General features: G+C 41.2%; 3 protein-coding genes and 1 non-coding gene across 4 annotated transcripts; 2 read left to right on the top strand and 2 right to left on the bottom strand.

The window, feature by feature from the left end:
- Positions 1 to 241: 241 nt before the first annotated feature.
- Positions 242 to 58,757, top strand: LOC145347696 (uncharacterized). Its single transcript, XM_080195402.1, has 5 exons — positions 242 to 436; positions 43,599 to 44,195; positions 47,913 to 48,176; positions 49,716 to 49,879; positions 52,637 to 58,757. The coding sequence occupies exons 1-5, from the start codon at positions 370 to 372 to the stop codon at positions 52,682 to 52,684; spliced, it is 1,140 nt and encodes a 379-aa protein (XP_080051528.1). The 5' UTR covers positions 242 to 369; the 3' UTR covers positions 52,685 to 58,757.
- A 5,482-nt stretch (positions 58,758 to 64,239) lies between these two features.
- On the bottom strand, positions 64,240 to 96,266 carry LOC145348267 (uncharacterized). Its single transcript, XM_080196466.1, has 12 exons — positions 96,177 to 96,266; positions 93,273 to 93,341; positions 92,470 to 92,503; positions 90,736 to 90,884; positions 86,586 to 86,667; positions 86,302 to 86,494; positions 85,827 to 85,894; positions 82,657 to 82,733; positions 80,124 to 80,224; positions 75,792 to 75,871; positions 74,385 to 74,543; positions 64,240 to 67,768 (listed from the first exon to the last, which is right to left on the bottom strand). Exons 1-12 carry the CDS (start codon positions 96,264 to 96,266, stop codon positions 67,629 to 67,631), a joined length of 1,242 nt encoding a protein of 413 aa, XP_080052592.1. The 3' UTR covers positions 64,240 to 67,628.
- LOC145348804 (U2 spliceosomal RNA) lies at positions 93,602 to 93,800 on the bottom strand. Its single transcript, XR_013888023.1, has one exon. It is a non-coding gene; the product is annotated as a U2 spliceosomal RNA (small nuclear RNA).
- A 196-nt stretch (positions 96,267 to 96,462) lies between the features above and the next one.
- Positions 96,463 to 114,989, top strand: mmachc (metabolism of cobalamin associated C). Its single transcript, XM_080195401.1, has 5 exons — positions 96,463 to 96,604; positions 98,134 to 98,328; positions 102,822 to 102,974; positions 106,815 to 107,161; positions 114,960 to 114,989. The coding sequence occupies exons 1-4, from the start codon at positions 96,533 to 96,535 to the stop codon at positions 107,145 to 107,147; spliced, it is 753 nt and encodes a 250-aa protein (XP_080051527.1). The 5' UTR covers positions 96,463 to 96,532; the 3' UTR covers positions 107,148 to 107,161; positions 114,960 to 114,989.
- The last annotated feature ends 228 nt before the right edge of the window (positions 114,990 to 115,217 follow it).

Here is a 115,217-nt window from a genome sequence, read left to right as displayed (position 1 = left end):
ACAGCAAGCCCCCTCCCCTTGCACACATTATGGTTAGTTCACTTTCAACATAACAGTCTCGTAAAATCCACCAGGTCTTCCAGCTCTGAATTCAAATTTTGGGGACAGCCCCCAGAACCTTTCCTCCTCTAGCTCTGGGTTCCAGGTTTGGCCAATGAAGTGATTCTTGAGGCGGAGTTTACATATGTGTGTGTCTCTGTATGTTCCAGAGCGTGTTGATTTCAGTCCCACTGTGGAAACACGTGGCGCTGTTGAGACCAAGGCAGACAAGCGCCTTCTCTCTTTCTCCCAGTCTGTGACTCATTCACAGGTTATTTATAGCCCTTTTGGTCGGGGATTCAGTCCGAGCTTTCGGGAGCAGTAGTGAGGATGGAGACGCCAGACCGCTGGAAGATTTGTTTGTGTCTTTTTGTTACAGTGCTCAGCCCTTCTCTTGGTAGGAGCAGTTGCTATGAATGTTTGTGGGCGCATTTGTTGTGGGCAAACTGGTTATTTGCATGCGTACAGTATTTGTTTTGTTTTCCCCCTCCCTCTTAACCTTTTCGCAATTTAATTATCTTCAGATGTCGACTTCGGTTCGTTCAGCACAGGGTGGTGGTTCAGTCTTCGGCAGATTAATGCGAACGAGCCTTTAGTTTTTCTTTCCTTTGTAATTAAAGGGCAGTTTTTTTTTGCTGCTACTTCTTAAGGAACAGATTTCCCAAATTTCTTTTGGCAGGGCTTAGTTATATTTACCTACACCAGCGACATTTTTTTCGCCCAGTAAAATGGATAACACTTCTTTGCAACACACACTCTCTTCGGAAGGGGGTTGGGGGGGGGGGGCAATGGTTAAACTGTAACACTTTCAGAGAGAGTTTATTATGCGGGGATCGCGCGAATGAGTGTAACGACTCTGAGTAACTGGCAGGCGTTTGTGTCCAAGTCCGGAAATCTCTTTAGAATTTGGTTTGTGTCTCAATTGCTTCAGCGTTTGGGAATATGTGACTCCGCTAAAGGTCAGATCGCGTTTAATTTATTGTAAGTGGGGAAGTTGAACGTGATTGCCATCTCCCACTGGTCAGAACTGACCTTATTGTAACCAGCACTGTTGCTATTATCAGCCCTTTCCATTTCAGATAGCAGGATACGAGAACTCGCTTTCCCCATGCAAACTTTTCCCCTTTTTTTAAGGAGGGACAATGTCCTAATAATTGGACCCATTTAGCTGTTTTTTTCTGATTTGGCAGGATGCTTTTAAGGATATGGGGGGGGCGGAACCACTGTGAAACAGAGTCTGGTTTCTTTCATGCTGTACTGGCCTTTATTCTCTAAGCGTTTAATTTTCTTAATTGAAGTCAGCTCAATTGGTGAGCACCCAGTTGAGAATCGGTAAAAATTTTTAAAAGTAGTTCTAGCATTCAAGTGGGGGAAAATAAATTTGACTCCAGTAACTTCGAACTGCAGGGAGTTTGGAAGGGCATCACAGATCAGACACTTTGTTAAGAACATTCATTGGCTGCTGGCATAGCAAACACAAATGCAGTGGTTTTACCGGACGAGGTATCTGAAATAGTAAATGGCAGACAATCTTGGGGATTTAAAACAAAATGGTAATTGTTGGAGGAAGCTAGTACCCACTGACATCTCAGCCCCTAACATTGTGTTCAAGATTTAAGAGTAAGAGTTTGAACCAACAGTCATAGGTTGCAGAAAGTGAGCCCACGAACTGGGCAAGTTTTTTTTTTGTTTATTCGTCAACCCTAAAATACTTGTACATGTGGATGGTGAGAAATACTCGGACTATCTAAATAAGAGTTTGATTTTGTTAAACGTTGGAATTATTTGTTTAGGATATCTTATGTGCAGTTTGCCCTTGAAAGCACTGCAGTATTTGTATGGAGTGATACAATCAGTCACGTGGGAATGTCATTCCATTACTGACAGGTTCTCCCTGTGTTAGCATGGTAAAAAATGGAATGGGAAAATTATGCCTCTTGTTTTGTCAGTTGTAACAATTTGCTGCCGTCTACCAGGATAGCAGTGTTTCAAGCTTTTCAAAATAATTGTAAATAAATCTTTGACTTCTGAGAATAATGTATCTCAAGATAAGGATCCAGCACAACAATGCACTTTTAATGGATAATCCAAGCTATAAGGATTAGTTTCGAACTGGTTACGTATATGTGATCTGTGTAGTTGGAACTGTGACATCCTTGTTTGGGAACTGGCTGAATGTTTTACAAGGCTGAAGTGAATATAACACCATGCAATTAACATTAACCATCCAATCCCGTAATGGTGCTTTTAATACTGAGACACTACTTTGTAATAATGATGCAATTCCTGTCTTAGTCCAGCTGTAACATTGATATCTATCAAACAAATTAGAAACTTGCCCAAGCGGATCTATTCTACAAGAAGGACAAATCCAGTCCAAACAAAAACTGCCTGACCAGTGAAGTGATGGAAGAGGCCATTCACAATTGCCATAAGGGGCACTTAAATGGGCACTCACCTGGTGAAGGAGCAGCACTCTGAAAGCTCAAGATTCCAGTTAAACCTGTTGGACTTTAACCTGCTGTTGTGAGACTTCTTATAGTGCCCACCTCAGTTCAATGCTGGCATCTCCACATCAAGGGGCACTTACTTAGGTCAGCACCTCTTGATTTACTCTTTCTTTACATCCTTGGTCCAAACATGAACTGGAATCCTCACCTAATGGAGGAGCCTGACACTCTGAACGCTAGTGCCAAATAAATCTGTTGGACTTTAACCTGGTGTTGTGAGACTTCTTACCAAATGTGAACAACAGAGCTCAATTCTAGAACTGAGATGAGAGTAACTTTTTTTGCGTCATGGCAGCATTCAACTGAATTTGGCATCAAGGACCCCTAGTAAAATTAAAACAAATGGAAATTAGGTGAAACCTCTGTTTTGGCAGGAGATGTATATAGCACAAAAAGAAGATTTTTGTGGTTGTAAGATATAGTCCAGGCATCATAGTTATCACAATTTGTGTGCTGTATACAGTTTTCTGCTCCACATTACAGGAAGGATAGCAAAGCAATTCTGAGGCTGTAACCTCTGCAGATGTTGCACAGCATGAGGAAATACAAATATGAAGAAATGTTTGGAGGGAGCTATTTTTGTTAGAGAAAAGACAATCGTGGTGATTTGACTTGTTAAACATGAAAGAATTAGCAAAGTAGATCGAAACAAATTGATTCCAGTGATTGAATAAGTGAATGCTCTAAACCAAAAGGAAATAAATGTAAATGATTCCTGACAAAGTGCTGGGGAAATTTGTTGCACAACCAGGATTAGTGATTGAAGCAGAGGTCAAGACAACATTCTAAATATTGGTTGTTGAAGATAAAGGGTGCAGGAACATGGCAAACACAGTCTTGTGAAGGTTAAACACCAACACAGGGCTAAATATTTGTTAATTCTCAGTGGTTTAATCTTTCTGCTTCTTATCTCCAACATATTGCCTACGATATCTATTGCTGTTTCACCTGACAACTATTGGAATAACCATCCATGCTTTTTCATCTCCACATCTGACTCCAGTGTCTTACAAAGATAAAATATTGTGGATTCCCAAAAAACTGAAACACGATGCTGGGCATATGCAGCAGATTGTGGCAGCATCTGGAGCGAGGAACAGAAGTAACATTTCATGTCTGTGATCTTTCATCAGAACCAGAAAAAGTTGGGTGTTCTAATTTCAATTCCTTCCGTGCCAGACTCCCCAGGTTATGCTCAAAATTGACTGTAAAAGATCCAGAGGTTTGCTGCCTCCTACATTCTAACTTGCACAAGACCTCACTCGCCTTTTCCTTTGTCTTTGCTATACATCACTTTTTGCAGGCTTCACAACCCTTGTTCTTACTCACAAATCCCTCAGCAGCCTTACTTCCTACTCTGTAATGGTTTATTTACTCTCCTGCTCAAGTCGTACAATGCTAGTCTACAAATGTTTCTCATTTCCTTATGCTCTACCAATAGTGCCACTTTTTTTTTCTGGGACACTCCCTCATGTGCGCACACCTCCGTTGGGCTACATTTCTTTGCAGCATTAAAACTTCTTGGGTGGTGCATTTGTCAGTCACTCCTAATGTCTGTTCTGTTTGATTAGACCCCAACTATGATATGGTTTTGGACATTTTGCTGCTTTGAAGGTGCTATGCTAATGTGTAGTGGTTCTGTAAAGCAATATAATTGAGTTCAGATACTCAGAATTTATAAGAATATTCAGTAGCAAATTCCAATCTATTGTCCCAACATGCCACCCTGTTGCTAAGGTTATGAATGTTGTCATTCATAAATAAATAGTAAAGTGGTTCAAAACCACAATTAAAAGTACTAGGATGAGTGTCTTTGGCTTTCTATGCATCTTTTGTAAAGTACTGTTTTGGCAGTTTGACTGCAGGTTCCTGAAGCACACCTGGGAACAGTGGGGAGAATTTTCTACAGCTGTTTCTTGCCTGTAAAGCAGGAGACAGGCAAGAGGTGGAATTGTTAATTGGTGGGCAGTGCAATGGGTGCTGAGCAAGTAGGAGGTATTTATTTCCAGTTTTGTAATGGGCTGGTCCTAGTATTTTTTCTCAGGCTTGAGTCGCCTAACTTGGACATACTTGAACAGTCTACTGCAATGCATGTGGCAACGTACTGTTTCAGTGTCTGCAGAGTTGTGAATTTAACCAAGTGATGTGCAGTCATTGGTGAACATTCCCACTTGAACAGTGAAACAGCTGAGGGTGGCTGGGATTGGAATACTTCTCTTGAGGAACTCCTGCATCAATGTCCTGAAGCTGAATGACGGCACCAATATCCACAGTCATCTTTCTTTCCCTGAGGAATTCTCCAGCCAACAGAAACTTTTTTTCCTGATTCTTTTTAGAATCCCTATAGTGCAGAAGGAGGCCATTTGGCCCATTGAGTCTGTACCAACCACAATCCCACCGTGATCCTACGTATTTCCCCTGCTAATCCCCTGACACTAGGGTCAATTTAGCATGGCCAATCCACTTAACCTGGATGTCTTTGGACTGTGGGGGGCACCCGGAGGAAATCCTTGTAGACGTGGGGAGAACGTGCCACATGGACAGTAACTCGAGGCTAGAATTGAACCCAGTTCTCCGGTGCTATGTGGCAGCAATGCTAACCACTATGCTACTTCATTAATACTAGGGACTTTGCCGTGTTCAGTGAAATGTTGACTTGATGTCATTAACAGTCAGTTTCGCTGAGCCTCTGGAATTTGGCTTTTGTCCATGTTTGGACCAAGGCTGTAATGAGGTCTGGAGTAGTGTGTCCTTGGTGGAACTCAAACCAAGCATCATTGAGCACCTTATTGGTAGGTAAGTGTTGTTTGACAGCACTTTGGAGGAAACCTTCCATCACAAGGCTGATGTGTTGGTATTTGGCCAGATTGGATTTGTCCTGGTTTTTGTGGACAGGATGTACCTGCTGAATTTTCCACATTGTTGGGTCGATGCCAGTGTTATAGGTGTATTGAATAGTGGTGCAGCTAGTTCTGGAACATAAATCTTTAGCACTACAGCTGGGCCCATAGATGCTGCTGGCCCTCTGCCATTTGCTTTTCAGGTAGAGTGAATAAAATTGGCTAAATTCTGGTATCTGATGGTGGGACCTCAGTGGAAGCCAAAGTAGGTTGTTCACTTGGCAATGGTTGCAAATACTTCAGCCTCATCTTGAGCCCTGATGTGGATATGCCGGCGTTGGACTGGGGTAAACACAGTAAAAAGTCTGACAACACCAGGTTTTCGTCCAGCCGATTTATTTGATCAAATAAATCGGTTGGACTAAAACCTGGTGTTATCAGACTTTTTACTGTGCTGGACTGAGCCATCTTTGAGGTTGGTTAGCCTTCTCCTCTTGTTAGCTGTTTAATTGTCCATTGTCATTCATGACTGAATTTATCTGGACTATAGCGCTTTCATCTGATTTTTGATTTGATTTATTATTGTCACATGTATTAGTACATCGTGAAAAGTATTATTCCTTGTGTGCTATACAGACAAAACATACCATTCGTAGAGAAGGAAACAGAGTACAGAATGTAGTGTTACATTCATAGCTAGGGTGTAAAGAAAGATCAACTTAATGCGAGCTAAGTCCATTCAAAAGTCTGATGGCAGCAGGGAAGAAGCTGTTCTTGTGTCGATTGATACGTGACGTCAGACTTTTGTATCTTTTCCCGGTTGAAGAAGGTGGAAGAGAGAATGTTTGGGGTGCGTGGAGTCCTTAATTATGCTGGCCGCTTTGCCAGGGCAGTGGGAAGTGTAGACAGATCCAACGGATGGGAGACTGGGTAGCGTGATGGATTGGGCTCCGTTCACAACCTTTTGTAGTTTCTTGCGGTTTTGGGCAGAACGGGAGCCATACCAAGCTGTGATACCATCAGAAAGAATGCTTTCTATGGTGCATCTGTAAAAGTTGGTGAGAGTCATAGTTGACATGTCACATTTCCTTAGTCTTCTGAGAAAGTAGAGGCATTGGTGAGCTTTATTAACTATAGCTTCCGCATAGTGAAGCGATAACTGATTGTAGTCTGAGTTAGGAAGTTCAGGATCCAGTCACAGAGGGAGGAGCCAAGGTCCAAGCCACAGAGTTTGGCGATGCGTTTTGTGGGAATAATAGTGTTGAAGGCTGAGCTGTAGTCAATAAGTAGGAGTCTGACATAGGTGTCCTTGTTATCTAAGTGTTCCAGGGTTGAGTGCAGGGCCAGGGAGATGGCATCTGCTGTGGACCTGTTGTGGCGAAAGGCAAACTGTAATGGATCCAGGTAGTCCGGGAGGCTGGAATTGATTTGTGTCTTGACTAGCCTTTCAAAGCACTTCATAATGATGGATGTCAGAGCCTCCAGACGATAGTTATTGGTTCTTCTTGCATATCGGGCTGATGGTTGCCTTCTTAAAGTAGATGGGGACCTCAGATTGCTCTAAAGAGAGGTTGAAAATGTCTGGGAATACCCCTGCCAGCTGATCCACGCAGGATCTGAGTGCTCATCCAGATACCCCATCTGGGCCAGTTGCTTTCCATGGGTTAACCTTCTAGAAAGCTGCTTTAACATCTGCAATGATGACCCCAGATACAGGTTCTTCGAGGGTGGAGGGCATGCTCTCGCTGACCTCTTGCTCGAAACGGACGTAGAATGCATTGAGTTCATCAGTGAGGAGTGTGTTGGAGCCAGTGATTTTACATTCCTTCATCTTGCAGACCTTGTCATAGTCGGCGGGGGTATGTGTGGCTAGCTTGGGAGTGTAGCTTGGTCTGGTACTATCTTTTGGCATCTTTGCCTTTCCTTAGATTGTATCTGGCTTTCTTGTATAGATCAGGGTAACTTGAACGCCCCAGACCTGAACTTCAGCAAGCAGTGGATATCCCTGTTCATCTCTGGTTTCCAGTTGGGAAACACATGGATTTGCTGCTTTGGCACGCAGTCTTCTACACACTAATGAAGTCAGTTACTGTAGTGATGTACTCGTTCAGGCTGGTGGCAGAATTTTTAAATGCTGACCAGTCCACTGACTCCAAGCAATCCAAGTATCTGATTCCTCAGATCAACATTGCATGACTTTTTTTGATGGATTCTCCAGCTTCAGTTTATTTAGATCTGTTAACAGAATGCTGTTTCCCCTCTTTCACTTGCATGCCAACCATTGGGTGGCACAGTGGTTAGCTCTATTGCCTCACAGCGCCAACAACCCAGGTTCCATTCCCAGCTTGGGTCACTGTCAGTGCACGTTCTCCCCATGTCTGTGGGCTGCTCCAGTTTCCTGCCACAGTGGATAGGTGTATTGGTAATGCCAAATTCTCTGTGTATCTGAACAGGTGCCGGAGTGTGGCAACTAGGGAATGTTCGCAGTAACTTAATTGCAGTGTTAATGTAAGCTGACTTGTGACACAAATTAATAAATAAACTTTAAGGTGTTGTAGCTTTACTAGCTGAGCACCTCCTTTTTAGGTACACCTGATGGTCCTGACGTGTACACTCCTGATTGATCCATGGTTGGTTCCCTGCCTTCATGGCAATGGTGGAGTGAGGGATATACTGAGCCAAGAGGTTACAGCTTGTGTTGGAATACAATTCTGTTGCTGATGATCCATAGCACTCATCGATGCCCTGTTTTGAGATGCTAGCTCTATTCTGAATCTATCCCATTTGGCATAATAGTGCCACGTGCACAATTTGATTTATTTGATCTTTTAGGTCAATGGCAGATTGCCATACTCAAAGGCAAAAGAGTTTGGAGCTTGATCAGCTTTATTTTCATTTTTTTAAAATACCTACGCAAGTATTTTGAATCCCTCCCATATCTGGGGGCTTGAAGGTGCTCAGTACCAAGGCCTGGCTAAGTGTAATTACCCGATGCTTCAGAAAAATTGGATTAAGACAAAAATATTTACTTTTTGTACTTCTATTTTAATCAAATTGAAATTTCTGTTAGTTTCTGTTGTGCCATTATAAATGTTGCGTTCTTTGCGATGTGTTTGAGTTTGATACTCCTTGTCATTCTTGAGTAGTTGTTTCCATCTTGTGTTCCTTACTAATATATATGATGTTTACCTGTGCAGAAATCATTGAACAATATGAGGTTATATAAAATGAACTGAATTTACATATTAGACCTATCTTTCTATACGGTTCCATTTCTCCTCTTGTGGTGCTGATTCATACAATTATTTTCAATTGGTCTCCTTTCTTTTCCTCTTACATAATTGGCCATTTCGTTTATCTCAGAGTGGGGCTCAGTTCTTCAATTATATGGTAAAGTCTTTTCTTTAATCTAATTTGCACATTTTAATCAGGTTTTCAGGGATGGAATTTATACACCATTCATGTTGCGCTAAAACAGAAGTTCTGGCTTGTGATCTGAGAATACTGAAATGTGTTAATTACTTTCTTCCTATTTTTGTATTTGGCAATGGCTGCAGCAGCATTGCTATGAAAGGTTCCAACCAAAGCATTTGCTGTAAAGCTGTATTTAAAAATTTAATGTAGACTAGACCACTAAAGTTGGCTGTAAGAATCTGCACAAGGGTACACTGTACGTTTGGATTTTTAGATTTATTTCAATCAATTTGTGTGACAGTTTTGGAACTGGTTATTGCAATTTAACTGCTGCAGTGTTTTCAGTCTACAACTGTTTATTTGATGCAGTGTCAAAGAGGGAAGCTTTCATTTCCGATCATTCACTTCCCCAATATAAGTCAGCAAAAGCTAGGAAATAATTGGCATTTAGAATTCCTCTGGAGTAAGGGAGCAAAATTACAATCTGATTGGAGCAATTGGTTGACAGAGAAAAATCGAGGCAAATATTTTTTATAGAATTCTACAGTATAGAAGGAGGCCATTCAGCCCATTGAGTCTGCACCAACTACAATCCCACCCAGGCTGTATCTCCATAACCCCATGCATTTACCCTACCTAGTGCCCCAGGTAGTAAGGGTCAATTTAGCATGGCCAATCCACCTAACCCGCACATCTTTGGTTGGTGGAAGGAAACCAAAGCACTTGGAGGAGACACGGGGAGAATGTACAAACTCCACACAGACAGTGACTGGGACCCGGCGCTAACCACTGTGCCACCGTGCTGCCCTTTTGATGTGTATTATTCAAAATTGCCACCCAATCATGGGGTAAAGTTTAACGTCTGTTGATGCCAATTGCAGCTGTGCCTTGTCCACTATTCAAATGAGCCTTGATTGTTTTCACTTGACCACCACAAGTTTAGACTTGCCACAGGAGTCACTTGGCCATGATCGAGAGTGCAGAGCCTCTTTACAACTCAGGCATATCCATTTGTATTGTTCAACGTATCACAGCTTTCCTGGACTGTATGAATTGCTCACTGAGTCAAGAGAACTGACTTGCTCTTTTTCTAAACAAATTTTTCATTGAGTTTTACCTTGTTTGTAGCAAAACTATTCAATTTAAAGTTTTTTTATTAGTGTCACAAGGCTTACATTAACACTGCAATGCAGTTACTGTGAAAATCCCCTCTGATGCCTGTTTGGGTACACTGAGGGAGAATTTAGCATGGCCAATGCACCTAACCAGCACATCTTTCGGACTGTGGGAGGAAACCCATGCACGTGCAGATTCTGCACAGACAGTGACCCAAGCCAGGAATTGAACCAAGTTCTGGTGCTGTGAGGCAGCAGTGCTAACCATTGTGCCACTGTGCCACCCATTCATTTCATTAAATGAAACCTTGCTTGGAACCATTCCTCTCACCTTAACACTTTAAGCAAAGGTCAGGTGGGTGTTCATCCTTTTTCTTCACCTTCCACAAACCTAATTGCGCACGCTGGTGTAAGATGCCTTGGCTGCGTGTAGCTTTAGACACCATCTTTGGGCATGTAATCTTGCGATAATGTAATTTGCAGAACCACTGGGGGAACAGATGACTTGACTTGTGAAGTGCTCTGTTGCACTGACCCCGGTTTCAAAGTTTGAATTTGAGTCAAAAGAAAACTGAAACTTCAAGTTTGCCGGGAAACTGAAACTGATTGAAACCAGAAAAAGATAGCTCTTATCACCTCAGTGGTGCATTGCAGATAAATTGAAGAAATGAAGGCTGGATCCAAGAGCTGGCAATATGCAAATCTGTAGCTGTTTCAGTTAAAGCACCTGATTGATCAGACTCAGCCATAAAATGCACAGGGTTGTTTCTGAGCGTTCGGGTAATACAGGTGGATCCAAGACTGCAAGCAGAACTTAAGTTATAGTGGAGAATTGCACCATTTTTGTTGAAGTTGGTGCCCATTGAGCTTGGGTTGATTGGGAACTGCTGTTGGATAAGAATTGGTGGTTACATTTATCAAGAAAAGGAGTTTGACTTCTTGGGGGGTGGGGGGGGGGTCAGTGTTTTGAAGGACTTTGTGGCTGTAATTGCCCAGTAAATCTGCGATCTGCTATTTAATGTGTGACTACTAAATCCATGTTCAGTTGCGTATTATCTGTTAACTCAAGGCCAGTTTTTGTTGATTTAGGTTTGATTGCTGAAGGAGGAATTATCAAATCTGAATGTTGCCCTTTGATTTTCATTGGGGTCATTTATTTCTTTTGATTTGGTCTACCCAATGATCAGCACCTTAATACAAAAACAGAAAATGCTGCAAAATCTCAGCAGGTCTGACAGAATCTGTGGAGAGAGAACATGGCTCACATCTTGAGCCTGGAGATCCCTTCATTAGACAAGTGGAGACCAAGGGTCATTCAAACATGAAACACTGGCTTTGTCCTCTCTCGATAGTAGTCATGATGTGGGTATGCCGGCGTTGGACTGGCGTAAACACAGTAAAAAGTCTGACAACACCAGGTTTTAGTCCAACCTATTTATTTGATAATATACTCGCAAGCTTTCGGGGTTAGCCCCTTCGTCAGGTGAATGGAGAGTTCTGGCCTCAGACAGAGCATATATCTGATATATCAGAGCATATATCATATATATCTGTGCTTTATATGCTCTGTCTGAGGCCAGAACTCTCCATTCACCTGACGAAGGGGCTAACCCCGAAAGCTTGCGAGTATATTATCAAATAAATAGGTTGGACTAAAACCTGGTGTTGTCAGACTTTTTACTTTGTCCTCTCTCCACAGATGCTTCTGTTAGACCTGCTGAGTGAGATTTTCCAACATTTTCTGTCTTTTTGCCTCAGATTTCAGCATCTGCAATATTCTTATTATCCTTTGATTTCTTTTTTCCCCAGTAGCTTGATTGATGTTAGTGCTTTACGTGGTCACTGGTTTAAACAAATATCCAAATGAAGTACATTTTGCAATAAATAATCACCATAGTCGTACCTATGGATAATGAGTAATTTCTATGGAACACAACTGTACTGAAGCAATTATCACAGCCTGAGGGATGTGTCTCTACATGCAGTTTCACTGTTCACTACTTCTTTTCCCCCCAGTAAGTGGACTGATAACATTTCAAATGAAAAGGTCTGCTTTGAAAATAGATCAAAGAACAATTTATCCATTATGCACACTTCTTTGGATCAGTTTATAATTGTGCAGAAAGGTATGACAATTTTGGTGACACACGGACATCGGTTTAAAACATCAAAGAATAAAAAAATTGCACATTGCTAGGAAGCACTCTACTTAAAGTCATTTCACTTTAACACTTTATTCTTTGGGACCCTTTCAACCATTTTTGGTTTTATGTCATCTTGCATTCTGGCCCCACCCTTCCTGCTTTACATTCTGAGCCAGCTGCCATTATGTTGTGACGGGCAGCACAAGTTCCCAGTGGTTAGTACTGCTACTTCACAGCACCGGACATGGGTCCGATTCCTAGCTTGAGTCACTCTGTGCAGAATCTTCATGTTCTCCCTGTCTGTGTGACTTTCCTTCAGATACTCTGGTTTCCCCCCTCAGTCCGTAAGACGTGCTGGTTAGGTGCATTGGCCATGCTAAATTCACCCTTAGTGTACCTGACCATGTGCCAGAATGTGGAAACTAGGAGATTTTCATGGTGACTTCATTGCAGTGTTAATATAAGCCTACTTGTGACACAAACTTTAAAACTTTTTTTAACAAGAGTTGCCACCACAGTCACTGGAGGCTAAGGCTGTGAGGAGAGTGTGAGGCCTTGGATTCAGGAGCAGGAGTGCAGGATAGGGATGGAGAGCTGCTGGCTCCTGATGGTCTGTGAGTAACTTGCGAGAGGGGAATGAGAAGGGAGCTTCATCCACAGTTTCTTCCATGGCTCTCACCCAGCTCTCCAGTGGCAGCTCTCCAGGATCCATCAGTACCCCACCCCACTAGTTCCAACTGTAGCACCCTGGCAAGGGGGGCTTGGCCCCTGCAGACTGTGAGGAAGGGGACCTTAGGCACTAGAGAAAAGGTGAACAGGGAAGTGAGTTTGACAAGTGCAGTAGGTTAGACACAGAAGCTGCGCTATCCTGCGCTTATTTGGGTGATTAAGTATTTAATTTGAACTTGAACAGTATTTCTGTTCAGATTTATTTTATTTTTGCAAGTTATTCTGGCTAGATTGCAAAGTGCAGTCCGTGTACCGTACAGTATTTCAAAGAACTGTACAGCACAGGAATGTGCTCTCCAAACATTCGCCGATCATGGTACCTGCCTAAACTAAAACCAAATGCACATACGGACAGTGTATCCTTCAATTCCAATCCTATTCATGTATTTGTCTAGATGCTCCTTTAAATGTTGCTATAGTACCTGTTCCCACCACCTCCCTGTGCAACTTGTATATTTTTCTGGTCAAGAAATGTCTGAAAGAACGTAGGGTAGCACGCTCCAGTCAGGAGAAAAACTCACAATAAGACTCCCTCTTTTCTTTTCTTCTCATTCCATATGAGAAGTGTTTGACTTCCCCAGGGCATCTTGGCTGAGATTGGGAATGCTTAACATGGGGATTTTCAGGTACATTCTCATGTCCATCACTAGTGCAGTATGATGGATTATATCCTCAGAGAGGCAATAATGAGTTACAATGCTCAAAATACCGGCTTTTGACTACAACGCAAATAAATAGGAATTTACGCCATCTCTATAAAATGACAAATATAATTTTGTATGAGTGTTGGCCATGTCAGTTTGTGTATTTGCTTCCAGGGAAGGAGAGAATGTTGTCCTGAAACATTTCACTTTTTCCTCCTTTTAAAGATCCTTTTTAATTTTTATGATAACGAGATAAAATGTCAGAGGATATAGGTCTAATGCAATGATACAGTAAAGTTGCACGTGAGCTTGTAGGTGACAAAATTAGTGACATGAGTGATATTTGTTTCTTTGGCTTGTTGCAGGACATTTTGAACCACAAGCTAAGATGGTTTTACATAAATTTATTCTATGTTACTTTAATTGAAATGCTTTTTATTGCAAATACTGATCTTGACTCTCACCTGCCTTGCCTCTACCTACAGCATTCATGTATGGGACTCTGTCTCAGTGTTGCTGTTACCGGGAGCTGCAGTATTGTAAACCGTGTCGGTGTTGAATTTGGAACCCGGGTAATATGGATGATCCAGGGGACACATTGGAAAGTTTAAAACCCAAGATCTTGAATTGTTCAATTCATATATTGAAAGAACAGATGTCTTTTTCAGACACGTGGTATTTTGGAGTGAGAGGGGGTGGCAAGGTGGCACAGTTAGCACTCTTGCCTCACAGCTCCAGGGACCTGGGTTTGATTCCTGGCTTGGGTCACTGCCTGTGCAGAGTCTGCACATTCTCCCTATGTCTGTGTGGGTTTCCTCCGCGTGCTCTGGTTTCCTCCCCCACTCCAAAGATGTGCAGGTTAGGTTGATTTGGCCGTGCTACATTGCCAATTAATGTCCCGGGGTGCGCAGGTTAGAGGGATTAGCACGGTAAATATGTGGGGTGACGTGGATAGGGCCTGGGTGGGGTGGTTGTTGGTGTGGACTCAATGGGCCGAATGGCTTCCTGCACTGTAGGGATTCTATGACTCAAATCAGGCAGTTCTTGAGCATAGGGAAAAGATTTACAAATGGAAATTGAACTAGAAAGGAATGACATTCTCCTCCTCGATCCCAGTGAGTTAAATGATGTGCCATTCCAAAACAATCATTCCCAAGTTGGAGGAAGCCACAAGAGATTGCAGAAAACTACAAATTTGGAACCAGAAATCAAAGTAGTAAAACAGTTGGTGATTATATTGTGGCACAGAAGAATTTATCACTTGATTGCAGCTTTGGCATCTTCCTAGACTGTATGCATTATGAGACAGATTTGTGTGTGAACTGGTGGGCGAAGTTACTGAAAACACAAACCTTGCATTTAAAATAGTGTACATGATTGCTCTCTTTGCAGAGAATGCTTCGAAATGTTGTCCTCAGCAGGTGATTATAGCTTCTGGCCACAGAAGGAAGGCTCTGGCCAGGCCTAAAATGGGGAAAATCGAGTTAGAAGATTGCTGGTGATGATGGTTTAGTAATTTAAGGTTGTATTGGGAAATGCAACAGCACATGCCTGTTGGGACAAAAGTGCCAAATGCTTTCATTATCAAAGGAAGGCCATATTGCAGCTGCTTGCTGCATGAAAGCCAAAGCAAGAAAGATAACTCATTTCAATTCTAATAGAAAATAGCATTGTGAAGTGTCACAATCTTGAAGTGAATCCAGAATGCCTAAACAGAGAAGATCTAGGGTTGTACAATATTTATGACCTAAGCAATCACTTAAGTGACAGATTTTTGTGCAAAGATGTTGGTAAATGATCAGTACATCACTGTGCGCATCAGTATGGCTGCAGATTGCACCATTATGATTCAGGACATGTATGAGAAGAAATTCAATGATGTACTTTAACTGAGAGCACAATTCAGTTGAAAGCCTACTCTGACGAACTTGTGAGAAGAGTGGACAATTTGAGTGCACATGCAGATCCCTCAAGTTGGCCATTGTGGCATTTAAAATATGTCAACAAACCAATGTTAATGGACAAACCCTGACTTTGCAAATGAAGGCATGTTTTCCAAGTTGAGATGGCTAAGAAACCTGATCAGCTATTGAATAGTTGCTGCAACATTTTCCAGGGCACCTATGAGGCATAATCAGCTTGCAAGTGCAAGGCCCGGATTCTCCCAATAGAATTCTAATTTCCCAATTTGCAGGAAAATGGGAGTAACTCCTGACAAATTTTTTTAGTGTGGTTTTCAGATTAAATCTCTGACACTGCATTGCAGAGTGCCCTTGCAGAATTCACTCTGAAAACCGGGGGCTGGGTCTCTTCCAGCTAGAGAGGCTGGCAGCTTAGCACTGAGCGGGCCACTGTGCATACGCCAATCTGTCAAAGATGAGATTGGCACATGCGTAATGGCTCTGCATTGTATTGTGGGAAAGACAGAGGCCTGGGTGCCCAGTGGGAAACCTGCAAAATGGCTGTTGCTGTGTCTCCTGGCCTGCAGGCTGGGAGAATAACCTCCCCCAACCCACATCTGAATCTGATCCAATACAAAATCAGTATATTGCAAGGCTAGTCTGGATCCCCATGCTCTCAACTTAGGTTGCCACAGTGGTAAAGAAGCTGGACAAGAATGGTGCTAGTGAAAAGTAACTGTACTGATTGGAGAATCCAAATCATAGTAGTGTCCAAGTCTGACGAAACCATAAGACTATAACCACAAAGTCTCAATTCACCACCACTGGATGCTGAGCTGTATTCATTACCTAATTCCAAAGATTTGTTTGCAGAGTTAGCAGGAACCAAGATATTCACTTAAATTGGTTTTGATAGGCCACACAGCTCAGCATGGATTGAGAGAGTCAGCAGAAGCAAATTTTTAAAAGCATATGCACATGGAAAGAGACTCTTACAGGAAACTACCCTATGGTGTAAAGTCTCTAAAAAATTTTCCAAGCTTTAATGGAGACAATTTTCCAAAGAGCACCACATTAATGGGGCTGTATTTATTGCGACCGCAATAGAGGAAGAAAACAGTCTTCCAAGCGTTGGATGAAGTGAGTGTGTGCTTTTGTACCACACATGGTAGTGTACCTCAGCCTGAAAGTTTGTGACATGGGGCTATAGCCAATGAAAGAGAAGGTTGCCTTTCTAGTCAACACCCAAACGCCGAGCAATGAGACTGAGCTTAAATCTTTTATTGGTTCCATGCTACTTGCAATTGTTGCTCGAGATTGCTGCACTGAGTTGTTGAAGAAAGATGAGGATGGTCTAAAGCACAAGAAGATGGTTATGATTCTTGACAGGGTTTCTTGACTAGTGATGTATGACTTGTTCAATAACTCAATGCAGCAACCTTGAGCAAATTGTGACCTGAAGCTAGCATATGTCTTCCCAAACTCTGGAGTTGAAGCCGGCTTCAACTCCATTCATGCCATGCAGCCCACAGGAGATGTTAGCACCTTTCTCTGTCATAAGCTAGCGATTCCAAGGTTTGAGCATTGATGTTTGGGCCTCCATGTCACACTTGAGAGCATCCTTGAAGCGGAGCTTTGGGGCTCGATACCTCACCATACAGAAAGTCCTTAAGTATGAAACCACTTTTCATCCTGGCGATATGTGTGAGCCAATTCTATTGAGTTCTAGCAAACTTGGATCTCAGCTTTTGAAAGATCTAATTTCTCGCAGGATGATTCATTGATGTGGGGCATTTGGGGATATTAGTGAGATTCCTGTTGACTTGTTTGCTATTACATTTCAGCCATGTATTTTCTTTTGGATTTTTCTGAAGTTTTGCTCTAAACATTGATGCAGAAACTGGATTTTCTTTTCTTTTGCACTGAGTAAACAAGGTTTCAAGTCTCTGATGCAGAGCTAATTGTCAAAATGTTTTGGTGGAACTTCCAAGTGTATTTATCTTCATAATGACAGCCTTAAGCAACAATTAGCAAGTTGACAACTGATCTTAAGAGCCAATTGACATCATAATCTAAGCTGGCCCTGTTTGCAATCGTCTGTTTCCTGTAAACTTGATACTGTAATGTCTGATCAACAGAGCAATTACACTATTCTTTTTGGGTTGATTTTTACGTTGGATATATTTGATCTGGGGCAGAATCTCTCAGGAATGACGTAGTGTGAATGTAACAAAAGAGCTTCTCTTTTGTGTGAGGTTGTTGGGTAGTTAATTCTGTTTGAAAGGGTACTTGTTGAATTTTGAAATGCTTTTTTTTTTTGCATGCATGTACTTGTGTTGGTCTTGGGTAATCCAGTCAATCAGAATCAGTTTTTCCACCTGAACAGAATCTTATTATTTTGTGAGCCTTCGTCAAATTGCCCCATGTTTGAGTATTTCTAAAGTAAGCAGATCGAGCTCTTGGAACCCATCTGGATAACCAAAGTATTTGAAACTAATTACTTATTCCCCCCTCTGTCCTAGGCTTCAGTGAAGGGAAGACTAAATGCTTGTCAGACTGCAAAACACTCTGAATTATGAATTAGCCTTCATTAGAAGTTAAATGGTAGCATAAAGTCAATACAGTGACATTTGGCTCGGCGACAGATTCCTCACTTGTACCTCCTCAAAAGACTCAACACTTCATGCGCACTGTCTTAGGAATGCTTGAGCTATAGTGAAGTTTAGCTCAACAACACAGCATCTCAAAACCTATTCTGAGGGCTGGCAACAGCTAAGTAGTTTGCTGTCTAATTAGCAAGCCATCGATCAACTGATGCCACCTCCTCAAAAGATATTCCATGGAACCATCTTGGCTGATAGGACTGGAATACCTGATCAATAGGAATGCTAACTTAGCTGCTGCTTTTTTGCATAGTGAAACTCATTATGATAACTCATCCATGAAACTGGCAGTAAATGTTAAAACCAGTGACCAAATAAGCAATTGAAACAGTGAGTTGATTTGCTTAAGCTCTCGCTAAAGAAAAGGCAGACCATTTCTCTGTTGCGTTGCTAGCACCACGGAATGGCAGTGGACTGTCTCTCAGCTGGATCATCTATCTAAGCCTACGCTAAGCAAAATTAAAGTGATTTAACTACAGCTCAAATATTTCTCATAGCTCTTTTGTATACGTATATCATGGACTGAATGGCCTCCTGTACTGTGAACACTGCGGGTGGTACAGTGATTAGCACTACTGCCTCACAGCACTAGTGTTCCAGGTTCACTTCCTGCCTTGGGTGACTGTCTGTGTGGAGTTTGCACATTCTCCCTGTGTCTGCGTGGGTTTCCTCCAGGGTGCTGCAGTTCCCTTCCATAGTCTGAAAAGATGTGCTGTTTAGGTGCGTTGTCCCCGAACAGGTGCTGGAGTGTGGCAACTACGGGAGTTTCACAGTATCTTCATTGCCATGTTAATGTGAACCTTGTTTGTGACTGATAAATCAACTTTGAAAAAACTATCTAAACTTCTGTTTTAAAAAGAAATCTGGAATTTTAGAGGTCCCTTGTTCAGTCATGGGTTTGGTTATCACTGAAGAGACTAGTGTTTATTGTTCAGTGTAATTTCCCTCAAGTAGACGATGGTCAGGCTACCTTGAGCTACTGCAGTCTTTGGGGTGGAGTGTGAAGATTTTCACCTAGGTGTCAGGAACAGCGAAACATTTACAAGTTGGAGCGGTTTGTGATTTGGAAATCCAGGAGGTCATGGTGTTTCCATGTGTCTGCTGCCCTTCTAGTGGGAAGAAATCATTGTTCAGGATGTGCTGTTGAAGAAACCTTGATGTGTTACTGCAGTGCATTGTTCAGATGGTACACACTGCAGTCATGGTGTGCCAGTGGTGGAGGGAGTGAATGTGTCAGGGGAGGATGGGCTGCTCTGCCCTGAATGCAAAATTTCTTGTGCATTGGAGCTGCGTTCATCCAGGGGAGTGAGGAGGAGTATTCCATCACCCTCTTGACTTGTGGCCTGTGGGTGGATGCTTTGGGGAGTCAGGAAGTGAACCATTGGCTATAGAAACCTCTGACCTGCTGTTTTAATTATATGTCTGGTCCAGTTAAGTTTTACACTGGTAATTTTGCTTTTACCTTTTGTCCTTGTGCAACTAGACTTCTTTCCACCATTGAGCGTTTTGCATTGATGGCATATCACCTCTGTTTTCTACCCTGCAAAATATACTAGTTCACATTTTGGAATCTTTCTGAACTACCTTTTTTGTCTGGCTGTACCCTTCTGCATTCTCTTGCATTTCTTCTTGTAGCTTGCCATGCCCGCTAGGTGGGTGTCAGCAAATTCCCTCCAGAGTCATGCCAGAAGGGACAATTCTTGAAATAATTTAAGTTGAAATACACAAGACCTTTGGAACAGGGAAGCTTGCTAAGTATTAATTCCGTTTATGTCGCAGCATGCGTCAAACCATCTATTATGTATAAGATATTTTTTTAAAACAAGGAAGTATTTTTATCTTTTGCGTGTGTTGTATGTTACTCTTTTTTTTAAAATGTTCAGTTTGGAGACCTTCATTGGAAAACCCCTGGGAAAAGGAGCTTTTAAATTTCTGCAAGTTAGCAGTAGTATGATCAGATGCACTGTGAATTGTTAATACGGCAAACCATGCAAGTGGATTATAGCAATTTGCCTCAATTAAAGGTTTTGTTTTGGTGATTTGAACACCATGCAATTAAACACCCATTTTGTTTTGCTTCAGACATGAATTGAGTTTCCTGTTGCCTAATTTTGATTTAATGTTTTGGTTATATCTGTTTGGAAAATATAGTAATGATATCTAGCAGTAATAAAGATCTAAATTATTTAACAGCCTCAAATTGAGGGCTGTGTGCTAGAATCTTACAAAAGCATAGCTAATCCATTAAGACATTGCTTGTTGCTGACATTTTGCTGAAAGGCTGACTCAGCCTGAAGCTTTCTTGAGCTCAGAATGGTCCGTATCACAAACTGGTAGGACTATATGTCTGCAATTGTGACTTTTTTCCTCTGCCAATTGACCATCCTTCTATTGTAAAGTCAGGAATGGAGCTATTTGTTGGTGATTCCAGTCTTCAGTTTTAATTTTCTGGCAAAGTTGTAAAGAATAGGTTAAAAGGTCTGTACAGGAACTCATGGGTGGGCTTAACTCTGACAGCATATCTCTATTATAATCTTCATTGTCGTCTTGGTTCACAAGTTGGTAGTTTTGCCTCTCTCTCCTTTGCCCTGATCTGGAATGGGGTAACAAGTAAAAGTGGTTTGATTTATTATTGTCAGATATAGTATTTATACAGTGAAAACTTGTTTTTTGCACACTATAAAGACAAAACATATCATACATAGGGAAGGAAAGGAGAATGTGCAGAATTGTTTGTCATAGCTGAGGTGTAGAGAAAGATCAAATTAGTGCGAAGCAGGTCCATTCAGTAGTCTGGCAGCAGGGAAGAAACTGTTCTTGAGTTGTTGGTATATGATCTCAGACTTTTGTATCTTTTTTTCTGATGGAAGAGAGTATGTCCAGTGCACGTGGGGTCCTTGATTATGCTGTCTGCTTTTCCGAGGCAGCAGGACATGTAGACAGTCAATGGATGGGAGGCTGGCTTGAATAATGGACTGGGCTTCATTCACGACGCTTTGCAATTTATTGCGGTCTTGGACAGAGCAGGAGCCATACCAAGCTGTGATACAACCAGAAAAAATGCTTTCTATGGTACATCTGTAGAAGTTGGTGAGAGTTGTAGTGGACATGCCAAATTTCCTTAGTCTCCTGAGAAAGTAGAGGCGTCAGTGAGCTTTCTTAACTATAGCAGTGGGGGGTGGGGGGGGGAGAGAGAGAGAGAGAGAGAGGAGGGACCAGGCCAAGTTATTGGTGATCTGGGCACCTAAAAACTTGAAGCTCTCGACCATTTCTACTTCGTCCCCATTGATGTAGACAGGGGCATGTCCTCCCGTGCACTTCCTGAAGTTGATGACTTTCTCCATGAATATTGCTCCCTTTGCATGAAGGAGCCAGAAAAGCAGGTGAAAGATTGTATGTTTTCACCTCCGCAGTCCTTGAAAAAATGTTAGTGTTTAGTCATTAATCTGATACCAGCAATACTCCTCCCATCTCTTTATCTGTGGTGAGAACAGCATGCCTTCCCATGAGCTCCATGATCTTCTGGTAGAGTATGAGATGCTTAAGGCTGGAGAAGTATCTTGCCTCTAGGGCTCTAAAGCAGTGGCTGCAGGGATTGTGGATGTACTGGTTATGATTTTACAAAATTCTTTAGATTCTGGAGTGATCTTAATAGGATTGGAAGCTAGCAAATGTAAATCCACTACTAAAGAAAGGAAGGAGTTGGAAATGGGGAACTGCAGGCCAGTTATGACAAATCATCAGAAAAATGCTGGAAACTGAATACGGATGTCTTAACTTGGATCATAGTATGGACTATTTTTTATAGTTGGGTAAATGAAAGAGAATTGGTAGATGTCATTAAAGCTGAACTTTATAAGATGCTTTGAAATTTACTTTTAACTCAAATTAAGACAGAATTCTGGATAAACATCTCCATTCAGAGAAGTGCCCATGTGATCGCATTGCTGGGGGGAGAGAAACTCAAATAGAAGCCCATTGTGTTGGAGTGGCAATTTTAACACCTTTCACAGCATCTCTCAAAAGGGGCAGCTGCTGTTTGTGATGCAGCAAAAAAAGCAGCTACTGCTGTAGAAAAGCAATGTTAACGACCAAGCAGGAAGCGCCAGAGAGTTTGGTTTCTATTCAAAAGAATATGAACAGTATTGTAATTATAATTACATTATTGTTACGTACAGAGATAGTGAAAAGTACTGTTTTATATGCTAACCATAAGTATATCTGGGAAGTAGAACAGAGCGCAGAATATAGTGTTACAGCTGCAGAGAAGATCAGCCCAATGTGGGAGATCCGTTCAAACGTCTGGTAAAGAAGCTGTTTTGAATCTGTTAGTAACGTGTTTTCAAACTTTTGTATTTTCTGCCCACAGAAGAGAATATAACTGGGGTGGGAGGGATCTTTGATTATGTTGGCTGCTTTCCTGAAGCAGTGGGAAGTACAGACGGAGTCAATGGATGGAAGGCCGGTTTGCATGATGGATTGGGCTACCTTCTCACTCTTTTTTTTCACCGGGCTGTTGAAGATTTAAGGCAATTGGAAGTGTGCCTTGCTGTTGGTAATTATATCTGGGTAAGCTCAGACTTTGTGGCACAATTGTTGAAGGATATTGAAAATTTTGATCTGAAATGGTGGAGAAAGGTGAACCACAACTGAAAAGCTGGAAGTGACTTGGGGACTCCTTCTAACGTCAGAAGTCTGACGTTAACCAAAAGCAGTTTTGTAAGGCCTGTTTTGGCAGTGTCAGTTAGTGAATGTAAAACTCACCTTTTTGCCTTAGTTTAATTAATGGAGACCTAATACATCATTCACTGTTGGTTTTTTTTTAAATTTTGTTCAAGTCTCAGTAAAATCCTGTCTTTTTGGTACTTTCCATTTTTTGAGAAATTCATCTAGTTATGGGATGTGTATATCTGGATTTCCAGAAGTTATTTGATACGATACCACGCAAAATTAATATGCAAGATAAAGTGCTTTGTTTGAACAGGAAGGTGGGACACGTTTAGTAAGGGTGGAGGATTGGTTAACTGGCAGGCAGCTCAGAGTAGGCATCTAGTGATAATAGCCTCCGCTATAGACAATCTATGTTAATGATTTAGCAGAAGCAAGAGTTTTCTATATCTGAGTTTGCAGATGATAGGAAGCTATGTGAGACAGTTAAACTGTGTGAGAAGATGACGAAAGAGCTGGCAAAGAGACATAGCGAGGTTGGAAGTGGATAGTTGTATATCCTTTGGGTGACGAGCAGTGCTCCTATACATACAGCTGGTGTGTTATCTTGCCTGCACTAGTCGTAACACTGAACTTCTCGCAACACTGCTCTGCAGTCCTGGTATGCAGAATCACCTCCCTCTACACCGCACAAGTGACATTTCCTGCCATTGGAAACCCAGTTGGTGTCTCTAAAGCTTCATTTTCCCAGAGGATTTTCAGGTCCGGATTTGAAATTGTCCTGTCTCCCCGTGTGCCATGTTCTCGCTCCTAGATTGGTCATGTGTGCAGTTGCTGCTTTCATGGCCACTTTCAATAAATGGCAGTAAAAGATTTCTAAGACATGCAGTGAGAGAGCTAAACATAATATTTTGCCTGTTTCTCCCCAGGTTGTTGCAGTAGTTCTCAGTTAGCACAGCATAGGCTTTATTGTTTTCTTAAAAAAAAGCAAAAGGCTGCCTTTGCTCAGTGGATTGAATCTACCTTGCACAGATTACCACTCATTATTCCACTAGAACATGTTGACCCAGGAAATGGTCATGTTAATACCTGCCCAAACTTCCACAGGTGCAAATATTTTTTCTGTTATTGTAAATTGATGTGAATATCAAGCCCATGTTAATATTTTAGAGGTAATCTTTAGTTCTGGGAAGATGATTTTTGATTTGATTATTGTCACATGTATTGACATAGTGAAAAGTATTGTTTCTCTACAGACAAAACATACCATTCATAGAGAAGGAAATGAGAGAGTGCAGAATGTAGTGTTACAGTCATAGCTAGGGTGTAGAGAAAGATCAACTTAATGCGAGATAGGTCCATTCAAAAGTCTGACAACAGCAGGGAAGAAGCTGTTACTGAATCACTTGGTACATAACCTCAGACTTTTGTATTCTTTTCCCGAAGGAGGAATGTGGAAGAGAGAATGTCTGGGGTGCTTGGGGTCCTTAATTATGCTGGCTGCTTTGCTGAGGCAGCAGGAAGTGTAGATAGAGTCCATCAATGGGAGGCTGGTTTGCGTGTTGGTTTAGGCTACATTCACAATCTTTTATAGTTCCTTGCAGTCTTGGGCAGAGCAGGAGCCACATCAAGCTGTGATACAACCTGAAAGAATGCTGTGAAGGTGCTATGAATGTTGTGAAGGTAAAGTAATTAAAATGTTGGAACATTTAAACAAATGGCATTTCAGAAGGCTGCCCTTCTTAGTAAAAGCTATAAAGCAGCAGGTGGGCTTACTTTAACTGGAGAAATTGTAAATGGGGGATAATTAGATTACAGGCTGATGCCCATGGATCCAGGTTCAATTCCAGCTTCGAGTCACTGTCTGTGTGGAGTTTGCTCATTCTCCCCATGTCTCTGTGGGTTTCCTCCCCGTGCTCTGGTTTCCTCTCTCAGTCCAAAAATGTGTGGGTTAGGTAGATTGGCCATGCTAAATTGCCCCTTAAGTGTCGGGGGGGCTAACTAGAGTAACAATGTGGGATTATGAAGATAGGGCCTGGGTGGGATTGTGGTCAGCGCAGACCAGATGGGCTGAATGGCCTCCTCCTGCACTGTGTAGGGATTCTGTGGTTTGGGGATAGTAGTCATGATGTGGGTATGCTGGTGTTGGACTGGCGTAAACACAGTTAAAAAGTCTGACAACACCAGGTTTTAGTCCAACCGATTTATTTGATAATAGACTCACAAGCTTTCGGGTTAGTCCCTTTGTCAGGTGAATGGAGAGTTCTGGCCTCAGACAGAGCATATAAAGCACAGACAGTTTAGAGATTTCTGATTAGAATGCGAATCCTTACACCTAACCTGCTGTTCAAGACCTGAAGTGGCTGACAATGTGAGTGGAAGGAGCACTGAGCACAGTTTAAAGAGATGTGTATTGTCTCCAGACAGTACAGTAAGTGAGGTTTTGCAAACCCAGGCAAGTCACGGGGGTTACAGATAGTGCGACATGAACCCAAGATCCCTGTTGAGACCGTCCTTGTGTGCGCAGAACTTGGCTATCAGTCTCTTCAGCAACTCTGCGCTGTCGTGTGTCGTGAAGGCCGCCTTGGAGAATGCTTACCCGAAGGTCAGAGGCTGAATGCCCGTGACCACTGAAGTGTTCGCCAACAGGAAGGGAACAGTCTTGCCTGGTGATTGTTGAGCGATGTTCATTCATCCGTTGTCGTAGCGTCTGCATGGTCTCCCCAATGTACCGTGCTTCGGGACATCCTTTCTTGCAACGTATCAGGTAGACAATGTTGGCCGAGTTGCAAGAGTACCATCCACCAGGTACATGGTAAATATTCTCACGTGTGATGACGGCATCCATGTCGATGATCCGGCATGTCTTGCAGAGGTTGCTGTGGCAGGGTTGTGTGGTATTGTGGTCACTGTTCTCCTGAAGGCTGGGTAGTTTGCTGCGAACAATGGTCTGTTTGAGGTTGTGTGGTTGTCTGAAAGCAAGAAGTGGGGGTGTGGGGATAGCCCTGGCGAGATGTTCGTCTTCATCAATGATATGTTGAAGACTCCGGAGAAGATGTCGTAGCTTCTCCGCTCCGGGGAAGTACTGGACGACAAAGGGTACTCTGTCCACTGTGTCCTGTGTTTGTCTTCTGAGGAGATCGGTGCGGTTTTTCACTGTGGCGCATCGGAACTATCGATCTATGAGTCGAGCACCATATCCTGTTCTTATGAGGGCATCTTTCAGGGTCTGTCACGATCCTCCTCATCTGAGCAAATCCTGTGTATACGGAGGGCTTGTCCATAGGGAATGGCTTCTTTAACATGTTTAGGGTGGAAACTGGAGAAGTGGAGCATTGTGAGATTGTCTGTGGGCTTGCGGTACAGTGAGGTGCTGAGGTGACCGTCCTTAATGGAGATGCATGTCCCGGAGCGGAGAAGCTACGACATCTTCTCCAGAGTCTTCAACATATCAATGATGAAGACGAACATCTCGCCAGGGCTATCCCCACACCCCCACTTCTTGCCTTCAGACAACCACACAACCTCAAACAGACCATTGTTCGCAGCAAACTACCCAGCCTTCAGGAGAACAGTGACCACAATACCACACAACCCTGCCACAGCAACCTCTGCAAGACATGCCGGATCATCGACATGGATACCGTCATCACACGTGAGAATATTTACCATGTACCTGGTGGATGGTACTCTTGCAACTCGGCCAACATTGTCTACCTGATACGTTGCAAGAAAGGATGTCCCGAAGCACGGTACATTGGGGAGACCATGCAGACGCTACGACAACGGATGAATGAACATCGCTCAACAATCACCAGGCAAGACTGTTCCCTTCCTGTTGGCGAACACTTCAGTGGTCACGGGCATTCAGCCTCTGACCTTCGGGTAAGCATTCTCCAAGGCGGCCTTCACGACACACGACAGCGCAGAGTTGCTGAAGAGACTGATAGCCAAGTTCCGCGCACACAAGGACGGTCTCAACAGGGATCTTGGGTTCATGTCGCACTATCTGTAACCCCCGTGACTTGCCTGGGTTTGCAAAACCTCACTTACTGTACTGTCTGGAGACAATACACATCTCTGTAACCTGTGATCAGTGCTCCTTCCACTCACATTGTCAACCACTTCAGGTCTTGAACAGCAGGTTAGGTGTAAGGATTCGCATTCTAATCAGTAATCTCTAAACTGTCTGTGCTTTATATGCTCTGTCTGAGGCCAGAACCCTCCATTCACCTGACGAAGGGACTAACCCGAAAGCTTGTGAGTCTATTATCAAATAAATTGGTTGGACTAAAACCTGGTGTTGTCAGACTTTTTACTGTGTTTGGGGATAGCCCAGAGCAGGCCACGTCGTCATGGAAATGGGTGGAACTTAAACCCTTGGTTTGCTGGGAGACATTTTTAGTTGCAGTTTGGACCTCATGGTTTGCAGTTCACTGCAAGAAGTTAGCCAAAGTAAGTGGCAGTTCCACAGACCTGTAAGCAGATGAAATGTTTTTTTTCATTGACCGTGTGGAAGACTGGTGAGCCTTATTGTCTGCTTGAACTTTGTGAGCAACAGAAGGTGGAAGGTTGCCTAGTTAGAAGCTTGTGGGAGAATCTACAGTGGACTTCAGTCTTATTGCAAAAGAAAGTAACCAGCAAATTATCTTGGAAGAAGAGGCTGAGAAATCCACAAGTCATGGCAGATTAAATGGAAGTTTTATCTCCTGGTATAGCTGGAGCCAAGGAAAATACTCCAGAGGACTGTTGCAAATTAGTGGGTGGTCCAAATTTTGAGATTGATGTATCTGTTAGGCAAAATCCAGCCTCGGGTCACTGTGTGTGTGGAGTTTGCACATTCTCCTTGTGTCTGTGTGGGTTTCCTCCAAGTGCTCCGATTTCCTCCCACAGTCCAAAGATGTGTGGCTTAGGTTTATTGGCCATGCTAAATTGCCCTTTAGTGTCAGGGGCATTAGCAGGGTAAATGTGCTGGTTACAAGAATAGGGCCTGGGTGCGATTGTGGTCGGGACAGACACGATGGACTGAATGGCCTCCTTCTATACAGGATTCTATGATTCTAATTCATGGAGTGGGGTGGAGGAGAAAGTAAGAAGTAAACCTGATTCATAAAGTTAATGTGCATCAGTTGGAGTTTCGTTTTAAAGAAGGCTAAAATGACCAGCTCCAGGTCTGTACTTCTCCTGTTGCATCAGTCTTTGAAATATCCTTTGCCAAATTATTCTTTGGACAGGTTCCAAGTTTTCTACTTTGAGGTCAGCAAGCGCATTTTGAAAGGAATCTGTTTGTGGGTCCATTGGAAAGACTGGCTTGCTTCAACAAGTTTTATCTTTTTGTAAACACTGGCAAGTCTAAAGCTGCTCTTTTGCTAAGGGAGTTGTGGGACTACAGTCCAGCAATTGGTGCTTGATTCTCAAAAATAAGGAGATTGTTCAGGAACAAGAGGACAGAGTGTTCATTGAGAAGGTTGAGGCACATCCACACAGTTGTATTGCCTCTAGGCATACTTGGCTGATATTACCTCGTTTGGAGCCATGTCAGAGTTTTAAGAACCATGTATCTGAATTTATCCCTTTCCAACTGTAGTTTAACACGTTTTATGGTTAGCCAGCAGCTTTTCAAATGAGAGTTGACACTCTTTGTTTTGTGTCCATGTGTTGGCATTCATTTTCCCAAAAGCCATGCAGGATTTCAAATGACCAGGTCATTCCCCTGAGCTCGCTGCAGAAAAATGTCTGGCAACACCAGGTTTCAGTCCAACCGATTTATTTGATAGTACACTCACTAGCTTTCGGGGTTAGTCCCTTTGTCAGGTGAATGGAGAGTTCTGGCCTCAGAACTCAGTTCTGTGTGCGGAACTCCCCAAAACATATGAAGACTGTCTCAACGAGGATCTTGGATTCATGTCGCACTATCTCTAACCACCATGACTTGCCTGGGTTTGCAAAACCTCACTTACTGTGCCGTCTGGAGACAATACACATCTCTTTAACCTGTGATCAGTGCTCCTTCCACTCACATTGTCGGCCACTTTAAGACTTGAACAGCAGATTAGGTGTAAAGATTCGCATTCTAATCAGTAAACTGTCTGTGCTTTATGTGCTCTGTCTGAGGCCAGAACTCTCCATTCACCTGACAAAGGGGCTAACCCAAAAGCTAGTGAGTGTACTATTGAATAAATCAGTTGGACTTAAACCTGGTGTTGTCAGACTTTTTACTGTGTTTACCCCAGTCCAACGCCAGCATATCCACATCCTCGCTGCAGAATCCAGTAGAGAGCTTTACTGCACCTAGTAAAACCCAAGTATCAAACTTGCATGTTACAAGTGGTGACTGGTATGTATACATTTTTGACTTTTTTTATTGGCGAAGTGATGCAATGATGCACATTGATGTAGAATGTGAACAATTATTTTTGGTGAAATGGAGTGCTGGTGACCTTTTGAGAGCAGTGCCTGGAGACACTTCTTAAGCTGGTGAATAATTCTGCTTGAAGTACCTTATCCACTCTCCACAACTGAGAGTACTCCCAATGAGCTGAAAACTATTGAGGAATTTTACCTGCACCAGTGGCTTTAAAAGTTTGTTTCTCCTGTTGCCAATGCACGCAGATTCAGAAGGTTGAATGACCTACTCCTCAAACCCTTTGTGGAACGAGCAGTAAATTAGGTTGCCTTTTTAAGAGAATGATATGGGGGAGACTGGATATTTGCATCGCCTCTTTTTTGGGGTCATGTTTTCCTTCCAACAGCTGCAAAGGCATTGGTACAGCCACATTTGGAGTACTGTGTACAATTCTAGTCACCCCGCTGTAGGAAAGAGGGCCAAATGCAGGGAAATGGGATGAGTTCAGTTTAGGAAATCTGGTTGGCATGGATGAGTTTGGCCGAAGGGCCTGTTTCCGCGCTGTAAATCTGTCTCTAAGTTGAAGCCAGCAGTTTCCTTATTTGATGTTGAACTGCTTCTGTCTTCTCTCTTCTTTAATGTTGGTTTTTCTTCCCCTTTTCAGGTTTTTGCCTCTCCCCTTTTATCGTCTTTTTTCCTTTCATTTTTCTCCCCACCTTAACCATTTTTCTCCCTTCCCTTAATGCCACTATTCTCAAGAGTACTGCTGCTATTAGAAGAATTTGCCACACTAGAGACAGAAAATCCTGTTTCTGCAAGAATTCCTCCCTGTAGTGTTGAGACTTGTAGTTGACGTGCTTGGTATCCTAAGAGATACCTTGACATTTGGACATTTTCAAAAAGAGTTACTTTTCACTGATTGTATTGTTGCGCTTGGTCCTTGAGGTGACTGCCAATCTACTCACCCTCTTAAACAATGGATTAATGAGCAGAATTTGGGACTGTTGAGGTTTTTAAAAAGCCACTCGACTGCAATGTTTGTTACCCCCTCCATATCATGCCAGTCCACAGGAATAACATTGGGATTGCGTTACTGAGGACGCAGTACAAGGATGGATGAAAAGGCCTGTGGTTGGGACCATGGGTACGTGAAGCAGCAGAGTCATCTGCTGAAGATGGCAGAATGTGGGGCTGTTAGTCGACTTAACTTTGGCTGAGCTAATAATTAAGGAGAGTGACAGGGATGGGGGCCCTTTGAGTTGGTGGCTGACACCAACTTTGGTTTGTGGCATAACCCCATTTCTGCCAGACATCCCACCCTATGGGCCTAGTTAGGCACAATGCACGCTTCCCCACTGCTTCCTGGAAGGTTTTGATTGGAAAATTCAAGGGTCATCTGTCTAAATTGTTGATTTTAGCTTGAAGTAGCAATTGATGCCAATTTCAGCCTGAACTTTGCTGGGTAAATACACATGGTCCTTTTCCCACTTCAGTTATGGCAAAAGGCCCAAAGTAGGTTGAGCTTTTTGTGTCCAAAATGTTTTCAAGACATTTCTGCCTTTTATTTGATCTAACCAGAATAAGGGCTTTGCATTAAGGAAAGAAAAACACAATTTCCTTTATGTTAATGCCATTCACATTGAGGACCATAGAAATCATAGAAACCCTACAGTACAGAGAGAGGCCATTTGGCCCATCGAGTCTGCACCAACCACAATCTCACCCAGGCCCTACACCCATCCCTATAAGTTTTTACCCACTAATCTCTGTAACCTACACAAAGGACACTAAGGGGCAATTTTAAGCATGGCCAATCAACCTAACCTGCACATCTTTGGACTGTGGGAGGAAACCCACACAGACACGAGGAGAATGTGCAAACTCCACACAGACAGTGACCCAAGCTGGGAATCGAACCCAGGTCCCTGGAGCTGTGAAGCAGCAGTGCTAACCACCGTGCTACCGTGTCGCCCCGTTGGGCAATGTTTCTCAGGGTCTTGCACACAACTGTTGGAGCTCATGGGAAAATCCTGGCACAGTGGTTAGCACTGCTGCCTCAGTCCAGGGTTCAATCCTGGCCTTGGGTCACTGTCTGTGTGGAATTTGCATGTTCTCTCCGTGTCTGTGTGTGTTTCCTCCCACAGTCCAAAAGATGTCCCGGTTAGGTTGATTGGCCATGCAAAATTGCCTCTTAGTATCAGGGAATCTAGCAGGGTAAATTTGTGAGGTTATGGGGATGGGGCCTGGATGGAATCGTGGTCAGTGCAGACTGGATGGGCCAAAAGGCCTCCTATACTGTAAGGATTCTATGGTGACACCCTGTCCATAGATCACGCAACGTTGATTTTCTGATGAGATACTCATTGCACTGCTAATGATTCAGGACCTCTGAAAATTCTGTCCATTTGAGCTGTATGGTTATTTAAATTTAATATTTCTATATCTTGTAGATCAATAATGTCGCAGACTAGGGTTGGGACTGTACTTGACTGTTTTTAACTGACCACAGCAGACTGGAGTCTGGGAGAAAGCCCTCTGCTTGACAGTCATCCCTGGCACAAAGGAAGATAGTTGTGATGGTTTTAGGTCAATTACCTCAGTTCCAGGACATCACTGCAGTTCTTCAGGGTAGTGTCCTTTGCCCAAACATCTTCAGCTGATTCATCAATGATCTTCTCACCACCACATTCCGCCCCTCCCCATCACAAGATCAGAGGTGATGTGTAGCTTCAGCAAACAATGTTCAGCACCATTCACAATTCCTCAGATACAAGAGCAGTCAGTTCCCAAACGCAGCAAGACCTGGACATCATCCAGGCTTGGGCTACCAAGTAGCAAGTGACATTTGTGTCATACGAGCACCAGACAATGACCATCTCCAACAAAGGAACTGACCATCGCCCCTTGACATTTAGTGACATTACCACCACTGAATTCCTGTCTATTAATGTCCTGTGGGTTATCATTGACTAGAAGCTGGACTGGCCATGTAAATACTGAGGCTTCAAGAGCAGATCAGAGCCTAGGAATCCTGCGGTAAATAACTCTTTTCTCCTGACTCCCCAAATCTGTCCGCAGAAGTGTGAAGGAATACTCTCCACTTGCCTGGATGAATGCAGCTCCAAATACACTCAAGCTCTACACCATACAAGGCAAAGCACCTACTTGACTGGTACCCCTTCCATAAACATTCAATCTTTCCAACATTGACTAACAGTGGCAGCTGTGTGCACCAACTACAAGATGCTTTGCAGGAACTCGCCAAAGCTTCTTGGGCAATGCCTTCCAAACCCATGACTACTACCATCTAGAAAGGCAAGAGCAGCTGATTATAGAGAACATCGCCACTTGGAGATTCCCCTTCAGTCACTCGCTGTCGTGACTTGGAAATATATTGCCGTCCTTTGGTCAAAAATCCTGGAATTCCCTTCCTAACAGTGTACCTACACCTTGGACTACAGCAGTTCATTAAGGCAACTCACCACCACCTTCTTGAGGGCAACCAGGCAAGGGTAATAAATGCTGGTCTAGCCAGCAATGTAACATGGAGAAAGACCTATCCTCCACTGGAACCAATGTAGTTGGACTTTATCTCATTTGCATCTTACCTACTCCAATCAGCTTGGATCATGTAGATCAAGCCCAAGACAGGAAGAACATAACATAAGAACATAAGAAATAGGAGCAGGAGTAGGCCATCTAGCCCTTTGAGCCTGCCCCACCATTCAATAACATCATGGCTGACCTGTCGCTGCTCAGTTCCACTTTCCCGCCCTCTCCCCATAACCCTTAATCCCCTCTCTTATCAAAAACCCATCAACCCGCGTCTTAAAAATATTTAGCGAGGCAGCCTCTACCACTTCAACGGGCAGAGAATTCCAGAGATTCACCACCCTTTGAGTGAAGAAGTTCCTCCTCAACTTCGTTCTAAACCGCCCCCCTTTTATCTTGAGGCTGTGCCCCCTAGTCCTACTGTCTTTTTTGAGCGGGAAGAGTCTCTCCACCTCTATCCTGTCCATCCCATTCATCATCTTATACGTCTCAATGAGATCTCCCCTCATTCTTCTAAACTCTAATGAGTACAAGCCCAGTTTATTCAGCCTCTCCTCATAGCTCAACCCCCTCAACTCCGGTATCAGCCTAGTAAACCTCCTCTGCACTCCCTCCAAGGCCAAAATATCTTTGCGCAGGTGCGGTGCCCAAAACTGCACACAGTACTCCAGCTGCGGCCTCACCAATGCCCTATACAGCTGCAGCAAGACCTCCCTACTTTTATATTCAATTCCCCTTGCTATGAAGGCCAGCATCCCATTTGCCTTCCTGACCACCTGCTGCACCTGCAAGCTGGGTTTTTGCGACTCATGCACAAGGACACCGAGGTCCCTCTGCACCGTCGCCTGCTGCAGTTTTTCGCCCCGTAAGTAATAGTCCTTCCTACCATTCTTCCTACCAAAGTGGACCACCTCACACTTGCCAACATTAAATTCCATTTGCCATTTCCTGGCCCATTCGCCCAGCCTATCTAGATCCTTCTGCAGACTCTCCACACCCTCCGCACAATTTGCCGTTCCCCCAATCTTGGTGTCATCAGCAAATTTCGACACCCTACACTCGGTTCCCTCCTCCAGATCATCTATATAAATGGTAAAAAGCTGAGTGAGAACCCTGTCTTGTCAGCTTGGATCAGGAATGTCTCAACTTGTTGCGACTCTGAATTGGAATAAAGAAGTATTTTAAAAATATAGTTGGACTTTATTTTGAAAGATCATCAATGGCACAAAAGATTGCATGTTACTGCATAACTCTCTACAACCATGTGGTAATTTTTCACATTGTAATGGTTGTTTACACTAATTAGCCTTGAACGATTGACTCCAATCAGAGCAGACAGGAATACAGCCTACGTCCTGCTGTTCCATCGTTGCTGGTTTTTGGCTTGCCCCATGTTGATTCCCTCCCACTTTCTCCTGTCCAAATTCAAAGTTCCTTCTTGCATTGTTTCTCTTTATGCATTGCAGTAATCTGACCATGCTGCTCCTGGCATGAAACCAGCGACTGTTCAAACGCCTATGGAATTTATTGTCCCAGTGCCATTCTACAACTGCCAGTAGATGGGAGAGCGAGGAGCAGGCTGATTTTCTTGTTTAATTTTCATCTGAACCTTGCATCACCCCTCCCCCAAATGTTTTGACTGTCAGAATTCCACTCGACGTCTAGCATTCCGTGCTGAAATGGATTAGTGTACATAACCGAGCTGCCCTAGTTTGGGAGTATCTGTTTTTATCGGCTTGTACAGAAAAATTGAGACTGCGGCATTAATATGCATCTGTGTCAATGGTCAACACTATTTCCTTTAAACATGGATATTTTGGTTATTTTGTCTGAATTCTGATCTGCTGCTTTCTTGGTTATGTTGGAGTTTACTATTTTAAAACAATGGTTATTTGAAATGTTTCAAATAAATAGGAAATCAATATTGGAAAATTTTGATAAAAGACAGATGACTTTAGATAAAAGCAAATTACTGCAGATGCTGGAAAATCTCAACAGGTCTGGCAGCATCTGTACGGAGAGAAACGAGCAGACATTGAGTGCAGATGACTCTTCGTCAAATGACTTTAGATGCTGGAATCGGACTCAAAACGTTAACCCTTGTTCTCTGTTCACAGATGCTGTCAGACCTGCTGAGGTTTTCCAGCATTTTCTGTTTTTGTGTTGGAAATTGAGTTGAGTGGTTATTTGTGCTTTAATTTAGTGAAGTGTGAAGTGATAGCTCTACACTGAGGAGGTGAGGACAGAAATGTCAGTATGAATGCAAAGTGGAGAATTGAAATGACGGACAGTTGGAGTCACACTTGGGCACAGAACAAACATGCTCCATAAAGCAATCTGCGGTGGGCCTTCCCAATGTGAAATCATCACTGTCAAGGTTAGCATTTGTTGCCCATCCCTGGTTGCCCTTGGACTGAGTGGCTTACTAGAGGGCAGTTCAGAGTCAACCACATTGCTGCAGGTCTGGAGTTGTGTGTGGGCCAGACTGGAGAAGGTTGGCAGCTTTCCTTCCTTAAAGGACAATATTGAACCAGATGGGTTTTTCCATCAATTGATGGTACTTGTCATGGTCACAGACTAGCTTTGTATTCCTGATTTATTAACTGAATTCAGATTCTACCAGCTGCCATAGTGGGATTTGAACCCATGTTCATCTGGGCCTCTGATTACTCATCCATGACATTACCACCGTCTCCATCTGCCACACTGGCATTGGCCTGGACCAGGGAAGTGTGTTTGGTGGCTTCATGCTGGAGATGCCAGAAGATTACTCATTGACTATAGAGGCTTGTGGGATGGAAGTTGAAGACAAGGGGAAATCCTATCATGGTTCTGGGAGTGGAGGGAAGAAGTGTCACATGAATGGCTACAAATGAAGACCTCATTAACTAGTTAGTTGCGTGAGGTTGTGGGAATCCTCTGAGGGAAAATTAAGTATAATCTTTGGACAGTGTCCAATTTAACGTTGAGTTGAAAAGTTTGAGTTTGTAACTGCCTGCCTGCCCCCATTTTACTGCTTTCTCCTCTTGTTTCCTTTGAACACTATCTGCTCATAATTCTGTCATTTGCACTTGCCCTAGACCATCCTGTCCCATTACCACTCCCTTTTGGTGCCATCAATTCTTCTGTCATTTATTCCTAACCTGCCTTCCCCATCAATACTTTTCTGTCTTGTTCTAATCTCACCCTAATTGCCTTCAGTTACCCAAAACCTATCGCACCTTGAATTTCCTCCATTCTGGTGAAAGGCCATTGACCTGAAACTTTAACTCTTGTTTTCTGTCCACAAGCATTGTCAGAACCTACTGAGCATTTTTTTGTTTTTATTACAGTAAAATTAGATCACTTTGCTATGATATTGTTAGCTAGGTGGGTAATGTACAGTTTCCCATGTGCTTTGTTTGGGTTGAAAGGCATTTCGCTGCTTTGTGCATCTATTCCTGAGATTACAATATGATTCCATAGAGGCTGGGTGTCCTTCACCTCACCCATGTAGGTATCATCACTCCCGAGCTATGATGACAAGTATCACCAGGTCATTTATCCCTGGATGCACTGCTGTTAACTATTGTCCTTGTATAAAGTCACCACACATACATCCAGCAGTACCAATTGGATAGTCAAGAATGTGAGCTCCAACCACTAAATCAAGCCAGGTAATCTCCTCGGTGCCAATGTAGCTTTATAAGCAATGCATATCAGTCATATGATCCTAGCAGAGATCATTGTTACGCTCTGTAGAATATACGGACTGATCAGTTAAGTAGTTTGTTTTTAAAGTGTCACAAGTAGGTTTAACACTGCAATGAAGTTACTGTGGAAATCCCCCAGTTGTCACACTTCGGTACTTCCTCGGGGACAGTGAGGGAGAATTTAGCATGGTCAGTGCACTTAACCAGCACGTCCTTCGAACTGTAGGAGGAAACAGAGACACAAGGAGAACGTGCAGACTCCGCCCAGTGATCCAAGCTAGGGATTCGGGTTCGATTCCCGGCATTGAGGTGCTGATTGCTGTGCTGCCCCAAAGTGAAAGCTGTTTTAAAGTTATAGACATTTCTTCTTGCAACCAAAAATATAAGTGGCCCCTTTCAAAGTTGAGAGTTATCCAGTAAATATGTGAGCGATAAATAGGATATAACAGACATGAATCTTTGGCCCATGACTCTACTGGCTGTAAAGCACCTATCTATTCTAATTCCATTTGCCAGTGCGTGGCCCATAACCTTGTATGTTATGGTGTTTCAAGTGCTCATCTAAGTATTACTGAAATGTTGTGACTGTTCCTGCCTTGATCACCCTTTCAGACAGAGTTCCAGATTCCCACCACCCTCTGGGTGAAAAGGTTTTTCCTCACATTTCCCATAATCCTCCTACCCCATAACTTAAATCTTGGGAGAGGGTTCTTTGATTTGATTGTCACATCTATTGGGATACAGTGAAAACTGTTGTTTCTTGCATGCTATGCAGACAAAGCATACCATTCATAGAGTACATGGGGAGAAGGAAAGGGTTCAGGATGTAGTGTTACAGTCACGGCTAGGGTATAGAGAAAAATCAACTTAGTATATGATATGTCCATTCAAAAGTCTGATGGCAGCAGGGAAGCAGCTTGATGCAGAGTTAACTGATTTTATACTGGGGAGATTCTATAATTGGTTGCAGTGTCCCTGAGAGGAGAGAACAGCTAGTGCTTTCAACTTTCTATTCTCTTAATTTCCACTGCAAGTATATGTGTTGACACGGGTCGGTGTGCCTGTGATATCTATAAAGGTGAAAAGATTGATATTTGCTGTCAAAGCTCTGCGGTAAATGTGATTGCTTGGGTATGGTACGGCAGGGCAGCCAGATTCTGTGGCATCATAAACAGCAAAGTTGACTCCTTCAAAAAGGGAGAGTAGGGGTTAGAAAGGGCACAATTGAAGATTTTGTTTGTACGCTAAAGGTCGAACACAATCCGACACAAGATCATGGTAGAAGGGCGTAGGTAGTGAGAGATGTTTGATGCCCCAGTCTAAGTGGGATGGCTATAATTACCCCATTGCTGTTCAATTCCCTGATTTGTTATGCTTCTGACTTTAGTTGTAGGTATTAACTGCATATGACAGCAGTCCAAATACAGTTGTACTGAACAACAACCACACCTACAGTAACATGGTCACTTAGACATAAATATCCCACACAGTAGTGCAATACAGTAACTTAATTGAATCATTTTAATGTGTTCAGTTACTTCTGCTTACTATACAAAGTTGGTTTAATTAAATATGATTAATAAGCACTCATTAAATTATTCACATAATTTAATTGAGTAGTTCAGGTGAGCAGTGTTGGAATAATTTATAAACCACCAACCATATTGAATTGCTGCCTTGCAACACATTCTGGACGAAGACTCTGGAGTAATCTTAATTAAATATAATCTGTGGTTGGATACCTGTTGGTTGAAAGGGCGCTGAAAGTTTGTGACACAACATGAAGGCAAATTGCTTCATGTAACTGCCACTGTATAATTGCCAGGTTTTGTGATAACAGATTGCAGGCAAATAAGTTGCATAATGAACACTTGGTTGTGAGTTTTTATCTTCAGGGCACCAATGATTTATGCATTTCCAGAACAGAATGAGTGCCATTTGTTGCAAATGATTTTATAACCTTGAAAACTGCTACTTGGTGTCTAATTTGTACAATTAATCTCTGCTCCATCCATTTTGATGTCTGCAGGGGTTAACTGAGACCTTGTTTGTCCTTGAACATGAAAATTGGTGGAATAAGGCTTGGATTTCTGCTTTGGTAGTGGTGTCACTATTTCAAAATCTACAATTAGTTGTGTATCTTGCTTGTCTGATAATCAGAGAGTTCGCTGAACTGCAAATCCAGTGTAGCGATGCCTGTCTCTGCTGTCCACCTATGGGATAGCTTCAGCTGACAATGCAGTTTCAAATCTGTTTCACATGCTGGTCCCAGTAATAATGGTTACCAAGCAGGGCATTCTTAACACTTCCGAAAAACAAACAGTTCTTGCAACTTGGCTCAGTATAAGCACTCTTAGTTCTAGGTTAGAATATTTATAGGTTCAAACTCCACTCTAGGAATCATACAATTCCTACGATGCAGAAGCAGGCCATTTGGCCCATCGAGTCTACACTGACCACAATCCCACCCAGGTCCAATCTCCATAACTCCATGTGTTTATTCTAGCTAGGCCCCCCCTCCACATTAAAGGGCAATTTAGCATGACTAATCCACCTAATCTGAACACCTTTGAACTGTGGGAGGAAACCAGAGCACCCGGAGGAAACCCACGCAGATGCCGAGATTTTAATAAATTGAACATATATGGTGACAATCCTGAGTAACACTGAGGGTGTACTACGTTGTTGGGTGAGATGTCGAGAGATGGGGTGGCACAGTGGTTGGCAAAGCTGCCTCAGCGCCAGGGACCCTAGTTCAATTCCGGCCTTGGATGCCAGTCTGCCTGTGCAAACTTCTCACATTCTCCCCATGTCTGCTTGGGTTTCCTCAGGTGCTCTGGTTTCCTCCCATAGTCAAAGATATGTGGGTTGGGTTGATTGGCCATGGTAAATTGCCCCTCAGTCTCAGACTAGCTGGGTAAATGCTTGGAGTCATGGGGAAAGGGGCTTTGTGTGATTGTTGTTGGTGGAGACTCAATGGCCTGAATGGACTCTTTCTGCACTTAGGGATTCTGTGAGCTGTAAAAAGGTACAGTGGTGCTTTTTCCAGAAAAGGTTATTGGATTATTCTGGTCAATTTTTATACTTCAATTCCATTAAAACAGATTAACTGGTTATTCACCTTTTTTGTGAAACCTGCAAATTGTGCACCATAAATAAAAGCAAAAATAACCTGCAGAATCTGAAACACTCAGCAGGACTGGCAACATTGGTGGAGAGAAAAACGAGACTCTTCAAAGCTGAATGGGAGTAGAAATGTGGTGGTTTATACAGTTGGAGAGGGTGTTGGATGAGGTGGAACAGAATATAGAAGATCAGGGATAGGGTGGGAGCTCTGGGCAAATTGACAAAATGTCAGGGACACAAGACAAAGGGAGTGCTGGTGGTGTTAACGACTGAAGAAGGAACATAAAAAGTAAAGCACAGAATGCGTTAATGGCAGAACATGGCTCAGCATATTATGAAAGCAAAACTAGTTACAGATGGCCCCCTGGGGGAAGGGGGAAATGGAGGAGAGAGTTCATGGTCTGTGATAATAATACTACACTTCACAAATAATCTGAGGCTGTGAAATGGCTTGCAATGCTCCACTAAAAGGAAAAGTACTTGCTTTTACTGAGTGCCTTTCATGTTTGTGAATTCAAAATCTTTTGCAGAAGTTGGTACTTCTTGCAACGTAATCATTGTTGTGGTGTGGGAAATGAAACAGCGTTCTGCTTACCACAAGCTTCCCCTAACATGAGTGTGATAGTGACCAGATAGTCTTTTGTCTTTTTAAGTGATCTTGGTTGAGGGCTGAATATTATCTATGATGGTATCCGTGCCTTACAAAATACAAGGGGTTACTAAAGTTCACCTAGGGGTGAAGCAAACTTTGGTTTAACAGCTCATCTGGTCAGCCTGCACATCCAGTGGTGCAGCACTCCTTCAGCATTTCTGCTGATTTTTTTTGTAAGGCTATCTGATCCAGTCCAGTACTCTAAAATGGTAATAGTCATTCTAGTTCTGACCTGAGCATTTGCTGCCCAATGAAAGTGTTTAGCACTGCTGTCTTGAAGTGCCAGAAACCTGGATTTGGATCACTGTGTGTGGAGGTTGCACATTCTCCCTGTGTCTGTGTGGGTTTCTTCCAGGTGCTCTGTTAGGTGCATTAGCCATGCTAAATTCTCCCTCAGTGTACCTGAACAGGTGCTGGAATATGGCGACTAGGGGATTTTCACAGTAACTTCATTGCAGTGTTAATTAACCCTACTTGTGACTAATAAATAAACTTTACTCATCCGCTGCTGTATCTCACCAGCCATTGCACCTTTGCTTGTTTCCTGTTCGTCATGCATGCTGGTGCCTCCTTATTTTGTGCAGTTAACCCAAAATGCACTATTCTACTACAGGGTTTCCCAAACTGAGTCATGGAACCCCTAGTGACCTACCAAGAGCATCGGGGAACCCCAAACATTCCCATAATGTTGGCACCCCTTTTTTCTTTTGCTGTGAAATAGATGGATAAGACGACTTCTTGTTTAATTTCTGCGTTCGCACTTATATTTATGTATATATTAATTTGGTAATAATTGAAAAGTTCTCTGATTTTAAAAATATGTAAGCTTTTCTTATTGGGAGGAATGATGCTGGAAAGCTGGTTTTCACATTAGTCACAGGCTCATCCTCCCTCATGCACACACTCTCATCTATCTCTCCCTGTCTCATCTGCACATGTGCTCACATCATTCTCTCACTTTTGCACATACATGTCTCCTTCTCATTCTCTGACACGTCTCTGTTGCACGTTCACATGCACACATCCTCCCTTTCATTCACAAACACCCTCGTGTGCACACATGCACCCTCCAGCTCCTTTACCAAGGCCCTGCCACTGTCACCTATTAGCCATGCACAGCCTTTCCTCACTGCCACCAGCTAGCTTCCAACCAATCATTTCAGCCTCCTTGTTGGTCACGGGCTATTCTGCCCAGCAACAGTGAGATGGAACAAGTCAAAATGGGCCAATCGGACCAAAGCCCTTCCAAGCGCTGGATGCTGACAGGCTGCCCAGTTCAGTAAGCCTATCGGCTTCCAGTGATCCCAAGAGGTCTAGCTCTGGCCCACTTGATTTCTCAAATTCTGCGCATTCAAACCAGCATTTACTGGTCATATGGTGGCCACCAGCTTTGCGGACCCCACCTAGAGACCCTTCAGACATGGGAGTTTGGGAACCCCTGTTCTGCAAAGATGAGGAGGGTGTCATTTGGAACACACATTAAAAGGTGCGGAGGAAGTATACACTTTCAGTAGCTCACCGTAAAACTTTGAGTGTAAATTTAAATGGGAGCTCATCCGGTATATGGAATTTCAGATTGTTGTGTATTTTTCAAATGACAACTCAAGGATAAGGTTTCAATCCATCAGTACCATGTAGCAAATTGCACTGGAATAGCTCCAAGTAGCAGTACAAATGGAGCTATGAGACCTTGTGCTGACCAGTTTATTTCTGTAACTTTTCAAAAAAAGATTATATCAGATAGTAAAGGAAATAGCTTGAGAGATTTGTAATCCATCATGGGATGCTTTTCTTAACAAAGATTCCAAAGCATTAATTAAACAGGTAGAGTATGCAGCTTATGGTGCTGTGTAAGATGAATACATCAGTTTTTATTCACAGTCTGAATGCTAAACATGACATCAAATGTATAATCCATTCAGGTTTCAGTATGTTATGAACTTGCATTCAGTACATTAAAATTTTGAACAGAGACTATTAAAACGATGGCTGCAAACCGTGTGACATTTGGCATTCTGAGATCTACAGAGTGTCCTGATCATCCAGTAAATACCTAATTATATATCGATTGTCATAGCCATCTGGGGAATTTGTTTAAGGATAGATCAAGAACAAAACACCTACAGCCTTCCAGCTGGCCCTTACTTCTGTTTCACCATGGACAAAAACATCAATACTCTGTGCTGAATGGATCCCATCATCCTTCCACTGTGTAATGATGGTCCCTCATCCAAACTAGGACTTTGATTTCATCATGTGACTTACACAAGTTCATTTTGTTGTCTGATTTTAAAATAACGGAAGATCTTGTAACTCCCCTCCCATTACAGTCCCTTGCTCTTGTTTTTTTTTCTATCCTCTCATTCCCATCAGTCCCTAAAAATTCACATTTCCATTATCTGCTTCCTTTCTTTCATTAGCACTTGCAGAACAATCCTAGTGTACCAATGTCTACACTAAACCAATTTAAGATAATCAGTCAAGCTGATAATGTGGCCCATTATAAGTTTGCTTGAAGTGATATACATTCATATGCAGGAACCTGTTCTCTGCAAACAAAAGAAATATGTTTAAACTTTGTGCTTTTTTTTTTAAATACTTGGGAGCATGGGAAGCCAATAGTTTCCATGGCAATGCCTGAGCATCTCCCATTGTACAAATTGTGATTGTTTGAAATTTGGCATTCTTGTGTTTATCCCGATGAGTGCAAGATGAAAAGCTTCAGTAACATGTCTCTCTTTTCAGCAATATTCAAGTTCTGTACTACCAAGAGACCTCTGACTTTCCAATTCTTGGGTCTGGCACTTCTCTGTAGTAGGAAATATTTGGAAGGATATGCATTCCCTTTCTCCCTCTAAGCACTATGTGTCATGAACTTAGAGTATTTATTACCAAAAAGGCTTGGGAGAAGATCACATGACATGAGTGGATGCAGTTGGTTCATCACCCATTGGCACTTGGTGGAGGCGGGGGGAGCGGTGTGGCGGTAGTTGACTGTAAAAATGAAGGTGTTTAAGTAGGATGTAAGTTGGCACTGGTCCATAGTGATTAATTGGACTAAACTAAGGCGTGAAACATCCCTGCAGCAAGGGTGAATCATGGTGGTCAATCTGCCTCACCTCATCTGGTTAAAAGAGCTGGACAACCTAACAGTATAATCAAAGAATGATGCGCAATGAGGAAGGCAGGTTCTTCACTAATTAGACTTTTACAATATCCATGGAGGCCTGCATGGTTGAGGTTTCTCCTTCCCCGTTCCCCAAGCTTCTGTTAGCAATAGCTGTATTTATCTACTTGTTTACCTACCTACGTTTTATCGCTCTGTGGAATAAAAGCAGGACTGCTTTTATTTTCTAAACAATACAAATTTGTTCTTGCTGTAGATGAAATTTGAGGGATGCACTAAAGACATTTCTTAAGTTAACTTGTCTGAAATGTTGCCGGTTTCTGTGACTCCAGCAGTTGAAAGATGTTGGTGCTGATGGCCAGAGCAGCAGACAATAGTATGATACGTTGATCTTTCCCATTGAGAATTTTTTCTTTTGTTTTCTACTCCAATTTAGGAAACTCTACAGCTGGCCCAGCAGTAATGGTGCCCAGTGATACAACGTCACCTGCATTCAATTTGTCAGCAACTATAATGGGATCCAATAACTCTGCAGCAACAGTAGCCAATGGTAACACTGCCCCTCGCATTTCCATTGGAAGCACTGTGGACATCGTCACTACTCCAAGCTTGAGAAGTGGAACTGGCTTTAATAATTCATCAGCAAGTTCAACTGTCAGCACCCTGACTGATGCTCCAGATATAAGTGATGTGACCGAAAGGAATGGCATGGCTACAAGCATGGCTGGTAACGATACAAGCATGGCTAATAACGATACAAGCAGTGACTTTCAAACAGGAAATGAAACAGAAATCCATGCTAGCGTACCAAGTCCTGCAAGTAGTCCAAGTACAAAATCGGTGAATGTCAGTGTTGACCCTGTTGTGACTGAGGGAAATGGACTGGCTACTAAAGTTGGCCTTACTGTCACAGCAGCCCCGCAGCAAACGGAGACATTGGGGAAGATAGACTCAACTGCTACTGCTTCTAGACATGAAACCACAGTACAACCGGCAACATCACCTCCAACATCTTCCCAGAAGGAATCAAAAGGTAAGGCTTCTACACTATATTTGAACAAAAATTACATGCAAATATTATTCTAGAAGCTACTTGTGCTGTGCGTTCCTAGACTAATGGTTTAAAGTCCCTAGATTTTTGCCCTTTTAGGGAGCTAAAATTGTAGAAGTGAAGCACATTATGATAGATTCTATATATTAAAACAAAAAGTGTTTTGGAAGACCAGCTTGGCATAACACACATGCTGAGGAGATGAGGGTGAAGATACTATGTGAAGCATTGCTACGGATTCCTGAAGATTGTGTTGGATTATTTGTCGTAGGAGTGCGACATCCAAGTATGAGATGCTCTGCTCATCTCTCTGCATTTCATGATATTGTGTTTCCCTCTTCAGTTGTCTGCTAGGGTCTCCCATTTTCGATGACAAATACAACTAGGAATAAGAAATGAGATGGTTTCTTGGTGTAAGCTTAAAGGAAACACAAGCCCTCTTCCCAACCATCCTCTGCCTTTGAGCAACCATTTGTCCGTCGAGATTCTAGCTCTGAGACATAGCCATAGAGGTTTACAGCATGGAAACAGGCCCTTGTGCCCATCTTGTCCATGTTGCCCTTTTTTTTAAAACACCAAAGATAGTCTCAATTACCAGCATATGGTCCATATCCCTCTATACCCACCTTACCCTTATAAATGTCTAAACATTTTTAAAAGTCAATATTCTACCCACTTCTACTACTACCTCTGGCAGCTTGTTCCAGACACTCACCACCTCTGTGTGAAAAAATTGCCCCTCTGGACCCTTTTGTATCTCTCCCCTCTCACCTTTAAACCTATGCCCTCTAGTTTTAGATCCCCTACCTTTGGGAAAAGATATTGACTATTTAGCTGACCAATGCCCTTCATTATTTTATAGACCTTTTATAAGATCACCCCTCAGCCTTCTACGCTCCAGAGGAAAATAGTCCCAGTCTATCCAGCCTCTCCTTATAACTCAATCCATCAAATCCTGGTAGCATCCTAGTAAATCTTTTCTGCGCTTTTTCTAGTTTAATATCCTTTCTATAATAGGGTGACTGGAACTGCACACAGTATTCCAAATATGGCCTTACCAATGTCTTGTACAACTTCAATAAGACGTCCCAACTCCTGTATTCAATGTTCTGACCAATGAAACCAAGCATGCCAAATGCTTTTTTCACTACTTTGTCCACCTGTGACTCCACATTCAAGGAGCTATAAACCTGTACCCCTAGATCTCTTTGTTCTATAACTCTCCCCAACGCCCTACCATTAACTGAGTAAGTCCTGCCCCGGTTCTATCTACCAAAATGCATCACTTCGCATTTATCCAAATTAAACTCCATCTGCCATTTGTCAGCCCACTGACTGAATTGATTAAGATTCTGTTGCAATCCAAGATAACCTTCACTATCCACTATGCCACCAATCTTGATGCCATCTGCAAACTTACTAACCATGCCTCCTATATTCTCATCCAAATAAGTGGACCCAGCACGGATCCCTGAGGCACACCGCTGATCACAAAACTTCAGTTTGAAAAACAGCCCTCTATAACCAACCTCTGGCTTCTGTCATCAAGCCAATCTTCGCTGCCAAAAAATTGCTAGTTCCACATTGGCCATGGCTCATAACTATGGCACCCTTACCTAAGCCTGGGTGACTCTCAAAAGGGTGCTGGGACAACCATTCCCTGGCTTGCTGCAATTTCTAACTTGGGCCACTGTGTGGAATTTGTACATTCTCTCATTTTCCGAGTGCTCAGGTTTCCTCCCACAGTCCAAAAAATGTGCTGGTTAGGTGCATTGGCCATGCTAAATTCTCCCTCAGTGTACCCAAGTGGGTACTGGAGTGTGGCGACTAGGGGATTTTTGCATTAGCTTCATTGCAGTGTTAATGTCAGCCTACTTTTGACTAAACTTTAAACTATTATATGGCTGTGATAGGATAATTGACCACTTACTGAAATGGAATGTATTTTAAAGATGAGGCATTTTCTCAGCATCTAATAAATTAGAATACTAATAGTGGGAGGTCAAAAGGATTGATTGAGATGACATAAAATTCAATCCTGATGGTGTTCCTGGGGCAGAATTCCCCCCACTCCCCCTGCAAACTAGTGTATTTGCAGGCAGTTTGGTCCCACCTGCCCTGACCCATCTGCAGGGTGGCACGGCCAAGTAGAACATAGAACATTACAGCGCAGAACAGGCCCTTCGGCCCACGATGTTGCGCCGACCAGTTACAAAACAATGACCCACTAACCTAAACCAATCCCTTTTCGTCCATAAACCTATCCACAGATCTCTTAAACGCCCCCAAACTAGGCGCATTTACAACTGCAGCAGGCAGGGCATTCCAATCCCTCACCACCCTCTGGGTAAAGAACCTACCCCTGACATCCGTCCTATAACTACCCCCCTTAATTTAAAGCCATGCCCCCTCGTGCTAGATTTCTCCATCAGAGGAAAAAGGCTATCACTATCCACCCTATCTAAACCTCTAATCATCTTATATGTTTCAATAAGATCCCCTCTTAGCCGCCTTCTTTCCAGCGAAAACAACCCCAAATCCCTCAGCCTCTCCTCATAGGACCTCCCCTCCATACCAGGCAACATCCTGGTAAACCTCCTCTGCACCCTCTCCAAAGCCTCCACATCCTTCCCGTAATGTGGGGACCAGAACTGCACACGGTACTCCAAGTGCGGCCGCGCCAGAGTTGTGTACAGTTGCAACATTTGAGGTTGAGGTTCTTAATACAGTTGAGGTTCTTAATGGCCACTCCCTGCTCAGCTTTATGACTGACGTTAGGAGTTTAGGGGCAGGGGAGATGGGCAAGTCTCCTTGGGCAGAAAAGAGGGGCTCCTCACTCAGGAGACTATGTCCCATTCAGCCTGTCTAGGTGCTACCACCCCCTCCAACACAGCTTCTCCATTAAGACTCCCCAGTGATTTAATTTCATTTATTATTGTCATATGTATTGGGATACAATGAAAAATACTGTTTCTTATGTGCTACACAGACGAAGTGTACCATTCAAAGGGTACATAGGGGTACATATTCATGTTGGAGAAAGATCAGCTTTCTTCGCAGATTATTGCGCAACTGGTAGGTCCTTCAAAATTCTGATGGCAGCAGGGAAGAAGCTGTTCTTGAGTCGGTTGGTATGTGACCTCAGACTTTTGCACCTTTCTCCTGAAGGAAGAAGGTGGAAGAGAGAATGTGTGGGGTCCTTGATTATGCTGGCTGCTTTGCCGAGGCAGTGGGAAGTGTAGACAGTGTCAATGATCAGGCGGCTGGTTTGGTTTGCCTCACCTGCCCTCCCAACACTTACTGATCCTGAATGTATAATCTGGACTTAAAAGCCTTTGGGTGGCATGGAGAGAACTGCTGCCATCAGAAAAATCCTGCCTGCCATGCAGGATTTTATAAAACATCCTTTGTACTGATGCAAAGTATTTTCGGCTAATAATTGAAACTCAGCTCAAGAACTTAAACTCAGCGGTGTACCTGGCACTCTCCTTGACAATGACCCTCTGTGGCTATTTGTAAACAGGCCCAACACTACTTGTCGTACTGAGCACATAGAGTTACTGTAATGTTTTTCATCAAGTCTTAAGCTGAGAGTTGGGGGAGGAGAGAAATGACTTCCTGAATTAACAATGCCTTTAGGGTTGCTGAATAATTTTATTACAAATGAGCACCTCTTGTTTTGTTTTTTTTTAAATTCAGCCAATGTCACGCCAACCACACAGCCTCCAGTGTTTGAAACTGTGCCAGTGCAACCAACTTCTCAAGATTCCAAGAGCACACCAACTACGGTGACATCCGGTGGCTCTGGAGTGATATCCAGCATGACCATGGCTGTGCCCACCAGCCGTACAAGAGCCATCACCACAGTGAAAGTAGATGCCACAAGTAGCACAACAATCAGCAAAGCATTTTCTGTGCAGCATAGCAATGAGGGTTTTGCCAGTACCAAAGAGAGAGTGAACGGTGGGTAGTGATTTTAGTGCTGTTTGTATTCTATGAGGAGTCCCATCATAGAGTTTAAACACCAGCAAAGACTAGTTATGCCGAATGGTCTATTTTGCCCTGTATATGTGATGTAATCTTCGTCCTGTCAAGTTGCTCCATTTGCTGATTATTTGGTACAGTTTGGAAAAAGTGGAATGGTAGGAAACATACTTGTGGGCAGTAGTGTGTTTCTTTGCTTTGAGTCACCTACTGTTTACAATTTGGTGAACTATTTAGTGTTCAATGTCTGAGTCATGACATAGTGAATATATCCACAAAAACCATTTATTTTAGGAAACAGTTAAGCTACCAATGTTTGAGATTCTTCCATTCTGTTTAATGGACGTGGGACAGAGAGAGAGAGAGCTGTGTAACCTGCAGATTTTAAATGATCCAGCAGCATAAAGGTGTGGGATACAAAAATAATTTGGCCAATTGATTCCTCCAGCAAGGGGAAAAGTTTCTTACTGTCTGTCTATGCCCCTCATAATTTCATACATTACACCAAAACAAACAACCCCAGTCTATCCAATCTCTCTTTATAACTAAAGCTCTCCAACTCGAGCAACATTCTGGTAACATTCTATCCATTGCTATAACATCCCTCCTACAACTACACACGATACTTTAGTTGTGGCCTAACCAGCGTTATGTTTAGTTCCAGCACAACCTCCCTGTTCTAACCTTTATTTGCTGAAGCATAGAGTTTAACTGTACCATACGCCGCCTTAACCACTTTATCACTTTATCCACCTGTTCTGCCACCTTAAGGGACCAGTGTACATGCACACTAAAGTCCCTCTGATCCTCAGTGCTTCCCAGGGTCCGTTTGTTCATCATATATCCCCTTGTCTTGTTTGTCCTGCTCAAGGACATTGCCTCAGACTGATCCAGATTGAATTCTGTTTGCCACTAATCAGCCCTTCTGACCAGGCCGTCTATATCGTCCTGGAATTTTAAGGCTATACTCAATATTTACCACTGTGCCAATTTTCACATCATCGCAAACTTATTGATCAGTGTTCCATTCAAGTCTAAATCATTTATATAAACCACAAATGGCAAGAGCCCCAACGCAGACCCCCCATGGGACCCACTGTCTTCCACATCAGAAAAACACCCCATGACCATCATCTGCTACCTGCCAATCAACCAGTTCTGGGTCTAGTGGCTCAATGCTGTTTTTTATGAGCTTGTATTCTATGTAATCTTTGTTTCTTTATGATAAAAATAGAAATAATCGCCCTTCTACTTTCTGATTCACATTCTCTTGTTGGGTGAGGTTATTTTCGGGGCTAGGAAGCTTGCAGAAACTTTGGGAGCAGAGTTTGAGAGACTGCCGCAAACAGGAACTTTTGTAACATTCTTAGAACATTCAAACCATTGATAGTTTTGCTGACCCTGACCACTGAAGGAAATGGAGAAGTTAGTTTTGGTAAGCTGACAATTAGACAACATGAAGGAAAACTAACTTGATACAAGACTGTACCAGTGAAAGTACTTTTTCCTTTTGAACAGGGAATCCGGTTTCTAGCCCAGTTGGAACCAAAGTGGACCCTCTTGTTGTAGGAATGATCACAGTTTTCTTTATAATTATTGGTGTTGTTTCAATTCTTGGATTTCTTAAGTACCGTCAGCGAAACAACCAGCCAGAGTTCCGGCGTCTTCATGAGCTTCCAATGGTAAGATGGGATTGAAAGTTACTGTCCTGACACTTCAACTCCTGTGTTTTTTTTTAATAGCGTGATATCTTTAACATAAACTTCCATTTCCTAAAGAAATATGTCCTTTTCAGTTGTGTACCTTTATTCCTGTTTAATGCCATTTGCTGCTGTTCACTCTGTAATGTTTATTGATGCTGTAATTATGTGGCAGTGAAATGGAAATGGTATTCTTTAGTGATAAATTGATCATTTGATCAGAGGTAATATTTTCTGGTTTTGTGTTTTTACTTCTGGTTACTCAAGATGAATGATTTATGAGTAACTTGAAAATCACATTTTAGATTCTACATTATTAGTGGGATGGGAATGCAATATTAAATTTAGAATTGTGAAAGGATATATTGATTTCTTAGGATTACAGCACAGACAAGCTTTTTTTGGCCCAGCCAGTCTGCAAAGTGTTTATGCTACACTTGAGCCTTTTCCCATTATTCCTCATCTAATTCTGTCATTGTTTTGTTTATATGCTTGTCTAGCTGCCCTATAAATGCATCTGTTATTCACTTCAACTACTCCCTGTTGAACACCCTTTTTAAATGTTTTCCATTGTTGTCCTGCCTTATTTACCATTATTGTTGCCCATTTTTGTTTTTGCAGCTTCTATTTTCAGGTCCTGGATTTGTCGTATTTATACCCTTTTCCAATTTGAAGCTTACAATGTTGTGGTCACTATTGTCTAGATGTTCCCTTGCACTTATTTCTCCCATCTGCTCTGGTTCATTCCCCATTACTAGATCCATGAATGAATCTTCCCTCATTGGGCATTTTCCCTTTTTTGGGCTGGAAAGGAGCCCTGGATAAATAGTAGTAACTCCATTCCCTCACCCTTTACCAATATTGTCTATCTAATTAATAATATTGAGGTAGGTGAAGTCCCCATAAATATTGCTTAATCATTTTTACACATCTATATATTCCTTCACCTCCCTTCCACTGTTAGGTGATCTGTAGGCTATGCCTATTAGTTTACTGGACCCTTCAATATCTTATTTCTATCCATATGGTTTTAATTTTTGATATGCTGATAGTGGCATCCTTTTTCTCTACTGCCATTATGTTGTCCCAAAAAAATGCAGCTACTCTGCCTCCACATTTTCCTTGTCGATTTCTTAATTTATTATACCAGTGTTTAATTTCATTACGTAGGATTACAGCACAGACTGGCCTTTTTGGCTCAAGCAATCCATTTGGTGTTTATGTTCCACTTGAGCCTCCTCCCAATTTTCCTTCTTTTAATTCCATCGTTGTAACCCTCTTTCCTCCTTCCTTGTGTGTTTGTCTACCGTTCTGTTACATGGGTCTATGCTATTGACTTCAACTACTCCTTGTTGAACACGTTTTTAAATATTGTCCATTGCTGTTTGAAGTTATTTGCCATTATTGTTGCCCACTTGCAATGTTTAATTCCTGGTCCTGATTTTCCTATAATGATCTCTCAATAATCCCTTTTACATCTGGTTCCTCACACACACACACAGTTGCCTCTAGCACCACCACCACCTTCTCTCTCCCCTCCCTCCCTCCCTCCCTCCCCGTCTTATTGTGAACATCTTGTGCATTGCTGCGCAGACGTTATCTCTCTTTTTTGGTAAGATTTCTTTTCACATGGTACTTTTAAACTCTCGTTCTCTTTCTTATTCCCTTGCCATCAATGTTATCCCTTACTTTATTCTTTCCTGTGTTCTTCTACTGTACTTTGTTAACATTTCAGCTGCTTGCTTTTCTTGTAAATCTCCCATTCCCTTACTCATTTAAAGCCCTTGCCATCTCCCTGTTTACCTTTTTTCATTTGGTTACGGATTCCATCCCATTGGTGCAGCTCCTTCCTGTCCTAAAACCACTGCCAGTGCCCCCATGAAAAGGAACCTCACTTTTTCACACTTTTACTCATCTAGCAGTCCAACAGTTGGCTTAAGAAGTTTGCAGAATTGGTACAGTAGTAAATTGACTCCAGAAATCTTGTTGGCATGTTTTAAGTAATGATGAAAAGTATTTCCTATAAATCTGGATTAGTTTATCGGGCTGGTGAAGGGCCACAACATTCCATGGCAAGCACAGCGATTGTTTAGGTTTGCTTTAGTGGGTGTGCACTAATGCTGACCCCTGCTGGAGTTTTCAGTGGCAGCGTGAGAGCACCTCATTTGCACCAGGTTGGGGATTGGAAATGTGGAACTGATTGATTCAATCCCCATCTTCTCTGTGTCCAGAGACAGCTGGTGGGTGTTGCCAGAATGGCACAGGTATTTTCCTTCAGTTGAAATATGGGTATGCCGTGTTTGTCTTCAACCTACGCTGTCTATAGTGCCTCTTTATGTGGGCATGAGAGTGGTGGCGGGTGTTTTGGTGCAGAATGATTTGGTACAATTTTGTGCTGATCTTTCCAGATGTAACCAAGATGTGTGGGTTAGGTTGATTGGCCATGATAAATTGCCCCTCAGCATCAGGGGAATTAACAGGGTAAATACTTGGGATTAGTGGGTGGGATTGTTGTCCATGCAGGCTCAATAGGCCAAATGGCCTCCTTCTGCATTGTAGCGATTCTATGATTTCCAGTCTCTGCTGCGCTATGGGAGTGATACTGGTGAGCGGGACCAATCAGTAAGAAAACACTGCTTAATTAGAATGGTGCATATTGTGATGGTAGCTTATTTTTAATGGTGAGGAATAGGGTCTTCTGTTTGAAGTTTCTAAACTAATTTTTATTTCAATTACTAGGACGACATGATGGAAGAGGATACTCCTTTGTCTCTCTACAGCTACTAGAAATCTGCTGCCAAAAAAACTCATCAACTTGCACAACATTGCAACTACTGTGTTTTGAAGTATTGTTAGTTGGCATGTTAAGGACTTTGTTTTTACCGTCTTTCTTTAGTGTGAGCCAAACTTACATTTCAATTTCTTTTAATTGAATTTCTTCAAAACTCCATTTGGTGGAGTGCTCGGGTTGAGCATTAGTCAAAATTAGTATTTATTCTGTGCCCAAAAGATTTCCCTCTGTGTCCACGGAGCTTTTAACATGCATCTGTTTATTCAAACAAGCTTGTAAGTTTGCAACATTTGTTTTAACAATTGCAGGGAAACCATGAATGACCTTTTCTGAATGTCCAATCTTATGATGGAGGATGCAGATATCCAACCAGGTGCCAAAGGAGCTAGGATTTGGGATTCCCACTAACTGGGAGTCCTGTGAATGCTTAAAGATTCAGGTCATTTACTACAAATGTCATGGATCTGAAGAAGTCAGTTTTGTGCATCAGATTATGGAATTAGTACTTACAGATGACACATTTTGGGTTGATTTGGACTGCTTTATTCTAACAAATTCTTTCCATCACTAGCACTCAGAAGTCAATATGTTTTTAGTTGATTGTTGAAAGTATTGGTATTACGAGCAAGCTCCTTGGAGGGGAGAAAAAAACTAGTTCAACTTCATGAGTTGAATGGAATGATGGAAGATCCTGAACTGATTTTAAACACTTTTGGGGACGCTTTGCCCTCAGTTTCTCCCCACACCTCCTCCAGTCATGTACCACATAGGGAGTTAACTTTGCATCAGAATTCATCAAATCACAGCACTAATAAAAGGAACTGAAATGTAGAAACCAAATGTCTTGTATGAATTAAGGTCTGAATTGTGCTTGGAAACCAATGTTCTCCTGAACGCTGGAGCTTCCCTCTGAATCTAGATCAGTTCTTGTGGAAGTGTATTGCCCGTTCTTCAAACTCTTGGTGATTATGCTTAAATTCATTCCGTCCAGCCACGTGAACCATTTACTTACAAATATTCAACTCAAAAAAGGTTTTTTGTGTAACTATTAAAGGTATATTGAGAGATTTGATCTTGACTTCAAATTCTGCAGATACCTTGATTCTGAGCATGTACATAATAATTGCAGCAATTATTTTATAGAAAGATTTGAGGTACAATCCTAAAAAAAAAACTTTTGGAAGCTAATTTTAAAAATGTGTAATGCTATTCGACTTTTGTTTTTGCTGTCATCATTGATTGTCTAAGCTTAAAAACAAGTTGTTGGGAAAGTTTTGGCCAGTCCCTAGATAACTTGGTTCCATTTCAAATTTAAAACTGGCAAGTGCACACTTGGAGCTCCTTTTTTTTTCTATCTTCCTTTATAAATTTCAGTCATTCTGTACCATCTACCCCTCTCCAAAACCTAGTTATGGGAACTTTTTGGTTCCAGCTTCTTCAGCATCCATTTCTGTGTAAAATGTTATGTAATTAAGGTCATTTAGTGCATCAATTGAAATTGAACTTGGCCTAAAAGAAAATTAAAGTAGTCTTATCTGTTACATGTCTAGGATACAATCTGAGGCTGCAAAGATTAGTGGCTGGGTTATTGTAGATTTGCCATTTTCTGGTGTAGATGTCACTTTTCTACCTTCATCTCTGTCTAATATTAACACAACAGGTACACGAGAGATTTCACACTCTGGTACATATAAACTGTGAAGGGTTTGTCACAGAGTATGATGTGCAGTGTTTTAGGACTTTTTAGTCTGTGTTTCATACTTTTTTGATTTTTAGGTCAGTTTCTATATTTGATCCTGAGCAATAAATGCACATCATTCAACATCTTTCTGCCCTCATCTAGATCAACAATTGATCAGTGTTTTTTCATAATTGCCATTTGTATAGAAGTGTGTAAGCTGCAATTGGTATACAGACTTTCTGAGAGTCAACCAAACAAAGACAACTGAGTAAGCCAGTCAGCCCCTCTGCCTGTTCCACCATTGAGTGAGATCATGGCTGATCTGTACACTGAGAAGTTTTATTCATACCTTTTGATATCCTTGCCAACAATATCTGTCTCAATTTTATTTAACCATGCATCCACAACCTTTTGGGTAGGGCAAATTTAAGATCACTACAACTGTGTGTGCATGCATGTAGGTGCATGTGTGAAATTACTACTTGATCGTGCTTCAAGGTCATCAAGATCTAATTTCAAGATTGTACCTCCTTGTTCTGTATTTTTTCTCACCACAGAAAAACTGTTTTTCTGTATATCTACCCTATTATCTTCAAGTACTTCAAAAGGCTCTCTACAGCTGAAGCATAACTTCATTCTCTTATATTCCTATCCACTTGAGATAAAAATGAGCCTTTTTTTTGTACCTCTGTACATGACCACCCAAATCACATCGCTCTTCCACAGTTTTGTCTAGAACTAGAGAGAAGTTGTTCTGACTGTTTCTGCAATCATCGGGTAAAGGATTGAGTTGATTTTCTGAACAGAAAAAGCCCTGTGCGTCATTGTTGGGAGTTTTGGATATGTTGGCACTGGATTGAAATCTTGTAGTGAAAGGGAGAAAGTTGACTGCAGATAGTTGCTGGATGATTTGAGACTTGTGCATTTCAAAGAGTTGGCTGTATAAAAGCTTTTTGGCATTGATTATTGTGTATACTATAGGTTCTTGTGTAAATGGCGTAACTCTTTAGTGTAATGTTCATTTTGTACTGTGGAATGGGTGAAATATTAAATGGATAAAAAGCCTTTATTGGAAACTTCTGATGAACGCAAACTTCCCTTCATCCCTTAAATTGCAAGCAATAAATCTGGGCCTGAGCAATACAAATTGAGAATTCCTACCAACTCGCACATACTACATTGTGCAGTGCAAGATCTGAAAAGATGCTGAACAAGTGCCCCCTGGTGGATTTCCAGACATATAACAGTGGGAATAAAGAGAATGGAATTTGTTTATACACCAGATTTGAATAAAGGTGTGCCATAGGCTTGGAGACTGGAGAGCTCAATATGAATTCTTTCTGTTGATATTGCCCCTCTATTCCCAGGTCATTAACTAGGCTAAGCTTCCAGTCAAACACTGCAAAGGACTGGGGTCAGTTTTGCCAATGTTGGATGGTAGTGGGTTATCATTGATATTTGCTTACAAAGTCAGTACAGATTTACTTGAGCATGTTTTCTATCTTAAAATGAGCAGTCCACGAAGTAATAATGTAGTTGGGCCCAACATCTTGCTTGGATTTTTGAAGAGCATTGTTTTATGATTATACACCCCACCCCCACAACTCTAACTTTCTAACAAGCTAACTGCAAACACATGGGTAATCAGGAAGTGTGCTAAAGCAGAAGTTCCCATATTGGGAGATGCAGCAAAGTTCTGGAAGCTGCAGGCATTTGGGTGAGGTAAGAAACTCGAGAGAAATAACTGTTCAAATTTGAAAGACATTTTGATGTCTTATTGCCAAAACCAGTTCAAATCAGTGCTGGTCATGAAAGTGCTGTGATGAGGCCAAGTCTAGAACATTACTCGACCCTTGGGGAAGGGCCCATTCAGTCCGAGAACCAGCACACGAGGACAAGTTTGATCCCTCCCATTAGAAGAAAAGATTTTGTGGAATGATGGATATCCCAGCCTCCCTTTTGTGAAATAGCTAAATCCCTTTACTGATAGAGTAGGACATTATGAAACAAGGAGATCAAATAGCTTCTGCAGCCAAAATTATCTTGCAATTTTTAAAAGATTATCTGTAAACATGAACAAAATGTGTGGGGGGGGGTGGGGGGAGAAACTTCTTTTGTATTTGTGTTTCTAATCCATTAGAAGTTTTGTTTTCTGTTGACATTGCATAAAAGATTCTAACTAGAACAAAGGTTTTTCGTAATCACCAACATTGAATCTCCTGCAACATTTTGTTTCTGGATGACTTATTATAAAGCTCCCCTTTTATGATTTATAAAAAGATTTGACAGTTGCCCCCAGAACAGCCCTGCACTATCTTTGATTGGATTGATGTACAATGGACTTCCAATTATTCTATCAATCCACTGACTCAGATTTGGTTTAAATTGTGATATTGAATAACTCTGGTCAGCTGACACTGATACTAATAGTTGCAATTAACCTGGAGGTTTTTCAGCAGATACAGTAAGTACTGAACTGAAATATGACACAATCAGTACACATAACATGTCCATCTGCAATTGAAAATCCACTACACAACTTTAAGATAGATCTGGGCAATTTTTTTTCATGTTGTGCTGTTGTCATTATATATTCCAGCAGTTTGGTTAATTTGGTTGTCATTTTTTTGAAAATCTTCCCTTTGGCACAAGTCACTATTGGTGTAAAAATTTCCAGAGTGAAAGATGTGTCAAAAATGTATGATGTCTGTTAGCGTGTATAAATGTGTGGGGAGATTTTGATATGTACTTTGAGTGCCATAATGTTTCTTTAATGTGATGCTGGCTTCTTCTTTGCAATGGAGCTGAAAACAAAGCAAGCTTATAAGCAGCACAGTGGTTAGCACTGCTGCCTCACAGCACCAGGCACCTGGGTTCAACCCTGGCCTTGGGTAACTGTCTGTGTGGAGTTTTCACTTTCTCCCGTGTCTGCATGGATTTGATCCAAAGATGGGCAGGTTAGGTAGATTAGCTATGCTAAATGGCCGCTTGGTGTCCTAAGATGTGTTGGCTAGGGGATAGGGTGGATGATGGGCCTGTCGGAGAGTTGGTGTAAACTTAATGGGCCAAATGGCCTCCTTGTGCACTGTCGGGATTCTACAATTATAAAATTCTTTTAGGGCCAGCTTTTTCCTTCTTTGCAAAACATTATATAAATCAGCTGTACTTCGTGCTGCTATCTTCAGTGGCATCCCTGACTTTAGCAGAACTGTAAGTTTAAATCATGCACAGCTGCTGGTTCTGTAAGTGCTGAAGTCCTTTTAAGAGCAATAGTCCGTGCCAGTACCTCTGGAGACGGAGCTTCTATTTATTCCAGCTACCGGTACAGACTGTTTAGTCACTGCCTGTAGGGAAACTGCAGCCTGCTTGCTCATCTCTAACTATACTTACTCTCTGTTTCCACCCCCGCCAAAACCTGCTAGAAATGTTTGGTCAGCAGAAATTTGCAATTATAACTTGCTTGCGCAGTTAAGGTACTGCGGTATCAGGTCTTCAAGCACATTATGTTATTGCAGGACAGTCTTTCCAACAAGATTGCAATCTGTGAAGTGTCCAACAATTATAGAAGGTTTTTATTTAACAATGGTACGAATTAACCACACCCGATGTGGAGCAAGTCTTGCAGCAAAACATCCTGTGAGCCACCATTTTAATAAGCTTTCTTTTCAACTGGAGAAGTTGTTGGGGAGAACCTTTATATTATTATAAGGATGAAAGCCATTCTTACTAATTTTGTCTTCTGCATAAAATTGTGCACATCATATCTTTTTAAAAACTAAGAGATCTCAACATGGTACCTGTTCATTTTATGTTTAAAAACGTCAGTAGGCAATTTTCTGTTTTGCAACTGCCAAAGGGGATCATGTGGCCCAGTTATTATCATTTTCCAATTCTGTTTAGCCACTGGTAAAGCTACAGAACCAAGACTATGGGGAAAATTCCAAAATAGTACCAAGAATTCTAGAACCTGCGGAATTGATACATCAATAAGATGACTGGACCACCTTACATTACTATTCTTCCTATCCTGTGAATACTATTGCCAGCCTGCTGGTTTTGTCATTTTGGTGCAAGATTTTACTGTTTTTCCAGGTCGGACTTTGTTTAGAAAGTTGATTGTTTGCAATCTTTTTGTGATTTGCATTTAATGGAATAAAATACATTTGTGAACTGAAGGGGGAATACCTAGTTTGCACTATTTGAATTATTTCCTTCAAGAAAATAAAGCTGTATGGGAGAACTTGCTGCAAACATTAGTGTAATGTTCATTTCCTATGGAATGTATGTTCTTGACAGGAAGTAGGAAATTGAGTGTTAGAATTGAAGAATGTTAATTTTGTACAATTGCCTTATGTTTTTGATTTATTAAAAATTGGTTTTCCCCTCAACGTAAGTTGTGAATTTATTCATAAGATGCAGTTGGCAGAGAAGGAGTGCGTTATCCATCAGTATTCATCTTTTTCTCTTTCTCCTGTTGAGAAGTTTCAAATAAATTTCCTAAAACAGAAGACTCAGCAATCAATGGTACTAAGCTCTGTTCAATAATTTCACATGAACACAGAGTATGAGTAGACCATACAGCCCATCAAATCACCTTCCATTTAACATGATCGTAGCTGATCTTTGGCTTCAACTCCACTTCTTTCCTGCACACTCCCCTTACTAAATTCCCTAAGATCAACAACCTGTCTATCGCTGCCTCTATTTATTCAACAGTGGAGCATCGACAAACCTCTGGGGTAGTGAATTCCAAAGATTCGCAACCCTTTTTGAAGTTATTTCTCCTCATCCTTGCCCTAAACCATCAGTTTTTTATCCTCAGACTGCCTTCATGTTTTGGACATGCCAACCAGTGGAAATAATCTCTTGGTTTCTACCCTGTCAAGACCTTTCAGAATTTTATAAGTTGCAGTGAAATAGTCTCTCTAAAACTCCAGGGAATATAGATCCAATTTACTCAGCATCTCCTAACAGAACAACCACCTCATTCCAGGGACCAATTTAGTGAACCTTCACTGTACTGCCTTCAGTGCAAGTAAATCTTTTCTTAAATATAGAGATAACTATATACAATATTCCTCGTATAATTGTAAGAAAACATATTATAAATTCAATCCCCTTGCAATAAAGACTAACATGCCATTTGTCAATTCCTAATTGCTTGCTGCAGCTGCATGCTAACTTTTTGCATTCCTTATACAAGCAGACCCAAGTCTCTTTGGACATTAAGAAGCATGAAAGCTGTAAATGTTTAATAAAAATCTGTTTTCCTGTTTTTTTTGCAACCAAAGAAAATAACTTCACAATCCCCTGTTATATTCCATGTGCCATCTTGTTGCCCATTCACTTAATCTGTCTGTATCTTGTCTCTTGATGTCCTCCCCACCACTTACTTGCCCATCTAACTTGGTATCAGCAAACATGGATGAAAGAGATCTAAGTCATTAATGTAGATTGTAAATAGCAAAGGTTCTTGCACTGATCCTTGTGACATTCCATATTTGCTACCTGCCAACTTGAAATGGCCCCATTTAACCAATCCTCTATCCATGCTAAAATATTACTCCCACCTCCATGAGCTTTCATTTGTCTATTAATCTTCTGTGTGACACTATCAAAAATAACTTGGAAATTCATGTGTACCACATCCACTGGTTCCCCTTTATATGCTCAAAAAAATTGTCAAACAACATTTCCCTTTCATAAAACTATGTTAACTTGTTCTAATCATGCTGTTTTTCTAATTACATTATCAAGACTTCCTTAATAAGAATCCAGCATTTTGCAGACAACTGATGTAGTTCATTGCTTTACCTCCTTTCTAGAAAAATGGTGTAACATTTGCCAACTTCCAATCTATTGGGATTTTCCCCAAATCTAAGGAATTTTGGAAAATCATAGAGAGCACATGTACAATCTCTGTATCTAAACTCTAGGGTGTCTGACATCAGGACCTGGGATCTGGTCCCTTAAGTTTTTCCAATAGTTCTTCACTGATATTAGTTTCCTCATTCTTTCTGCTTCCTATGTTGTCTCTTTCTGGCATAAAACATGTCTGCTACTGTGAAGACCAATGTTCAATGCCTCTGACATTTCTTCATTTCTCATGATAATTTCTCTTTGTTTCTAAATAGCTAATGTTTACTTTATCTACTCTCTTTTATCTACCCTCTTCCTTTTTTATAGACTTGCAAAAGCTCTTCTAATTAGTTTTTATCTTTTTGGTTAGTTTGCACTTCCCCCCACCCCCAACTTTTATCAACATTTTTGAGTCCCTCTGCTGGTTTCTACAACATTCCCAGACTTGCTGCTATTTCTACAATACTTCTTTTAATCTACTGCTTTCCTTTAAGCCACAGATGAATCTTTCTTGCTAAGTTTTTGGTTTTCAATATAATGCATTTTCTTTTGTTGTTGACTGCTTTTGAATTGTTACTTTAAATATCTTCCTCCTACTGTTTATTTACCTCCTTTTTGTCTATTACCCATTTAACCATAGCCAGTCTCCTCTATATAAATTGGCTTTGCGAGGTTAAAATTCTTGTTTGCAATTGGGGTGTCACTTCCAAAAACATGGAAGTGAATGATTATTATGATTGCTTTTTCCTGGTGGATCTTTCCCAATGATATCACTAATTAACCCTATTTCATTACACAATGCTAGATCTAAGGTGGCTTTATCCCTAGTCTGTACACCACATTGCTTCATGAAATTGAGAATATTCTATAAATTCATCTTCTGGATTACTTCTGCCACTTTGCCCTAGTTTACACGAAGAGTTACATTATTGGAACTCGTAAGAAAGGAAATATATTGTTTATGCTCTGAATCAATAGTACAACCACTAATAGGGGGTTTACTAGCAGTGCTTTCCAATACTTGTTAACCTGAAATTTCCACCTCATGAAATTCAGAGGCCAGCTTCTTTCTTGTGTTATAACTGGACAGGAAGATTCCAGAATGGACCATGGTTTAAAAGGCCATAACTTTTAAGTTTGAAATTTTAAGTCAGAACTGCTAATTAGCTTTAACAACAAAATTGTTTAACATGAAAAAATGGGATTATGATACAATTCTCATTTACTCTCCTGTAGTTTAACAATTACACACAGATTTTAAGATTAACATGTTACAAAGTACATCTCAAGTTACAATGGTCTCATTAACACATACTCACAGTCCCTTTTAAGCACAAGAAGGTGATTAGTCAAAAACACACGCTGCTCTGAATACAAGATGGTGTCTGGATTTCTCGACTCTCACCAACTTTTATAGATGCACCATAGAAAGCATTCTTTCTGGTTGTATCTCACATTGGTATGGTTTCTGCTTTAACCAAGACTGCAAAAAATCTACAAAGGGTTTTGAACATAGCTCAGTTCATCATGCAAACCAGCCTCCCATCCATTGACTCTGTTTACACTTCCCGCTGCTTTGGAAAAGCAGCCCCAGCATACTCGAGGGCCCCATGCACCCTAGCCATATTCTTTTCCACCTTCCATCGGGGAAAAAGATACGCAAGTCTGAGGTCACATACCATCCGACTCAAAAACAGCTTCTTCTTTGCTGCTGTCAGCCTTTTGAATGAACCTACCTCACATTAGGTTGATCTTTTTCTACACCCTAGTTATGACTGTAACACTACATTCTGCACCCTTTTCTGTCCCTTTCTTTGCATGGTATGCTTTGTCTATATAGTATGCAAGAAACAATACTTTTCATTGTATAACCAATACATGTGACTAATCAAATAAAATTTATTTTAACGTGAATATTTCCAAAATCCATACTCAAAATCACACTTTAAAAATCTTCTCATTATTATGCTTTCCTTTAGCAGTTTGCATTCTAAAGTCCAGTCCAGGTTTATCAAATGACATTTTTAAACAAAGCTTTAACCCTACTTTTAACAGTAAATCCAGTTCAGGATTTTACGCCAATCCCTTTAGGGTTTCCTTATCTTGACTATTAAACAAACTCTTCACATGTCCTTTAATTCTCCATCCCTAGGCTCTAGGTGTTTATCAGACAATTTCTTATCCTTTTAGTCATTTTCTGCTGCCTTTTATAGACTGACCAATCATCTGATTTACTACTCATCTTTTCAGTTATATGCTTATTCCTTAAGTTTGATATTTTCCCTAACTTTAGTTAACCACAGATGATGGATCCTCCCATGACAATTTTTCTTTACAGTCGGAATATAAATCTGAAATATCCACTTAAATTCCTGCCAATGCTTTTTAATTGACCCAGCCAGGTAGTCTTGATCATTTTAGTTCGCCCAGTTTTCTTGCCTATATATCTGCACGTATTTAGACCCCCCTCTCTTCCTTTTCAAACGGATGTAAAATTCAATCTTATTGTGGTTGCTGCTACATAACAGTGCCTTTGCTCTGAGGACATTACTTAATCCTGTCACATTGCACAGTACCACGTTTAACATAACCTGCTGTCTGGTTGCTCTCATTTAAACATGAAAAATGTGGGCGGTGTAATGGCATGGTGCTTGGCACTGCTGCCTTGCAGCCCCAGGAGCCTCGGTTCAATTCCCAACTTGGGTCACCATGTGGAGTCTGCACATTCTTCCTGTATCTGTGTGGGTTTCCTCTGGGTGCTCCAGTTTCCTCCCACAGTCTGAAAGACATGCTGGCTGGGGCAATTGGCTAAGCTAAATTCGCCTTCACTGTAACCCGAACAGGTGCACGTGTGGCAATTAGGGAATTTTCACAGTAACTTCATTGCACTATTACTGCAAGCCTACTCGTGAAACTCATAAATAAACTAAACTAATTCTTACAGGGCTCAATAGGGTTGGTGCAGAAAGGATGTTTCCTTTATTGGGGGTGGACGAGTCTGTGTCTAGGACGAGGGAACACAATCTCAGAAAACGGGCCATTTAGAACTGATGAGGAGGAATTCCTTCGTCCACAGGGCAGTGATTCTTTTTAATTCTCCACCCCAGAGAGAGCTTTCTTAGAATCATCATAGAACCCTACAGTGCAGAAAGAGGCCCTTTGGCCCATTGAGTCTGCACCAAACACAATCCCACCCAATGTCCCCAACATATTATACCCACTAATTGGGATCTAATGGGATTGGGGGTTATAGATAGGTCAATGGCTTAGTAGGTATAGAAGTGATCGGTGCAACTTGTGGGCCAAAGGGCCTGTTTGTGCTGTAGTGTTCTATATTCTAATCCCTCTAACCTATGCATCCCTGGACACTAAGGGGCAATGTCTTAGCATAGCCAATCAACCTAACCTGCACATCTTTAGACTGTGGGAGGAAACCGGAGTACCCGGAGGAAACTCACACAGACATGAGGAGAATGTGCAAATTCCACAGTGACCCGAGCCGGGAATCAAACCCAGGACCCTGGAGCTGTGAAGCAGCAGTGCTAAACACTGTGGAGGCTCTGTCATTGAATATGTTCAAGATTGACATTGATTGATTTCTATATATTGAAAGTATCAGGGGTATCAGGAAAGTATATAGTGTCAGAAAACGGTGTTGGAATAGATCAGCCATGATCTCATTGAATGAGAGCAGACTCAAAGGTCTGAACGGCCTCTTCCTATTTCTTGAGTTCTTATTCAAAGTTCCTCATTTCTTTTCCTGGCATCAGCCTATTGCAGGTGCTCTGTGGTTTGAATATTCTTTGAGAAGAGCCAGCTGAGGACATGCCCATTCACCTTTCCACAAATCAGAGTGTACATTGTCTGATGAATTGCTAATGTCCACTTCCCTATCTTCATTAATGAACATAATTAAAGAACTACTTGAGGGTTTTCACATCCTACAGGAATTCATTCTATTGAATGAAGATGAAGAAATATCCAAAACGCATAAATATTTTTTATTTTTTTAATAGTTGTAAATGAATCCTTCCTCAAGATCATCCAATTTAAGCAAAGTACTATTTAATAAACAGTGTACAAATCATTTTTTTGAAATGCTTATGTATAGCAGATGGTTTCAAAAATCTATTAAATTTGTAGAATATGATAAAGATTCAAGCCTTATATTGCATTTTCCAAAATACCTACTGTTAACATCAGCACCATACTTGAGGGTCAACAGTTTAAATTTACTATTTCCTGTTGAATACATTAACAAGTAACAATTCATTGTTATCAAAGATTTACCCCAGCTTCCCAATCTGCTCAGCTAGGCCTGGCTTTAGTGGAAGACAGTTTATCATTTTGATTTTATAGGTCAAAAAAATAATCTCAGTCTATATCAGCCCATTTACAATGGCTGGAATAATAGGGAACAACCTTTGAAATATGGATTTCCCCTTGCACTGGTTAGCTTTGAGACAGGTGCAACTATTAATAAAGATTAAATGCTTTTTACAAAAAGTAGGAAGGCTGGTGGAAAATAGTAAAAGTCAACCTGATGTCTGCTACTTTGCACCAGTGGCCACTGGCTTTGATTAGCAGCTTATAAGTAGCTCTCTGCCAAATGGAAAAACACTCTGAATAAAAATTATTTTAAGTAACAAAACAAGATGGTTTAGTTTCTAATGACAATAATGTTACTCTGCACCATTCACAATGTTTACTAGTGAACATCTGAACATTCACATTGCGTAAAATAGAGGAGTAGGAACATTGTACTATAATGCGGCAGTTGAGATGATGGAAAGTACGAGGAGACATCTAAAAACGGTGCAATGAACAATTGTGCAAAATGGACTGCTGAATCACTGGTGTGGTTATAGCCCTGGTTTCACTGCACCATGATTGTAACTGGTATCTCCTGAGAGGACAGGTGCCAGAACAGCTGCCAATTGGATAAAGGAGGAACCAAAGAGCTTGAATAATTGCAGTGGTTCAAAAAAGGCAACTCACCACCCTTTTGACAGCAATTAGGGATGGCCTAGCCCATAAATGAATTTTTAAAAGTTATCTGCTCCAAAGTATCAGGTAAATGTCATTGGTGCTTATTGTCTATTTCTTGCTTGTAACTCACTGTACTTACTGATTACTACTGTAATGGTTGTCATCAACAGCTTTGGGGAAGTTGCCAGGGCAACGGTCTCTTCAATTGGGGAAGAGCTGTAACTTGGTGTTCTGATTGAAAACAAGCACTTGATAGATCTAACTGGGAGTCTTCACTAGTGCCATAAATGCCAGCCTGGCTGGCTTGTTTATTTGAAGATAACTGATCTAAGTTACCCACCTCTCCATACTTCATTAAACACAGTAGGAGAGTTTACAGGTAATTGACTGTGGTAGGTGAGCAAAGACAGACAACTACAGATATTCAAGCTGTACTGTTGAAAATGGATTTTTAAAATTAATTCATGAGATTGAGCTTTGCTGACAAGGCCAGCATTTATTTCCCATCCCTGTACCTGCAATAACCATTACACATAAAGGTAGTACTAGAAGTTAGAGTTCTGGCTGTTATAACATGCTATTTAATGAATAATATGTCCCTATTTTTAGTTGTCAGGAAAGCATGATTTAAATTCTTAAATTGGTCATTTTAAAATGTTGAGTTGATCTTTTATTCTTTTAGCTATTCTTTAGCCCTATTCTGTTTTCTTCTTTCAGCCAGCCAGCTATCCATTCGGTTAACTACACCCTGACTGCCATGTTCTAACCTTATTCATTAGTCCATTACACAGTATCTTATCAAAGACCTTTTTGGAAATCTTCAATATATCACATCTAAAACATTAGCTTTGTCTGTTCTCTCTGCAAACTCTTCAAATAATTTGTTGAGATTGGTCAAGCAAAACCTTCCTTCTGAAATCTAACATTAACAATTCATTCTCATTATATTTTTTATTTTGAGATTTTAAAATATTTTTCTTATTAGAGCTTCCAGTATTTTTCCTACCATCAATGTTAAGCTGATCTGTAGTTTTCCGGACATAACCTTCCACTCTTTGTGAGCATAATGAATGCTAGTGATCTGCTAAGGAAATGGAAATAGAAATACGGAAAGAAATTTGAAAATGAATAACCTTTATGTAATGAGATTTTATTTCCCCAAATTTAACTGACTGAAGACATCAACAGAAGTTTTAAGGAATTGTAGATCCTACGATGTGTTCAGGACTCTTTCCTAATCAAAGCCAGCAAAGAAAGACTTGCTGCTGGACCCCAGTAGCTCAGTCAATGTTCTCCTGTTCATCTATTCAATGCCCTTTGTCCTCCGCCTAGGGAATATGGTTGCTCATTTTTTTCAAGGCCCTACCACTTGATTTATTATTGTCCCCATCTGCAATAACTTTCAGCCAGTAATGGCCATTCTTTTTAGTCACTTGGAAATTGACATAGATGCTACTAATAAAATTAGTACACTTTTTGACTTCTGTGCAAAGCCACGTCTGTACAACACAAGAGATCAGCTAGCAAGATAAAGCTTCTATTTCTCTCTAAATTCTCCAATACTCAAGAAACTTAGTTGACTTTTTCCTGATATTAGATTTCTGCTGCACATTGCAGTGATGAATGTAAATATTGAAATTAATTTGAGTTTCTGTCTCAATGAATAATTTACCATGATTAATCTATTTCTTAATTGCTGAGAAAAGATGAATAAACTTGAACGTTTTCCTATTGCTAAAATATTCTGTCAAGTCTGAACTCCATGGCAGGGATTTTACGACTTGTTTGAGTGAGACTTGTAAAATCCCATCTGAGGCCAATGGAGAATTCCATTCTGTAAATCCGGGCAGCGAGGCGGTAAAATTCCAGCTCACACTTCCTCCTCAATTCACTTGTAAAAACTTATCAACCAGTTTTGGCCATTCAATACCCTTGCAACAAGATCTGTTGGAGCAGGGGAGGCTCAGTGCTGATTTCCAGCATCTTTCTCAAAAGCACAGCTATGATTGAGAAACCATGAGATCAAGAATCACATTGTAATATCACAGCACCACAATCTTCATCATCAATTTCATACATTCTGCCATAACGGTATAAATCATCATCAGTTGATAAAGGAATACCATTTTGCTTTTTAAAAATGATCAAAGATCAGAAATTGGAATGTTAAAATGTTAATTAACATTGGTCTGGAATTATGAGCTACCTATAAAAACATGGAAATTGCCCTTCGCTTACGTTAAAATCTATCTGAAGTGTATGGATATCAGACACTTGACAGAAATGTTTGCCTCTGACATGGTGGTTTTGACTTAAATATTAATAAGAAGCATAACTTTGAAAATGTTAAATGGGCCTTTATGAGAAACAATGCAAAAATGTCCCTCCGCAGTTTTTGAAGGCTCCGTCACTCAGGACAGATCACTGAGATTCAGTTCAGGTGGATTGTCAGATAACCCTTCTAAGTCTACGCTGACATCTTCATCGGAATAATTTGTTCTTGGTGTTCTCTCAGTGTCCCCCACAGACAAGGCAGAGCTGCACCTGGCACCTGCAATGGAACAAAATATTACTTTCAAGTTACCCATTGTTATTTTAAACTGGAATGCTATTCGAAGGAACATGTAAAAAAAAACTAGTGTTGGAGAATCCCACTTGGAAACTTAAACAGGGAAAATTCTATTCCAGGTTTAGGTAAATTGAAAAATCCAGCAACGCACTAGTCCGTAAGTTACATATTTTCATCTATTCTTCCAGCTCGCACCCAAGATTAGACAATCTCATCCAGTTCATAAAATTATCATAATCCTGTTGATTACATGAAATATAACAGCTGGGAGATCATGGATCATTTGTTGGTTTTCAAGTTTATTAAAGCATAATGACAAGTAGCTTGAATTGATTTAATAGAAGGGAAAAAACCTAAATGAAGCAATGAATCACGTACAACCCTTCTGGTAGTTTTGTAGATTTGTTCATGAGACGTGGCCATACTGGTGAGGCCAATCATTTTTTGCCAATCTATAATTGCCCTCAAGCAAGGTGATGAGCTACTCCATCTGATGTATATATCTACAGTTCTGTTAAGAAAGAAGTTTCAGGATTTTGAGGCAGGTAACTATAGGCTAGGTAGCTTAATTTTTGTAGTAGAGAAAATGCTTGAATCTATCATCAAGGAAGAAATAGTGAGACATCGGGATATAAATTGTCCCATTGGGAAGATGCAACATGGGTTTATGAAGGACAGGTTACGTTTGACTAATTTAGTGGAATTCTTTCAGGAAGTAACATGCACAATGAACAATGGGGATGTGGTGTATCTGGATCTTCAGACGGCATTTGACAATATGCTGCACCAAAGGCTGCTGCATAAAAGTGCATGGTGTTATGGATATGTATTAGCATGGATAAAAGATTGGTTAAATAATAGAAAGCAAAGAGTCGGAGTAAATGGGTGTTTTCCTGGTTGGCGAGCAGTAACTAGTGATGTGCCTCCTGTATCAGTGGTGGGACCTTAATTGCTTACAATTTATATAGATGAATTGGAGTTGGGGACCAAGTGTAGCGTGTCAAAATTTGCAGATGAGTGGCAGAGCAAAGTGTGCAGAGGACACTGGAAGTCTGCAAAGGGATACAGATAGTCAAAGTGAGTGGGCAAGGGTCTGGCAGATGGAGTACAATGTTGGTAAATGTGAGGTCATCCACTTTGGTTGGAATAACAGCAATATAGACTATTGTTTAAATGGTGCAGAGGGACCTGGATGTCCTTGTGCATGAGTCACAAAATGATGGTTTTCAGGTGCAGCAGGTACATAAGAACATAAATAGGAGCAGGAGTAGGCCATCTAGCCCTTCAAGCCTGCCCCACCATTCAATAAGATCATGGCTGATCTGAAGTGGATCAGTTCCACTTTCCTGCCTGCTCCCCATAACCCTTAATTCCCTTATCCATCAGAAATCTATCTACCTGTGACTTAAACATATTCAACAAGGTAGCCTCAACCACTTCAATGGGCAGAGAATTCCAGAGATTCACCATCCTCTGTGAAAAGGAGTTCCTCCTCAACCCTGTTCTAAATTGCCCTTCCCTTACTTTGAGGCTGTGCCCTCTGGTTCTAGTTTCCTTTTTAAGTGGAAAGAATCTCTCTACCTCTGTGCTATCTAGCCCCTTCATTATCTTGTAAGTCTCTATAAGATCCCCCCTCAGCCTTCTAAACTCCAACGAGTACAGGCCCAGTCTATTTAATCTCTCCTCAGAAGCTAACTCCCTCATCTCCGGTATCAGCCTGGTGAATCTTCTCTGTACTCCCTCCAAGGCCAATATATCTTTTCATAAATAAGGGGACCAAAACTGCACACAGTACTCCAGTTGCGGCCTCACCAGTGCCTTGTACAGTTGCAGCAAGACCTCCCTGCTTTTATATTCTATCCCCCACGCGATCTTATTCTATCCCCATGATCTTATTGAATGGCAGAGTAGGCTCGAGAAGCCAGATGGCTTACTCCTGCTCCTAGTTCTTATGTTCTTAACTGGCCCAATTAATCTGAGTATAACAGAATGCACACATGTTGGGAATCCACTCACTTTTCACTTCTTTTCTCACCACCCTTCCTTGGCTTCTTCTCCCCCACATACCAATTTCAAAATCTAATTTGGTACAGCATCTTACTGCCTTGTGGTTTTCAGTTTGTGTTGGAACATGCATAATTCCCAAGCGATGTGTAAATCCAACGTTTCAGAATCATACTCATTGACTACCAACTACTTCCCTTCCAGGCTCCCACGTTAGCTGACACTGTTAAAGGTTCTGTCTCTTCAGTTTCTGTCTTTCTCTCTTCTTCAAATCTGCCTTCATCACCCCTTTCCTTAAAAACCCACATTGCCTCCCAAATTTGTGACTACGTCTTCTCCAAAACTCTGAATCTGTCCAGGCAGATTTTTGCCATTTGTTACTTTGACAATCTGACTGTGATAAAGGCAAACCCATCCCTCCTAGTCCCTCTTGACCTGTCTGTAAACTACCACAGTTGGTCCTGTCATCTACCTTGAACACCTTTTCACAAATGACCAGATAGGTGCCTCTCCTGGTCCATTATATCTAATTGCAGCCAGAGAATGGCTTCTCTGCCTACTCCTTACAGTTGACTCTGGTGTCCCAAAGGGTGTATCCTTGGTCCACTCCTGTTTCTCAATTACATATTGCCTGAGGCAACATCATCCGAAAACACGTCAGTCTTTGCACATACACTAACCACACCCAGCTTTACCTCACCAGTAACACCACTGTTGCTAAATTATCAGATGGCTTGTCCAATATCCAGCACTGCATAAGCAGAAATTCCCTCCAAGTAATTACTGGGAAGAATGAAGTCAATATTTTACGGCCTTGCTCGAGCGAAAATTCCTGCCTGAGGTCAACGGACGTTTCCATTGTCCGCCCCATGCCCAATCCAATTCCTTAGTGGGTGGGGGGGCAGTAGAATTCCAGTGATTGTTTTTCACATCTGCCACAAACCTTGCACCCTGACCACTGACTCCCCTCTCTCAACTGTCTGAAGCTGAACCACTGTTTGCAACCACAGCATCATATCTGAGCCAGAGATGAACTTTCCACTATACATCCACATTGTCTCTAAGACCATCCATTTCCACCTCCATAACATTGCCTGACTGTCACTGCCTCAAACTATTCTGCCACAGAAATCCTCATCCATGCCTTTGTTACCTCCTAGATTTGATTATTCAACTCAACTGTTGGTTGGCCTTCCACATACTCTCTCTCTTCAGGTACCATGCCCTAACAGGGTGTTGGCGAATTCTGTATGTCCATCATGCTTGGCAAGGTATTGCAATGATTTGTCTTCTGCAGGTTTTGGCTGACCAGGAGACTCTCCTGTTCTTACTGCCTACTGTAAATATATTGGAAGGATTTGCAGGTTGATAATTAACCTGCTTTGATCACATTATGTTTGCACCTTCCATGGCTATTAAGGTGTAGAATCAGAGCCAAGAGTTTCTGGCTCAAAAATAGAAAAACTGCCACTACACCAGATATCTTTCCCACACTCTATCCATCATAAACCTGAGGTCATCCAAAGATCTGCTGTCCATGTCCTAATCCTCACCAGGTCCTGTTCACCCACCACTTCCAGCTTGCTAACTTAAACTTGCTCCCAATTGAGCAAAACCTCAATTTTAAAATTTGCAACCTTGTTTTCAAATCCCTCCAAAATCTATGCCCTCCCTATCTCGGTAATTTTCTCCAGCCCTGCAATCCTCCAAGATATCTGTGCTACTCTAACTCTGGCCTCCTGAGCATCCCCAATTTAAACGCTTCATTGCTGGGAACCATGCTTCCAGCTTCCCAGACCTAAAACTTATGGAGCTCCCTCCCTAAACATCTAGGCCTTTGTACCATGATTTATTGATCTTACAATGCTCCTTAAAACATCTCTTTGACAAAGTTTTTAGTCATCTGCCCTAATATCTCCTTAAGTGGCTTGGTATTGTTTTGTTTTATAACGCCTGTGGAGTACCATGGGGGGTCTTATTACATTAAAAACACTATGCAAGTTGTTATTTCTATATGTCTTCAAAGTTACAGAGAGCAGCCTCACAGAGTTTAGAAATAAACCAAATAGGACAATGAATGTGAACTTCAGTGTCATGATCATAGTTTCCAGCAGTGGGCCCTGGATATAAATTTCAGAGAAGCATCAAAGGGAAACAATAGAAGATAGGGGAAGTATATTTTAAAAGGAATATAGTGGAATAAGATTGATGTTCAAACACTGCTGGATAGGTATCAAAAATATATTCCTGGGTAATCATGTTAAATGATTTATTCTTTGAAAGAATTGGTATAGACCTTTTCTTCATTCATTCATGGGCTGTGGGCGTAGCTGGCTGGGCCAGCATTTGTTGCCCATTCCTAACTGCCCTTGACAAGGTAATGGTGAGTTGCCTTCTTGAACCATTGCAATCCCTGTGTTGTAGACACACCCACTGTGCTGTTAGGGAGGGAGCACCAGGATTTTGATCTAGTGACAGTGAAGGAACAGCGATATATTCACAAGTCAGGATGATCGAGTGACTTGGAGTGGAACTTTCAGGTGGTGGTGTAGCCATATATCTGCTGCCCTTGTCCTTGCAGATGATAATGATTGTGGGATTGGAAAGTGCTAGGCAAGGAACCTTGGTGACTTTCTACAGTGTATCTCGTAAATGGTACATGCTCCTGCCACCGTTTGTTGGTGGTTTTTTTTTGGGGGGGGAAAGAGGGGAGGGGTGTGTGTGTGTGTGTGTGGTGGTGGTGGGAATGAATATTTGTGGAAGGGGTGTCAACCAAGTGGACTGCTTTGTCCTGGATGGTGTTGAGCTTTTTGAGCACTGTTGGAGCTACAGTCATCCAGGCAGGTGGAGAGTATTATTTCATCACACTCCTGACTTGTGCCTTATAGGTGGTGGACATGCTTTAGGGAGCCAGAAGGTGAGATACAGGGCTTAGACAGGGTAAATCTTGGGAGGGTGTTTCCACTCATGGGAGAGTGTAGGACCAGAGGACTTGGTCACAGAATAAGGAAGTGCAGATTTAAAATGGATCTAAGGAAGAATTTCTTCTCTCAAAGAGTGGTAAATCTTTGGAATTCTTTATCTGAGGAAACTGTGGAGGCTGAGTCCTTGAACATTTTAATTCAGCAGGGGGATTAAGTATTACAGAGTTAAGGCAAGAAAGTGAACTTAATGAGTGTTAGATCAGCCATGATCTTACTAAATGGTTCGAAGGACTGAATGGCTATGCCTATTAGTTATGGTCTTACTTGCCACACGATTCCTAACCTCTGACATGCTCTTGTATTTACATGCCATAATATTTACATGGCTAGTCCAGTTCAGTTTCTGGTCAATGGTAGCCCTAGGATGTTGATAGTGGTGGTAGACCTTATGGTCCAAATAGCCTCCTTCTATGATTAGAAGTATTAATTTTTAAAAAATATATATTATTTCATTCCATTTTAAAAGAAAAAAAACTAGTTCCTTACCATTGCTACTGTTAAGCCTGAGTGGGGTTCTCATGGTTGTGAAATCCTCCATAGCCTCTGCTAGTATTTTATCTTTTCCTTCCTGCCCTCAGACTCATAGCTATGGCCTATAATTTATTCTATGCTGCAAGCTGGTAAAATAGTTGCACTAATTTACAGCATAGCAGCAGATTATTTGGCCCAATAGGTTTCTGGTGGTCTTTATGTTCCATCAGAGCCTTCTCCCGACATAGGACATACTCCAAATATAGGATTCTCAAGCTTTACTGTGGGAGAGTCTAGGTGTGGAGATGCTGGTGTTGGATTGGGGTAAAGACAGTAAGAAATCTCACAACACCAGGTTGAAGTCCAACAGGTTTATTTGGTAGCAAAAGCTAGTGAAAGCTAGTGGCTTTTGCTACCAAATAAGCCTGTTAGACTTTAACCTGGTGTTGTGAGACTTCTGACAGAGTGTCTCTCGGAATAAGTTGTCATCTATTTAAGACAGAGATGAGGAGGAATTTGTTCTCAGGGCCAGTGAATCTGTGAAATTCTTTACTGCAAAAGGGTGTAGAGGCTGTGTCATCAAGTATGTTTAAGGCTGAGGTAGAGAGTAAGGGAATCAAGGGTTATGGGGATAATGTGGAGTTGAGAATGATCATACATCAGATCTCATTAAATGGAGCAGCAGACTCAATGGGCCGAACTTCTGCTCTTACACGTTATGGTCTACTCCTTTTCATTTAAGCCTCTCAATATACTTCTCCTTCAAGTGCTCATCTAGCTTCCACTTAAATGCATCTAAGCTAATCACCTCAACCACTCCTTGTGGTGAAGAGTTCCACATTCAAAGTACTCGAAGTAGAATAGTTTCTCACAAGTTCCCAATTGGATTTATGAATAACTAAATAGACCAATGTTCTGATCCTGCACACAAGCTGAAATACCTTTTTCCATCTATTCTATCAAGTATCTTCATAATTGTAAAAACCTCTAAGTTCACCCCTCAGCCCTTGCTCTACCCTTTCCTGATAGGTATAGCATACTTATTAAGCAGAATGTGATTTGAACCAAAACCTGGTCTGCCATTACAGCAACTGGATTGTTCAGTCAGCATTTACATCTATCTGGTTTACAGACTTTACCTCTTCTATTTGGTGGATCTAAATCAAGATCTTGTAACAAAGACAAGTCATCATCTGAGCTTATGTCGGCTAGACTGAGAGTGGAACTTAGAGTGCTGTCAGAATGTTCATTTAATGACTGGGTCTTGGGTTGTTTCTTTCTGTACAGTTTTCTTGTATCTGAAATGACAAGCATAACCAGATAACATACCTTACTAAATTGAAAATCAACTTGTGAATATCTAAACAACTTAGTATTCTTACGTATAATGCAAAAGTAGCCATACTTTAAAAAAAAACAAATTCTGGCTAGGGTGTCCTCCCTTTACAGCAGCTGACCCCTAATGTATATTTATACTTATGTGTTCAGAAAGGTGCAACACGCATGCATGCACGCGCACACTCTCTCTCACAGGCATGCACACACAAAGAGCTGTCAGTCAGTGTGTGCTCGTCAGGGCGTGGAGGCAAAAGGTCTCAGCTCTCTAGTAAGAAATCCTGCAAGATTGCTGGGACCTGAGTCTAGGAAACACTTGTGTTTGCTCTGAAATTGAAGTAGTAGCGATAGATTGTGGTCTTTGGTTGTTTCTGGGAAAGATACCAGGTGAGGAAAAAGCATCTGGTGAATGCTCAGAAACCTGCTGGAAGAAACCCATTTGCAACTGAGCTAACCCAAGAAGAAGACTTAGTGTTGAGATAGCAGTAAATCTTCTCTGGGATAATGAAATGTAAGGCTATTGTTGGGATTAAAGGAACAGTGAGTTTGAATCATTTTCTGATGTCTGTATTGAAATCTTTAGTTTTTTTGTCTCATGTAATATAGTTCATTTTCTCTTGTTTAATAAACATTTATTCTTTGTATTAAAAGCACACTGTCAGACTCTTACGAATGTGTTCAGTAACTGACCACCGCAATTTTCTAGAACAAAAAGCAGAGTTTGGATCTATGAAACCAGGTTTCACTCTGGGTTTTAACCTGTCCAGTATTAAAAGTATATTTCTGATGGAGGGTTGATAATAGCACTTTTGGTAGGGAAGAAGGCAGTTTCTTAGGGCTAAGTAATAGAAACCCATCAGGGCAGTTACAATGAAAGGAGAAACCTGGTTGCAATGTTAGCCAGGTACTACAGGGATAATTATAAGGTTCACGGTGGGAGATATAGGAGGGATGTCCGAGGTAGATTCTTTACTCAGAGTGGTTGGGGTGTGGAATGCATTGCCTGCTGTGATAATGGAGTCAGACACTTTAGGAACTTTCAAGCAGTTATTGGATAGGCACATGGAACACACCAGAATGATAGGGAGTGGGATAGCTTGATCTTGGGTTCAAACATAGCTCAGCACAACATTGAGGGCCGAAGGGCCTGTACTGTGCTGTACTGTACTGTTCTATGTTCTCTTGTACAGCGAGCAGCAGTTTGCACGCACCTGGTTTTGATGGTGTACTGGTCTGGTTGTCAGCTAGATGCATGTTTTTCAGTTGTTCCTTCAAACCAGCAACTGTGGATCTAGAAAGAATTTCAGCTCTCAGAATCAGCAATAAATTAAGTATTATAGTTGCAATAGAACACTGTCCTTACATAATAATTAGGATATGACAATATTTTAATCAATCTACTGCAGACTAAATTTGTAGCTGTATACATATTCAACTTTTCAGTGACTACCATTTAAAGATTACAGTAATTCATTGGAAGATGGAAGTGACCACAATGTCAATACAATAATTTGAACTTGGGACTTTATGTTATAAACCTGTTTGTGCTTTGCTGCAGCAACCTATCAATTCATTTAGATCTGACGGTTAAACTACATGCTGAAAGGCCAATGTCTTTTTAGGGGAAAACCCTCCAGTCATTGGATCATACCTGGCGCAAAGGAAGATGGTTGTACTTGTTGGAGGCCAATTATTTCAGCCCTGGGACATAACTACAGGAGTTCCTCAGGACACTGTCCCAGGCCCAACCATCTTCAGTTGCTTCATTCATGTCATTCCTTTCATCATAAAATAAGAAGTGGAGCTGCCCACTGATGATTGCAATGTCATAAGAACATAAGAAATAGGAGCAGGAGTAGGCCATCTAGCCCCTCGAGCCCACCCCGCCATTCAATAAGATCATGGCTGATCTGAAGTGGCTCAGTTCCACTTTCCCGCTTTCTCCCCATAACCCTTAATCCCCTTGCCTACCAAAAACCTATCTACCCATGTCTTAAATATATTTAGCGAGGTAGCCTCCACCACTTCAACAGGCAGAGAATTCCAGAGATTCACCACCCTTTGAGTGAAGAAGTTCCTCCTCAACTCTGTTCTAAACTGCACCCCCCCTTATCTTGAGGCTGTGCCCTCTAGTCCTGCTGTCCTTTCTGACCAGGAAGAACCTCTCCACCTCTACCCTATCCATCCCTTTCATCATCTTATACATCTCAATAAGATCCTCATCCTTCTAAACTCTAACGAGTACAAGCCCAGTGTATTCAGCCTCTCTTCATAGCTCAACCCCCTCAACTCCGGTATCAGCCTAGTGAACCTCCTCTGCGCTCCCTTCAAGGCCAAAATATCCTTGCGCAAGTGCAGCAACCAAAACTGCACACAGTACTCCAGCTGCGGCCTCACCAGTGCCCTGTACAGTTGCAGCAAGACCTCCCTACTTTTATATTCAATCCCCCTCGCTATGAAGGCCAGCATCTCATTTGCCTTCCTGACCACCTGCTGCACCCGTAGGGTGGGTTTTTGCGACTCATGCACAAGGACCCCCAGGTCCCTCTGCACCGTAGCACGCTGCAGCTTTTCGCCCTGTAAGTAGTAGTCCTTCCTACTATTATTCCTACCGAAGTGGATAACCTCACACTTGCCAACATTGTATTCCATCTGCCAGGTCCTCGCCCACTCGCTCAGCCTATCTAGATCCCTCTGCAGACTTTCTACACCCTCCGCACAATTTGCTGTTCCACTTATTTGTGTCATCAGCAAATTTCGACACCTTACACTTGGCTCCCTCCTCCAGATCATCTATATAAATGGTAAATAGCTGAGGCCCCAGCACCGATCCCTGGGGCACTCCACTAGTCACCAACTGCCAATCCGAATAGCACCCATTGACACCCACTCTCTGCCTCCTATTTGACAGCAATCCCCTATCCACACTGACACCTTGTTCAGTGCTAATTTGTAATGCCTCAGATAATGAAGCTGTTTGTGCCTATACACAGGGGATGAGGCAACATTCAGGCTTGAATTAACAAATAGCAGGCAATGTAAAATTCAACACCATACAAGTGCCAGACAATTGCCATTTCTAACAAGAGAGTGAAATCACTTTCCTATGAGATTCAGTGACATTCACCAAGTTTTCTACCATCAAAAAGCCTGGGACCACCATTTACCACAAATTCAACTGGTTCAATCAGGGCTGTTAAAGCATTACAGAGGATGGATATTTTGCAGCAAGTAGTTAATCTCCTGACTCCCTGAAACCTCTTGACTACTGCAAGGCTCAAATCAGGACTGTGATGGTGCAGCGACATTCAAGAAGTGCAACATCATCCATGATAAAGTTGTCTACTTGATCAGCACTTTGTCATAAATATGAATCCCCTTCACCACTGAAGTATTTGGTTGCACTAGCTATAGGACACACTGCAGCAACTCCTTAAGACCTTATCATCAGCACCTCAACACTTAGAACATCAAGAAGAGATATGGGAATGCCATCGCCTCCAAGTCATACACTATCCTGACATGGACATATATCACCTTTTCTTCATTGTTGCTGGATCAAAATCAAGTCCGTACGCAATAGCATTGTATGAGCATCTTCACTACCTGGTTCAAAAAGGTAGCCCATAACAACCTTCGAGGACAAATAGGAATGCACAATAAATAGAACCAGAGAAAAGTTATGGGCACAGAGAGAGGCAATTCAGTCCATCATGTTTTCCCTTGAAAGACGGTGACTGAGGGGGGGGATGTAATAGAGGTATGTATGATTATGAAGGGTATAGATAGAGTAAACAGAGGTAAGCTATTTCCTATGTTAGAGACACACAGTACAAGGGGCCACGGGCTTAAGGTGAGGGGGGAGAGGTATAACACGGATATTAGAGGGAGGTTTTTCACAGAGGGTAGTGGGGGTATGGAATGCTCTGCCAAGTAAGGTGGTGGTGGCAGGCATGCTGGAGTTGTTTAAGAGTAACTTAGACAGGCACATGAGTGGGTTGGAGATGGGAGGATATAGGAGATTGTTTTAAATAAGGTTCATTAGCATTGGGACGTCCATGGTAATGTAAAAGGATATGGTATGATAATAATGTTTTTTTTCCTCTTTTAATTCACAGGTTTAAGTCGGTTCGCCTTGTTGTCCAACGAGGAGCATACACGCGATGGGTTGTACTTGGGCTGCTCTTGAATGTTCGAGATTGGCCTAGTGCTTCATGTCATTAGTGAGCTTAAACTGGACCAGATGCTGGGCAACACGACAGCTCAGTGACTATCACTGTTTGCTGTGCAGACACATGGATTTGGGCCAGTGTCTGTGGGAGTTTGTGCATTTTCCCCGTGCTTCCGTGGGTTTTGTCTGGGTGGTCCGGTTTCCTCCCACACCCCAAAGATGTGCTATTAGGCTGATTGGAAGTAATAAATTGTCCCTAAATTAGTTTCCCTCAATGGTGGCGCGGGCTCGTTGGGCCGAACGGCCTGTTTCTGTTCTTTCTATGTCTGCTCCTACCAAAATAAGAGAAAAAAAAACTAACCACTACTTTAAGCCCCCTTTTCAACACCCAGTCCGTAGCTTCCAGGTTATAGCACTTCAGATGCAGATCCAAGTATATCTTAAATAGAGTATTTCAGCCTCAACCACCAATTCAGGCAGTGAATTCCAAATGTCCACCACCCTCTGGGTGAACAAGATTTTCCTCATGACCCTTCTACCAACCACCTTCAATATATGGTCCTGTAATTGACTTCTCAGTTAGGGGAATCAGGTCTTTCCTGCCTACTTTATCTAGACCCCATGTAATTTTACACAACTTAATTAGGTCACCTCCCAGCCTCCTCGGTTCTAAATAAAACAACTCTAGCTTACCAAATCTTTCCTCATAGCTGCAATTTTCAAGTTCTGACAACATTTTTATACATCTCCTCTATATTCTCTCCTGAGCAACTGTGCCCTCCCCGCATTGTGGTGACCAGAATTGTGCATAAAATTCTGGCTGTGGCCTAACCAATGTTTTATAGCAGTTCCAGCATTATATTCCTATGTTTGTATTCTATACCTTGCCAATAAATGTGTTTTATTCTTATCCACCTTTAGAGACCTGTGGACTTGCAGAAGTAGGCCTTACCAACAGCACCCAAAGTCAGCTAAATTCATAACAAAAATTAGGTGGAGTGCTGTTTGAACCACTGCTGCTTGAGTAATTGTATTCAATTCTGTTCAAAAGAGATATTTTTGAGAAGAACAGCAAGGATAATCTCCAGTGATAGACATTAGTCACACAAACAATGGTAGTCACTCCTTGTGATCCTATGGCTGATTATATAATTGCTGACAGATGTTTCCAAGCCAGAGTAACCTATCTCATGGAAGATGGATTTTGGTGAAGACAAACAGAGAGACAATAGAAGAAAATGAGGACATAACTATATTTTTGAAAAGCTGTGAATAGAGTCTATTCATGTCACATCCATTTACAATGAGCTATCCATCAGCACTAAGTTTAACTGTACAATATTTAGCAAACCTTCAGCAACAAGTTACTCACCTGATGTGTGAAAGGTCCTGTTCAGCTTGCTCCCATTCATGAACCAACTTATTATAATCCAAAAGCTGAGACTGATATTTATTCATCAATTCTCTCAGAATCTATCGGAGAAAAAATTGTATGACATTTTCACAATCTCAGGACATCCCAAAGTTCTTTACAGCCAATTCATTATCTTTTGAAGTATAATCACTGTTTAATAATTTAGGACGGTCAGTATAAAAGGCTAGTTTTCCTAGTTTATTATACATGTAATTCAGAGTTCATTAAGGATTGGTGCATCAGCCAATTTGAACAAAACAAGATCTTACAAACAGCAGAGATAATAACAACATGAATTGTTTGATAAGGTTAGTTGAGGCATAAATAATGGTTAAAACACTAGGGCCAGTATTTTATGACCTCGATCAGGTGAGGCTCGTAAAGTCCCGCCTGGGGCCATCAGAGAATTCCATTCTGTGGGGCAGATGTGTCGGTAAAATTCCGGCCTAGAACTCCCTTGTCTTCTATGGATTGTGCCACAAAACTTTATACGCTCATTTGGGACGCCAAATGCAGCTTCAGATCAACTTCTCATCCATATGACAGCAGCTCCAACAGTGCAACATTCCCTCAGCTCAGAAATCAGCTTTCAGTTTTCATAAAGTTTGGCACAAACCACTTAAGCAAACAAATATAAATACATTTGTTTGAATAGTAATCATTGCAACTAAAACTGAAAGCATTACCCCAGGGAGTATAAATAAACAATTAATTAGCTAGATTTCAATATTTTTAATATTTCCAAAAGCAAAATACTGCAGAGGCTGAAGAATTAAACATAGAAATACTGAATTAATTAGGTCAGGCAGCATCCATGGAGTGAAAAACAGAGTTAATGTTTCAGATGGATGACCTTTCATCAAATCATTGACCTGAAACACTAACTCGGTTTCTCTTGTCCATAGATGTTGCCTGATCGGCTGATTATCTCCAGCATTTTCTGCTTTAATTCTATTTATACAATAGGAACTTGTTTATCTTGCTCTTGACTCAAGCGTAAAGCTCTGTCCCCTTTCACATTTCTCTTAAAAGTGTAATTTAGATCAGACGACATAACAGAATGAAACACATTGCACAAAGTTGTTGCTGCAAAACGTGGTGGTTCTTTTATGGGATTTTATTACATGTGGACTTGCTTTTAATCTCTGCTGTGATTAGTTCTGTCTCAGATGTTGTCAATAGATTTTAAAGAGGAAAATAGCCAGCATTTCAAAAAAGTTTTAAAGAAGTGTAAAAACATTATTTGAGGAAAATTTTACTTTTGAGCTTTTAAATCCAAATATACAAGAATAGAAACCTAACATCTTATTTTCTGCGTATTAAATCTTTGAGACAAACTGGGCACTTAAGACCAGTTCTTTGCTATGAATAACAGTGTGCAGCCTGGTTATTTTTTTTTCATGAGAATGTAGCTAAGAAGCTTTCTCAGGGCAAAAACTATTTCTACTAACACTTTGCATAGCAAACAAAACTGCACTATAAAACCAAAAAAGGAAGAGGTCAGAAATGCAGAGATCAACAACCATTGTGTAATATTAAAGAAAAATTGATTGATTTTCACTGTACAGCTAATCTCTAAAATCTCTGACCTGAAAAGCTAACCTTTCAATCAATTCCCTGTCTAATAGTTCAAGCAGCTAGCATCTCTGAATGTGTATGTGTTCTGAAGTATTGGCAATTACTGATTTCTGCTATTTAGCTTATTTCAAGTTCAATATATATACCTTCCTTTCCAAATTATTGAGTGGCACTGACTGAAGTAATCCAACTTCCAGGATCCAAACTGCCCCAGACTCCATTCAGAAAATTCATGGTGCAGAACATTAAGCAGCACCTTAAAAAGTGGCACGGTGGCACAGCGGTTGGCACTGCTGCTTCACAGTGCCAGGGACCTGGGTTCAATTCCCGGCTTGGGTCACTGTCTGTGCGGAGTTTGCACGTTCTCCTCGTGTCTGCGTGTTTTTCCTCTGGGTGCTCTGGTTTCCTCCCAACAGTCCGAAAGGCATGCTGGTTAGGTGCATTGGCCATGCTAAATTCTCTCTTAGTGTATCTGAATAGGCACCAAAGTGTGGCGACTAGGGGATTTTCACAGTAACTTTATTGCAGTGTCAATGTAAGCCTACTTGTGACTCTAATAAATAACCTTAAAAAGGGGCAGTTTACTGTACTCTTGTCATACTCAGTGACATGTTATATTTCTTCACCAAGTATACATCTATTGTTGGATTTTAGAATGAAATTGCAAAATAACCTGGGATGGTTAATATAAAAGGCTAGTTTTCATAGTTTATTATACATGTAATTCAGAGCTTTATAAGGATTAACATAGGGAAGTGAAAAATAGTTTGCACAAGTAAAAAGTCCTCAACAAAATATTGTTCTCCAGCATAAGAAATTCTGCTTATGCTTGTCCAAGATTGGTATTACCAAGTAAAATGCCAAATAAGACATTTCAAATAAAATATCCTTAATTTGTATTGCAGTAATCTACCTTACTACTTTTCTCCTGCGATTGCTGAAGTTCCTTTGTATCAGAAATCTGAGTCTGCAGTTCTTCCTCTTGTCTTCCTAATAACCAATACAGTGCAAATGAATTTTAAGCAGGTGACATTTGTTAAGTGATAAAAATAACGTTAGAAATACTCTGCATATTGCCATTCCAAGCTAAGAATTGCTGATAATATGTCCAAAAATACAACTTAAGAGAAAAAAAAATCATAAAACCCAATTTAAAGAAAAATGTCTGCAGGTTACTATCACATCAAATCATGTACTGGGGAATGGAGAGTTTTGGTGAAATACTTTATTTTTGAATGCTAATATAGAGAACAGTAACCTTCACAATAATACATATGGCAGCACTGTTGATCAGCTAGGGCTATGCAAGTTTCTTAGTGTAATTCAATGAATTCTGTGATATCAAATATGGGTTGAAAGAAACTTTGTGCGCAGATGGCACATTAAAAGTGCCAAGTGGTCTTAACATTCCGAATATATTGCACCTCTAGACCTGCATTGCTATAATGAAAAACGGTCACATCTTTCTTCGTATTTCTTGCACCAGACACAATCCTAATGAATGTGCAATGTTCCTCTGTTCTATATTCTATAGTATTGCTCTTGATGCTCATTGATGAATCCAGATGGATGGTGTCAAGCATTACCATGATTCCCCTTTACTGGTCAAATTCTGCTAATACTCCAGGATCAACCTGAAGGTTAAGAATATTTCCTACCATACCCAGTGAATACACTTCAGAATGTACTTAATTAGCCATAAAGTGCTTTGGGACAGAGATGCCATTGAAAGCTGTTATATTAATTTAAATTAATTCACTCTTCCTTCCTAAATATTTTCTTGAAAACAGCTTCCACATACCCCTCTCTTAAGCTCTCCCACCCTTTTTTCTTACATTGTGTTTCTTCATCTGAAGGTACTACTTTTTGTTTTGATGGTAAATATTCATCATGGAGTTCGGTTACGAGTGGTGTGCCTCAGGGATCTGTTTTGGGGCCACTGTTGTTTGTAATCTTTATTAATGATCTGGATGAGGGTATAGTTGGGTGGATTAGTAAATTTGCTGATGACACCAAAGTCGGAGGTGTGGTAGATTGTGAGGAAGGGTGTCATAGTCTGCAGGGAGACTTAGATAGGTTGCAGAGCTGGGCCGAGAGGTGGCGGATGGAATTTAATGCGGAGAAGTGTGAGGTAATTCACTTTGGTAGGAGCAACAGATGTGTCGAGTATAGGGCTAACGGGAGGACTTTGAATAGTGTGGATGAACAGAGGGATCTAGGTGTATGTGTACATAGATCCCTGAAAGTTGGGAATCAAGTAGATAAGGTTGTTAAGAAGGCGTACGGTGTCTTGGCGTTTATTGGTAGGGGGATTGAATTTAGGAGTCGCAGCGTCATGTTGCAACTGTACACTACTCTGGTGCGGCCGCACTTGGAGTACTGTGTGCAGTTCTGGTCCCCACATTACAAGAAGGATGTGGAGGCTTTGGAGAGGGTGCAGAGGAGGTTTACTAGGATGTTGCCTGGTATGGTGGGGAGATCCTATGAGGAGAGACTGAGGGATTTAGGGTTGTTTTCGTTGGGAAGAAGGCGGCTAAGAGGGGATCTTATTGAAACATATAAGATGATTAGAGGTTTAGATAGGGTGGATAGTGATAGCCTTTTTCCTCGGATGGAGAAAGCTAGCACGAGGGGGCATGGCTTTAAATTAAGGGGGGGTAGCTACAGGACGGATGTCAGGGGTAGGTTCTTTACCCAGCAGGTGGTGAGGGATTGGAATGCCCTGCCTGCTGCAGTTGTAAATGCGCCTAGTTTGGGGGCGTTTAAGAGATCTCTGGATAGGTTTATGGACGAAAAGGGATTGGTATAGGCTAGTGGGTCATTGTTTTTGTAACTGGTCGGCGCAACATCGTGGGCCGAAGGTCCTGTTCTGCGCTGTAATGTTCTATGTTCTAACCCTCACTTATTCTTACCAAGACAATTGAAACTTTGCAGCTTCTCAACCACCTTCTCCTATGTCTTCTATCAGACCTTTCCCCTGACTACTTGATGCTTCCCTCACCCAGCTATCCTTCATGGTCCTAACAGTCACTGACAGTGTTATTGTTAATGACTTCCACTGTCGTGTACTGCCCCATTTCATTTCACCCAAATACAACAAATCCTCTTCAAAAAGCCATCACTGATCCACATCTCGCTGTCACCTCCCAACCACCCCCATAATTGCCATTCAGCTTCTAACCTCCCTTTCCATAACCTTGTGGCCAGGGTATATACTCCTTCTTGCGGCATTACACTTTGCAGCATTACAAATGGTGCTATTATCACCACCACTTGGTGGTCCACCTCAGAAGATCTGTCATTCCATGGCTCCACTTCCATTTATCACCAGGCTGCAGCAATGACTTCTACTCTGTCCATGTTCATCAGTTCCAGACTTCCCCAATGATTGATCTTCTCAATCATATCTTGTCCATCAACATCACCTCCAGTAGGCAGAAGATCAAATCCCAAACAAATACAAACAGCGCCCAATTCTACCACAGTCCAAAACCTGCTCAGAACACACTGATCAACCAAGCTTTCAATAACCAGTCCTAACACATCTGTGAAAGGCTTGGCACTTCTGTGAACTGCATTTGGAGATTTTACTGCATTATAAGCAGTACACAGACAAGATGTTCATGAATAACAATGTGTAAATTCTTTCAAAGAAGCAAGTAGTAAGCAAAATGTAGCAAGGTTCTAATCTTGTCACTTCGTTGACAGTTTTTTTTCCTGTAGGACCTGCATGGATTGACCTAAGTATATGGTCCATGTTGCTAATGTTTCTATATTCCCCTCAATGTGTTAAAAGTGCACAATGTTCCACTGTTGTAGTTGTGAACAGTGTAATAAGTCGTGATGCAAGTTTTAAAATTCTTCCACATTACAAGATTGCAGGATGTTTCAGTAATGGGGGTCAAATGTTTACTCTCTCATGTGAAATTGCTTGTTCTCTTCCCCTCCTCTTAATTATAAAAGTTTTATTTATGGCATAAGGATCCTTTCATCTTTTGTCAAAAGGAGAAAAGGGTAAAACTTAAAACAAACCAGCTGTTCCTAATGCACAAAACTTAACAACTCCTTATGGCAGGCACTTACGTATTTTGTGCTTCACATTATCAATCTCCCTTTGAAGTGAATCATGTTCCGCACATAGATCTTTTTTGCTGTGAATGAAGCAGTTGATTTAAACAAAAATTGGTTAATTTATTAATTATCAGTTTTTCAGAAGATTGTCAATTACTATCAGTAATAACGTAATTACAGCAAGCTTTATGATTTTGTATGTTTTTCAAAGTAGTTTAAATTTAGGTGGATCAAGTGACAAAGCAAAGCTTCATGCAGCAAGAACAGAAATGGCAACAGTGATTAGGTTTATTTAATGGTGCAAAATGGTACAAAATGCAATTTCTCTAGCCCAGTCAATACTTGCGACATAAAACTGAGCATTAAAAAAGTGTTTTTTTTTGGAATATTATATCAGCCTCTTGCTTTAAATAAAATCATGAAATTCAGACACAACTTCATTCAGAAAACGCAATGTCACAAAAGCAATACTTTAACCACTTCCTACCTTTCCTGGATTTCTTGCATCAGACTAGAAATGGTGATTTTGTCATGTTTAGATCTCCCGTCCACCAGTCGTAATTGCTCCCGCAAGCTGTACATGTCATTTGACATCTTCCTCCGCCAATCCTCCATCTTCCTCTCCAACTGGAAATCCACACTTCTATCTTCGGGTCGACACTGCAATCGCCGAATGTCCTCTGTATCAGACAAAATTGGTAAAGTGAATTCAGATTGCATTTTTATTAAAAATAAATTAGTAGTTAAAGCAAAAAGGTTTTAAAGTATTACCTTCTAATGATCGGATTTTCTGCTGTTGTTGTACCTTTTCTGTTTCAACTCTCAATAAAGCTTCTTGTAAAAATTCAATGGCCTAAAAACATTGAGAACTATATTGACCACCACAAATGAAAGTACGTATATATACAGTTGGAAAAGACCACTTCAAAGAAAATGATCTACTGTTCTGATTTCTTTGTATTGTGGAAACATATTGGTGGCTAGTACGCAGACTGTCACCACGATCTGCATGGTTTGCTCATAAAACGTTAGATGTAAATTAAATCCAGATCATAGAAATAATGCAGAATATCTGACAGCAGAGGGGAGATAGTGGCTTAATTGTAATAATCCAGTGATTCAGGTGAATTCTCTGGATGCGTGGGATCAAACCTCACCACAGCAGCTAGTGGAATTTAAATTCAATAAATAAATTTGGAATTGGAAGGCCAGTTTCGGTAATGGTTCCCATGAAATCATTGTCGATTGTCATATAAACCTATCTGGTTTGTCCTTCAGGGAAAGAAATCTGCCATCCTTACCTGGTCTGGTCTACATGAGACTCCAGACTCACAGCTATATTTTTGGCTCTTAAGTGCTCTTTGAAATGGTTGAACAAGCCATTCAGTTCAAATGCAATTAGGTTGGGCAATAAATGCTGGCTTTGACAGCAATATCCAGATCTCATGAAAGAATAAAAAAAGGGATACCAGTTAAGTAGAAAGCTGGATACACCAGATGTCAGCCATGTTATAGAGGTGATGTCTAGCTACCATGATCTCAACTAGGCCACTGATGCAGGATAAGGATATGGACAGGGAATTATAAGATCACATGAAATTGAAACAGGAAGTCTTTTCTCCCAATGAGCCTTCAATCCAATCCAGCCTTAACTCCACTCTCCCTCATAACCCATGACTCCCTTATCACTCAAAAATCTAAATATAAGGCTGAGTTTGAAAATGACCCAGCTTCCACTGCTCTTTGCAGAAGATAATTTCATGACCTAACAACCCTTTGGGAGGCAAAATTCTTCCTCATCTCCATTTAAATGGGAGACCCCTTGTTTTAAACTGTGTCTGCTAGTTCTAGATTTCCCCACAAGAGGAAACATCCTCTCAGCATTTATCCTGTCAAGATTCTTCAGAATCTAGGACGGTTCAATAAGATCACCTTTCATTCATCTAAAATGCAATGTATTCAACCTTTCCTCATAAGACATATATCCTTCCCTAAGCAAGGAGACCAAAATTGAACATAATACTTTAAATGCAGTCTCACCAATGTCCTGTATAGTTGTAACGAGACTTCACTACTTTTATACCCCATCCCCCTTGCAATAAGGGCCATCATTCCTTTTGCCTTCCTAGTTACTTGCAATATCTACATGCTAACTTCATATGATTCAAGTACACGGACTGCCAGATCACACTGTACCACAACATTCTGCAACCTCTTTCCATTTAAGTAATATTCTGTTTATATATTCTTTCTGGCAAAATGGACAAGCTCACATTTTCCCACATTATATGCCAACTGCCAAACATTTGTCCACTCACTTCACATATCTATATACCTTTGCAGACTCTTTGTACCTTCCTCACAAATTGCTTTCTTACCAACTTTGTATATTCAGCAAATTTGTCTACAATAGTCATCAATATACATTGTAAATAGTTGAGGCCTAGCAGTGATTCCTATGACACTCTACTAGTTACAGTTTGACAATCTGAAAAGTACCCATTTATCCCAGAAGCTATTTCCTTTTAGTTAGTCAATCCTCTAACCATGCTCAAGGCAATACCATGAGCTCTTATCTTCTGCTGTAACCTTTTATGTGGCGCTTTATCAAATGTCAACTGGAAATCCAAATACTGTACATGCACAAGTTCCCCTTTATCCACAGTGTGTCACATCCTCAAAGAGCTCGAATAACATTATCAAACGCCATTCCAAAATTGGGGGACAGCTGACATCATGGGGCAAGAACAGAGTCAGGCTGGAATCAATGGTTGGCGGGAAAAACTATAGCTGAACAATAGGCTACTTTCAAAAAAGAAATGATTTGGGCATTGTTAAGGTATGTTTCCTCAAAAGAGAAAGATAGGACAAACAAATCCAGAGCTCTGTGGGTGGAAAAGGAGATCAAAATTAAGATGAAGAAGAAAATGTGTGCTTATGACAGGTGTCAGGCACAAAATACAATTGAAATACAGATAGTTCAGAGGGGAGGTGAAGAAGCAAATAGCAGAAGTAGAGAGGGATTATGGGAAAAGACTGACAGCCAACATAAAGGGGGAATCCAAAAGTTCTTCTCTTGGCACATAAATATTAAAACAATGGTTAAAGGAGCAGTAGGGCTGATTAGGGACCAAAAGGGGGATTTACGCAGATGCTAAACAGGCCATGGTGACACAGGAGGCATCTTTGTAACTAGAAGGGTTCAAAATTGAAGAGAAGGTGGTATTGGACAAACTGTCGCATACTTAAGGCACTGGGATCAAATGAGATACATCTAAGGACATCAAAGGAAGTGAGTGTGGAAATTGCAGAGGCATTAGCTATAACCTTCCAGTCTTCCCTTGGCTCAGGGTAGGTGCCAAAAGGCTCAAGAATCGCAAACAATATGCCCTCGTTCAAAAAAAAGGTTGTAAGGATAAGCCCAGCAATTGCAGACCAGTCAATTTAATTTTGGTGGTGGGGAAGCTTCCAGAAGCAATTATTCCGGATAGAATTAAGAGTCATATGGAAAAGTGTGGGTTGATTAGGAACAGCCAGCAAGGATTTCTAAAGGGGAAATCATGTTTAACTCACTTGTTTTTGAGGAGGTAACAGGGAGGACTGATAAGGGTAATGCTGTTGATGTTGTGTACATTTTCTTTCAAAAGGCATTTGATATAGTTCCGTACAACAGTCTTGTGAGAAAAGTTATAGCTCATGGAATAAAAGGGACATAGCAAAATGGATTCAAAATTGGCTAAGTAATAGGAAACAGAGAGTAACAGTTAATGATTTTTTTGGGCTGGAGGGAGGTTTGTAGTGGAGTTCCTTAGGGGCCGGTTTTGGGACCATAGCTTTTCCAGGTGTATATATATTAATGATCTAGATCTTGGTCTGCCAGGGACAATTTCAAAGTTTGCAAATGATACAAACTTGGAAGCATTATAAAACGTGAGGAGGACAGTGTAGAACTCCAGATGGACAGAGACAAAGTTGGTGGAGTGGCCAGAGGGTGGCAGCTAAAGTTCAATGCGGAGAAGTGTTAAATGATTCATTTTGGTAGAAAGAACATGGAGAGACGATATAAAATGAAGGATACGACTCCAAAGGGGGTGCAGAAGCAAAGGGACCTAGGTGTTTACGTGCATAAGTCATTAAAGGTGGCAGGACAGATGTAGAGAGCAGATAATAAAGCATACAATATTTTAGGCTTTATTAATAAGGACATAGAGTACAAGAACAAGGAGGTTATGCTGAACTCATCAGATACTAGTTCGAGTATCTGATGAGTATTCAGATACTCAGCTGGAGTATTCTGCACAATTTTGGGTGCCACACTTTAGGAAGCATGTGAACACATTGGAGCACAGAAGAAGTTCTGAAAAAACAGTTCCATGGATGAGAAACAGTTATGGAGATAGATTGGAGAGGTTGGGATTGTCCTCCTTGTAGAGGAAATGGTTAAAAGGGCATTTGATGTTCAAAATCATGAGGGGGCTAGACAGAATTGAAAGGAAGAAACTGGAAAAGGATCCAGAATGAGACAGCGCAGATTTAAAGTGATTGGCAAAAGAAGCAAATGCAATATGAGGAAAATCTTTTCCACACAGCAGCAGCAAGCACTGCTTGGACGTATGGTGGAGGCAGGTTCAATCAAGGCAGTCAAGAGGGCATTGGATGATTACTTGAATAGAAACAATGAGCAGAATTACAGGAAAAAGGCAACAGAATGGCGCTAATATTCAGTTGGAGATCCAGTGCAGACAGGATGGGGCATGCAGCCTCCTTCTACACCATGACAATTCTATGATTCTCTGACATAGGCTACAGGTAGAACTTCTTACTGTGTTTACCCCATTCCAACGCTGGCATCTCCACATTGTAGACTACAGATGCCAGTATATAAAATATACACCATTTCCATTTATTTTTTCACACTCACCTTTCCTTGAGATTGTAGCTGCCTGTAGATACCCATTAATTCTTCTTTCGATAATTTATAGCTTAGCATATCTGAACAAGAGGAGGTTTCCAAAGGGACTGATGTGGGATCACTGAACCGATTATGTTCCATTTTATCAAGTGAGCAAACTAAAAGGAAGCAAAAAGACTTTAAAAAGTAAAACTAAACTAAGTCGCATATTTTGGTGATGATTGCAGCAAATCATAGAATTATAGAATCCCTACAATACAGAAGGAAGCCATTCGGCCCATCAAGCTTGTACTGACAATGATCCATCCACCTAGGCTCTATCCCCATCGCCCCACATAAGAACATAAGAAATAGGAGCAGGAGTAGGCCAACTAGCCCTTCGAGCCTGCCCCGCCATTCAATAAGATCATGGCTGATCTGTTGTGGCTCAGTTCCACATTCCCGCCCTCTCCCCATAACCCTTAATCCCCTCTTATCAAAAACCCATCAACCCGCGTCTTAAAAATATTTAGCGAGGTAGCCTCCACCACTTCAACGGGCAGAGAATTCCAGAGATTCACCACCCTTTGAGTGAAGAAGTTCCTCCTCAACTCTGTTCTAAACCGCCCCCCCTTTATCTTGAGGCCGTGCCCCCTAGTCCTACTATCCTTTCTGAGCGGGAAGAGTCTCTCCACCTCTATCCTATCCCCCTGACTCAAAGGGGCAATTTAGCATGCCAATCAACCTAACCTGCGCATCTTTGGACTGTGGAAGGATTGTAGCACTGTGAGGCAGCAGTGTTAACCACTGTGGCCCCGGAAATAAATACTTATTTTTCAGGTGTGACATACTCATTTATCTCAGGTGACATAATAATTTCTTTTGCTGCATTTTTTCAGCAGAGATATTGAGGATTTTTGGGTGCCACACTTTAGGAAGGATGTGAACACATTGGAGCGCAGAAGGAGTTCTGAAAAAACAGTTCCATGGATGATAAACAGTTATGGAGATAGATTGGGGAGGTTGGGACTGTCCTCCTTGTAGAAGAAATGGTTAAAAGGGCATTTGAGAGAGAATAATCTCTTTGCTGGCGTATATTTGTTTTGTAATGTACAGCCATTGCACATCAGAAATACAAAGCCTTGATTATAATGACAAGGCACAGAAGGGAGGGAAATTAAAAGTGTGATTGTAATAGAGCACTCACACACCTTTCAGCCATGTTAAGAGGACATTGGCATAACCGTGGAAGCTGATTGCTGGTGTCTTCCTCAGGGAAATGGCAGCATAGTGATATGGGTTAGTAATCTTATATCATGCTCTGGGTACAAGGGTTGAATCCCATCATGTGGATTTTGAATGTAATTGATTAAAAGAAAATGCTAAATAATTCTAGAATGGAAAATTGAGCTCTGTGATGGGAATGATTATTGCAAAAAAAAACACATGCAGTTCGCGAATGCTGTGTAGGGAACCAGCCTTACCTGGTCTGGCCTCCATTTGACTCCAGATCCAAAGCAATGAGGTTGACTCTTAATTATGCTCTGAAATAGCTTAGCAAGCTGTGAAAACTAGGGGTGGGCAACAAATGCTGATCGTATCAGAAATACCCATATCCAATGAAATTTCTGTTTAAAAAGTTGCAAAATGATCGGAAAACCAGACTGGTCCAAGTGATGCATCCTCAGAAATAAGAAAATTGTGATCAATTTTCATCGCAATTGAACACTCGTCTATTATACAAATAAAATAAAAAACACATACCTTTTGCATAATACCCTGTCGTGTTCAACCTTTTCTGTAAAGGCAAAGGGGCTTTTCATTAGTTTTCAGTACGAAATAGAAATGTTCAATAGTAATATCATTGAAAATAACATAGGCAATGGCTAAGAGATAGTGGACGTGGAAAGGATCTTTCCTCCTGTGTGCGAGTTCAGAACTAGGGACACTGTTTTCAAATTAGGAGTCACCCTTTTATAACAGAGAGGAGAAGAATTCTTTTCTCCTCAGAGGGTTGTGTGATTTTGGAACTATGCTTCAGAAGGCAGTGAAGGTAGGGTCATAGACAGAAGTAGGTAGATTCTTGTTAGGCCATGGAATTAGCAAGTTATTGGGGATAGATGGGAACATGGAGTTCAAAACACAAGCACATCACTTATGATCTTATTGAATGCTGTAGGAGGCTTGAGGGGGCGAATGGCCTACTTCTGCTCCTAATTCTTACTGCCTGCTGTTCATTAAGATTTCAGTTGCCTGAAACTGTACATGGACTTTTGAACAGTAACTTACAGTCATCAGGAGTCAGATATAGTGCAATTGCCATAAGGAAAAGTCACAAACCAGTGCATAACTGTTTCTTACAGTAGAACTTACAAATCTGTGAATCAAAAATGCAGCTTTCAAATTTTGCTTTAAAGTGGTCTGGGAAGAATTTTGAACATGGACTATATTTGGAGAGATTTTCTACAACACAATCTAAAGAAAGGTTCTTTAATTCATTCTGACATTGAAAGTTATAAATTAAAAGAAAAACTAACATATTCATTACAGCAGCATGACACATTTACCTTGATTTTTGCTACGTTGCAATCAGTATCATCCAGTATGGAATTTAGCTGAGTGTCCCAGTTCATGTTCTGTTTAGAGAATGTAAACAGCGTCAATAGCAACCTCAAATACATGACCAGGCAGCATATGAATCAACAAATTTCCTACTTTAAACAGGTTGCTATTGTTGCCAATGATAAAATAATATAGCTAATGTTCCATGAATTTTGAAACAAAAATATCCACTTTTATTGTTTTTATTCCAATTCAATCAAATCAAGTCCAATTTAGAGTCACAACATTCCTAATCCAAGCTGACAAGACAGGGCTCTCACCTCCTGACTTGGGCTTGATCTACATGATCCAAGCTGATTGGAATAGGCATAACTCCTCCTCCAAGGCTTGTTCTCATCTGCATCTTAACCAAAAGGCCAAGGTGCCACTTTTAAAAATTGCTTCAAATGAAGCTAAAATGTTACCTAATGACTTTAACCAAGCGCAGCATGTTGATACTACACTTGATCTTAGCCAAAAGGCAGAGAAGGGATAAGCAGGACTACACGATTATTAATATTTGCCAAAATAATAATTTATCCATTTATATAGTAACTATAACACTGACCAGATAAAAAACACACAAGCTAAAGAAACATTAAGAAAGGTGATCAGAAGCTTTGGCAAACAGGTGGGTTTTAAGCAGGATCTTAAAAGGAGGAAGAAATGGAAAGGCAGAGATTAAGAGAGACTGTGCAGGCACGGTCAACAATACAGGGCAAAAGGAAGAAAGAACATATAACAGACCAGAGTTTAAGGAAGCAGAACTGGAGAAGGTTACAGAGATAAGGAGGGACAAGTCCATGAAGTGGTTCAAACAGAAAGAAAATAAATTAAAATTCGATGCTTTGAAGGAGCCAGAATCCAAAACTAGTCAGAAATCACAAAGTAATGGATGACTTGCGATCTTGACCAGCAGGAAGATCAAGGGCAGCAGATGAATGGGAGCACTCCATCTGCAAGTTTACCTCCAAGCTACTGACTGGGAATTCTATCACTGTTCCTTCACTTTCACTATATTCAAATAAATCCTGGAACTCCGGTCCTAACAGCACTGTGGGCATACCTACACAGCAAGAGTTGCAGCATTTCATTACATGCTGGTCTAGCCAGTGAGTCTCACATCGCATGAACGAATAAAAAAAAAAGGGTGGGGTGGAGGGTGACTGACAGTTGAGGCGGAAGCAGTGGACTCTTGAATGAGTTAAACTTCTGGAAGGTAGATGACAGCATTGGAATAGTCAAATCTAGAGGTAAAAAAGGCAAGGGTAAGGATTTGTCAATAGTTGGGCTGGAGCAGGAGCATGGACAAGTGATGTTAGAGAAATGCAAGAAGCCATCTTTGTGATAGAGAGAATGAGATTGGAAACTTTGCTCTGGGCCAAATACAATGTCAAATTTGGAAATCCTGGTTGACGCAACCCATTTGGCAGCCAAGGTGAGAGACAGCATCAGTGAAAAGAGTGGGAAGGTGGTGATGGGGATGAACACATCATCTTTGGTCTTCCCAATGAGTAAATTTAGGAAGTTGTGGCTCATCTAGACAATTTCAGGTAAGCAGTCCGAGAACACAAGGGTTTTTGGGAGGAAAGTATTAAGACATAATTATATCTTATAATGTTCATTTAAACTTCTGTTCAAACTAGGAAAAGGGGAATTTTAGGTTAGGTTGGGTAAAGGACACCCAATTATTTTGCGGCAAAATGTCCACATTTTAATTGTCTGACTGGTAGTAGCTCATGATATCACCCAGATGTAAGGATAAGTTAGTTATTAACTAGGTATATTCTAACTTAGCCCAACTACACAAACACCTCTATCCTGTCAAAATGCCTCTATGACAAAGTGCAACAGTGCTGATAGGAGTCCTAACATTCTTCAGCTGAATAAGAAGTATTAAAATTTGATTTCTACCATTAGAATCCAATACTTGCCACTGATTGCCTCCTCCTGACAAATCACTCACAGTGAACAAAACCATGTACAGTTTTTGAAATATGCTCAATTTCAAGCTATACATTGTCTTTATCTCCAAGGTCGCTTACTCCACCATTTCAACTTTGTCTGGTTCAACTGCACCCTTGTCTCTGAAACTCTAATCATTGCTATTGTCACTTCCAGACTCAAACATTGTCTTTGATGGCCTTCATAAATTCCAATTTGTCCAAAATGCATTTGGCCATAGCCTACTCAATAATTCCAGCTCACCCAGCAGCTCCACACCAACACAGCCTTCTGGCACCAGAAAGCATTCAGCTTAATGGGTGATGCTTTAACCTCTGCAACAATCGGTTGGATAAGAGGTTTAAGAGGTTCAGCCAGCATTCATCAGGAACTCAGTATGGCAAATGATCAGATTCAGTCTAAGAAGGTGGGAGGAATTATCAGCAGGGGTCAAAAACAAACAGGGCTGGAGGAAGTTGTGGTGCATTTCAGAGTTGATGTAGCAACAATCTGACAACAGATCTGGCATGGTGGCATTCCGGTAACAATTTATCCCAAACCAGATGATGTCGCTAAAATGGAGATGAGAAAACATCAGAGATGGACAATGCAAAAGAGAAAGAAGATCCGATTGCTGAGAATAAAACGGCTACGTTTGGATATTGGGAAGAGAGGAAGATAAACAGCAGTCTGACAAAACTGGACAACAGTGAAGGAAGGGGCTTTGCAAGACAATCACCTAAATGGAGGAAAGAGGCTTAATGAAGAAAGGTCTTCAACCTTCACCAGCTGTGCAGTCGCTATATTCACTAGAAAGACGGGGTTAATTTTATATTTCACAAAGTACAAACACTGCAGTCGAGCTTCAGCTTCTGCGGGCTCTGCCGTTAGAAAGACTCGCTGTCAATGGCGGACGGTTCACTCACCCCAGCGGCTCCGCAGAGTTTAAAAGAGCGTCGCTCCGTGTGACGCCACGGCGCACAGCGCGGAGCAGTCTGGGAGTTGGAGTTTGTCATCCGCCGCGGGACGAGATGGGACGTCACAGCGCCGCGGCGCGGGGCCGTCTGGGAGCGGTAGTTTGCCGTCTGACAGGGGCGGAAAAAAAATCACTGCGCCGCGGAGCAGTCTGGGAACTGTAGTTTGCACTCGCTATGGGGCCAGATGTGACGTCACAGCGCCGCGGCACGGGGGCCGTCTCGGAGCCGCAGTTTGCCATCCAGCGCCCGGGGGCAAGGGCCATAGCGCCGCGGAGCAGTCCTGTGACGTCACAGGAGATGAGGCCATGGTGGCGGTTATACAGGAGCGATTGAGCGCATGTTTGGCTCCATTTGGTTTTGAGTGTTATCCGTTCAAGGTGGGTCTAGCTCGGTTACCCGTCTCGGCGGCGCATTACTTCTCAGTCCGATTTTAAGTGTGGCAGGCTGTGTTTCCAGATTAAAGCGGATTTCTCGGTGACGATGGCGGGCAGTGGAGTGAGTGATGGTCCTCGCCACCCCTCCACAGAGTTCTGTCGTCCCCTCATTCCCTTCTTATCTGGTGTGACTGCATGTGGGCGAGAAGTAAAGCTGTGCGCAAGGTGCTGGAGCTGAGAGTGGTCATGATGTAGACATGCCGGCGTTGGACTGAGGTAAATACAGTAAGTAGTCTCACAACACCAGGTTTAAGTCCAACCAGTTTATTTGATAGTAATCCCACAAGATTTTGGAAACGATGTTCCTTCGTCAGGTGTGTGGAAAGTTCACATCAGAGAAAGGCATATAAAGACACACACAGTTCACAGAATGCTGATTAGAATGCAAGTCTTTGGAGCTAACTTGCTTTCGAATCAGTATTCTGTAAACTGTGTGTATCTTTATATGCCTTTCTCTGATCGGAACCTTCCACACACCTGACGAAGGAACACCATTTCCGAAAGCTTGTGGGATTACTATCAAACAAACTGGTTGGACTTAAACCTGGTGTTGTGAGACTTCTTACGGAGCTGAGAGTAGCCAGCTATTCTCAGGGAGAAGGAGTAAGGCTGTCAGAAAGGAGATGGGAAGACTTGATTTTTTTAAGGGAAAGCTGTGTAAATGTAGGCTGTAATTGGTTGAACAGTGAAGTCTTGGAGTGATCTATAGCAACTTATAACAGCAAAGTCTCTAGAGTGTTAATACAAAGTGCCTGAATGCTGGGACGGTGCAATGGTTAACATTGCTGCCTCACAGTGCCAGGCACCTGGGTTTGATTCTCGGCTTGGGTCATTGTGGGGAGTTTGCACGTTGTCCCTGTGTCTGTGTGGGTTTCCTCCGACAGTCTGAAAGATATGCAGGTTAGGTGAATTGGCCATGCTAAGTTCTCCCTCAGTGTACCCGAATAGGTGTCAGAGTATGGTGACTAGGGGACTTTCGCAGTAACTTTATTACAGTGTTAATGTAAACCTACTTATGCTAATAAATAAACTTAAAACTTTACTTCAGATGATATTGATTACTTTTCAGGGATTTCTTCAAATTTCTTTTTTGCTTGTACTCTTATTTTTTTCTGTAAATTTGGGTTTGAGTTCTGTATTCGGTGCAACTTAAATAAAATAGAATTTAGAGCAATTAGATATTGGCTGAGACATCCAAAGGTGAAAGACAATGAGATACTACTCAATTATAGTCACTGTTGGCATATATCCTATATCAATGTAATAAATTGTTCTTTGTGAAAATAAAGTTGGTATGCAAGTGAATTTGGGTGGGAGAAACATGATGTTAATCAGCTGTCAATGTGACAGAATGTACCCCTGATCTACTTTTGTTACAATTTTTAATATGCGGTGCTTTTATTTGTATTGCTTTTTTTTAGTCCTGCTTGTTGCTGTTGGCTTTCTTATGACTCTGCTTTTCCCCTCCACAGATTGGTTGGTATAATGCTGCCCTACAACCCGCTTTCCACCTTCAGTACTCAGATGATACATTGGCTTTTGTTATCCTCAGCACACCTCAGATGTTTGAGAAAGCCTTCAAACCTTTCATTGCAGACAAGCAATTATCCACTGTTCGAGACCCTATCGATGAGTGTGTTATTCATTATTTTTCACTTGTCAAGAAAGTAAGTAAACATTTTTTGCTTAATGTTTTTAAAATTCAAGACCAACTAAACCAATGGGAGTCTTAAATAGTATTTATTAAGAGTGGTAACCTTAAATGTTGGTAATTATTTGATTTTCATTTAAGGGTCATTTGAAGTATTTGCTGCTAAAATTTTATTGAAGCTTTTTTAATTTAATGTCATTTTCTTTCCGAAAACTTTGTCTTATCTTGTGGATTATTAAAAACCATTGCTGATGCGTTGATATTTTTTGATTTATTATTGTCATATGTATTAACATAGTAAAAAGTATTGTTTCTTGCATGCTCTACAGACAAAACATACCATTCATAGAGAAGGAAATGAGAGCGTGCAGAATGTAGTGTTACAGTCATAGCTAGGGTATAGAGAAAGATTAACTTAATGCAAGGTAGGTCCATTCAAAAGTCTGACAGAGCAGCAGCAAAGAAGCTGTTCTTGAATCGGGTCATATGTGATCTCAGACTTTTGCACCTTTTTCCCGAAGGAAGAAGGTGAAGAGAGAATGTCTGGGGTGCATGGGGTCCGTAATTATGCTGGCTGCTTTGCTGAGGCAGCAGGAGGTGTAGACAGAGTCAATAGATGGGAGACTGGTTTACGTGATGGATTGGGCTACGTTCACAACCTTTTTTCGTTATAGCCTGTGTCTGCATATAGTGCCAGCAGGTTGGAAAAGTGTAAAGCCCAATTCACCTCCCAGAATTCTTACGGAATTTGGTGAACCTTTGGGTTCAACATTATTACCAAGGAGAGGGAGGTTTGTAGGAAATACAGACTATCAAGAGAAAATTGCAATGATCAAGAATAGATAGAAAAAGTGGAGTTGAGACCACAACAGGATCAGCCATGATCTTATCAAATGTTGGAGCAGGTTCAGCAAGTGGTCTACTCCTGATCCTCAGCCCAGTGTTCCAAAGGGGATATTTGAAGTGAACCAGGCAATCAGATAGCTGAGCTTTATGCAAATTGTAGTGACCAGAAATCTCTTCCAACTAAATATTGAAAAGACTGAAGCTGTTGCCTCTTATCCCCAATGCAAACTCTATTCTGAGCCATTGACTCCATCTTTCTACCTAATAACTGAGGTTTAACCAGACTGTAATCTAGGTGTCATATTTGACATGAACTCACATTCATGCTATTGCACCTATTTTTGCCTTTTTAACATTGCCAATTCTGTCTCATCTCACTGCTGCTGAAATCTTCATCCCTGCCTTTGATACCTCTAGATTTGATTATTCCAGTGCACTTTTGGCTGGTCTGCCAACTGTTCTCGTAAACTTAAGCTCATCCAAAACTCTGCCACCCGTGTCCTGTGTTCATTATCATCCCTGTGCTCCCTGATCCACATTGGCCCCTGGTTTAACTTCTATTTTTAAAATTTCCACTTTTGTTTGCAAATGCTATTGTAGATACGAAGGGATAGGCCCTTCCTATCTACAACAGCTACAAACCTCTATATCTGTCTCCTTGAACACTATCAGTTTTAATTGTTAACCATGCTTTTATGTGTTCCCTGAAACCAAGTTTTCGTCCCGTGCCTGAAAATCTCCTTATGTCAATGTCAAATTTTGTTTGATTATGGGAACAGGAGTAGGCCATCAAACCTGCTCCACCATTCAAATAAGATCATGGTTGATTGGACATTTGAAAATCTTTTACCCACGTTATCTCCCAAACTCTCGATGTTGTCATTAATTGGAAATATATATCCCTTACCTTAAGTTAATTTGAGTTCGTTTATTAAGTTGGTACCAGAAAAGTAGTACCTTAAGCTACTCAATGACTGAAATTCTATGGCCCGCTAGGGTAGAGTGTTCTAAAAATTCATCACCCTCTGTGTAAAGAAATATCTCCTTCTCAGTCCTAAGTGGCTTCCCTCTTATTTTGAAATTGTGCCCCCTAGTTATAGGCTCTCGAATGAAGAGGAAAAATTATAGCCACATTTACCTTCACTATTCCTTTAAGTATTTTGTGTAAGATCACCTCTTATTCTTCAAAATTCTACAGAATACAGGCCCATTTTGCCCAATCTCTTAAGACTGACACAATGCCTGGAACAAGTCAAGTGAACCTATGTTGCACTCTGGCTATAACAATAATATCCTTTGAGGTAAAGGGATTCAAACTGCATGCATTAGTCCAGGTGTGTAAATACTCTGCACATTTGTTCTTTCTACCAAAGTAGAGTACCTTACAATTTTTCACAATATATTCCATAATGCTCCTGCGAAGTATTCAAGGATGATTCTTGTCCTGGATGGTGTTGTAGCTAAAGTAATAACTCTGCGACCAGGTGTGCGTCAAAGTATAGCAGGTTTATTCAAAGGCTTTTGGGAGACGCACCTGGTTCCTAACAGTGGTTCCCCAATCTTCTCTCCGAACACAAACTAAGAGCACATATTTATACGCGCACACCCATACCCCCCACCCCCCAAGCACGAACACACTTTTCCATGCTCAGCAGGTTTCAGAGCAGTGGCTTGTCCTCCCTAGTGTGAACATGGCTGTCTTAGTGGTTTCTTCATGGTTATCTCAAGGCAGCAATTGTCCCACATCTCGACATCTGTGGTGTGATTAGCTATTAGCTAACATACGGGCTGGCACAAACAAATTAACTGCATTCAAGGTAATGGGGCCAGTATAACAATTTTATGTTCGTAGGTACCTGTATAGCATACAATATATTGGTACATAATACATAAACAATACATAACAAATATATATGAAGGTATGCATGTAAGCTCCACTAGGTTAGACAGATGTCCACAATATTAAAGACACAAAAATAGATACGAGCCACATTCCTGAACACAATTAGCTGGGAAAATCATAAACTTGTGTACAACAGCAGGGACAGCTACTTTCTTATCTGTCTGGGATATACAGAAACAAGTCTTACAATACTTTTTTACAAATCTCTAAGTATTACAAAGTTTGTTAACCCATTCCCTACTTCAGTGGTGTTGAGCTTCTCGAGTATTGTTGGAGCTGCACTCATACAGGCAGGTGGAACGTATTCCATTACACTCCTGACTGCCCTGTAGATGGTTGACAGACTTGAGGATTAGGTGATGAGTTACTTGCTACAGGATTCCTCCCTCACCTTTTGACCTGTGCTGGTGGCCACAGTATTTATATGGTCAGTTCAGTTTCTGGTCAATTCTAGCTCCCTGGATATTGATAGTGGAAATTTCAGCATTAATAATGCCATTGAATGTCAAGGGGCAATGATTAGATCCTATCTTGTTAGAGATGGTCATCACCTGACAACCTGTGTGGCGTGAACATTACTTGCCACTTGTCAGCTCAAACCTGGATGTTGTCCAGATCTTGCTGAATTTGGACATGAACTGCTTCAATGAGGAGTCGTGAATGGTGCTTAATATTGTGCAGTCATCCAGGAACATCCCCATTTTACGATTGAAGGATGATCATTAATGAAGCAGCTGAAGATGGTTGGGTCTAAGACACTACCTGGAGAAACTGAAGTTGAGATGATTAACCTCCAAAAAGCTCAACCATCTTCCTTTATGTCAGATATTGTACTCCATCTAATGGAGGGCTTTTCCCTAATCCCACTGCCTCCAGTTTTGCTAGGGCTGCTTGATGCCAAACACGATCAAATGCTGCCTTGCTGCAGTCACTCACCTCATGTCTGCATTCAGCTGTTGTCCATGTTTTAACCAAGACAGTAATGAGGTCAGAAGCTGAGTGACCCTAGCAGAACCTGAACTGGGTGTCCATAAACAGGTTATTGCTGAGCAATGCCACTTGATTGCACTGTTGGTGACCCCTTCCATCACTTTGCTGGTGATTGAGAGTAGATGGATGGGACAGTAATTGGTGGGGTCGAATTTGTTCTGTTTCTTGGTGTTCTTAAAGGGGAAGAGAATTTTAGAAATTGGGGACAAAGAGAGGGGGAATAAACAAAAATGATGGAGTCAGAAGAATTGGGAAAGAGGGGCAAGGTTGCAATTGTGGAGGGTTTGCACATCACTTTCAGTTTGGAGGTGACAGCACGTACAAAGAGTTTTGATGAATCATGGGAAGTTGAACCTGGGTTTTCAGGGCTAAGGATGGGTTTTGAATGTTAAGAGGAAATTAGGAGGAGGAACCACTTGCAGTATCAGCTAACAGATGACCTAAAAGGAAACCTGGGGGTGGGGTCAGTAGTTTATTGGGAATGGGGTTGAGTGGGAAGGAGTTGAGCTCAAGAGAGAACATGGTGGTTTTGCTTGGCCCACAAAGCAGGGAAACAATAATGTCACATGTAATTAGATAATTGGTAGTGTGCTATTTAAATCTAATTTATTATTTAGTTATTAAATATTAATGTCAGTTAAATGATTCACAACATTCTCACTTTAACAAAGATTTCTTTGAAAATGTTACCTTTTATTTATTGTTATGGATGCCAGATATCTGAACTCGTACATTAAGAGAATAATATTATTTTTCTTTTCTTGCTACAGAACTTCTCTGATCAGAAGATTGAAGTTATGCATGACTTTGAGATGCTTCCTAATCGAAAGCCAAAGGTTTTGGTACAGACAGCTGCACATGTGGCTGGAGCAGCCTATTATTATCAAATGAAGGATGTGCAGCAAAACCCCTGGGGAGAAAAAGTAAGGGAGAGACCAACTGCCTTTTGAGAAGGAGGAGGAGGAACACTTATGCTTTGAATTGCCTATTTTAAAAATGTTTCTACTAAGACATGAACTTAGCAGTTTTGTAAATTGCAGCTGCAATCAGCATTTGGCCATTTACCAGTTGAGAGCGTTAACATATCAGCATGTAACACCCCAGATTTTACTCTAGAGAACTATTTGGAATGCATTGTCATATTTTGCTGTTGCATAGGTTTTGTCATTCGTTGCCACATCTGGCTGGTTGACTGAAAGACTGTGGGAAAATCTGGCTGTGGAGACAATGTAAGGATAAAGCCAATTCGGATTCTTATAGATGATGATTTGATTATCCTGTTCCCCTACTTGCCCACAATCCTTAAGTACAGTGTCAAGTGTGGAGCTTGTGGACTTTTTCACCTTGAAACTCGAGATGCTCACGTGGCCCCTTCAACCACTGACACCGTCCCCCCAGTCCCTGCTCCTTTATATTTTCAGTGTCTGTCCACAGATCAATCTTTTTTCTGTAGGATTATATTATTATGTTTTGTTTTCTGTTTGTTTAGGAAAATAACCCAATACAAGCTCTAATTTTAATCAGAAATAACAGCCACAAAAATGGATGCTGATGCCAAGTGTCAGTTCTATCAACAACTGCAAAAGAAATCCAATTCACAAACCATTTTGTTCTGGTGGAGGAAGCCCTGGACTGTGTACAGATGGGATTTTTCCTCATCTTCTACCTCTCTTTGACAATTGTCCCTCTTCTCCTGGGAATAGATTAGTACATTCTTCTTTTGTACAGTTTTGAAATAACCTGAGCACTAATGAGTAAGGTGGTTTTCTTTCTCCCAGCCTTGTGGCTTCTGACTATCATAAAAAAAATTCTCTCTCACCTTTCTCATAGCAGTGCATTTCAGTCTCCTAGGTTGCTAATCAGTAGACACAGGTCTGTGGAATGTAGTTATTTGAATCAAAATGGCCATTCAACAGCTTGTCTTTTTCATCTAACCAACAAGTCCAAAAATTCATGATTTTAGAAATTAGCCAGATTAACATTTTTGAAAAATCCTGAACATTACAGCCTCCTGGTCTGTGTCACTGAAACCCTTATCCTCTTTTGATCTACAAGGAAGTCAACAGTTATCGGAAGCAGGCAGGAAAGTAGAACTGTAGCCCACAATCAGATCAAATCTGATCTTATTGAATATTGGAGAAGACTCCAGGGATAAACTGGCCTATTCCTGCTTTTATCTCTGTCACTTTGTCTCAACCATGCCAATGTTCATTCCCAATTTCTACTTTACATAAATGCCACCTCATTCAAAATTCTGTCAACCACATCCTGATCCAGTGTTCTTGTAGCATCCATTAGTTGCCCAGTGAATTGAATTCAGAATCTTTGTAATTGTGAATCACTTCAAGAGCAGATCGATTCCCGCATCAGTCCTAAGTGCAACCTCCACGGTTGAGAGTTTGGCTGTATTTGCATCCCCATCCATTTGGGCCACTTCCGCTCATTAAAACTTACACTGTTTTGTTTCAAAACTGTCGATCATGGCATCTAATGGTATATATTTTTTATTTAGAGATCGGTTTAAATGGCATGATCAGTGTATAAATAAAAATTCCTCTGAACCTGAGATTCTGTGCATCCTGTGAAGACAAAATATGCTGTAAGTGGTGTGACTTATGTAGTATTTGTGCAGTTGTAATTATGAATGCATTCAGTCAGGTAATGTTTTGTGGAATGGTTGGAGAAGGTATAACCTTTCATGAAGACTTTTTTCAAATTGCAGTTATTTCAAACTAAATAGAATGAAAACCTGACCACTAATCTATTGGTTAGCACTTTAAACCCAGTATCCGTCTGGTTTCTCACGAGACGTAAAAGATTCAATGCCACTATTTAAAGACCAGAGGATTTCTCCCAGTTACTTGGCTAGCATTTGTCCCTCAATTAACCCCACTGAAAGCAAATTTGTGATTTATTTCTGTTGTGCACATATTGGCTAAAATATTGCTCAAGGTTATAACAGTAACACGTCAAAGGTACATCATGAAATTCTGTGGGACAACACAGGACCGTAAAAACACTACATAAGTTCAAGTTCGTTCTTTAGCAGGACATAGTAACTGATACAAAAATAGAAGCAGTGATTACTGATCAAGTCAGTGAATGGGTTAATCAGAGCAGCTGCAAGCACCATATCATCCAAACTGTTTCTCACTCGTCATAAATTATGACTTCAGATGTGAGCTGTTCAGGTAACCCAGCTTGTAGTCCCATCTGAAATATTTCTTTCCACATTTTGACACCATCTAGCTTGATGTAATTTTCTTCATTTTTCCATGGGATCTGGGCTTTTCTGGCAAGGCCAGCACTTACTGCCGTCCCTAATAGCACTTGAGATTGTGCTGGTGAGGTGTCTTCTTCAACTGCCATTATCCCTCTGGTGTCGGGACACTCAATGCTGCCAGGGAGGGAATTCCAGGATTTTGACCCAGTGATAGTGAAGGAATGGTGATATAGCTCCAAGTCAGGATAGTATATGGCTTGAAGGGGAACTTAAAGCTGGTGGTGTTCTAGATGGTAGAGGTCATGGATTTGGACACTGCTGTGAAAGGTGCCTTAGTGAGTTGCTGCAGGGCATCTTATTGATGGTATTCTTTGCTGACACTGTGCACCGGTCATCGAGGAAGTAAATGTTTAAGATGACGGATGGGATGCTGATCAATTGGCTGCTTTGACCTGGATAGTGTTGAGCTTCTTGAGTATTGGAGCTGCATTCATTGAGGCTAGTGAAGAGTGTGCATCACACTTCTGACTTCCACACTTTTGGAACTGGACAGAATTTGGGGAGTCAGGAGATTTGTTACCTCAGAATTCCCAGCCTCTGATCTGCTGTTGTAGCCACAACAGTATTTATATGGCTATTCCAGTATAGTTTCTGGTCAATGGTAACCCACAGGATATTGATAGTGGGGGATTCAGCAGTGGTAATGTCCTTGAATGTCAAGGGACAATGGTTAAATCCTCTCTTGTTGAAGGTGGATATTGTCTGCAACTTGCATGGCATGATTGTTACTTGCTACTTTATCAACCAAAGCCTGAATGTTGTCCAGCTCTTGCTGCATACGGAAACAAATTGCCTTTGTATCTGAAGAGTTGTGAGCAGTGCTGAACATTTGTGCAATCATCAGTAACATCTCCACTTCTGACCTTGTGATGCTTTTCAAGTTGATAAATAAGCTGTTTAGAAGAAATTGACTGGATTTAAACTTGTGATCCCTTTCATAGTAAGTTGCCTATCTCAGCCAGTTGGTACTGCTCTACAGGAGAGCAAAGGTAATGGAACGTTCCTGACTGCTCCTGTGTACCTTGTAGCAGACTAGTGATATTGTTGGAGGCCTAGAGACTTGTTAGCTGTCATCTCTGCTAAGGATGGCATTTGATACTGGAAAATATTCTGCAGTTAGCATGGAAATCAGGAGGGGAGCTAACCCTTAAAGTGGAAGAACACTATGGGGGCAGAGGATGTTGAAGTCCATCATGTGGCACAAATTAGTAGGAAAAAAATTCACGTCCATTATTCCTCTCAAAGTGAGCTTTCAGTCTCAACTATGTCATTTGTGGGGAAAAGCCAGTTGGATGTAAAAATTCTTCCTTGCAAGCAAGCACAAATAACTGTCATGTTGTTGAATCATTGAATACCTTCAAGCATTTTACAGAGTGCCATTGAACAAGGGCTGGGAGTTGGTCATCTGTTCATCACTTCAGATGCAGAAATCAATAAAATTGTTTTGCATTTTGCAAAAGATGTTATTTTTTTCTTGCAGAAAATGTATGGAGTGTGCATTCATCCACGCTATGGAGGCTGGTTTGCAATACGAGGAGTGCTGATATTCCCAACTATCCAGGTTCCATCCCTTGAGCAGAAGCTGCCTGTGGATTGTGTTTCAACAGATGAAAAAAGGATTGAACTACTTGAAAGGTTTAACCTTCACTGGCAAGACTGGACCTACAGAGATATCATCGATGTAGAAGAGAGGTACTCTGAAGAACAAAAACAATACTTTGCAACATGTCCTGCTGAAAGATTCAAACTACTTGGACTGAAAAATGAAATTTCAGGAGAAAATCAACAAAGCAAAATGCATGGAGCTTTTTAATCTCTCCACTGACAGTAAGCCTAGATAACATTTGGTGGGGAGGCTGGTGGAGGGGAAAGCAATATAACGATTACTCACTATTTAGCTGCTAAATAACTAAATTTCGGGATTAAAGAGGTTATTTTATTTCTGTGGGATAAATTATGTTTTCAACTCAATTTTATTCCACAATGTATTTTTTAAGGTATTTTTTGAAAGGAATCTGGTTCCATATATCGGCCTTTATATTTATGTAGTGATATTTTTAGTTTTTTATATGGTTATATATTGCTTTGAATTGGGGAACAATTCTGCATAACTTAATAATGTATAATCCAGTAACACAAAAATAATGGGATATTTGGAGATTTTTAGTGAGCTCATTCACCAAGAAATATATCATTCTGTTTATGTTCTGGGTTTGCAGAAATATAATGTGGAAGCCAACACATGGAAATGAGTACAGAATGACTCATCACTTGGAAACTGGTCCATATAAGCTTTTATCTTCCATCTGTGAAAGTGGTTCTTATCATGTTACCCACCCTTTTCCCAGATGCTTTCAATTCTTTTTTCCTTCATCTATCTGACCATCTGATCTTGAATGTTGACACAGATTCTTCTGACCCTGGGAGTGAGCAACACCACTGCAATATATGCACAAGTCTCAATAGAATACAAACATTTTGGTCTACAAGAGTTAATTTTTCACAATGAAAAATCTAAGATAAATGTTTATTTTTAGAAGTCACTTGGAAGAGTCACACTGAATATTATATTTTAATTTCTGCCCATTTTATCAATTGTAAAATTACTGCACTGTATACAAAAAAAATGAATCAATCCGTGTTACGGTTTGGGTTCTCACACCTAACTCCTGTTCCTCACATTTGCAACAAAAGGTTGTTTCCGTAACCAGATCCAAACTTGGCAAACTTATGTAAATGGAGTTCCATTCCACAGGACTAACAATAACCCTCTTATGAAGAGTTGTGAATCTGTGGAATTCCCTGCCCAGTGAAGCAGTGGAGGCTACCTCACTGAATGTTTTTAGGATGAAAATAGATTTTTGAACAGTAAAGGAATTAAGGGTTATGCTAACCAGATGGGTAAGTGGAGCTGAGTCCATGAAAAGATCAACCGTGATCTTATTAAATGGCAGAGCGGGCTTGAGGGAGAAAGGGTCTACTCATGCTTCTGGTTCTTATGTAAGTATTTCAGAGATCATCGCACCTCAAGGAAGCCTAACTGGTATGACTTCTTGGAGTTGTACACATTCTAGATTCTTGTTAGACAAGATAATCAAAGGTTATCAGAGGTAGAATTTGAAACACAAACAGATCAGCAGGCTTGAAGGGCTGAATGGCTTGCTTGTGTTCCTACTTTGTATGTTCTTACATATTTCCAGTGGTCTGTGGGTTTGCATTTTAATATCTCTAAATAAGATTTAAATTGTGTGAAAAGTGTACTTTTTTAGTCCCATCAAGAGCACATTTATCCCCCTCCTTTGCAAAGAGGACACTGCACCATTCAGGTTAAGGGACCATCTGTCCAAATGAATTGTGTTAACAATATGCGGCTGAAGTCCTTTGCTTTGAGGGCGACATCTGCTTAGGATCTTATGTTTCTGCCATGAGTCTTCATGTGACTGAAGAGGCTAATTTTTGATATGCATATCTTTGGGCACAAGGGACAGGGTGTCTTGCAAGTCGGTGGGAACCAGAGAGCAGGATTTGCTTTCTTTTCTTTGCCGCTGCCACTCTTGCATCATTATTAAGGCTTTTGGACTAAGAAGCATGATGCAGCTTCATGGACTGCCATTTTGAATGATTGGCAGCAAGCTCCTCCCAGTCATGAATTGCAATTTTGCACCCTAAAATATTGGCCATTTGAAAATTGAGAATGTTGCAGAAAAGATTTTGGACCATTTGGATACTGCCTAGCACATGGTTGTTGATTTTGCTGAAGATTATGGAGCTGGCTTCGAGGACACTAGTATTTGTTCAATGCTCCTCCTGTGTGAACCAAGGAGACTTAGCAGAAGCAATGCTGTTGGAATTTCTCTAGTGTTTTTGTGTTGCTGATGCACAGTCCAGGTTTCACTGCAGTACAGGATTGTGGTGACAGTAACTACTCTGCCCACTAGCACTTTTATTGACCTGTGGAGGTTTTTTGTTATTAAATACTTGCTTCTGTAGTTTGTAGAAGGTTGAGCTGGTAAAGCTGATCTGGTGTTGGATCTCCTGCCAAGGTGTGGGAAGTGCTGAACCTAGTCCAGGGTGTCTCCTTCAACATATATGGAGGGATGAATATTTGGCTGCCCAGATGTGTATTGATATGTTGTTTTGGCAACAGTCAAGAACAGACCAAATTTCTTATGTGCAGAGTTGTGGAGATCAAGAGTGGCTTGCAAATCTGGGGCAGAGTGGGCAACAACACTGCAGTTGCCTACAGTCTGTAGATCATGATAGGTCTCTCAACACTAGGTTAAACTCCAACTGGTTTATTTGGAATCATGAGCTTTCAGAATGCTGGCTCCTTCATCAGGTGAGTCACTCGTTCACTCACCTGATGAAGGAGCAGCACTCCGAAAGCTTGTGATTCCAAATAAATCAGTTGGACTTTAACCTGGTGTAGTGAGACTTCTTACTGTGCCCATCCCAATCCAACGCTGGCATCGCCACATCATAACTGTAGATCATGTAAGTCTGTGGTGGCCAGTTTAGTTTTGGCATGGAGGTGACTCAGTTTAAAGAGTTTTTCCTCAAGGTGGTATTTAATGATCAGTAGAGGGCAGTTGATGTTTGATGAGGTAAGTAGCTACTTTCAGGTAAATTGTACACCATATGGGGGCTATCACATAGCCTTGCTTGAGCCCATTCTGTGTTTTGAAAGCATCTGTTATAAATCTCACACGTTCCCGTTCAGGATGTTTGCAGAAGTATCATTAAGAAGCAACTGCAGGATTGCGATGAAGCTTGTTATGGACAAGGTGAGAGAGAACTATTGAAATTCCAGTTCCCGTTCTCTGCTGTCCGTAATCAGTGAATTTCTGAGTGGAAGATGTGTTTGTGTTTTAATTCCTGCATGTGTGGCAAACTTGAATAACCAGCCACAAGTTTTCTGCTGTTTTAATAAACAAAGGACACTATTTCTGCCTTCACCTCAAAATCTAATGTTATAGCATCCTCTCACACAAGCACACATTTAAGGAAAATAAAGTAGAATTGCACTATTACACATTATAAACAGAAAGAATACTTCTGGAAAAGACGTGTTGCAGGCCTGATGGGGAAGGCATCTTCACTCATGAAGGGTAGTTCAGGTGAATTCAACGGCTGAAGTTGTTTACAGGATTCTATGAAAGTATTGAACGATGGAGCAGACTTGAGGGCTGAATTGCCTACTCCTCCTAGTTATGTTCTCAGGTCTGTCATCAGCAATGCTAGAGTTGTTGGATGGAGGCTTCACAACTTCTAAGAGCTGCTTCACAGTGGCACCATATGCATCAAGATCCACCCACCATGCTTTGCACTTGTTCCTCCAGGGTCTAGTAACAGGCCTTCAGCATTATCTTCTTGGATATCCATGATCTGTATGAGGCCCTAAAGGTAAGTCCTGACTTTTGCATGCAATATTGCTCCAAACGTGTTATGGACTGAGATGCTTCCCTTGCTGGTGGCACAGTGGTTAGCATTGCTGCCTCTCAGTGGCAGGGAGCCGGGTTCGATTCCAGGCTTGGGTCACTGTGTGGAGTTTGCACGTTCTCCTTGTGTCAATGTGGGTTTCCTCCCACTGTCCAGAGATGTGTGGGTTAGGTGGATTGGCCATGCTAAATTGACCCTTAGTGTCAGTGGGACTAACTAGGGTGAATGTATGGAGTTATGGGGACAGGGCCTGGGTGGGATTGTGGTTGTTGCCGACTCAATGGACCGAATGGCCTCCTTTTGCACTATAGGATTCTCTGATTCTACAACAGAAAATCTTACACTATTGATAGCATGTGATCATGTCAACTGACTGGTAAAACTATTTCCAACTTAATTGAAGAGCTGGAGAGGATACGTGGGAATCCACACACAGGCAGTTACTGCCACTGTTGTATGGAACTACAAAATGGTGACCTAATGTGGCTTTGCCATGCAAATTACTTTCTCTTTTGCAGAATTCTCAAATTCCACCTGGTTCTTTCTTAAAGCAGAATTGTTGTACACTAATGTACTTTTAACTCAGCGAAAAGCAAAAATCCTCACATTAGTGAATGTGCTACAAAATTCATAAATCTTTATAATTGATGTTATGAGTTATCACACTGCCATTCTAAATATAGTAGTACGGTAACTGCTGATTGAAACCCTTTTCCACAGGGAAGGCAGCATTACGTACAAAAGTCACCCCATCCACTAATGACTTCCAATGTGCTTCATAAGTTGGAACACCTTTTCAGGTTGAGGAAATTTTAAAAAAACATGAAAACAATGAAAATATGTTTGCTACAGCAAAAGTAGGTGGCCTATTTCAAGTTAAAGTAAGACATTTTCCCCACCACCTTGGTCACATTTGTTTCTGTACCTTTTGTTCTTTTAGAGCAATTACTCATTGCAGCAATATCTATTTAGTGCATTTGCTCTTCTAAAGAATTTTCAATTTCCTAGCCTGCTTTTCATATCTGTTAACTGCTAATATTAAGCAAGTCAGAAGGGTTAAGCCAAAAAAATGTAGTTTGTTAAAAATTCACTTTTGGAAGCCATCATGATTTTATTACCTTCAAATGCTTGCCTAAGCATGAAGTGACAGAGTTCTGAGAAAAGGCATCAAGAAGTCAGTGGCAACAATAAATAACAAAATGATGATTGTCATGTTAGATATCACTGTGTTGGTTAATATATTCATTGTTATACGTGACAAACAATCAGCCTTTTTTCAAAAGTGTTGATTACTTTTGACATTTTGCATAGTATTTTTTGCTGGATTAGTGAAGGAATTTGAATGAAGCATTAACTGTTCTCGTGATTTTCAGGATTTCAGAGCAGATTCATCTGTTTCCACATTCTGCACAGCTGCGAAACACAATCTATCAAGTAAATGTGACACTACATACACGAATAAAACCTGAAACTGAACAAAATAATCTACTTGCAACCAAGTGCATCACTGAAAATTGGTCTTGATTAGCACAATCTAATCCTATCTATTTCCATAGACTGCATGCTATGTTTGAATTAAATTTGATTTAAGTTCCTCCAAGTTCATCCATTACAATCTGTCATTATTAATCTGGAAAATTTTAAATTGTAATAAGTTGTATAGGCCATGATTTGACTTTAAAAAAAAAAGCCTCAGAAATTCTGCATCAAAAGAGGCAATATCCATTTTGAAAATCCTAATGCATCTCATATCACAACAAAATGCAGAAAACTTTGCTGTTGTTTCTTTTGCATTCACTCTAGTAATAAATAAATTCCACTGGCATTGTTCACAGTGAACATAAGAAATAGGGGCAGGAGTAGGCCATCTAGCCCCTCGAGCCTGCCCCGCCATTCAATAAGATCATGGCTGATCTGTCGTGGCTCAGTTCCACATTCCCGCCCTCTCCCCATAACCCTTAATCCCCTTGCCTATCAAAAGCCTATCAACCCGTGTCTTAAAAATATTGAGCGAGGCAGCCTCCACCACTTCAACTGGCAGAGAATTCCAGAGATTCACCACCCTTTGAGTGAAGAAGTTCCTCCTCAACTCTGTTCTAAGCCGCCCCCCCCCCCCCCCCCCCCCGTTTATCTTGAGGCTGTGCCCCCTAGTCCTACTGTCCTTTCTGAGCGGGAAGAGCCTCTCCACCTCTATCCTATCCATCCCATTCAACATCTTATACGTCTCAATGAGATCTCCCCTCATTCTTCTAAACTCTTAACGAGTACAAGCCTAGTTTATTCAGCCTCTCCTCATAGTTCAACCCCCTCAGCTCCAGAATCAGCCTAGTAAACCTCCTCTGCACTCCCTCCAAGGCCAAAATATCCTTGCGTAAGTGTGGCGACCAAAACTGCACACAGTACTCCAGCTGCGGCCTCACCAATGCCCTATACAGCTGCAGCAAGACCTCCCTACTTTTATATTCAATCCCCCTCGCTATGAAGGCCAGCATCCCATTCGCCTCCCTGACCACCTGCAGGCTGGGTTTTTGCGACTCATGCACAAGGACCCCGAGGTCCCTCTGCACTGTCTCATGCTGCAGTTTTTTGCCACGAGTTCAAGGTTTTGTTTCAAAGGGGCTGATGGACACGCAACTGCGAGAGCACTATAGGTCTGCTGAAAGAACTTGGAAAAGTTTGTGAGAGATATGCCTTGATTTGGTGAAATAAATGTTTTTTATTAGTTGCTGAAAAATAAGTGTTTCCTGATTCAGACAGCAAAATGCAGTACCTTTTAGGAGGGAGGTGAGGAGAAATTTCGTCATTGGGAGAGTGATGAATCCGTGGAATTCACTATCACAGAAAGTAGTTGAGGCCAAATCATTGTGTGATTTCAAGAAGGAATTATATATAGTACATATATGGGGAGAAGGAAGGATCAGGAAGTTGAATTTGATGATCAGCCATGATCAAAATGAATGGCAGAGCAGGCTCGAAGGGCCTACTTCTGCTTCTATTTTCTATGTGTTTTCACAGTCGCATGAATTATTAATACACGCTCTGGAAGTTGTTATTATTTTGCAGGTGATGTTGTCATGGATGTTGGAATAGCTGCTGGCAGTAGAATCTGAAAGGAGAACTAGATGAACAAAGATATTTTGATGTTCAGGTGTTCAAGTCAATGAACGGTAGTTAGATTGTTGGTATTAAAAATGCTCAAATGTTTAGGCAGGGCTCAGTTTTATCTTAGGAATCAGGAGTCTTTAAACATGAAAGCAACAAAGTACCAGCTTAATGCAGAACGTTAGACCTGAGTGGAATTTAGTGTTTGGTCTTGGATGGTCCACTTTATGAAAAATATACTAAAACCTTTGACAATATTCAAAGATGTTTCCTGGGATTAAGGGGTTGAGTTTTTTGTGATATTGAATAAATTTGGTTTACGTTCCCTGGAAATTAAAAAGAATTAAGGAGTGACCCAATCGAACTGTTTAATGAAAAGATTATGCTTTGTTATTTGTATCACCAAAAACTGACCATTAGGCCTCAGCGATAATTCTGAGGTACATTTGGGGCATGATATCATGTGGGAAACTTGGAAAAACTTTCAGCGTTTCTGTCTGTCGCATTTTAATGCAGTCACCTAATTAGATTATTTAAAGGGCCAAGCCTAAGGATTGAAATTTGAGGAGTTAGGAGTTTGGACAAAAAGTGAAAAGTTCCATCATGGATTGAGGACAGTTAGGGGCTGTGCCCTTTAACATTGCATTATGTGGTGTACCACTGTAGAAAATGAGTTATAGAGGGATATTTTTTTTCCAGCGATAGAAGAAACCTGCTGCTGCGACAAGAAAGTACGACTGAATATATGTGGACTTGGAGGTCAACAGGAGGAGATTGTGTTATGCATCCAATGCAGGAAAGGCTTTAATAATCTGGCTAGGTCAGAAAAGGGTGAGCACAGATTCACATTCATCTACATCTTATTGCGTATATCATTCACATTCCCTGCTCCACTCTGCCGACTCTGTTACACATGTATGTTGCATCATTTTGCACTTCTTCATATCCACACTTTTCAATCTACCAATGAAACAAACCCTCATCTTTATGCATATCTAGTTCTCTCCAACAGTCTATCTCACCAAATGTACTGCATCTATCAGGGGAACAGATCCTTTTAGAATTATTCATATGTCTTTTTCAGGGGAAGACAGTGGAAGAGAACTGGAGGTAGTGCACAGATATTCTAGTTGACAACTCCAGAAGAGGAAATGCTGCACAATGGTGTTCCCCTAACCATCCAAGATGAGGAAATTCGGACCTACCAGCTATTGGCTGACAAAATTAAATCAGTCACCTAAATATCATACAACACTCAGATTGAATGCATTTCAATGGTAAAGGAAATTTTACATACACAACTTCTATGGGATTCTTTCCACATGATTTCAAGGCATGGTGT

The sequence above is a fragment of the Carcharhinus amblyrhynchos genome, chromosome 9, assembly GCF_965287045.1.
Source record: "Carcharhinus amblyrhynchos chromosome 9, sCarAmb.v2.hapA, whole genome shotgun sequence".
Classification (NCBI taxonomy): domain Eukaryota; kingdom Metazoa; phylum Chordata; class Chondrichthyes; order Carcharhiniformes; family Carcharhinidae; genus Carcharhinus; species Carcharhinus amblyrhynchos.
Note: the sequence above shows the minus strand (reverse complement) of the source record. Positions and strands in the feature narration are given on the sequence as shown.

Coding starts and splice junctions, on each gene's coding strand:
- mmachc (XM_080195401.1), top strand. CDS start 96,533: ATGGTGGCGGTTATACAGGAGCGATTGAGCGCATGTTTGGCTCCATTT. Junction 98,329..102,821: donor ATTTTTCACTTGTCAAGAAA/GTAAGTAAACAT, acceptor TTCTTGCTACAG/AACTTCTCTGATCAGAAGAT. Junction 102,975..106,814: donor AAAACCCCTGGGGAGAAAAA/GTAAGGGAGAGA, acceptor TTTTTCTTGCAG/AAAATGTATGGAGTGTGCAT.
- LOC145347696 (XM_080195402.1), top strand. CDS start 370: ATGGAGACGCCAGACCGCTGGAAGATTTGTTTGTGTCTTTTTGTTACA. Junction 437..43,598: donor AGTGCTCAGCCCTTCTCTTG/GTAGGAGCAGTT, acceptor ACTCCAATTTAG/GAAACTCTACAGCTGGCCCA. Junction 44,196..47,912: donor TTCCCAGAAGGAATCAAAAG/GTAAGGCTTCTA, acceptor TTTTAAATTCAG/CCAATGTCACGCCAACCACA.
- LOC145348267 (XM_080196466.1), bottom strand. CDS start 96,266: ATGACAAACTCCAACTCCCAGACTGCTCCGCGCTGTGCGCCGTGGCGT. Junction 75,872..80,123: donor CAGGACCTTTCACACATCAG/GTGAGTAACTTG, acceptor AATTCTTTCTAG/ATCCACAGTTGCTGGTTTGA. Junction 74,544..75,791: donor CAGTACACCATCAAAACCAG/GTGCGTGCAAAC, acceptor TTGTCATTTCAG/ATACAAGAAAACTGTACAGA.